Raw genomic sequence first — 144,171 nt, 5'->3', positions numbered from 1 at the left:
AGCCAGCCTGTTTTGGAGGGAAAACGTCCTGAGCTGCTGTACCTCTTTATTTAAAGTTTTTACTGCTGACCCTAAATCACTAACCAAGTTTTTTAACTTTAAGGCCACCTTCTTAAGTACCATCTGCAGCCTTACAGTATAGCAGCCTATGCATGCCATGGCTGGCCCAGTAAACAGTGGTGCTATTCCCAGTACAGAGCACCCTACCAGCTTCTCGGTTGTGAGGGGATTCTTCATATTGCCCTCTAATGCCGTAGTCAGTCGCCGCAGGGTCTTTTCTCGTGACTCAACAGAGGTGTCTCGGGCATTTCTAATCTTTCCTTTGGGCAGTGTGGCAGTTATGGAAAGATGAGGAACTCCATGAGCTATATAACAGCTACCTGTCCAGTTGGCTGGCAGCACCTTGTAAGCCTTTCGGCCACATACAAAATAGTGACCCTGTAGGGCCCAGTAAGGACTGTTTCTTAAGGGGATTTCTGGGATATTTAAGGCTGCTTTGGCTGCTTTTTTAAACAATTTATATGCCCCTAAGGGGGCATCCCATCCTCCTGATTGGGTACAAGTGGGGGCATTTCTAATTGTGCTGTTCAAATTACACTCGCCATAGGGACCACTACAAACCCACCATTGGCTTGCTACATTGGAGATATTAACTGGACGGCAAGTTACATTTCCAACCCCCTTTTTTGTGGTAAGATTATTTGTAAGTGTTTCCCTAAAAGGGGAGGAACCATTACACCCACACTGTTGGCCTCCCCTGTTGGTTTTTATTTAATACCCATCAGCCCACTGTGTAATAACACAGGAGCTCTTTCCCACAGGATGCCCATAGTGATCAGATTGGTTTCGGGTAAAACATAACACTCCCTTAGTGAGTACTGCAACTGAATACTCCTGGTCCTGATAGGTGGCTTGCTGTAAAGAGGTCTTGTTCCAGAACGGTGAGTCCGTTCTTTCCTGCTCTTTGGTGGTGGCTAATTCTGCTAGGGTCAAGGGCAGCATGTCAAGGGGCATTCCCGTTTTCGGGGATAGTGGAGTTGGAGCACATACCCAGCAATCAGTCTGGTTTGTTAAATTAGCAACATGGTGCACAAGCAAAACAAAGGAGTTATGCTCCCGATATGCACAGTTTGGAAATACCAATACAGAGAATAACAATTTTACCCAATTAATTATTACCAGAGTCTTCCCAACCCAGGGTCTCCAGTACCTGGGTGGGCCCATTTTAGCATTAAGGTGCCCGCTATTTGTGACTCTTAAACAGTAGCTTTAGCCCGAGATCGTCACTAGATGAGGAGTCAGCAGGTTGGATGGTCCACTGTTCTGCTGACGAGGGGGCAGGTACTGCCTTCAGATGAGAGTGATGGATCCAGTTCTTGTGTCCCTCGATCTTTGCCGCTGCATGGGAGATCAGCAGGACGGTATAGGATCCTTTCCACTTCTCCTGGAGAGGCTCGTCTTTCCAGGTGCGAACAAGCACAGAGTCACCGGGCTGTAAGGAGTGGACGGGAGAGTCCAAGGGGAGAGGCTGGGAATCCTTGGTATACCTGTGAAGAGACAAGAGAACAGCAGACAGGGAACACATATACTGTGACAAAAAAACATTACAAAACTCCCATTCCCCTGACAAAACCGGGGTGCCATTCATAGGCCATGCCTTTCTGAACATAATTTCAAAGGGACTGAGCCCTAATCTACCCTTTGGGAGAACGCGGATACGGAGTAGGACGAGGGGCAAAGCATCAGGCCATCGCAGTGAGGCTTCTTGGCACACTTTTGAGAGATGCCGTTTAAGGGTCTGATTGGTCCGCTCCACTACACCACTGGCTTGCGGTCGCCAAGGCGTATGGAGTTTCCAGGGGATCTCTAAGGCATGTGAGATGCTTTGAATCATTTTTGACGTGAAGTGTGTCCCGTTGTCAGATTCCATCCACAGGGGGAGTCCAAAGCGAGGAATGATCTTCTTAACAAACTTGAGGGCCACTGTTCTGGCAGTGCAGTTCCAGCATGGGAAGGCTTCTGGCCATCCGCTGAACCGATCCACTATGACAAGGAGATATTTGAACCCTTGGGTCCGGGGAAACTCAGTAAAGTCTATTTGCCACACTTGTCCGGGGCCCGGAGTGGGTTCTAGGGCAGCTGGTGGCACAGGATGTCCCGGTCGGGGGTTATTCTTTTGGCAGACTAAGCAGTTCACTTGTACCTGGGCAGCCAGGGGTCGGAGTCCGGAAGTGATAAAGTATTTTCCCATTAGCTGGATAAGTGCTTCCCTGCCAGCATGAGTGGTTTGATGTAGTTTCTGAAGCACTGGCCGGATTAGGCCCTTTGGTAAGAGGACCTTCCCTTCTGGGGAATGGAGCCATCCCTCCTTTCACAACAGCATAACCCGCCCTCTTTTGCCCATTTATTACAGTACTGCTACCATCAGTGTACCACTTATAATCTGCATTTGCGAGGGGTACATCCTTTAAATCCAGACGGCTGGAGTACTGGACATCTATGATCTCTAAACAGTCATGTTTCTGTTCCTCTGTTTCTGGCAAGAGGGTGGCTGGGTTAAGGGAGGGGCAAGGCTGTAGGGTGACTTCAGAGTTCTCTAACAGCTTAGCCTGGTACCGAGCAATCCGAGCCTGGATGAGCCAAAGCCCTCCCTTTGCATCCAATAAGGCTCGGACCATATGGGGAGTATAGATTTGCATAACCCCTCCCAATGTTAGCTTCTCAGCTTCCTCAAGCAATAGGGCAGTAGCTGCGACCGCCCATAAACATGCCGGTCAACCCTTTGCAACCTGATCCAATTGCTTAGAAAAATAAGCCACAGGACGCTTCCATGCTCCTAACAGCAGTGTGAGCACTCCTAGGACCACCCCCCTTCGTTCATGTACATACAACTGAAATGGCTTAGAGAGATCCGGCAGGTCCAGAGCTGGGGCTTCCATTAATTTTCTTTTCAGGATTTTAAATGCCCTATCAGCCTCTGGGGTCCAATAGAAGGGGTCATGATCTGCTCCTTTTACACAGTCGTACAGGGGTTTAGCCCACAGTCCAAACTCTGGGATCCATATCCTGCAAAAGCCTGCCATACCCGGAAATGCCCTGAGCCGCTTACAATTATTTGGAGAGGAACTTGACAGATAGATTCCTTTTTTTTTTTTTTTTTTCGCTTGAACGCTGACGCTCCCCTTGCCTTAGCTGTATCCTGATCCCTCTCCACCTCAGACAACAGGGTTCTCAGGAGGATATTACAGTCGTCTCAATCGGCTTGTGACTACTGAGGCACCCCTTAAAGACTGAAATAAACCTGCTTGCGTTCGTTGAGAATTCCCCAGCCTATGTTTTAAAAGCTGCTAAGTCTATTGGATTGAATGGCACATGGGTGTAAACTTGCATAGTGGTAGCCTGACGTCCATCTGCCCCTGGGCAAGCCACAACCGTCTCGGTAAGCAAAGCATAGAGTACCACCGAGGGGGCAATCTCTGTAACCCGAGGCATCCTACCCTTATAAGGTGGGGGTGTGGGGGCCGAAGGGGACACCGGCTCTGCCATTACAGTGGGGGTGGGGGTCTGGGGACTAACATTAGCTACTACCGAACCAGTCGGAGTCAGATTACAGTGCTGTAAAATATCTGGTCGAGTACATAAAGTCAGAAACAAATGCGCATACATATGTTCATTCCATTTACCATTCACTGACAAAACAAAACTAATTGGAGGATCGTGTTGTAATTAATTGACCCTCCTGGTGGCCACCACTCCTGGTCCTCTAGTTGATATTGAGGCCAGTCAACTGTACAGAATCGTTTTAATTGGCTCTTAGTCATCGGATCCGCACCAAATACCTTCCAGTTTGCTAGAATGCACTCTAGGGGCGTACACCGTGCCCTAACCTCTGAGCTCTGTCCCTGTCCCATACCTACAGGGTAACTCTGGGCGTCCCCAGGTTCCAACAGAGCATATAATCTGGATTTTAAAAGGTTCCTACCTTATCCAAGGGACCGGTTCTTCACCGTGGCCTGCAGCTGCTCCTCCCCCATGTCTAAGGGACCGGTTCTTCACCGCCATCCACAACAGCTTCTCCACTATATGAGTGCGTTGCACCGTTGTGCCCTCTGGGGTCGATCAAATCGTGTCTCCTCTGAGGCCCCCAATGAACTCACCGGTGCGCGCTGGGCGTCGGTTCTCGCCGCAATCCTTGACCTCCAGGAGGGGTCCGGGCAAGGCTAACTTGCAGCCTCGTCGCCCACCCAGGGACGCCAAAAGCTGTTGCCGGCACCCAGTGCCGAGAGGCTGAACAACAGCTTGAGTTGGTTCGTTACCCGGTGTGCTGCACCCAATAATCACAACGGGGTGGAGAAGCAGAAAAGTTTATTTGCAGCTGCAAAAAGGTACAGGGAGAATAAAATCTCAAATCCTGCACAACAGAGCAGGAAGTTACACAGGCTTTTATACATCCTTTTTCTCAGCATACTTATCCAATAGCAAGCTGCCCCAAGTATCCATATAGCTAGCCAATCCAGTTCCCAGCTAGTTCCCTGATTCTCTGTATCATTTGTTAAACTATACATAAAGCTGCTTTATTCAGCATTGTTCTTCCATATCTCCCCTGTTTGGCCTTGTTTAGTTTCAGGCAGTCTGACTCTGCAACATACTGTTGCAGATTCTCAGCATAACTGCTGTGTGTGCCTCCAGGCGGGGGGGCCAAGGACACTTGGGCCTAGTACGCAGAGCTGCTGCGAGTGCCTCCAGGCAGGAGGGGGGGCCAAGGACACCTGGGCCTAGTGCGAGGGGGCTTCATCGACACTCGTGGTCTTCCATCCCCTCGAGTTACCTAGTGGCCATGCCCCAGTGTCCCCAACAACATGCAACTCCCATGATGCACTATTCATTTTAGCCTGAGAAAAATCTACAGTGCATTAGGGGAGATGTAGTGCTCCAGGGAGTCCAATCCATAGGAGAGAATGGGGGCCCAAATTACAGCTCTCTTAAGGCAATGCGTTGATAGTGGAATACAGTTTGATGTTTTGTTGAACTGATTAAAAATAAAATCTTTTGGCTAGTTCAAAAAAATTCCAATTTGGGTTGAACAGACCTGAAATTAAATATTTTCTGACAATTTTCGAGACAGAAAAATGGAAAATCATCAGCAAAAAAGTCAAAAATTTCCTGTGCAAAACTTTGATGTTGTGGAATATGTTGTGCATTTTCATTTGGAACACATTCATATGGAAAATTCCCAACTGGCTCTCATCGTTTCTGCTCTAATTTCTAAAATTCCAGGGCAGGAAATTTAAAATGAGCATATGGAGGGAACAGATTTGGGAGGAATGCTCTGCCTCACAGGAGAAAGCCAGCCAAGAGAGAGCAGACCAAGCTGTGACCAAGCAGTATCAGGGGGCAGTTAGCAAAAGATATCGGGTTTATGAAACTTGGGCTTGCAGATCAAAAGTTATATATCTAGCACTTAAACAAGGCAAAATGGCCCACAGGTGGTGCATAAGAAAAGGTTACTGAAGAGGGGAATTATTTACCGATAACCAGGTGAAAGCCTCCTTTTCCCACCCACATTCCTCAGAGATTACAGGCAACCCAGCAGTGGGCTGGCTTTCCTGTCAGATGAAAAAAAGTGTAATTTACAGCTGAGACAGGCCTGGCACTTGTGTACCTGGAGGGGGGGCGCTGCTGCCCAGAGGCAGGGTGCTGGCACAATTTTTATAGTGCGGGGGCTGATGAGGGAAATCACATATTTGGCGTCTGTTATAACTACTTCAAGATGGGGGGGGGGGTACAGCAGCACCCCAGGAACCCTTAGTTCCAGCCCCACTTCCCAGAGGCACAAGGGGCCTTCCCAGAGGCACAAGGGACCCACCCACTAGGAGCCTGACCACCAGAGAAGAGGACGGGGTGCTGGAACAATGTGTATAGTAGGGGTGCTGAGAGCCACTGAACAAACTGTACCCCCTATATATGATGGAAACCACTTCAAGCCACGGGGTGCGGCAGGCCCCCCAGCACTGCTAGTTCGAGCACCTATGGAAGATTATTCTTTAAACACCTGGCAACCCCTTTACAGCTGGTTTGGGCAAGGGTTAAGCATGCAGCACAGAACTGGAAAAGAGACTTGTGCAGGAAAGAGGGAGGAACCAGGGTATTCCAGAACTTGGATAATGGTCGCTGCCTGTCTCTGAGGGGGAAAATAACCTGTTGGGGGAAGGGCTCCTCCTCTTAGAAACAGCCAAAAGGAGGTAAAATATTGCTATAGCCACCAACTCAGTTCCTGTAAAAATATACAGAAATAGAAGGCATTCATGCTGAACATCAAACTTCTAGAGGGATTTGGCCATGGTCGGCTCTTACTCCAAACAGCCAGGGGTCACTACTGCTGGAAAATATAAACCAAGGCTCTCCCTTTTTGCACTGGGTTGATGGGTGAAATTTGGCAGCCATCTTGTACATAGCCTTTTCCTACAGGCACCTCGGCATTTCCAGCTAAGCTCCCTCTGTTCCTTGTAATGTCTTCTCCAATACTTTACCCATGCAAGCTTCAATGGCCCCTCCCACCCCAAACCCACTTCCTAGTTTCTCCAGCAATGACCTACAACCTCATCAAATCTACGTTAATACAAATAAAAGCAAGCCCAAGATCAAAGGGAATCAAGAGGATGCTTAAGGGGTAACCTTCTTTTGTCCTGTGTCTAGCAGTGTCATGGCTAACCTAAGTTGTAAGCTCCCTTAGGGGAGACCTGATTCTGTGCTCTCACCAGGGGAGAATTTGAGTAACTCCATTAAGGGCAATGGGAACTGCATATTTCTGAAATACTAGCCTCTTACATAGACTGGGGCGGGGGGGGGGGGGGCTGTCATGTGCAGTGCCTGTGCTAGAGGAATCCTTCCCCAGCTTGAACCAGAGCTTTTGTGGCCCCTTTATGCAGCTCTGGCCCTCTTCTCCAGCATAAAAAGGCCAGACCAGGGGTGATAATCTTACCTATGTGTGGAGAACAAGAGAGCTGTGGAGTATTTTTTTTTTTTTAAATAAATAGCATATGCCCCTCAGGTTACCTGTGCGATATTTTCTGCTGGCTGAATAGCTAGAGTTAAATCAAAGGTTTCAGAGTAGCAGCTATGTTAGTCTGTATTCGCAAAAAGAATAGGAGTACTTGTGGCATCTTAGAGACAAATAAATTTATTAGCGCATAAGCTTTCGTGAGCTACAGCTCACTTCATCGATGAAGCGAGCTATAGCTCACGAAAGCTTATGCTCTAATAAATTTGTTAGTTTCTAAGATGTCACAAGTACTCCTTTTCTTTTTAGTTAAATCAAAGGGGCTGTTAAAGGAACCAAGCAGGAAAGGCAAAACAATGATGCAGATAAGAGTCCTTAAGGAAACAATAGGGAAGCGGTTTATTGGGGAATACCCCCTACCTGACTCTATCCAGGTTGAGAACAGTTTACTCTTCCCAAGGCTAACCCTAATGCCAAAGGGAATCTGAAACCGTGGAGATACTGGCCCCAGGAATGAGCAGGGACAGCCTGGGAGTGTCCGTTTCAGGCAGTGCAAGGTGACACAGAGACAGAGGTATGCTGAGAGCATGCTAGCCTGCAAGAGATGAAATGTACCAAAGCGTGACTAAGTAGAAAAATATGTATATAGATTGCTCTTGTTTTTACCCTTGGTTGGCTATGCTATGTACCTGGGGGTGAAAGAACGTTTGTTTTTAAGACACTTTGTTTTGTTGCAAACTTATGGTCACAGGCTCCTGAAGGGAACCCCTTAGGGTTGCCAAACCCAGTTGGGCCTCTCAGGTTGCCACAATTTTTTTTAAAGGGGGGCCTATGGGCCAGAGATTGAGACTTAGAGTTTCTGAACCTTGTAGCCCCACCCAGAGTAAGGTGCTAGCAGCCAGGCCTGTAACCTGAGGGATGCACTCAAGAGGGACAAACGGGGGCTTGGGGGGTTGTCTAGGGCGCAGCTTGTGTGGTAACCATGGCACAATGGATTTCCAGTCCTAACTTTAGGCTCCTACTTAGTAAACTCCTGGTCTCTGTTAAGCACATAGACACCCACTACATTATTTATGCTGCTGCTAATAAAAGGGTACTAAAACTTTAAAGCCAGCTCTGTCACATTCTGGAAGCAGAAGTACTGTAATATGGTACAGTCTCAGACACTGATAAAGACTAGGGCTGATTCTGAGTTCAGCTGTGCAGCTTGTCTCCAGTCCACCTGATTAGATCCTTGGCAACACACACAGGTGGGACTAAGATCAGAATCTAGCCAAAAGTCTGAGGAACCACAACAGGAATTTTCAGAGGGGCCTTAGATAGTTAGATGCCTAATTCCCTTGGGCTACCTTGAAAATCCCAGCCCCCCAACATAATTAATAAATAAAAATCAGAGAGGAAAAGAGTATGTTATATCAAGTCAACAATCAATAATAAAACCCAGGTTATTGTTCTGTGTGGAAAAAAAAAGGACGGGAATTAGTTCTGGCAAACTGTACCTCTTTTACAATAGCAAAACTTACATACTACAATCATGCTGAATGAATCACAGCTATCTGGAGATTGTGTATTGTTCAGGACATTTTCCTCCTATTATTAGTCATCTCTCAAAAAGAAATTGTTCTCAGCTCACTGGGAGTTAACGTGACAGTATTACACGCAGCATAACCACACAATCCGTAGGAGGATTAGACTGTGAACAAATAAAATACCTCACGCATTGGAAATGTCGGGGTGGGGGCACTGCTTTTGTAACAAGGTTCCCTGCAGAGTTGCACAATGAAATGTAAGTGGAGTTAATAGCATTAGAGAGAGGCTGACTCCCTATTTATTCCATTCAGATCTGTGCTGGAACATCAGCTGAGATCCTTTTTCGTTTCCCAGGGTGCAGCTCACAGCATTAACAAAGGTGTATTTCAAACTAGAAGCTCACTGAGGCTGGGATAGTCTGGTGCTTTAGTCAAACACAAGTTACTGGGATCAATACAGGGGTGACTGGATGAAATTCTATGGCTTGGGTTAGGCAGGAGGTCTGACAAGATGACCATAAAATAGGAAATCCATCCCCAATTCAGTTCCAGCCCATAGTTCAGAGTGACTGGAAGCAGTAACCATCTCTATTGGCTATTCAGTATCCTAAGTGAAGGGAGCTAGTTGCCTCAGCAAATCTCATTATGACTATCACTAACTAGCACTTTGGCTAGCATCTGCACAGAGAAACCAAGGATTAAGTAGAGCTGGAGAATGAACTCTTCTCTCATCCTGCCAGAAGATCCTTTCAGCTCAGGGGGAGAGAGGCATGCTGGCAGGAGAGAGTAGGGAAGCTTGCGTGGATACTGCACACACAATAATTATTCTGCAAATAAACAGCATCTTTCACTATGGAAAAGTGGAAGGGAATGAGCATGTCATTTCATGGTAGTGATTAATTGTTTCTTCCCCATGCTGAGACCCTGTGTTAACTCACATTAAGCAGCAGCAATTTTCCCTTCTAGTTAAGAGAAAACAAATTGCCAGCCTGACCTTGTTCACATACAAAAGATGAGTCTGTATGGAGTAGACTGCATGTCAACTTGTACATCATGCTTGGGGCTCTGTGGGAGGTTCAGCAGGCACATTTGCATCCAACCACGGAAAAGAGCACTTTGTTCTCTCATAGGAGCTATGCATTCACATACATCCGACGAAGTGGGTTTTAGCCCACAAAAGCTTATGCCCAAATAAATGTGTTAGTCTCTAAGGTTCCACAAGGACTCCTAGTTTTTTATACATTCACCTGACATTCATTCCGTGGGAGTAGACATTACCTCTCATTCCAGGAAGCTTAGAAACCAAACCACCAAATAGCTAGTAGTGTGTGATCTTAGAGCCTGAAGAGGAGGGGAAATCTGGCTAGAGTGCCCAAGTTCAGACTGGTTTCAGAGTAGCAGCCGTGTTATAAAATTTGTTAGTCTCTAAGGTGCCACAAATACTCCTTTACTTTTTGCAAGTTCAGAAATAAGGCACAATTTTATTTATTTATTTTTAAAACAGTGATAGTAATTAACCACTGAAACAACTTACCAAGAGTCCAGTGGATTCTCCTTCCCTAGCGATTTTTAAATAAAGAAAGATTGGATTTTTTAAAAAAAATGCACGGTCTAATTCAAACAGGAATTCAGGGAAGTCTTATGACCTGCATTATACAAAGAGAGGAGACTAGATGATCACAGTAGTCCCTTTTTAGCCTTATAATCTATACTCCACAAGGCCTACTGGCCATATTGACATCATGAGGAACAGGCAGGGAAAGGCCCTAGCTCTATTCTTGATCTGAACACTAAAAGGGAAGAGACGCGCTCTCTCTCTCACACACACACAGTTACAAAATAAACTGATCTGCACATGGATCTCCAGACATTTGTAAATTATAGAGGTAAACAAAGATTTATGGGAGAAACTTACCTCCATATTCCAGCAGATGGCAGCAAATAACTGCCACAAATTGGTGAATCACTCAAACTACAGTTGGGAGGGTGGGCAGGGGGGAGAGGGAGGGAGAGAGATGTGTGCAACTAGCTCCAGGCTGTGAATTTTAAGAACCCAATGTTTTTGAAGTATAAACACCCCTGGAAGCTCGGCTTTAGGGAACACAGTCCATGTTAAAGGGGACTCAAATCAAGTTGGAAGCTAACAAACCCAATCCTACAAACACTTTCACATGCACAGAGGCCTACAGACGTCAATGGAGCTACTCACATACCTAAAGTTAAGCAGGTGCATAAGTGTTTGCAAGATCAAGGCAGACAATACAAATTACCAAAGGCATGATGGTCCCTTTGGTTCCCTGTCTAGCCTACTGTAGCCCGGCAGTGTATCTCTGAGGCAGACTCACACAGGCACAGTGTCCTGGACACTTTACTGACATAAGCAAGTCTTATTTTTTCTAGGTGGATTATAGTATGAATATATTCTAAACAAAAAAGGATAAAAACTTTCACAACACCCAAAAGACTATTGTTGATTCTGTAATTCTTACTTAGTTTGACACAAAAGTTATGCTTTAAAATGGCAATATGTAATAAAGGTGTAGATTATTTTTTTAAAAAATCAGAGAAGCATTTATATTCTGACGTACCTAAATATAGAATAAGCTATTTGTAATGTAAACGAAAAAACAGAAATGGTCCTGAACTAGGCATTAGGACTAAGGAATCAATCTGAATTTTGGATTTAATGCCAAGAACACCTACAGCAGAGGAAAAAGAGTTCTAGGCTCACAGTTCATTTAATAAGATTTTCATATGGTTAAGATATTTGCGAATCTATAGATTCCTAAACATGTGGGGTTCACTAGCTGAGCAAATTCCTGACAGTCATAATGAGATTTGCTGAGGCAACTAGCTCCCTTCACTTAGGATACTGAATAGCAAATAGAGATTATATTATAGAATATTCAACACCTATCCCAGAAAATAAGTAGTAAAAAAGGATCCACGTACCTAACACTCCTGCTCTGCCCACCCACAAAAAAATAAAGCTACCACATTAAAGAAAGTTAACAAATGTTAGCCAACTTGTCTTCTCCTGCAATAAAACCAGCAGGAAGAGGCTTTGGGCTGGAAATCTCTGCAGAAGTCCCCTCAAAGATCCTTCCATGGTTAGGGGTTTGTCCACCATCATGGAAAAATCTGCAGGGCCCCCACCCCGAAAGCTGGCTGTTTCCACCCAGTATCTCGAGGCACCAACAGCTGATGTCCAAATCCCTGAGTATGTGGGGGGACCCTAAGATGTAGTATCTTTGGCAGGTGTTTCTATGGGCCGAGGGGTGGAATAATGGACAAGGGACTATCCAATGCCCCTGCTCAGAGAAGACCAATTATAAACACTGATCATTTATAAAGTGAGCTGTTTAAGATGTAGCTCCTCATGGAAATTGTTGAGGAGCCCTGTATCTTGTATTTCAGTTCAGGTTTGTCTTAAAGATGATGGCATAGCAGTTACTCCTAGGCCTCCTTGCGAGCAGGTTACAAACTTCTGTTGGCCGGCCAGCCTAGTGGTTTGAGCTGAACTGAAGTTTCTCCCCACTTCTCATCCTAAATCACGCGCACACACACAAAAAAAAGTTTGGAGACTTTTACTTTGATTTAGAAAGGAAAGAGGAAGACTTGGTGATTGATGAGACACTACCAGGTCAAATTTGGCTCAAAATTTTAAAAGTGGTGTAAAGATCTTTTTTCAAACCCCAAAACCAATCTGAAGGTCACATTTTCTTTACAATGGATGCTTTAAAAAAATAATAATAATCATAATTCCCCATTAATGTTGTAAACCTGAGCACTGTTACGCTAGTGTGGAAGAGACATGGGTCTAGTGCAGTAGTTTTCAACCTGTGGTCCGCTGACCCCTGGGGATCCGCAGACTGTGTCTAAGATCTCCAATGGGGTCCACACTTCCATTAGGAATTTTTTAGAGGTCTGCAAATGAACAAAAGGTCGAAAACCATTGGTCTAGTGCATGAAAAACAAAGTGAAACTGACTACATAAAAAAACGGGTAATAAAACTTTGCCATCCCATAGTTGTTGTTTTTCTGCTGACCATTTCAAAGCAATCCACAAAGCTGGGTAAATTTACTTCCCTGTGCCTCAATTTCTAACCCAATAAAACAGAGCTAAGTGACATGCCCAGGGTCACAGAACAAGTCAGTAGTACAGTCAGGAAAAAAAACCCAGGCTTCTTAGTTGTTCTGTCCATTAGAGACCTTGCTTTCCCAGTTAATGAATCCAACTAGTTTATTTTCATTGTCCATGCTGGGAGAAATGCAGAAACTAAACAAACAGAATTAGATTTTTAAAGGCCTTCCCATTTTAATAATCCAAAGTGTTATTTGTAATGTAGGTTGGGACATTTACTTTAAAAAAAAAATAAAAAGAGTAACTTTACAGTGTTCCTTTAAAAGAAAAATATCTTTATATAGAATCAGAGAAGTTAGAGAAGTAAAATACCTATTGGATGATCCAGTCAGTCATTCCCTAAAGCATATTTTTAGTGGTTTATTACCCGTGTCTAAAAATGTCAGTAGCACCTAAATCCCATTGAAAGCCAAGGGGCATTTGCAATTTTTACTTTTCAGATCTGTTTTTTCATTTGCTGCTGTGTGCTGAGAGCTCTAAATCCAGCCAATAGCAATATGAATTTCCCTTGGAGAAACAGATGGTTGCTAGACATTTCACCAGCTCTAGGATTCTCTCAAAGGGCCCGCTACTGGTACAGTTCTGCTGGATATGCAAAAGGCAGTAACCACCACTTTACTTCAATATGCAACAGATTAAGAACAGCTCCACAGCCCAGTTTACTGTTAGTTGCTGATCTTTGCCAAATTTCTCATGTGAAGGCGTATACAGGAACAGAAGAGCGAAGACGTAAAGGTTCCACATCCCATAGATGCCTGTGAAGAAGGCACCATTCATGTACCCTGTGAAGTCCCCCCATTTCCAGTGCCCTTCAGCCACCTGTCAGTGAGAAAGCAGAGATTCAATAGGCCAGGAAGGTAAGGAAGAGTCTCAAATATGTTGAATGAGCACCTAGATATAATCAAAGTATCTCAATGGGAGTGTGTGCGCGTGCATGCGTCTGTCTGTCTGAAATGAAAAGCCCACAAGTTGCTCTGTGGATGGATAATGGACCGAATGTTTGGCTTACCAGCCAGAACCGAACACACACACACACACACACACACACACAGAATGAGATGGTAATAAAATACAGGACAATGGACAGAGCAGGTGGCGGAATTGCTCAAGTAAATTCCTGTAAAATCTATTAGGTAAACAGAAACCCACTGTCACATTTTTAGAATTAAAATATAACCAGGCAGCTCACACTGGTGCATTGTTTTCTTTAAACATTTCAAAGGGCTCTATATTAAGACATCACATATCTCTACATCAACACTGCAGCCCATGAGAAGGCACTTCTACACACAAAACCAGAACATAGGGCTTATAGTTAACCAAGAATCATAACCATTTCTTCCTGAAGGTGTGTCCCCTTTTCTACTCACTGACCCAATGTGCTGCCTTATAATTTCTAGAGCAGAAATCCCTCCAACACTGGAAGATTTAGTTTTTCAAGGGCATTGTTCAGCAGAGAAAAGGGGATTAGTCCCAGAGGAAGAATCTGGGATAAGCCTCAAGAGGCTGTGTAGTGTTTGAGACACTGATGAAAATCCATGGCACTGAATGGCCTTTCTGACTATGGCCCTTCTCACTCCAGACTGAGCTTAGATGAACCTGAGATGTCACAACACAACGCAGGAATGCTTTCATGCAAGATTACCTTTCAGCACACTCACCTGCCGGACAATGAAGAAGATGATAGTCATGGCAGCACAGATCAAGGTGATGACCATCAAGTACTTGAACCTGATATTCAACTCCTGGGTACACAGGCAGCATTAACACACACACACACACAAATAAGACTTGTACACATCCTCCAGGAGTGACAGCCAATGTTCTTCATTCCCTTACACATCTGAATTCCGCCCAGATGCATGGAGAAGGGGTTTCAGTGTTTGTGATTGTCACTGCTTTCCATTACATTCCTTTTGTGAAATGGTACGGGATAGAGTGAGGCTGATTTACTAAGTGAACGTGCGGGAGGCAGCACTTCAACTTAAATCAAAAGGTTTCGTTAAAACGGCAGCAAATTTGACAGCCCCAAGCTTCCATGCTCAGCTGGTTACACTCTCACCATGCTTACAGTGTGAGACTGGACAGAATTTTGACTTACATAGTCAGGGACAAACGAGGCACTTTAGGAATAAGAGTGAAATTTTCAAGTGTGCCTAAGTGACTTAGGAACCAGACTTAAGACACCTAAATCACTGAGTTGCTTTTGAAAATTGTAGCTCAAATTATGATGTATTTCTAAATGGGGAATTAGACTTACCCAACATTTGCCCCCTTTTTTAATAAAGACTTTCCACCATATCTTCCTATAACCAAAGAATGGCAAGATGCAGAATCCTCTATGACATCCACTATGGACCTTGCTATAGTCATTGACTTTCCCTGCACAGCACTGAGATACCCCAGAGAGGGGCAACAGAGAAAACCTAGCACTAGATTACAATTGGACAGAAGGTAGTATTTGGCTCGTTGTCCATACACTGTACCCTGGCTCCGTTAATTCTTCCTCTTTAGTTAACAAAGAGCTTGGTCAGACCTTCTGTACCTGTGCTAGGCGTGCTCTTAACACAATCTTTCAGTTAAATCAGTAGGCCTTTTCGTTTGGACTAATTCAGATTTTTTGGCTCACTTTTGCATCAACATTTGTTGTTATAGGTTATTGTGACATTTTATAAACTTTCATTCAGTTGAGCTCCCAATCCGGGTAAATTTGGAGCCCAATTACCACATGTGCTGCATATGATTTTTATTGACGTAAATATTCCAGGTGAGAGAATCACCTAAGATCAAGATTCCACCTGTGATAATATCTACTAGGAAATGTTCAATAAGGGCTTAAATATTTTTGGAAAATAATCCATCATTAATAATACCACAATGGACATTTTGAGCATGTTCAGAAATCTAGAGGGGAGATTCCTTTTCCCCCCTGCAGCAGGAACCAATTGGGAGCAGACCTGCAATCAAGTCAGTGGAGCTATATTGATGTATACCAGCTTAGGATCTGGTCCAGACTTCAGTCTCCCTAGTAAAAGTTATTATCAGAACCGAACCCAACCACGCACCCACCCACCATCTACAGGTAGTTGACAGTATCGATTTGACAAGGGTTTTCCAACCTGATACTGAATCCTGCAAGTCATCTTCATGGGTGGGAGACTTAATTGCTTTCCATGGAAGTTCTGAAACACTTTAAACACCAGGAAGCACAGAAACAAGAAGTAGAGGCAGAGACAGATGCCTGCTACTGCAATGAATGCCATTAGCTGAGCATACCAGGTAAAGGAAATGACTACTTGACAGAGTGGTATTTACAGAAACAATCATCCAGGTAATTAGTCTGCTTTCAGCTATCCTAATTCAGGCTTCTAGTGTGTATTCAATGGAAGCTTCACACTGCAGCTTCCGTCTGAGTGAGGGTGTACGCTTCACGGTTCCTTCCCCAGATCAGTCCCAGAGCTGATGCTTTGTTGTTCCCCCTAAGCACTTGACATGGTGTTAACGAGGGATAAAATATTAAAACTTCTGCAGGCTAAAAAGGCTAAGCTGGAATTGTCACTTCTGCTTCACTGGCATGAAAAGACAGGGCTTAGCTGAGAAGTAATCACCAACCAATCTTAGGCGACTCGTGCAAGAGGACTGGGATGCTGGAGAAGTGGAACTAATCATGTTACCTTATCTCAGACTGGAATAAAAATTAAGGCAGCTGAAAGAACTTCCAGCATGACCAGGCAACTTTAAACAGAAAAATCATATAAATGCTGTAGGATCATGCTCCGGATCAGCAATGAAATGAACTGCCCTGGAGGAAAAAACAAAACAAACAAACAAAAAACCTTACAGTCAGATCAGGAGAGGGAACAGCATAACCGGTGCAATTTAGACAGGATTTGCTCTAGAATCACTGTAATACCCAAACCCTAATTCCAGATGTGCCATTTTTCAGACTTCCTACAGCTTGAAGCAGGTGCTAATTTTTCTAGTTACTTCCCTTATATTACATCAGTCTCAGAATTCATCCTTACAGCAAAATCTACATGCTGCACTAATATTTGACAGAGTGTCACCCTACAGAACCATAACACTGTTCACTCAGGAGGACACTCTAGGTCATCCACAATATTAAAATAATTAGAAACCAACTATCAGTCCCATTTTATCCAAGATAGGATGCTTTTCACCAGTTAAATAAGAACTTGGAGAAAAATAAATTGTTACTTAAATATTTCTAGTTTCTGCCACAAGAAACACTTGGTACTAATAGATGGAAGGATACAGCCAGCTTCATGCCAACATCTGTAGTCCAGATACCATAGAATGGATTTTTCAGTTGTACCCCTCTGAAAACAGGAGAGAATCCACGATAGTCATAGATCACATCAGTATAAAGTTGAAAATAGAGCAAGATGCAAGTTCTTAAGCATTATTCTTTGCAGCGTGGAAAAACCTGAGTAATGTTATTTTCAACTAAGTGGGGAGAGAGATAGAAAGTGGGAAGGAGGGACATACTTGTCCATGTTTCCAAATATTATCCATTTTCGGAACAGCAGAGTATTTTAAATCAGAGCATGATCACGTTAGCACTACAGAGGCCAGTTGGAAGATAGTGTCTCATTTACCTCTTATAAATGACAAAGATGAAGAGGCAGAAGGAGCCAACAGCTATTGGTCCAACCCACTTCCAGTACCCAGAGAGCCACGTTTGGTCATTTTGATCCTAAGCAAACAAGGATGGGGAAAAAATAATCAAAGTTATTTAAAAGTTATCAAAGTTATCAAAGTCCATGCCAGGTAGAGCCAAGAAGCAAAGTTAGAGGCATAAACTTCATTACAAAAACATGGAGAAATTGCACAGGGCAGACTATTCTGTGGGTTTTTTTTATTATTATTATTTGAAACAAACAGAATAATGACTCTGAAATGACATGTAGCACAATGGCAGGTTCTAGGATACTGCACAACACGCAGGAACAGGCCTGGTTAAACTCACCCTGCTGTGCGTTGCTGTGTTTGGATCCAAGTGCTGGATCCGATCCCACATGCTTCTAAACCCATTGAGACTGAGCAGTGACCACATGCTGTCTCTAACCTCTCAGGTCAATCAAATCAGAAGATTCGGATTCCCTGACAGGTGCCCCTTCTTGGAAGCGGGACCCTCAGTCCAGCTGCCATAGGCCCCAGAGGTCCACCCTCATGGGTACTCTGATTTAGTTTAACCCTTCAGGAAAATGTGAGAGTTACAGCAAGGAACGGAGGCTTTGCACAGTAACTCCTTCACACACGCACACACACTCCTACCTTATTCACAGAGAAAGCATAAGAGATTTACAGATCCATGAAAAAATAATAAGCCTTTGCAAAAATCCCTCTCTTCAGTACCGTCACCAGACAGAGGCCTTTGGGTTTTGGCCAGTCCTTTCTAGGGATCCCTTTTGCTGCTTAGCCTTCAGGTTCTGGTCTCTCCCCTCCATTGAAAATGCCAGTCCAAGAGCCACTCTTTTAGAAGTTGCAGACCCCTTTGTCAGGTGACCACCATCTTTCACTTCAAGTCCTTTGTTTGGTGATCCTTTTCTTGGCTCCTAGCTCTCATGGAAGGATGGGGTTGTCTGGGCAGTACGCAACCCATCATCCAAGGGTGCTTGTGTTCGAGTAGGAGACCCTCCAGGTTAATGACCCTTGGACAATTGGTATTGTTTGCCCTCTGTCAACACCTCTTGGAATGTCAGTCCAAAATGGAGGCAAAAAGACCTCAGGGAAGGCACAGTACAGTCTTACAACCAAAACGGGGCTCCCAAAACAAAATGGAGTTTGTAGTTTGATATAGATACATACAGGCATAAACTGAGTTGTCACATAGGGCTCTTCTGTTGCATTTTCCTTCCATTTCCTCTATTTATTTGTTGTCCCTTTGTAAAATAGTCTCTTACCATGTATTTATAGAGTGCCTAGCACCATGGAGCCACAATCCCAACTGGGGCTCCTGAACACCAGTGTAATATAATAAACAATAATCATCACTCAACATCCAGGTGGTCCTTTATATTGCCAAAAGTGAGCCTTTACCAGGCACCAAATTGCAACTCAATCCAAATGGCTGGGGGGAAAAGACCCAGCACCACTATATTTAAAAAGATACTTTTTTACAAAATGGGAAATAATAAAAAAAGGCAAGCCTTTAGATTTTCCAGATCTGTTATACACATTGGCATCTCCATCTCTTGCTTTATTAACCCTGTCCAAGTATGGCTAGTTACCAGATTGTGCTGGAACCACCTTTATGTACTTCTATATGTGTCAGCTTCAAATCCTGCCCAAATGGAAGGCAAGTTTTGGAATAATTTCACCCTGGATGTTGCAAGAAGCACATGTGCGTGAATTTGACTGACAGCAAAGCTGGTTTTAGTGCAAGTCTTCACAATTTATCTATATAAAAGACTCATTACTCTATAGTCACACCTACCTTCTCACACTCTCCACAAAAGATTATCCAAAATGTCAGAAACATGGCATAGAAGATTCCTTGTCGAATATCTTCAAAGAGCAACATCCAAGTCCAGTCAAATCTAATGGAAAACCACTCTACTGGGATGTTTATGAATGTCATGGAGATTCCAAGAGCAAAGATGACTTTGGAGAAGCAGAAACAGAGTTAACAGAATCCTTTTGGATTTCAAAGAAAAAAATCCCAGCTACGCTTGAGGAGGCAGGTGTGGATATACAGTAGCATGTCTGAGCAGCATCTTCACATTTCTGCACCAGTCACAAACTCCATTGTCACCCAATTCTTAGATTTTTTTGTTAAGAAGTCACTTGTCTCCATAGTTTTTCTATCATAAAACTTTCCAAACCAGGCTTTCCAAATCAAGTCTTAAGCTATTTTTAATATAACCTCATATATGTGTAGATCCTTTTACTAAAGCTCACCGCCAGATCTGTATCAAGTGAGATGAATCAACTGGTTACCAAGAGGCTTGTCAACAAGGCCATTAGTTTAGTGACTATGAAACAGGGCTAGGAGTAAGTTAGGTCTGAAGGCCAACAGAGTTCGAAAGAGTCATGAAAAGGTAGAGTCTGGAATTTTGGGAGAAGGGAAGATATTTGCACTTTGCTGCCAAAGCCTATCCTTGTTAACACTTCCCCCCGCCTTCATGGCGGCACTGGTATCTGTTTTCTTGTCTTCTGACAAATACCACGACTAAAGGCTCACATGGTGACTGGCAAGTAAGGCATCGCTATTAAAAATATCTGTGCCTAGGAGTAAGAGTCTAAACGAAAATAAAATGCTACTTTATGCAGAGGACTGAGAGGTAGTCAAATCCCAATGGGGTAAATCTCGCTTCCCCTCTAGTTATACAGGCTTTGACTGGGGAGCAGTGTTTAGACTGAAGTCCATTGTGTTCATCAGAGAGAATTACTCTGCTACTCACTTTTCAAGCAGGACAGGAGCACGCGTCAGCATTGTGATCCGTCTCCAATACCAAACCGGGATGATGAGTGTGAAGAAGGTTTTCATTGCAAACCACATCTTGGTAAAATATTTATTCTGATGGAAACCCTGAAGGAAGACAAGTTTAAGTGTGGAAACTGTACAATATCTCACACTTTTCCCTACCTGCAGTCTATATAGCAGACTGTCTCTGTGCAGTTTCCTTTGCAGGCCCTGGGAAAGAGCTATTTATATTTATATGTTTTAAAGCAAACAGTGCTTGTAAAATACCCTATTTAATACCCCCAGCTACAAGCCAGGGAGTAGCAGAGCAAACTTCACCACACAGCCCTGGCAGTGAGCCTCAGCTCTAATCTTGAGGAAAGCTTTTAATTCCTGCCCTCTCTATCTTTTTCTTTTGTATGGCTTGGCTAGGTAGCATCAACTACAAATTTATATCTAAGTTTGATAGCCAGAACATTGCCACAGCAGTGAGCTGGTGAATGTCCGTCAGGCCCCTGGCAAAAGAACGAAGGCGACACTCACATGTGATGTGCTCCATCGTTTGTGCCTGGTGACCACAGACACATACAGGTGTTTGCCTCATTTTTCATTTAAAGAGGGTTTGTCCACATCTCCCAGGAGATGTCCTCATGTAATTCAATCTGCACCAGTCTTTCCGACAAATCAAAACCTGATAGTTTCTCAGCAGGGTCAGTGATGAGCGGTTTGTTTTGAGCGGTCAAAATGCTCCATGTTATTCTCCATTGAGCCTCAGCATCGAAGTTTGGCTGTAAGGGTCTTGATACTGTTCCATAGAGGGTTGCAGGATTTTAATCTCATCTTTGGGAGTTCTGCAGGTCATCATGTAGCAGGATCCCCGCAGTTGCATTGACATGGTTAAAAAAGCGAGATGTCTGAGTAGCTCTTCTAATCTGTGAAGGCTGGATTTGTGATAGGGCTGGGAGCCAGTCAACTGGAGTCATTTGAGCATCCATGACACTATGCGTATAGCATTATTAAGTTGAGCGTCAAGGAGTTTAGTGTGACTGCTAGGGGACCACACTGGCACACAATGTTCAGCTGCAGAATATACCAAGGCAATTGTTGCAGTTTGTAAGCTCTGACTGGAGCCCTGTGATGTTCCAGCCAGTTTTCTGAGACGCGCGACATGAGACCTGACCTTATTCGAGGTGTTGCTGAAAGGTCAAAACTCCAGTCCAGTGTAATGCCAAGACACTTTGGATTAGCCTCATGGCTGACGCTCTCACCTCAGAATGGCACAACAAGTTGGTATTTGTCATTTCATTGTTCAGACGAAAAGCAGTCACTGGGGGGCGGGGGTGGAGGGGTTAGGCCTAAGTTTCCAGCATTGGAAATAACCAGCCATTGATCTCAGGTTAGGGTGCAGCTGATGGTATGGAGGCTTGTATGCTGAACAGCTAGGGCAATATCATCTACATGAACTTCCTTGACTCCGTCGCTGGTATATCTGCGGCGTATAGATTAAACAGTATCCAGGTCAGAACAGTTAACAGTTCTTGGTCTACAGATCTAGCCATTAAGGTGTACCTTAAAGTGGTTGTCCCCCGTCATTGCTGCCAAGAGGTGGATCATTTGCCGGCAGTTGAATGACGTGAGAGATCTTGAGGAGGAGGCCCTGTCTCCAGACAGTGTCATATGCCAAGGATAGATCAACAAGGGCGATCCCTATCTTCAACTTAAATTGGAATACTTCCTCAACGTGGCCAGTAAGCGAAGCTATGTGGTCACAGCAGTTCCTCTTCAGGCAAAATCTTGCCTGCTCCGCTGGGAGGATGTCTTTGATAATGTCAGACAGATGGTGAAGCAGCACCTGTTCCATGAGCTTGCTGACGGCTGAGAAGAGAGAAATGGGGTGGTAGCTGGCTGCCTCCTCTGGGGTTTCCCAGGCTTCAGTAGGGCAGCCACAATTGCCAGCTTGTTGGCTCTTCTCCAGTTCTATATACAGCAGTAAAAAGCACTGCCAGTCATTCCCGTCCCCATCTCCCCAGATTCTTGAGAAACTCTGGAGGAATGCCATCAACCCCTGCAGCTTTCTGGAGTTCAGAGTGAACTCTAACATGTTTTAAACAAAAACTCTTCTGGTTCTGTGTGCCACAAAGATGGTGGCTAAACAGCTCAATGAATTAGGAATATGAACTAGGGTATTTTATTTCTATATCATCAATTTCATTTTGTGCAGATTGGCGATGACTAGAAGTTGCCCTGAGAGGAACAGATGAAATAAAATGGATTGTTCCAGTCCACTTGTGGTAGCGGTTAAGATATTTGATGTCATTTACTGAAGGCAGGCGATAAAAATATCAACCACATTTACCATCAGGCAAACATCCTTTATTTCTCCAATGCCCACATTAATTCCCTGACTTTCGTTTACAGAGTCGAATGCTGATGAGGTAGAATAAGTGAGCCACAGTTCCAATTTCCATGAAAGACGGCATATCACAGTCAGAGTTGGCCTTCATGTGCTCTAGTCTGGTGGAACGGCATAAAGAGGGAAAATACAAGAGTCAGCATTGTTCACACTTAATTGGACCTTACCATGGTTTCGTTCTGTTCACCAAAACAATCAGTTACTGCTTTAAAACGTGGAGATGCACAGTACAAAGTCCTTATCATATCCTGAGTATTCCTTTTCAGGGAAAGCAGGACTGTGGAATAAAACAGGCAATTACATTACCATATTGCCTTTCACTTGTGAGGTGGGACAGTTGGTTAAGCAGATACCTGTAGCTGAAACATATTATTGAGTTATTTATTTTTAAAAATTACTATAGTAGTTACTGTAAATGGCACTGTTGCAAAAAACAAAACAGGAATAACTAAGACAAATGAACTTTCTTTAGTCTCACCTCGTTTGTGCTCCAATCACATCAGAATATTTTGCATAATGCATAGCCCTTGCACAGCTATAATATCTCCAAAGGATCTCCAAGCATATTACAAACATTAGTGGATTAACTCTCCCAACTCCACAGGGATGACAGGCATTATTTCCTTTTCCCGCCCTGCTCCTTTTAATAAAAACAGGAGAAACTGAGCAACAAGTGGTTTGCCCAAGGTCATGCCGGGAGCATGTTAGAGTGGGGACAGAACCTAGATCTCCTGACTCACTGTCTTACTCACAAGGCAATCTTTCTGCTCCAAAGTTGCACTCACTACTAGGTCTAGTCTGCTTTCCTCTAGTTAATGCTTTGATCACAGGGCAATGTCCAGATAGGGCAATCAAACACTCATTCAGGACACATGGATGCAGCAGCTAAATCCTGTGAAGCATGAGAACACTGAAGTAGTAGTGGGCCCCGACTAAATTTTGTCCCATAACCTACTTATGAAGATACAAAGGAGCATTTTAGCTTTCATGTCTGTACTGCATGTACCATTTCTGTCCATTCAGCGACTATGTCATCATGATAAGCCAATGACACGTCAAATGTAATCTCTGCATTGTCTTCTGCAAGGGTAACCAACCAAAATAATTATAACGCAAACTGTAGGCAATGTTGGTTCAGGGAAGGAGGATAGACAGACATCCTTGAATTCTCTCAGGTGGTGATTTAGGGAGGGATTTTCAAAGGCACTCAGCAGTGGTCTAATTCTGCCCCACTGAAGTCAAGGGGAATAAAGATCGGCCAACACGGATTGCTTTTGAAAATCCACCCTTAGCCCATCCTGGATATTTACGGCCTTACTTGAGAACAGGTCAAAGAGCCCGCTGCTCAATCATTATGGTACCCTTCTCTAGACATAATAGAGCTCACTTGTAGCATTACATCGAATTCTGTTCTCCAAAGCTGAGATTTTTCAAAGGGCCCCTTGTGCAATCCACTTTGAGTTGGTTTATGCCCCTATAATGAAAGGAGGGGTGCTCTGTAACAATTATTGATCTGTTTCCAAAATGTGATTTATGTGCTGTGTGAGTTGAAGAGAAGGCAACAGACAGTTTCTGCACCCTCACCCACAGATAGACACAGTCATGACACCAGCGATTGCAAGCCTCTGGGACTGAATGAGTTTAACTACCCAAACAATGGAGCAGCCATCATGGGGACACTGTGACTGGACCCTAGATGGACTGGCTGGACAACTGGGCAGAAGAAAGACTTAATTATCTTCACCCTATAACGAAGACCTGGTCTTCATGGGGGAAACTGCCTGGCAGACATATAGCAGTATAATTATATCACTATAGCTGTGCCCGTATAGCTTCCAACATGGACACTATTCTAGAATAAAAATAACTTTATTCCAGTGTAATTTCCACACTTACGCAAGTCCAAAGACACCATTTAGCAATATGGTCATTGAGCCGATACACACACAGGGATCGTGGGGGCTTTCAGAAAACCCAGTTTTCCCTGGGACTGATGAGAGAGACTCGGAGAGAATGGGACAAGGCTGTGTCTCAGGAGCTTGTTGGCTTTCTCAGAGCATGTGCGTTGGTTCATGACTTATCCTCAGTGGGTGAGGTTGTGTGTCTCAACCAAGGAGGTCAGACCAGATGGTCATGGTCCCTTGTGGCCTGAAAATCTATGCAAAGCTAGTCCTGTGGGAAATCTGTTGACAGCCCCAAGCTGCACAGAAGAGCTGCAGTGACAGCTTGAAGCTGGTCAGAGAAGTGAGGTGAGTTACCCGTAGTCAAACAGGAGGTCTGTAGCAAAGCCAGGAATTGAACTCGCTCACCCTAAGTCCTAGTGCAGGGCCTTAATCATAAGCCCAACCTTCCTCTATTAATAAAGTCCGTTCACACTAGAATTAGAGTCATTATTTCCATCTCTGCAGAACCAAACTGTACACTACATGCTGCTTGCCTCTGAACAAGAGCGCTTCACGCTCAGAGAGCTCTTCAGATGAAAAGTGCAAGTCATATTAGCAGCACAGATTCATGTTGTCTCAGTCTCCTGGTGAGCTGGATATTACATTCATTTTACCAATGTATCCATTTGTACCCATTTTCACAGATTAGAATAATCGCTTAGACAAGATCATCCCTTTTTGGTCCCTGACATGTAAAATGGAAGAGCAGTAGCTGCCACACGGACTGTGCAATTTTGAGGCTAATTGTCTGGAGCTGCCCCTTGCTAGCATGGCACGATCGAGAAACGAGGGCATGTCAGTGTTACCCTGATCACCCAGCTTTGAACAATCCCACTTTCTGATATACTTGCACTAGAGGCTAAGATATCCATTGTAACATTTTATATGCATACAACACCGTCAGCCTGAAGGAACCCAAAACACGACATAGAGCATCCCTGAACCAATGCTACTGATGGAGGGGAGAGCGTGGGACAGCTGAGCTGACCCACACAACACTACAGAACACAGAGGAGTTTAAACTGTAAACTCCTCAGGGCAGAGACCGTTTCATGCCATATGTTTGTATAGGTACTAGCAAAATGAGGCTTCTAGGTGCTACTGTAATGCAATTAATACTAACCAAGCACATCAAGCAGTAATAGCTCTCCCAGGCTGCCTACTTTTCTCCTCTACAATCATTTCGAAATTCTGAACTGTGCCAGGAGCGCTTCTGTTCAGGACTGTTCAAGCTTTATTGTCACTTGAAGCAGGAAAAAATAATTGCTTAAAATATTTCTAAAATCCATTTAAAAATGCTAAGCCTGCCACAGGTAGATATTTTGATCAAGCAGCATGGGGACAGTTAGTAAATGATTTACTGATGGCATTATCCATCTCGAACATGATGTCCAGCTGCATGGTGACAGTCATGAACTGGAGCCAGGGGTTCATCTCCCTGTTGGGGAGGGGAAAGCGAAAGGCAAACACAATATCACCAATGTCTATTGGTCTGCTCATTTCCTCATCAAGATCTCAGATCTTCTCACTCTGGCTGGGTCCCCAGGGCATTAGCCATTTGGTTTGGTGGTGGGGTTTTTGTACATCTATGCATTTTATTGACACATAAGGCACAAGTGTAGAGGCACTCAGAGCTGAAAATGTAACACAAACCACATTCATCAAATTTGCAAATCCATGGCACAATGACTAACTGCTTTTTGGGCACATATTCACCACCGACCCCTCCTCAGGTGTGCACGTGGGACCAGCTCTGTGCCAGTGAATCTCTTCCAGCAGGTCTTTAAAAAGAGGATGTTCCCTAGTAACCCTTCTGCTTATGCAGGAGCAAGTATAAGTGAAAAGCAACATCTACTTGTGCCAGAGGGACACTCTCTCTAAGCTCCCCTCTGAAGATATTGCTCCAGGCATGAGGTCCTCAGCTGGGATCCTGGCTGCAGTAACCTGTAGAACAAGCCTGTTCACCCTCTGGATGGAGACTCTGATGACTGGAACACATCTGTCCAGTTATCATATAATTACACATACTGGTACTACCAGTGGCACCCAGTTCTACATCCTTCTGTTTCTTGCTCTGGTAACGAGGCCTCGTGTACACTCGAGTTCTTTGCCAAACGTTTCCCACCATTGCTACCACTGGTTCAGCTTTGGCAATGGAAGATAGCAACTATGGGAGCAAAAGTGTAGACAGGACTCTGCGTGGCTACATCTTCCTGTTTGTCTAGAGTTGCTTGGTGCAGGGCTAGACAACTTGGGAGAGCCTGGTCTGCATGAACACTCCCATTCCATCTACCATTCACGTTCACAAGAGCGGAAATTCTTGGCAAAAATTCTAAGATGAAAAAGGCCTTATTGGGCCTGATTTTGACCTCACATTGGTGTAGATCAGGAGCCACTCCCATGAAGTCAAGGAAATTAAAACAGGTATAAACTAGATCAGAATCCGGTCCAGGTACATTTATGATGAGACATCTAGAATATGCATTATTTGTGGCTCCCAGACACCAAGAGCAATAGACAAGGCTCACTCTAGAAGACACGACAGGCAGAGGCAGCACTACGCCTCAGGGGGTCCTTCACAGGAACATCTCCCCCCCCACAATAAACAAACAAAAAGCAAATAGGGGGCCCACTTTGAGCTGCTCAGGGCCCTAAGCAAATTGCTTAGTCTGCTTATGCCTAACGCCAGCTCTGATTACAGGGTCCCCATTCAGCAAGGTAGTTAGGCACATGGGTAATTCCACGGACATTGTGGTATCAGGGCCCAACCCTTCCTTTTCATTAAGGATAATGCAGCAGTAATGAAGCCAGAGTAGAAATGATTTTACACGTCTTGGTTTTACACTTACCACAAGCTGTTTTGACAGGGTTTAGCTGGCTAGTAAGACCTGGCCAAGCTGTGCTAAAACCACCAGTCTAGTTCAGATTGCTGCTTTAATAAATAGGTTTAACACTGAGTCCATCCCCACTAGTAGTTAAACCAGGATGAAAACAGGGTTTAGCTGCTTCAGGCGATATGGTTTTACTAGCTGGAAGGCCATCACCAGGACTCTGCACGAGTAGGAGGGGAAGTGGGGTCACCCTTTGTGATAGCTATGAGCTACTGACAGATTAAAGCCAGAGTAGAAATACTGGCCAGAATAAATGATAAAACTTTAAATCCTGCCTCGTAAAATCAGCAAAGCATGAGCTGGTTTCAAACTTTCTTGCCAGAGGATTGGCAAGGTTCCTCATCAACAGAACCTGCCATTGATCAACTTAGTCCTCCAGTTACCAGTGGAGATCATGGATTTGTTGTTGCTTTGGTCCTCTAAGCATCCACCCATGCAGCGATTCCCCTCCCCCCCCTCCAAAAATACTATATATAAGGGCATCAGCAACCTGCAATTGGCAGGCTAGATAGGAGTGAGGGCTGAATGTATAATGTCCATGTCACTTCAGCTAGATCCTCTCCTTTTATACCATTACCTCTCCTTTCTTAGAGCTAAAAAGGGACTACTGCATTCCTAGCATCATATTGTTCCCAATAAAGGAGGTTGCACAAGCCGCACGTAATGAACATGAAACTAAGGAAGCTCTGAAATCCTGTTGAGCAACATTCTAGTTGCAAAACTTTCCAGTAACTGTTGCAAACCTGGCATGGAGTAAAAAGATTTCACCTCAAATCCATCATCTGTGGAAACCAAACATCACACTGCTATTCTCCGCCTTGCCCCTGGTTCCTTATAAAGGCCTGAGACAGAATATTGGTGTCTGCTGTATTTAATATTAATGGCTACCTCAAGAGGCATTAACTCAATAGTCTGGAAACCTTTATTAGGGCAGAGAGAGGGACAAAGTGTTGTGCAGGAGGTCAGACTAGATGATCATAATGGTCCCTTCTGACCTAAATATCTATGAATCTATGAAAGCCAACAGAATAACTTGCAACATCCAACTGGTCTCCAACATCCAACAGGTCAACAGAATAACTTGCAACATCCAACTGGTCTCCAACATCCAACTGGTCTCGTGCTCATTGCAGTGAGGGAGGGAGGGGAATACCAGCTTGGGGGCTCTTATTAGGAAGGAAGTTATTTTTTTTAAAGGGACATATGCCCTGATTCACCATGGTCTCACCCCAAGCTCTGAGCATGCAAATACTCCATGCCATGAAGCAATGACACGAGCCATAGAGCCCCACAACAGCATTTCCCCCTGCTGCCAGTGAAGCAGCTCAGCTAGGACCAGGCTCTGTGTTTGGCCGCATTCTATCAACTGGCCCAGCATGGAGCTGACACGTTCTGTTTTGTAAACACTCACTGCTCAATAGCTTGTTCGGGTTTTCATCACTCAACAAGCAGTTTATGAATCAAAAATCAAATGTCCCCATTTTTATGATCATCTATGAAGACACAACAAATGGCAGTCATTTAAAGGACTACACAGTAAGTGGACAGTGCCATAAGTAAATGATGTTACCTCCACTCTTTGACAGTACACTGTCAGCTCCTCCAATGCAATTAAAGTCTGCCCAGCTGTCAGTCACTGCCACTCCCTGCAGTAGATATGATGGGGCCAATTTACCAGGTCATTAAAATAATGCAGGGTGACACCACTTACTACATGTGTTCCCCTTCAATGCCAAATAGCACATCTGGCCAGGAAGGATGATCATGTGGTGAAAGAATGGGACTAGGAGAGCCAGGTGCCATTATCTCCTTTGCAACAGAATCCCTGTGTGATCTTGGGCAAGTCAATCAGATTGGTTAAGGAAGCAATTTTTCTCTGCTGCTGTGAGAATCTGCTTAGCAGCTTCCCTGACCTGGGAAAGGAGCTCTTCAAAAAGCCCAGAGGGGAAAAACATAGTCACAAAACACAGAGAACCCCAAGTGTCACTCTACCAAAATGCCTCCTCAGTCTCTTCCGTTCTCCTCCCACACTGTCAAGAGCCCACCTCAGGAAGCAGACTTCCTTTTCTGTAACTTGTACTGAGCTTCCTCTTGGCGGAGTTCCTGAAATGAAATCTGAGAGAGGCTTCAAAGAGAAAAAAACCCACCATCACAGCACAATTACAGATAAAAACAAGATTCTTCTGCTGGAGCAGTTCCCAGAAGTTTTTGTTATTATTATTTGTTTAACTGAAGATTAGGTTACTTCCTGCAACTGCTCAAGATTAGTTAAATATTTTAGTTCCAGAGTTTTTATTCAGTTTTCCCTTCCTCTCCAAGCAGATACTGAAACTAGGCAGTACCATCTTTTTCCCCTCTGACCCTTCTTTCCTGGTAGCCACTAGAATCCACAAAGAGGTCTGGGGAAGATGCATGTTCATGGAAGCAATTCAGCAACACATAACTGAACAGGACAGAGGGAAGGAGAAAGTTTGCACCTTTAACACTTATCCATCAGACCTCCCACTAGAAAAGCGATGACTTGGGAAATCAGAAAGATCTCTCCAACAATGCACAGCTGTGTAGTGTTCATGTTTTCTATAACTGCCCCAGCCATACTTGACCCCCTTTGCCAGCAAAACTGAAGGCTTGAAAAGTGCTGTGGGGATGGGAAGGAGACAGGCTCAGCACTGGCTGCTGAGGCAAAACTGGATCTGCCTCCCCTCTTCTGAGAGCTGTGATTTAGATTGGTGCTTGGCTGCTTTGAAAGGAGCAGGAACGCAAAAGTAAATCACATGACCCTATCTTCCCCCTCCTCGCCTTTCAATTCATGCAGCAGCTATTTATGGCAGTCTCATAGAGCCTCTTCAGCTGTGGGGAGAGCCAGAACTGCCCATTCAGCAGGTGCTTCTTTTAGTTCTTGAGTCCCAGAACCATAGGCTAGCTCTACACTACAAACTCTTGCTGGCACTGAGGTTGGTCAGGGGTATGATGCGGTGTGATCCCCGGCCAACGTAGCTGTGCGGGCAAAAGCCCCAGTGTAGATGCAGTTGGGCTGGTAAACACTATATCCACACTAAGAGTGCTTTGCAAGCTCAGCATACTGGGATAGCTGTACAGGCAATGTGCTCTTAGTGCATATCTGGCGATAGAAGTTGGAGATGGAAGGGCTATCAGATCCACAGGCTGGGGCTAGTGTAGGATTGTCCCCTACAATATATACTTCAGGCAATTTTAAAGTGACATTGAATCTGGAAGAACATGCAAGCAAACCTACAGGCAACTGTAAGAACACAAGGCCAGGGGACCCATAAGGGGCATTTAGATTTCTGTACTGTATTTAGCCTATCAAGGCTCCCATTTGTTATAGGAGTACTCTGTATGCATATTAGAGCTAGGGGATTTCAGAAACATGGCCTGTTTCATACTGGAAGAATCCTTGAGCTTTCCAAAGGTTTTGTGAAAATTATGAGAGCACGAGCCAGGGCCCAGAGTAGCCTGGTGGTCAGGACACTCTCCTGGGATGGTGGAAATCCAGGCTCAGATCCCTGCTCTTCCTAATTCAGAGCAGGGATTTGAACTTGGTTCTCCCATATCCCAAGTGGGATACAGAGTCCGTCTCTCTCAGTGAATGCTTACGTTATTTATACCAAGTGGAACAGCTCCAGCAGGAAAGGCAGAGACCCCCAGCCCAGAACGGCAGCAGCCTGGGGAGCAGGGCATTCACAGGGAGAATGGCAGAGTAGGGACACACATTTGACTCTCCCATGTCAGAGGTGAATGCTCTCATCCCCAGGTTACTGGCTATTCTGGGGGTCTCATTCTCTGGTTTTGACCAGAAATTTCTGGGCCTGAGAAACCTTCCTGATAACCGTTTAATCCAAATGGATACGCTCCCACCAAAACTGTTTGTTTCGACAAAACATTTCCAACGAAGAACCCTTTTATTGAAAAGTTCCTGAATACATATGGTACCAGTAGATGCACTCAAGAATATGCTGAATAGTTTCTGGGTTTTGTAGGCCCGATAAAACTTCTTGTGCACTGCAAATAGCTTCCTCTAGATTTTAAACTGATGTAAAATGCAGTCAGTTTCATGCCCCATACCTATCCTCTACCAATTTTTGTGGTTTTACAGTCACCTTTTCCTACTCAAAAAAGGGTTTCTCTGTCCTGCTGCTGTGTGTAAGAACCACACAAACAACAGGGGAAATAGACTATATGGGGGGGTGGAGGGTGGAAATAAACAAGCTGAAACAAACAAAAAAAACCACACACAGTATTCTTAGATGTTCCATATCAGACTAAGTAAAACAATTGTCCAGACATGACTGTAATTAAATTGATACTCTCTCTTTAACCATCCCTGCTTTTCTGGACCACCTCTGCAGTGTCAATAACCTGTCTGAATGTGCGTGCCCTAATCTTCAGAGAAGGGAAGCAAATGCAAACTGCATCAGTTTCTATCTAATGCAACCTAGCCAGCAGTTTAAATCAGCTTCACAATCAGCCATAAGAGACTTTTTAGTTGGTCTTTGTTTTTAAATGTTAATTGCAAACATCTGTTAGATAAATGCCATGGCCTGTAATAAGCCAAGTGTCTAAAACTTTGTTCTATAGTTAGCATGGTCTCCCATTAAGCCACTCATTGTCATGCAACATGCTCTCTGCAGTCTTTTTTAGCTGGATAAATGGATATTTCTCAGTCTTTTCGCATCTGGGTCACTCTTGTTAAATATATGCTCCCAGTTTATTTTTCATAATCAAATAGTCTTTATTTTTTAATGGTTTGATGCCTCGTTTCGGTATTCTACCTAATCCATTATCCTGGTTTTCCATTTAATCCTAATGCATAAAGTCATGCGGCCCCTTTTATTGCACTATAAATACAACAGAAACATTTTCTCGTCAAGAAAGTGTTCCCCACTGTTGGCAGTGGATAGAGTGAAGAGCGATTGTTAAGAGTGTTATTTTATGGGCACTAGCTTAATACTGTTTCATCAACAAAGTGCAGAAGTTACAAAGGAGGTTTGATTAAAGGTTGCCAAAAAGCATCACTGTAATTTCACATTCCATCACAGGCAGGGGTGCAGAGGGGGAGCTGGGCCTCACCCTGCCTTTTTTGAGCACCCAGGATTCCCACTGAAGACAAGGGAAGTCTGGGTGCATCAGAAATGCAGGGTTGGGTTCCTATAATGAATGTGGGCCAGATGTAGGGTACCCCAGATGCCTGCAACTCATTGTAGTGGTGCATTAGTGTACAGCTAGTTTTGTAAATTAAGTCCCACTACGAATGTGGTGAACTGCACCTAGAATTGTGACAAAACTCAAGGTCTGTGGGATCAAGACAGATAAGTAAAATGTACAAAGCCTGCTTGGAAGCATAATGGCTACTGCTCATGGCGTAAGTGCAAACAAGACTCCCCCTCCTTTCCAGGTGCTTCCAGAAGCTCAAGTCTCACAGCACAGTTCATGCCTCCTGCTATCTTGCCGGTATTGAAGAAACTATGGCCTCATGTCTGAAGCTACGTTAACATTTAAAATGCTACAGTGGCACAACTGCAGAGCCACCCCTGAACTGCTCCAGCACTACAGGGTAGCCCCTCACTACACCGACAGGAAGGGTTCTCCAGTTGCTGCAGTTAATCCACATCCCCGAGTGGTGGTAGCAAGATTGACAGAAGACAATTTCCAGTGACCCAGCTGCACTGGGGGTTAGGTTGACTTAACTACATCTCAGAGGTGTGGATTTTTTCACACCCTTGAGAGATGTAGCTATGCCGATGGAAGTTTCCAGCATAAACCAGTCCTAGCAGACACTATGCCATGAAGTACCCTAAGAAATTTCAATACAGAAGTTTGTACCCTGGTGCTAGTCATTCCTATATAGCCTGTTAATTAGGATAGTGTTAAAACTACTTTACCTTCGTCTGTTGAATAAAGGTGGCAGCATGTACGTAGAAAGCTCTGCAGATTTGCTTGCTTTTTTAAAGTGATCATAGAGCAGCACTCTTGCTCATGCTCTGTGCTGTTTGATGGCATAGGAAGGGTTCAGAACAGCGAATGTGAGACTGAAATCATGTAACGTGAGCATGGTGCCTCTCTGTGTTTAGAAATGCTCTCCCTGCGGCACAATCACTGTAACAGCCAAGTACCTCCTGCAAGTAAAACTGCCAAGGGCACCTCATGCTTCATTTCCTGCTGTCAAGGAGCAGGCTTGGGAGTGTTTGGGGACACTAGTATGAAAGGGAGGGTACTATTGCAAGAAAGCCTAATCAGGGAGGTAGGTTTTGGTTTTAGCTCTGAACACTTTCCGACCAAGGGAACTCACTCTTTTTGACAGTTTCCCGTAAGTTCAACAGTCCGTTCAAATTGTTTCACTGAATACATTAGCTTTCCCTTCACAGAACACCCCTTGGCAGATGTACATGCCAAACTAGTTACGAAAGTCGGTTTGAAGTACAAGGAAACAGAAGGGGGGTTCCAGTTAGCTGTAGGGTCCAATGCCAAATACGTGTGATATTGAGACCAGCCCCACTTCAGTTCCCATTGACTTCAAAAAGCACTGGATCTGGCCTGGTGTAAGTAAGACCTAAGTTACTTTGATAACGTAACTGCTTCTAAAGTGAGGGATTAAAGAGAGAAGGAGCTCAGCTACTGAAGTACTGCTTTTCAGCATCTCATCACATTTGAAGTGACAAGTTGCTTATGTTAGCCATCTTGCCGCATAACGAGTTATGAAAAAGAATTCCAGCTTCCAAAAAATCAGTTTGCCTTTTCATAAGAAATACAATTATTAGAAAGCCAAAAAGATATCACCAAGAACTAAGTGGCTTGGTGGGAAATTCAGGTCTCCAGTAAAGCACAGTTCTGCCCCACTGGTCTATCCACTGTAGTTCAGCAGACAAACCATAAAAAGACACTCAAAAAAGGCTACAATTTCTTCTCACTCAATGAACCAACAACAAACCCACAATATTGTATATTTTATTTAAATTAACAAAACTACATTTTTTCCAGGTTGCTTAAAGCATTTTCCAAAAAGGGAACATACAACGAACAATTTACTAAGACCCAGGGGCTATTTCTGGTGTGCAAGTGGCAGTTAGTAGTTTAGTAAATATAAAGAGATATCTACACCACAGCAGACTTGTTAGTGTTGGACACACGAGATTTGGTTTTGAAGCTGCAATGAGTCTTTTGTAAATCAATCTTTACAACATGCAATGTTACACTATACTATAAAAGAAATCAGGATGAATTTATTCTAGGTACATAGATATTAGATAAAAAACTAAAGTTAAAGTAGGTTAAGGTTGCAGAGTCAAGCTCTCAAAAGTTGTGAAATGCCAGAATTGAGAATGGAAGTGCTCTGCCCCCTTGGGAATATGTGTGTTATGTTACAGTCTTTAATTATATGCTTATCTATATTTTCTCCAGAGGACCCCTGTCTCATTATGTGAGCATATATTTATTCAATATCTTCTTTTATTCTCCTCAGTGTGGGTCCAGGCTGTATTTGACAAAACCCATCCAAACTCTGCACTGGATACAAAATTAATAATTTCCTCCTAGGGCTCTCAGAGTGCTTCAAACATTAATACATTCACACACACACACCCCTCTCACAGAGGTGGCATTTACCCATTTACGGATGGGGAACTGAGGCACAGAAATTATGGAGAAAATTGTCAAAGTTCCATTAATTTTTGGTACCGAATTTGAGAAGCCCAGAGCCTTGTTTTTAGGAGATTTCGCATTTTCATAGCACTTTACAATCTATGCTCAAAGCAGAGCACCACTTGATTTCAGTTGGAGCACTTAGCACTTCTGAAAATTCGGTCCTAGGTATCTCAAGGTGAGCAGCCAGAAACTGAAACACACACATTTAGTGATGGGGATGCTACAGACAGCAGTGTCCTTCACTACACATCCCTGACTTATCCCCACAGCAGGTCCATCGTCTGCACTGGATAAGGCAGAGGGGGCCTATGGGGAGCAGGAAATAGTGCGAGATCATTAATTAAAAAATACATCATAATGTATATGTCCAAGAGAGTCATATTAAGGTTACACAGGCAAGCTTAATTCTGGCATTTCCTAACTGAGTGCTTGACTTTGCAACCTTAGCAATACTGTAGTTTGTGTGTGATTTACCAGGCTTTTTTTTTTTTAAAAAAAAAAAGCCAACTGAAAATGATTGTGCCCTCCTCTGTCCATGGCAACTGGGAGCTGCAGGGTGACCATATTTCCCAAAGAGAAAATGGGACACCCCAGCCATTTGTCCAAAGTGATCCCCCTCTCCCCATGCAAGGCTGTCACTTGTCACTGGAACCCTGCCAGGGCCCCACTGCCTGTCAGCTCCAGAGTCCTTCAGCCCCTTGGGCTGAAGCAGAGAATGTCTCAGAGGTCTCTGGAAGTCACGGATTCTGTGACTTCCATGACCTCAGTGACAAACAGACTTATTATGCATGAATCAGCAGATTTGGAACCTTTCGATTCACAGCACAAACCTCTATTACTTGAGCAATGGATAGCAGTCGACTGTCATCCTCAGCATGGACCAAGCTCTACAGAGGGATGAGACACAAACTTTGCCAGGAGTTTCAAAAGATATTTGCGGACAGCAGAAATAAGAGACTCAGGAATCCATTCTAAGCTCTGGAATAGCATGCACTCGAGTGGGCACAGACCCTTCTGCCCATCTCTCTCAGCCTCTCCCCTTCTGCCCCAGTCCCCTCCAACCCATGCCTGTCTTAGTTTTCCTCTCTTGCTCACCTCAGCTCTAGCTCTTCCTCCTACTCTCCCACACACCCCCAATCCACATGGATCCTAGTCCACTCCCTCTCCCTCCAGGTCTGGATCATCCCCTCTGCATTTGAAATCAGGCTGTTTCCTCCTCCACACTGCCTGGGCATTAGCAGGGAGAACACAGGACTTAATACGGTGTGCAGCACTACGGCATCCTGCAGCAGCCAAGAGCAGCAATTGCAGGGAAAGTCCTGCTCAACTGTGCAGTCTTCTGCAGGACATTGCCAGAACTAAACTCCCCAGAGAGTCTAAGAACTGGTTAGGAAGTTTGGCCAAGTTACTAGACACTGAAAAACACTGGTTCTCACATGTTCAGTGCCGATTTGGCAGCTAAGTTCTCCAGACATTCCACCTCTGCTGAGTATGTTCCATGCTAGTGCTGCAGGCATCGAGTAGGAGTTGCCCTGCAACTGCTCCTCCCAGCTGCTGCAGGATCCTGTGCCCAGTGCCACAGCAACAGAGGAGGGAGACGCAACAGAGGAGGGAGACAGTCTCTCCTGTGTCCTCAGTGCTCCCTCTCCTGACACCCAGGCATCATGGATGAGAAAGAGCCATCACTGGAATGCAGAGGAATGAGAAATGGAGGAAGGAGGGGTGGGGAGAGAAGGGGGTTCAGGAGCCCAATGGGTGTGGGGCAGATAGGAGGATACAAAAAAGTTGCAGGACACAAGGGCAGAAAGGTCTATAACCACTGGAGTATACTCCCCTCCAGGACTTGGAAAAGAATCCAGGAGTCCAGAGTTTCTACATTCCTCTGTCAGCAAATAGCTGTGAAACCTACTAGTAAAGTGTGTATCTCTCCCGTCTTTAGTGCCTAGTTCACACATCAGGTAACAGCCTACTACTGCTACCAGTCACTGTTAGCTTAAGTGGCAGAGGTCTGTGCTACAGATCTAAAGGTTTGAACCCTGCTAGTGACCCAACTGGGGGGAAGGGGGAGAGGGCGTCAATATGGTTAGATACAGAATATAATTTTGTGTTTTCTGTGTGTTTATGAGGAAATTGCACACCAAAGAAAACAAAATACTAAATACCTCCTCTTAAGTGAGCACTGTCCATTTTGTGCATTAATGAGGCAGGAGTCCTGTGTAAAAACCCCAGTAATTAAAGACTATCATCCTGCATACACACAAGTATTCAAATTAAGGTTCCGCAGGCAACATTAATCCTGGCTTTTAACTCTTGAAGGTTTCACTTTGCACCCTTAGTGTTCATTTAGCGTGTCTACGTAAAATATAGACTACATATCCTGCCCTCCCCCAGAGATAATATACCATATTAAAGAGAGTTTACAGAGGTTCTATTTTAGTGCCACTGCTCAGTGAACACACTATAAATACTGGGCTTTTGTAGAGTTACTTCTGATGTGTCCTCAAGGAGGCTGTTGTCTCAATCTGTGTATTGTACTTCATTGTGTTTGTCCAAAGTGAGGTGTTCCAGGAGTTACTCCTGAGCCTCCTTGCGAGCCAGCTTATAAATCTCGGTTGGCCCGTCCACATGGGTGATGGTGGTGGTGAGCTGAAGCTCCTCCCCACTACTTACTCCCAGGTCACCTGAAATACAAAGCTACATTTCAGCTTGATGCACAAAGGAGAACCTGGGAACTAGAGAGTGACTGCCAGGTTAAATTTCCCTAGAGTTTGGGTTTTGGAAAGAATAAGCTTTTCTAAAACTGAGGACTACGAAGGGTTTCCATGTAGTCAGATTCATTTGAAGAGAAGAATGTTCCCTTGCAGCGGTTTCAGTCCAAAACAAACACACACTGTTACATGAGCTAATGATGAAGAGCCACTGTGTTACTGAAAGATATTCCAAGGAAACCAACTGTAAACTCAGTAAACAAACTATTTAGTTCCATTCCTCAGTCTTGTCTTTCACTTCCTCCACCACAGCTACACAATGCTGTCCCCAGGCTATTTCAAGTTAGTATTCATATGCAATTAAGAGCCACACCAAAGCCCAGTTTACCATTTGATTGATCTTCACCATAATTCTTGTGTGATGGAGCATATAGGAACATAAGAGCAAAGACGTAAAGGTTCCACATCCCGTAGATGCCAGTGAAGAAGGCACTGTTCACTTGTATTGTGAAGTCCCCCCATTTCCAATGGCCTTCAGTCACCTGTCCACGAGAAAGCAGAGATTCAATAGGGACAGATAGATAAAGAGAATTCTCCTATAATGAGCAAGCACCTACAAAGCAAATATGTTTCTAAGAGCAGCTACATAGAAATCTGAAATTAAGACAGAATGAAGTACATGGACAATTCATGTCCAGACAAACACATCAAAGTAAAGCCTATACTAAAAAGTCTCTTCCCCTGCCACCAGTCTATAAGGAATGGCACATGCAACAACATTCATATTAGAAACTTTATTCATCTTTGGTTTTTTAAAAACTAACAAAATTTAATCTCAGAACATTCAAGTTAGATCATTCCAGTCATTCAAGACTTTAGTGAGAGGATAATCATATTCAAGCAGTACCTGGGAGACTAGCTATATCTGAAAACTTTAGAGGGTCTATAAATAAACCTTTTATAGAAGAAAACAGCATGAATAATGCAAAGATCTAATGGCATCCAACATGTCTCACTGCTTCTGTCTTACGGCAGAGACCTATGCCTGATAGCACTAGTTCCAGATATAAAGAGAAAGACAGGAGACTCTATGGAGAGTTAAGAAAACAGTAATTTAATATTAATCTTTTGAAAACAATGAAATGCATGAGCTGTGCACCTTAAGACTGCCTTCCATTTTAAAGCCAAATGAACAAGCCATTTGGGGCCATACCCTACCATTGACTTTAAATCAGAATTCCCCATAGAAAACAAGGGTGCTCTGCTTTAAAGAAAGAAAGACAGTGGCAGAACAGAGTCTTTAAACAAACAAAAATACCAAACTTGATGCAAGTAACCAGACAAAATGATTTGACAGATTTGAGGTAGACCTTCAAACCAACTGCTTCAATTGAACAGATTTTTAGATCAGAGTTATCTTACCATGCCAATCAAACTACGGCATTGTTTTCATATGCAAAGGGAACACAGAGACTAGATTCTCTAACATAGTATGTCTGAGGGTACTTCTGTGCATGACTCAACAGTAGTAGTAAAACTGGCAAGAAAATAAAATCCCTTTGTGTGAAAAAATTTCACCTTTTTGAAAAAGTTTTCATCACAAGCAGAGATGAAACATCCAAAATTTTTTTCACAGGAAAGGATTTCAAGAAAAACTCCATTTTGCTTCTCCCAAAACCGAATCTTTCAGCTGCCCATCATCAGTTTTGCTTTCTGCCTGCAGTGAAGCTGACCCGCTCCTCCCAATTCCTGCAGCCAAAGAACTGGGGCTCTCAGTCCCCCTCCACCCCAGTGCCTAGCTGGGGAGATGTCTTTTCAATTTCACCTACAGAAAAGAAGCCCCCCCCAAGCAAAACTGAAATTGTCCTACAACTGACATTTTCCTTGGGAAAAGAGCATTACTCTTTAGAAAATTCAGACGAAAAAGTTTCAGAACAGCTCTACTTTCAAAGTAGAAAGGAGTTTGACTATTTTATAACTTGTAAGGGTGTATCCATTGTATTTCTTCAACTAAAGCCTGCATGTTTATGTACAATTGCGATTGCCGCCTTACACCTGAGGCCAATAAAACATCTTAACAATGGAAAGTCATCTTGGGAGGCTGTAGTCCTGGGAACTGGTCAGGAGAGTGAAGGGGTTTATTCTCAGAAGAATATTGTGGGGTAGACCTTCAAGAGGGTGCATGGTGTTTTACCTGTGCAACTTAAAACATAGCCGAATACCCTATAGTTTTATTATACTTATATATCTAGATCTATAGGCTAAATCCACGTTCAGAGGGAAGAGAGCACACTCTCGCTTTCTTTCCTCTCCTCCCCCTCCCCAAAAAACCAAACAGTTAGAGCATTTAAGACTACAAAATCAAGCACTCAAAAGTTAAACACCAGAATTAAAAAAAAATCACAGACACACACACCCCAGACAAGTTCATGGAGGACAGGTCCATCAACGGCTATTAGACAGGATGGGCAGAGATGGTGTTCCTAGACTGTTGGCTAGAAGCTAGGAATGGGCAATATGGGGGTGGATCACTTGATTACCTGTTCTGTTCATTCCCTCTGGGGCATCTGGCATTGGCCACTGTCAGAAGACAGGGTACTGGACCAGATGGACCACTGGTCTGACCCAGTATGGCTGTTCTTCCAATTAAGGTTTCCTATGCAACCTCAATTCAGCCCCCTTGTGAACATGTATTATGAAACAGTCTGTAATTGCATCCTCACATATTAGAGAGATTTTCAAAGAAAAAGGTCACCAGAATTTTTTTTTTTTAAACATGGAAACCCGGCCCCACCACACCACCACCACCTTCATATTGCAAATGGTTAAACTATTTTGCCTCAAATCTGGGGGCGGCGGGGAAGCTGTCCTGAGGCAGGTGTCAGAGTAGCAGCCGTGTTAGTCTGTATTTGCAAAAAGAAAAGGAGTACTTGTGGCACCTTAGAGACTAACACATTTATTTGAGCATAAACTTTCGTGAGCTACAGCTCACTTCATCGGATGCATTCAGTGGAAAATACAGTGGGGAGATTTATATACACAGAACATGAAACAATGGGTGTTACCATACACACTGTAACGAGAGTGATCAGGTAAGGTGAGCTATTACCAGCAGGAGAGCGGGGGTGGGGGTGGGACTTTTGTAGTGATAATCAAGGTGGGCCATTTCCAGCAGTTGACAACAACGTCTGAGGAACAGTGGGGGCGGGGCAGCGGGCGCAAAGTGGGGGAATAAATATGGGGAAATAGTTTTACTTTGTGTAATGACCCATCCACTCCCACTCTTTATTCAAGCCTAAGTTAAATGTATCCAGTTTGCAAATTAATTCCAATTCAGCAGTCTCTCATTGGAGTCTGTTTTTGAAGTTTTTTTGTTGAAGAATTGCCACTTTTAGGTCTGTAATCGAGTGACCAGAGAGATTGAAGTGTTCTCCAACTGGTTTTTGAATGTTATAATTCTGGATGTCTGATTTGTGTCCATTTATTCTTTTACTTGGAGACTGTCCAGTTTGGCCAACGAACATGGCAGAGGGGCATTGTTGGCACATGATGGCATATATCACATTGGTAGATGTGCAGGTGAACGAGACTCTGATAGTGTGGCTGATGTGATTAGGCCCTATGATGGTGTCCCCTGAATAGATATGTGGACACAGTTGGCAACGGGCTTTGTTGCAAGGATAGGTTCCTGGGTTAGTGGTTCTGTTGTGTGGTGTGTGGCTGCTGGTGAGTATTTGCTTCAGGTTGGGGGGCTGTCTGTAAGCAAGGACTGGCCTGTCTCCCAAGATCTGTGAGAGTGATGGGTCATCCTTCAGGATAGGTTGTAGATCCTTGATGATGCGTTGGAGAGGTTTTAGTTGGGGGCTGAAGGTGACAGCTAGTGGCGTTCTGTTATTTTCTTTGTTGGGCCTGTCCTGTAATAGGTAACTTCTGGGTACTCTTCTGGCTCTGTTCCTCAGACGTTCTTGTCAACTGCTGGAAATGACCCACCTTGATTATCACTACAAAAGGTTCCCCCCCACCCTGCTCTCCTGTTGGTAATAGCTCACCTTACCTGATCACTCTTGTTATAGTGTGTGTGGTAACACCCATTGTTTCATGTTCTCTGTGTATATAAATCTCCCCACTGTATTTTCCACTGAATGCATCCGATGAAGTGAGCTGTAGCTCACGAAAGGTGATGCTCAAATAAATGTGTTAGTCTCTAAGGTGCCACAAGTACTCCTTTTCTTTTTGTCCTGAGGCAGACACTCAGTATGAAAAATTTCAACCCAAACAGTTAACTTTTTGGCAAACTTAAACAACTGACAACAGGGTCTTATAATGGGAAAGATCAGGCAGCCTTAATAATAAGCAGACGCTACCAGCCCAGCTTACAATCTATGCATTCCCGTGTCCTCTGTACTAGGATATAACCAATATGTTGGCTACTTAGGAATTTGGATACTGCACTCTCTCATACCCAGTTTGGTTTCAGCACACTCACCTGACTGACAATGAAGAAGATGATAGTCATTGCTGCACAGGCCAGAGTGATGAGCATCAAGAACTTGAACCTAAAAATCAGCCCCTATTTAGAGAGAGGACACTGGTCATCGTAACGGAACAGACAATCCCATTTCAATTTTTGGCTTCTACAAGATGGAAGTTGGAAAAAAGATTAGTCCAAAACCACAAAACCCACAACCACCCACTCGCTCCTTTGTCCTACACTGGTGACAGCCAGTATTCTCTGTTCCCCACACGTCTGCATTCCTGCCAGTTACATTGTGTGGGGTGTAGAGGTCTTGACTGCTACTGCTTTCCATTACATTTGCTCCTGTGAAATTAAACGGATTTACTTAGAGCTAATGTGAAGGAAACACTTGAGTTTAAGCAACAAGGTTTCATTAAATTAACAGCACGTTTGATAGTCTGTGGCTTCCTTGATAAATCAGATATGCTTTCTTTCTAGAACATATATCTGTGATGAGGGTTTGTTAGGTTATACCAGGAGTGATCTACTTTACAAATGTTTTCTGTTTCTGTAAGTGTAACGAGTTCATGTGAGGAGAGTGCAAACTTTCCTTATCTAATTTTCTTTGGCTGAGAATTTAAGGCGACTAAATGAATATTGGATTGTAGATTAAAGACATCAAACAAATGACATAAATTTACATGGTTTGGGGGGGCTTATCACAGACCTTGTTTGCTTTTTTAAATCTGTTTTGAATTTAACAAAGACAGATTTTAGTTATGTTAGTTTTGAATCACACTGACTCGGGCACCTTGGGGGAGTGAGGACATTTTACAAGTTAGTTTGTGCACAGCTGCTATTGTGCAGCAGGTGGGCTGAGGTGGCAAGACTGAAGGCCTCAGGGCAAGGACTGTCTTTTTGTTAAGCGTTTGCACAGTGCCTAGAGCAGTGGAGCCCTAAGCTCTATTGCAACACAAATTCATAATACCGGTGCCATGCTTTTAACTCAAGGAAAAAGATGAAAGAAGAGCTAAGACTTCGGGGAAATGTCTGCAAAAATCCAGATTTTCTTATTGGAACAAGTAATGTACCTTTTAATGAGTCACAAACAACCTGATTAGACACAGAATTTGACTCATCAGACCATTGTCTACCCAAGTTTTATGGACACAAATCTTTATCACCAAGACAACAACAGGCATTCTTGGCTTGACTGCAACTCTATCTTGGCTCCTTCTTCTGCTCCGCAACAGCAATTAAAGAGGAATGAGTACAGCTCTGACCAGAGGCCAGCATGGCCTAAGGAGAGGATGGCAAACCAGGAACTCTGGATTTTTAATCCTGTTCCGATGCAGACTCTCTTGAGTGGTTTGGGCAAGTCACATGAGCACCCTGCATCATTTTCCTCATCTGTAATAATAGTGCTTTACATCAGTAGATCTCAAAAGGTTTTACCACCTGGCCACACCACTCTGAAGAGAAACACAGAGTGGATTGGGAGTAAATGCCTACGAGTACATTGGGCAGATTAGTGTTTGTCAAGTACTTTGAAGACTGAAAGCATTAGGTGGGGGCTAAACATCAGAACGAAGAAAAGTTGACTGCCTTTTTGTGAACTGACATTAGGATGGTTTTGGCAGCATGAGAAAGCTGGTAAAATACGAAGTTTTCTAAATGATGGAAAAAAAGCTAATGAGGGTGGATACAGTTTTTCTGGTAGATTATCAGTAGCCTTTTTGGAATACTAAAGCAATGAGCGCATGAACATGCACAAGGGTTTAATCCAACAAGGGTTTTCTAACCTCATAATGAAGCCTGCGAGCCTTGCTCATTGCTGGGAGGCTGGATTGTTTCCCACTAATGTTTCTGAACACTTGAAACACCATGAAACACAAGAACAGGAAGTAGAGGCAAAGGCAGATTCCTGCAACTATAATAAATGCCATCTGAGCAGTAACGTTAAAGGAAACAGCTACTTGACAAAGCAGGAGATTGAAGAAAATATTATCCAGGTAATTAGAACTTTACAAAAGTAAACTAATTATTGCAATAATCCTAATTCAGGCTTCTAGTGTGTATTAAATAGAAGCTTCTGTCTCAGTGCTTCACGGTCCCTTCCCCAGCTCAGTCCCAGAGCCAACGCTCCGGTTGTTCCCCAAGCATTTAACATGGTGTTAACGAGGGATAAAATATTAAAACTCCTGCAGGCTAAAAAGGCTAAGCTGGAACTGTCACTTCTGCTCCGCTGGTATAAAGAGACGAGGCTTAGCAGAGAAGACGAGAAGTAATAACCAACCAACATGCGATCTAGGAGACTCCTGTAAGAGGACTGGGATGCTGAGGAAGTGAAACTAATCACATTACCTTATCTTAGCCTGGTAATAAAAATTAAATGCAGCTAAAAGCACTTCCAGCCTGACCAGGCAAATTTAAAAAGCAATTTGTATAAATGCTGTAGGACCACGCTTCCAAGTGTCAGCAATTAAATGAACTGCCCCAGAGAAAAACAGCTCTAGTTCAGACCAGGAGAAGAAACAGCACGAAGGGTGCAGTTTAGACAGGGTTCAGAGAGAACAGGATTTTTTCTAGAATCACTAACTCAAGATGTGCCATTTCCTAGACTTTCTGCAGTTTGAGGCAGATGCTAATTTTTCTAATAATTTCCATTATCTCAATACTAATCTCAGAATTCATTCTTGCAGCAAAATCTACAGGCTGCACTAGTATTTTATAGCAGTGTCCCCCTATAGAGCCATAAAGTTGTTCATTCAAAGGCAACTCTGGATCTTCTACTATATTCGAGTCAGAAACCAATTTCCTAGTCCCATCTTACCAAAGTGAACAGGCTTTTCATCAGGTTCCATAAGTACTTTGAGAAAGTGAAATTTTTAGTTACTAAAATGTATTTCTCACTCCAAAAACCTAACACAAAATAAATGCTACTGCATAAAAACAGAAGGATACAGCCAGCTCCGTGCCAACATCTGTGGTCCAGATACTGTAGAATGGATTTTTCAGTTGTACCCCTCTAAAAATAGGAGAGAATTCAGGGCAATCAGAATTCACGTGCAAAGAGTCAAAGATACAGTAAAATACACATTTCTATACAGCTAACTTAACAGTTTGGAAAAATGAGTAATGTTATTTTGCAGTTTGGGAGTATGTATGGAGGTGGGTGGGGAAACTTCAGTTTACATTCCAGTGGATGCATAATCTTACAAAAACTGTTCCAACACAACTTCACGGTACTATAAAAGCCAAAGGAAAAGCCTTCTTGTCTCTTTGCAAGAAAAATGGTGAAGCAAATGGTTGGACAGTTGCGGTCAGCATTGGGGGGGGAGGGGGTGTGTGTCCAAAAGTGACTTGTATCAGCTATGCAAGTCATAGCATTTTTAAAATATGCATTGTTTATGGTGTCAAGCACACTGGCTGAGAAGGAATTCTTGTCACTTGCACAGTATTAAACCTCCTTTTCAATTATGCAGAATTATAACGATTCCACATTGCTTCAAAAAAGCGTTCGTTGGAAATGGATAGGGTACAGCTAATAAAAATCTTCCCCATGTAAGTGTTAAGGCAGGAAAAAGGGATGAAACTTTCATATACAACAATATAAGAGACTGGGCTAACTTTTATGTCTTGATGACATGTACCAATGAAGCGATACTGTAAGGAATTGTATTTTAGCCCACAATGGGTACAGAGCTGGATAAGAGCCTCATTTAAAAAAAAAAAAAAAAAGACAGGACTAGGTCTACTGCATTTTCATCCAGAAGCTCACTCACTGTTCCAATGCAGCTTTCTGAGATTACTCAATATACCCTTTGACCTACAAGTCAAAAAAAATTTTTTTTGTCCTGTGACAGGTAATATTTCCATGCTTTGTGAATTTATGTGTAGGCAGGCAAAGAGCTATCTTTTATCTCTTTCTCTCACTTTCAGTCATTTTCCAGTAAGAAGTCTACTTTTAAGTAATGCAATCTAATCTAGAAGGGAAAACTTAAATTGGGGAAATTGCTACTGGGATGTCTAAGAAATTGAACTCTGGGCCTGGAGGAAATTGAGTTATAAGAGGGCTAATGACTTGAATACCTAGTCTGAGGAAAAGGGACTTGCCATTCCTTTCCCCAAGGAGCACAGAAAGGTGGCTGGTGAATACCAGTGTTGGCATGAGGAGACCCAAATGACCTGAAGAGTGCGAAGCCTTTGTACCAACTTTTCAATCCTTGTCTCAATAAAGCTATTAGAAAAAGGCAAACCAACATGGACTCAGTGTAAAAATCGATTGTATCCCCCTGTAAAATTGTATGCCCCTGTAAAAAGAGGGCAGCACCTGAGATCAGAGCACAATTGTATTATCACTACAGAGTGTAAGAGAAAAAAAAAGTCTCCCTTACCTCTCGCACATGTCAAAGATGAAAAGGCAGAAGGCACCAACAGCTATGGGCCCAACCTGTTTCCAGTACCCAGAAAAACGATTTCGTTCATTTTGATCCTAATGAATCAAGCCATGATAAAAAAAAGTTAATTTATGGAAGGGGGGAAAAAAAGTGACTGAATTATGCACGCACAGTGAGGCTGATAGCAAAGGACATTCCTAAGTCAAGAAAGAGGTTACTTACTAGGTGCTGTTTTGTGTCAGCTCTGTGCATATCCATGGTGGGATATGGCATCTCAGATTTCGAGCTGCATAACTTCACGGGGAAGCCATGTTCATTGGAGGATACATGAAAGAGCTTGTGAGAGCGAGACATCATTGCCCTATCCCAGAGGTGGGCAAACAATGGCCCAGGGGCCGGATCCAGCCCGTCAGGGCTTTGGATCCAGCCCGCAAGATTATCACCCCCATGGTGCCGTGGTCCCCACGTCCCTGCTGGAAGCTGCCGGCACCACGTCCCTGAGGCCCCTTGGGAGGTGGGGTAGAGGGCTCTGTGCACTGCCCTCACCTCCAGGCACCGTCCCCCACAGCTCCTATTGGTTGGGAACAGGAAACTGTAGCCATTGGGAGTTTCGGGGGAGGTATACACAGGGGAGCGCAGTGCGCGGAGCCCTCTGCCCCCCACCCCCACCACAGCAGCCGCAGGGATGTGGTGCCAGCCGCTTCTGGGAGTGGCCCGGGGCCAGGGCAGGCATGGAGACTGTCTTAGCCCTGCTGCATGCCACTGCCACCCCAGAATCATTCCAAGTAAGCGGCACCCCGCAGCCCAACCCCCTGCCCTGAGCCCCCTTGTACACCCCAACCCCTGCCGCACCCCTCCTGCATCCCTGCCCTAAGCCCCCTGCCCCGAGCCCCTTCCTGCACACCGCACCCCAACCCCCTGCCCTATATTCATGGCCCTGCATGCAATTTCCCCACCCCGATGGGGCCCTCGGGCCAAAACCTTTGCCCACCCCTGCCCTGCCCTACCCTAATATGGGAATGCAGTCCCGCCCCCCAAACAACTGCCTCTGTTCCTTCTCCCAAACCACACAGTCCTGATGTCATACAGACTTCTGAGTAGAGGGGAAGGTGGGCAAGTAGTGAGAATGCACAGAGGTGACTCCCAAAGAAGAATTACTGATAAGTAACCTCTCAGCTTTGAGGGCATCTGTACATTTCTATTTGTGGGAAATTAACAAGCAGCATGTCCATCCGGAGGAAAGCAGGTGAGGAGTTCTGCTTAAACTTAGGACTTGTCTATGTGGTACATTAACAGGCAGTAGGGATCTTTAAGTGCCCATTAGAAGCGTCCACATGGGCCAGTTAGTTTGTGACATGCTGGTGTGATTTAGAATTTACACCCCACTGGTGTGGGCTAAAGCACCATGTAGCCAAGCCCATAGACTAACACTGTTCTGCCAGTCTGGGCACTGGAGCACTATGCGATTTCCAAGGAAGAGATCTGATGAAAAATGTGCACAACACTCCAAATTGTTGCTTTGCAAACATTTAGTTTCCACCAGGGAGCTTGTCTAAAGCAACCACTGATGCTGCATTTGCTCTTGGGGAGAGGGTTTTTAAAGCAGGAGATGCTCGTTTCCTAGCTAAGATGTATACATCTAAACCAGCGTGAAAGTCTGGTTGGTAACAGTTTCTCCCTAGCATTTATTCACATATGCTACAAACAACTTATCGGATTTCTAAAGGGAACAAGATACTCTTTACTCTATAGTCACACCCACCATCATATGCTCTCCACAAAAGATTATCCAAAATGACAGAAGCATGGCATAGAAGATTCCTTGTCGAATATCTCCAAAGAGCAACATCCAAGTCCAGTCAAATCCAATGGAAAACCACTCTACTGGGATGTTTATGAACGTCATGGAAATCCCAAGAGCAAAGATTACCCTGGAGAAGCAGACAGAACAGAATCCCTTTCTATTTCAAAGAAAGGACCAGGAGGACTAGGCCAAAGGAGCTCAAACTTCATGAAGAAGTAGAGGTTTCCTCCTTTTTGCCACGATACTTTCCTGTTGGCCCACCCACATAGCAGTATTGTTATCCTGTCTCCACAGAGACACCCTTAAGGAAGGGTGACTCAGTAACTGGCAAGAAATGTATCTATTTCAAACAAAGCTCATGCTTAGGAGTTAAAATGGAAAACCAGTTGCTGTTTTCAAAGGACTGGTTGGGCAGTCAAATTCTTATGGTGCTAATCCTACACATGCACCCACAGGCAGAGGGGACCCTGATGCAGCAGCCTAGGGCATTTCTGCCACATTAGGAGATCAGAATTTGGGGAGCTGACGCAGAGGGTACAGACACTGTCTGCTACACAGCCCTGCAGGGACTTCCCGTGCATCACCAAAAAGTTTTGGGAGGCAAATTCTGTGGCTCCATGATTGCTGTGAGAGAATGGCAGAAGGGTCTAGTCACTCACACACAGGAGGAATGTATCAGCTATACAGACTATTGCAGAACAAAGACTGCAACAGAGGTTGAAGAGCAGCTCTGCTGCCACATTGGCTTGGCAAAGAGTGGGGAAGGAAGGAAATTGGATCCACAGGGATTGCAATCTAGCACATGGCCAGTTTACCCAGGCTTTGCATGAGGCATACATTTTGGCCTAAATCTTATGTGTTTTCTGGATCACAGTGAGCTACTTGTCTACTCACTTTTCCAGCAGGACAGGAGCGCGTGTCATCATCGTGATCCGTCTCCAATACCAAACCATGATGATGAAGATGCTGGGCGTGAGGAAGGTTTTCATTGCAAACCATACCTTTGTAAAACCTCCATTTTGATGGATACCCTGAGGATACAAGTTTAAACGTGGGAGCTGTACAATATTTCACTTTCCTTATTTACAGACAAGATCAGATTTGCATTATCCTGTTATAGTCACAGGGCCTGACAGAAATTCCAATAGTCTGAACTACAGCCATTTAACATTAAAGAGTATTGCTTGTGAAATGCACAGCTGAAGTGTTTGACAAAATGGAGAGAGCTGTACACCGCTGTTTAATGTGTCCTGACCATTCAGTCCAAGTAGAATTTTTAGGACTCCTGATAACTAATGCAAATATTGCACTACTTCTGTTTTTATCAATTTCTGGTTATTTGGAAATCTGCTATTTTAGTACTGGTGTTTAATAGGTATATTTTTTTCATACAATTTAATCAATAAAAGTTGCCATGCATTTAAACAAAATTAATTTATTCAAACATGAAAATTAGTCAACTTAATATTAAATGAGGAATGGGGAGGGATGAGGACATACATGATGGTAACCCCAATAAATACTGGGAGCTAATAGGCAAATTGATCATTGCTCCAGAAATAGTTCCGATCAACAGCCAAAACAGTGAGAGCAGAGAGACCAGCTCTACTGCATTAAATGGTGGTAAACAGGAGAACCATTTTTAGGCTCTCGGCACCTTGATGGACAAAATTATCCAAGACTGAAATGGGGGATAGACAAAGACACTTGACACATTTGTTGAAATCAAAGGTGACAGGATTAAAAGAATTTCCTCTTCAAGTGCTATTATTCTAGGTCTCCTATTTCCTCTCATCCCTTATTTCAAGTTCTATGCCTAGAGTGGCCATGTAATAGGAGGCATATTTTTCCAGTTTAATTAAACTCTGATCCAAAGCCAGACTGTATGCAATAGAGAAATGTTAGTCGGGCATAGTAAAACTGCGGGCTTCTGGAGTCAATCAAGAAAGAGATTAGAATAGCAGTGAATTATCCTACAAGCGAAGTCAGCATGGTGGGAAAGGGGAGGGATAATAGCTAGAAGAGAATAGTCAAAGAAGAGATCCATTGGGAAAAGGGGCTGCACTGACAGTGGGAGTTATACAAGTTGACTGACCTTAGAAAATACGTCACTATGCTCTTACTAGGGAATAGAGCAATTGTGGTTTTGTACAGAACAGAGAAATGGGAAGGAGTTTTGCCATCAGTTATGGGTTACTTTACCACAGTAAAATCATAAGCCCAATAAAGGTTGGATTCTACAGGTATCCTCCCACCTTTGACACAGCAGTGAGTCTACATTAAACACCTACTCTAGAGGAGACGGGAGCCCAGAGCAAAGATAGAAATGAAACATGCACACTTACCACCAGGCGAACATCCTTTATTTCCCCAATTCCCACATTAATTAGTTTCCTTTCATTCACAGGGAGTCGAATGTTGAGGAGGTAGAATTTGTGAGCCACAGTTCCAATTTCCATGAAAGGGAGCACATCACAGTCATAGTATCGGCCTTCATGCTCTATGGTCTAGTGGAATAGCAGAGAGGGAAAATGCAAAGGGGTCAGCTTTGTTCACTTTTATTTGGACTTCTAAGATGATAAATCGATAGTTGTAAAGCAGTAACTAGTCCTTCCAGGGGCTCTAATTTGGAGATGTACAGCATAGACTTCTTGTTTCATCACATCCCAACCTTTCCCCTTTTAGGGAACTGGGAAGTAAGTACTAATAAATATAAAAAGAAAGCAAATCCACATGGAGAAGCAGTTCATTATGTATCAACCAGTTTTCTCTGAAAATATAAATTGATTAACATATTTTAGCCCTTTTCTTCCTGAACAGTAACAATTTGCTTCAATACTATAACTATTGCCCGTTTTAATCCGTGGCCAAAAAGAAGTTCATAGGTGTCACTATGCTATATGCTATGGTTACTCAGAACTTCCTGTGGTAGCAAGGGTAGGTTACAAATCCTCTTGGTCTAGCTTTTCTTAACAGAGTTAAAGGAGACTCTCTGTTAGCAGAACAGGGCTTGATGCATGGTTGAACAGTTCCAATTCCATCCAGTAGAGCCTATAGGTGCACATTCAACTAGCCAGTTAATTGCAGCATTAGTCAGTAATATCGGTACTGTTAAATTATTCCGCTTGTTTCACAGAGCAGATCACTACAATCCAATCAAGTGTACTTAGGCATGTTCATTTTAAAAGTTATTTTATTGTGTAGAAGTTTTAGAATGTAAGTCATGCATTTTTAATGTTCAATTTTCATACAGAAAGACTTACAAATAAATACAGGTAGTGAATATAATAAGTAATAGAAATTGTATTTAGACCCCTAGACCTAAAGTCTGTAATTGATATTGATTGTATTAAGCATTTAGACAAAAAATGTAAGCAGGAAGTAGTTATGCAGCATCTAATATTCAAATATCAGATGCTAAGAAGGGATAAGAGGTCTGTAATCAATTAACCAGCATGGTTTGTCAAACTGCCAGCAAAACCCTATTAATAGATCCATTGTTGCTTAATATTTATCAGGGTAGATTGATTTAAAAAAAAACAAAACCAAAAAAAACCTATGCTTCCCACTTGGTCACTTAAATCATGCTTAAAATAATTGATTTTCATTAACCTCTCCATTTGTACTTCAGTTAATTTTCTAAAGAAAGGTACATTTTCATTGGTTGATAACCATTAAAATGTGTTTATTTAAAATTAGATAGAGCCTTTACATTAGACTGGTACTTTTTTGCTACCTAGGAGGATACATTATAACTATATATATTTGTTTAAACAATTATATAGGTTGATATTTTCAGATTTTTAGTATGTTAGAAAATGATGAATGATATATTCCTTATTTACTGGCCGATTAAAGTTTTACTCAATGTACTTTTAATAAAACAACCTTAAAGTTTCGGATACATAATCTCTTATAAGATGTTTCACATTTTCAACTAAATGATTTATTAAAGGAACAGAGGGATTAACTGCAGCAAATTAATTAAAACTTTCAGGTGAGCCTGGAAAAATTTCAAATATGCTTAAGTGAAAGTGACTTGAGCTTAATTTCCTACTCACCTGAGGGCTGCTCTATACTAGAAAGTTAGGCCAACCTAGATACATTGTTTATGGGTGTGTAAAAGTCACACCTGAGAGAGACATAGTTAAGATACCTAAGCCACACAGTGTAGACAGCGCTAGATGGAAGAATTCTTCAGATGACCTAGCTACTACCTCTCAGAGAGGTGGATTTACTTTAGCAACAGAACCCTCCCTTCTGTCACTGTAGTGTTTCCACTGCCACAGTACAGTGTTTCTAGCGTAGACATACCTACCCTTGGTCTCATTTTCAAGAGACTGTTTCCAAAGTTTTTCCAACTTAAACTAGGAGATCTGATCCCCTTCCTTCTTATTCACAGCCTGGAAGAAAGAGAGACAAGTTTTCCTATTTTAACTCCCACTTGATTTTTCAACCTTGCATGAATTAGTTCAAATGAAGAAAATACTCCGTGCCTGCAGAAGAGGCTATTGCTGTCAAAAGCTGGTTTAGAACTTCAACAAACTATGGTTCCAAGTGCTTGGCTAGTGATATAAATCAATTAAGTGGTGTGACTTTCTTTTAAAAGATCAGCTGCAAACATTCACTGCTCGAATGGTTCATCTCCAGCCCCTCAATTTATTATGGTTGGCATGATTGATGGGTGAATATTTAGATATCTAGGTCATAGTAATCTGATCTTCAGCAGTTAGGCATCTACCCTGGTTGAGAATATTGGCAGGAAAATTAGGTGGAGTAAGTCCTTGATCCATCCGCTTCTTTACTGCCTGCACTCTCTTTTTTCAATGTCTAAGTACTTTCCAAATTTCAACAGCATCAGCAATACAGCAGCACTCTTTCTTCAGTTTGCCCAAGGCTATGGAAATAAATGGAATATACTGAATTCTACCACTTACATTTTCCCTTAAGTTTGATGTTGCCTACTTTGGCTGTGATAGTTCCATCTATTTTGTCATGCTTTTCTTCACAAATTGTCATCAGAATGGGCCAGTTCTTAACAAACAGCTTCAGACAGTCAACCAAGGAATTCCATCATGCATCTTGGGGGAGAACAAGTTTGGATCCTCCTGCTCTCTTCAGTGAAGCTGAGGCAAAGTGGTTGTTATGGAAGTATCTTGTAATTTCAACATGATTTTCCTTTATTCCTAGATTTGTACTTTGCTAAAAGATGCCTTAAATGAGCATTGCACCCATATGTCAAGTTTCAGGTTCCCTTCATTATCTTCTAGAATGCTTATCTTTTCTATGTTTGCAGCATTGACTGTGACAAAGCTACACACTTGAATTTTTGTTCAGTTTGTTACAACTTAATGAGAAACTAGATGGGCTCATTGAATGGTCCTGATGAAATGATGGTGTCTCCTGGAATCAGAGGCCTGGTCCCAATGCCTGTGATGACTTTGCCTTGCACCCAGTAACGCAGCCCGAGTCCACCACAGGATCATGTCCTTATTACAGTACATGACCTATTTGTGCCACATTTGTAAAAAACTACCTCAAAAGTTAGAATTGGAGAAAAGATCCTTCTTCATATAGAAAAGCAGACTTTAACTCAGAGTTTTAGATAGAGGCTCCATCAGGGATTCAGCATATTTATTATTTAAATGTTTTAAGAGCTTATCATAGTTTAGCCTTAAAACATATTTTGTATTAAAGTCACATTTCATTTTAAAACAGATTTAAAAAAAATTAGCAAAACAAGATCAGTTTGATTTTTAAATAAATAAGACCCTGGTATTTAATCACTTTTACTTAAATACAGTTATTTTATGCATTATTCCAGCTTGTATATGCAAGATGGCCATTAAATATAAACTCAGTACAATCCCTCAACAATCTCATAATCTCTGCCCCGCAGTCATTCTTTACCCTTCTCCTTAACCTCTCGCTCTCCTCTGGCTCTTTCCTCTCAATACAAGCATACTTTAGGCTCTCCCATCCTCAAAAGATATCCTTGACCTCTCTTGCCTCTCCAGCTACTGCCTCATCCACCCCCTTCATCCGCAAGCTCATCGATCAGATGTGCTGTCTACAAGCCCTGCTGGGAGTCTCTTCCAATTCCATTCTAGACCCTCTCCAATACAGCTTCCACCACTTGCACTCCACTGAAACAGTTCTCATTTCTCTAATGACCTCTTCCTACCCAAATTAGGATGGATTCTCTATCCTCAGTCTCCTTGACCCGTTGGCCACTTTCAAGAGGAGGAGCATGGTTGACTATGCTGAAGTTCTTGTCCTGGCTTTTGTGACTCTGTCCTTTCCAGGTTCTCCCTCCCTCTGATCAGCCTTCCGCATGTCATTTGAAAGATCCTTTTCCAACTTCAGGAGGAAGTAGGACAGGTCCCACAAGGCTTTGTCCAGGTCTTCTCCCTCTACACCTTGCCTCTTGGCAATCTCACTCATTCACAAATACAAGTTCCACCATCATTTCCCTGCTGATGCTCTCTCTATTTTAGAGAGTAAAATCTTAGCCGGTCTTTCAGACATTTCCTCATGGACTTCCAGCTGTCAGCTTAAGCTCAACATGACCAACACAGAGGTAAGCACTCTAGATAGACACAGATCCTCACATCCAGGCTAAGTTTGATCAGTTCTTCCTGCATAATATCTTGAAGATACAGTCTCTCCATCTGCACATCTAAGATTCTTGTCCAGATCTTCAACACCCTCTTCCCTACATTTGTCAAGGCCAATCTTGCCCCACTTATATCCATTCAAAACATTGCTGCAAAGGTCATTTTCCTGACCCCTTATTTTGTCCAAATCACCCAGTATTTGTATCCCTCACTGGCTCCTCCTCTTCCATACATCAAACGCAAGAGTACTTGTCTTCACTTTCAAAGCCTACCCCCACATTCACTTCATGCTGAGATATTGACTTCCCTAGTCAATTCTGCCAATGGCCAGCTTTTGATACCCATGTGTTCAGTTTTCAAATGAGCACCTTCATGATTCCTCCCCACACTGCTTCTTACTCCCGGAAATAGTTCCCTGCAAACACCTACAAAGCTACCTCATTGATCGCTTTCAAATACTTAGTTAACGCTCTCCTTTGCCATCAAACCTACTCATACCCATAACCCCCAGCACCACCACCCAACTTGACAATAGACAGTCAGCTGGTACACTGACACCACTGCTCATTATGCTAATACTATCATTATTTCCTGGAGCTCCCCCATTCATCTGTTATATCTACCAATTGTTTCTTGTATTACATGGCTGCGAACTCTGAGGCAGGGATTATCTTTTTGTTCTGTATCTGTACAGCAGCCAGCACAGCGGGCCCCTGGTCCCTAACAGGACTCTCATGCACGAATATAACCACCACCATGGATGTGATTTGCTACAGGAAATGCCATTTCCGACTCCTCACCAGGAGCACAAAGAACTGGAATCACAGTTATCTTCCCCCAAATACTAGAATTACAAAAAGGAGAGTTACCTTTCCTTCTTCTTCCCACCTCCCGCATTACTCAACCTCAGGTACCCACTCAAGCAACCCACCAAGTCACAATTGTTAGCCCAGTGTTCACAACTCCTTAACACCTTATTGTAGTAGGGATTCCCCCCCCCAAAAAATTTTCCTTCCAGAACATGCAGTGATTAAAAAAAAAAAAATTCTTAAAGTAGACCTATAATGCTTTTAAAAAAATAAAATCAATTTAGACCCCAGGATTAATGACTACTTGGGATCCCAGTTTCATTCCTTAGAGAGAACACACTCTTGCCTTGGAGTCTTTGAAGTCAGTTTTATTGGCAGCATTCCCCTCTGCAACTCACATCCACTTACTGTACACCCAACAGAAACCTGGTAATGCTGAAAGCTGCAACTAAACACAATTCTAACAAAGAGCTCATAGAAACTAGCAATACCTACTTTTGGAGAGGCAAAAGAACATTTTAGCTTTCGGGTCTCTATCGCATGTGCCATTTCTTTCCATTCACTGAACATGTCATCACGATAGGCCAAGGACACATCAAGTGTAACTTCTGCATTGTCTTCTGAAAGAGTAACAACCAAGCTTATTATGAAAGGAACAGTATGTAACAAAAAAAGGTGCGAGAATAAATATTTTAGAACATAAGGATAAACTGATTTACATATGGTGATGGAAATCCCCCCATTCAACTCATATGGATATTTACCTTCTATAGCGGGGTCTCAAACACACATGCGGCCCGCGGAGTTATTTCCTGCGGCCCGCCATAGGTGCAGACTCCACCGGCAGCCAAGCTCCCCTCACCCCCTGCCCCCACCCCGAGCGTGCTGCATCCCCGCTCCTCTGCCTATCTCTCCACACTTCCTGCTGCTAAACAGCTGTTTGGCAGCGCTTAGGACTTTCCAGGAGTGGGGGGTGGGGGGAAGGAGCAGGAATGTGGCATGCTCGGGGGAGAAGGCGGAGAAGAGGTGGGGCCAGGGTGGGGATTTGGGGGAGGGGTGAAGTGGGGGTGGGGCAGCTTTAACCAAAGTAAATCTAAAAGTAAATGCGTGTTTTGTCATTTGAGTGAGGTGCATTACTGAGTGTTTATATTTTATTAAAACCCCCTCTTTGCATTAGTTTTAAAAAAGTTAATACATTGACTTTTAATAGCATACTATACTCCTCTTCATTTTTGACCATACTTTTGTATTGTTGTATGAAAAGGTTTCAGTGATGCGGCCCTCGGACCAACATACTAGTCCTCATGTGGCCCTTGTGGTGATTTGAGTTGGAGATCCCTGCTCTATAGGATGTTTATCTATTCTCCAGTAAGAATCCTAGAAGTCCAGGGTGACCGATCTTTATTGGTCACGAGTGTTGGGTATTCTTTTCTATGCTTGCTAACTTGTAGTCTTATGTAACCCGGCTCCTAGGGCACATGCACATGATCTGGCATCCTATGTCAAGGCTCTGCTGCCTCATGACTCACTTCACCATGGCTGCAATTGAATTTATATTATAGCTACCAATGAAAGCAGAACTCTCACTCAGTAACGGGCCCTACCCCACTTCACGTACTTATATTAAGTATAGTAAGATAGAACATGTTAAAAAACCTTAATGGACATTCTCTTCTGCTTTTCTCCCACTCATTCTTTTCCTGTCCATTTTCACCATTTCTCATGTCTTTCTCAGAAGAGTGTCTTTCTTCACCTCACATTTTGAAGCAGATGCAGAAAATGGTGGACAGGCCTGGAGCAGTAGTTGTTCAAAGTACAGGTTGCCACAAACAGCATCTGCTTTGAAATTCCCTAAAAGTGGAAGGTGGCATGGTTGCGAACGGACCAGAATCTCACCATGTGATAAGTCGCCACATACATTCCATCTAGTCTATTCAACTGAAGAGGTTTAGAAAGGCCATTTATATACAAACTATGAACAGATATGTTTTACAAAAGGGATCTTGAAACAAAATCCACCTAATCCCACCGTACTTATACAGTTCACATGGGTGCAGATTGACAAGGAACTCTGTACCCAACATATTCTTTTGAATCTCTGGCCCAAACCATGCATGCTGTGCTCTTTTGAGCAACTGGCCTTTACAGTTTACAAGGGATGATATTTCAAATCTACAATAGAATAAGAACAGATTCTTGAAGCTCTGCTTGGCCTACGCATGTGTCATCGTTTTCAGAGTTATGTTTTTGTTGGGATTATGTAATGGTACACTCATACAGAATGCTGGGAAGGGGTGTGGATGGGTTTGTGGTTTAGACTTGCTATTTATAGTGTGTTTGGAGGTGGCTCTCTCAAACTTTAATGTGGACGCCAACATGGTTTTTCTGAGCTGTTTTTGTCGCATGTGTGATCTGTGTCTTCCAAATCGATCATAAGTTCTGATATCCCAGAACTATCTTTGCAATAGTTAGTTAGGCTTCCTTGAAATATGAATACATGAGCTCAGGTCCACTGTTTTAGCATTTCAGCAAATAATGGCTAAATAGTCCAGTCAAACTTGGTCCCAAAAGCCCACCCACACACCCCAATTTTACAAACCATAAAATGGGAATATTCAGGACTTCAATTCCAGTGGGAACAGTTTTTAAAAACCACTTCATTTTTGCAAACTAAAACACTGCTGCATTATCACCGGTCATGAAAACCAGAAAGCAAAAAATTAAACTAGTATATTTTTGTACAAGCCAAGAGAAATGCAAAGAAGAAATATATTTGATTTTTCAAATGTTCAGAGTTTTATTAAGCAGTAGTATGGGATTATTCCACCCATCAGAGATGCAACCTGACTGAAGTGTCCCTTCAAATTGACAAGAACAGAAAGGTTCTTACGTACCAATACAGTATAAAGAGACTTGGATTCCCCACCTGGGTGCATGGGGGAGGTAGGGGTCAAAAATTATTTGATATATATACACACACAATTTCTGCTAAATACTTTAAACCATGAAAGGTTTGTAACTCCTACTTGTATTGGCTATACTAAACCCCTTAGACAGTTAACTGTTCTTCATACTTTTTGTTCAGCTGGGTAACATTGCTGATGTTGCAGATTTAAAAAAAAAACAAAAAAAAAACAGGGACCATGTATATAGTTAACATACTATAGTAAGGTGTGGAAATTGGAGCAAAAAGCAGACACCCCACTATGTTTGGCCGCAAGACAAGGGAGTGGTTTTAAAACTGGATGTCAGACACAGATCATCGGAGGAACGAACAAAGAGACTCCCCATCAACATATTACTCGCTTCTTGTAATGCCCAATACACAGTATGTGCCTTCTTTACAGAAGTAAGGCACAACATTTGTCCTGAGGAACTTATACTTTAAGTTAAGTTAGAGAGGTGAACTGAGAATGGGGCATGGGAAAAGGGTACAACATACAAATAAAGTAGTCAAAATTGTGCTTCTTGAGCTAGTTGGTATAAATTGGCTGCCTATGAGGAATTTAGCATGGCAAAAAATTGGGTCTTCAAGGAGGGATTTAAATATAGAGGGTAGGGACCTTGCAGATGAAGTCACAAGAAATATTAAGACCTCTAAACAAAAGTCTCTGCCAAATGGCCCCCTCATATTCCATTAAGGGCTCATCTTCCAGTGGTCTTTTATCTTCTCTACTCCTGGCTTTTGGGTGCCTCCACTTCAGATCATATGGAGTGCTCTTTGAGCTCAGACAGCTGCAGGATGGGAACAGAGCCCATTCAAGATAGCGCCAGGTACTTTTGGGGATGAGAGTAAGGATTCCATCCCCCAAAACATAATCAGAACCAGGATAACAGGCAACACCTTCAAGGCTTTGGAGAGGAAGCCACACATCCTTCCTATAAAGGGAATTAAAGAGTCATGTATGGGCAGGGAAAGGTAGAGAGGAGTGTGAAGAGGGGGTAGTATCTTCTCCATACTTAAGGTATAGAGAAAGCAGGAGAGATTTCCGATTCAGGGAGAAAGAGAGAGTAGATGAGGAAGCGCAGCACCTCGCCTGTCTCTGAGTGCCCATAAATATATTTAGCTTGTCAAAATATCAATGTTCAGGGAATTAGTTACTTAGTTCCTCCATGTTGCATAGAATTCTCCAGTTTTCAGAACCATGTACAGCTGCAAAAACTCTGCGGTGGATGGGGTTACACACAAACATGGTATCCACCACCTCCTTTGGTGTCAAAACATGAGACTGGCCAGGCACCTATAACAGGCTACCGTATATAGTTAAGATTCAGATTAAGCATGTGTAGTTGTGAGGGTTTCCCTTCCACTTCCCCCCACTGCATGCTCAGACTAGATGAACCTTCCATAGATGCACAGGACACTTGTGCACAGAAAAGGTGGTTATGCAATTCCATTGTAAATGTAACAAGATGCTGCATGGATAACGGAGCCATGGCTGGAGAAAATTCCAGATTTCACATCCTCATAGCACCTCAGTTGTCAATACCAAGATGTGGTGAATAATAATCTGACCTGCCCCACTGGATTATTTTGAAACTCTCTAAATGAGAAAATAAACTTGTTTATACAGTAGGCAGTGTGCCAAGGATGACTGTCTCCTGGTACCCACGTTCTCCTAAGGCTTCCAGCCAGTCACAGACTTCTCCATGACAGTTTCATGGACATCCATAAGATAACTGAGGTCACAATTACAAGAGCCCTAAAGAAAGACGATTTAGCTCTCTTTGCATTCCCCACGTCACATCTCAATGTGTCTGGATTTTGAGGCTAGAGATTCAACTGCTAGGAGCTTTCACCCGACTCCCTTTAAACTGTTATTGGGGGGGGGGGTGTGAGTGTGTGTGTGTGAGTGTGTGTGTGTGTGAGAGAGAGAGACTCTAAAAATAGGGAAGTCATTTCACAGAATGACAGGTCTGTGCCAGCCGCATACTAATAGAGCAATCTGGAAAGACTTGCAACTAGAAAAAATTGTCAGTTTTGGCATTAGCAGACGGCTAGCAAAGGATAGAAGTACAAGCCAGCCAGCCTACGAAGAGCAACGGGCCAGCTCACACAAATCTCAGTAGGAGCATGCAGGGCTAGACGAACTATGGTGTGATTACCATCACCACTTTTTTTTTCCCTGAAGGAGATTTTTTTCCTTCCTGCTGACAGTACTGGAAACTTAAGTCATTCACATCTATTAGGATTTTTTAAGATTCACTTAAAATGTGTCTCCCCACCTTCACTTTTTTTATATTTATTTGGCTGAAAGTGTTTTCACAAAACACAAAACAGTTAGGGAATGTTGTAGGTAAAGTCACGCCATTGATTTACTACGTAATAAAATGCTGCCAGCACCTCCTGCTTATAAAGCACATTTCGTATAATCAATTTCAAGTGTTTTCCTCATTTTATACATGTTGAAACTGAGGCAGATATGTCAAGTGACTTGGCCAAGTTTGTAGCAAGAGTCGGGAATAAAACCAAGTCCAAGTTCACTAACTGTGAATAAAAGTAAATCCGTTCTCTGCATAAGAGGTTAAATATAACGTAGTCTGAGGAGGAGTGCTAATGTTCATTATTACTGATCTGGAAGACTGGACCATTGTGCACTGATGATGTACAACAGGCGAAGCTTGATAAACAAGGAAGTCCTACATCCTAGAAGGTACAGCAGACAAATACTGTGTCCAGTGATACAGCACATTATCTCTCTTCCACTAAGCATTCAGCTATAACCAATGTGGTGATGGCGGCAAGATGTTCAGACAGTTATTTCTATTACTTAAGACTAGAGAGGACTGAGGATTGGAAATTTAAGTTGAAGGACTTAAGTTATGAGAACAACAACTGATAGAATCTAATGCAAACCTATTAAGCAAGTGAAAGAGGATTTAAGCTGTTGTTGGATGTGTACCCAAATTGGAATATTACCTCCTGAATGCAAAGTTACTGCCGAAGGATCAAAGGCCAGAATGCATACAAGTTTGGACGAGCATAAGTGCAGGCAATGGCCTGCTAGGTGCTGGGCTAAGTTGAGGCATGTGTACTGTAGGTCAGTCAAGAAACAGTTGGTTTGAAACCAGGTGCTTTATGGTGGAATGAGCACTGATGAGCTGAGTGGCATTTTACCCAGTCCCAAAAAGTTTCCAGTGTTCTCTAACTCAATGACAGGAATAAGATCTAATTGCACAGTAATAGAGTAACACTTTAGGTTTCAAAAGAAGCCTTTTGTGCCGACTCTAAACAAGCGATTTCTTGTGGTCAGAAACCAGATCACCACAATGCTCCCCCCCCCCAGTTCTACTTCACTTTCAAGGTTGCTGCCAGCCAGCTAAATGTCAGATTACTGCATACAAACATTCCCTCAGCGAGTGCTATCCATCGTCCTGGTAACTAAGCTCTTTCAACAGCTGTGTTATTGATGGAGACTGGCCAATGTTATCCACACAGAGCATTTGTTTCATACAGTTTATGTGAATGAAACTTACTGCACTGAGATAAGACTGGAATTCTATTTGCAGTCATTACCTGCTTGACCAATTAAATGAAATATGCATGGCACATTTCAATAGCCAAATACAGACCATTTTAACCACTTCAGCAGTTCAGACTTCTTTGGCAGATTTCTCCATGCTCCCCATCTTTTGCAGAACAGTCAAACTGACCAAGAGGATTTGTTGTTTTCAATACTTGAGTAAACATTGCATTAAATAGGAATAGCCTGTTTAGATCCAGAAATTAGCCATTTTTAGAGAAAAGCCAAGCTCAGGCAGCTTTCAATGTGAGTTGAAAGACATAGAAAAAGGCAGTTTGCTCTTAAGTATCTGGATCCTTATCAAAGACCTAATCACATTCTAAAGATGTGCATGAAGGTGGTCTTCCTTTCTTCTGAAGGGCGTAATACCATTCAGCATTCCTGAAGGTATATTTTAGGGCTATCCAATTTGTGTTGCTTTGAGAAAAAACATCCTACAGAGTCCACTTGGGGCCACAGTGCCATGACTAGCATTTCATTCTACCAAAGGAAAGCCCCTGTTTAGTCAATGACCAAGTTCTAAAGTTATTAGACTGACATACATCCCCAACTTGTGGCATTCTAAACAGTCAGTGATGCATAATGAGCAAGCAGAGTAATACTAATTAAACTGTGGTAGAACTATGACAGTCTCCCATTATCCTTGCCCTATGGCTCAAATGGCAACATTTAGAACTCTAACTGGTCAGAGGAAAAACCTACATCAAAAATAACATGAGTCACTGCAACCTTGTCACTGGAGCCCCGCTCCCCCTCTCCCCCAGGCAAATATTGTATACATACTCCCTCCCAGAATCCTAATATCAGATTCCTCAAAATAATCCAACTCAGCTAGAAAATTCGAGTACAGAGAAGTATTGCAAATACACTTTTGTTCAGCTCAAACAGCTTGCAGACCCCTAATGAACAGAGGTCCTGGCTTTTGCAGTGAAAAGTGAAAACCAGTTTAAGCAAGCATCAGAAAGTTACAGGGTCGCTGTTGAGTACAGATGAACATCCCTCTTATCCTTTCTCTGGTTTTCTGACTGTGCCTATGTAGATTTCAGTAGCCTTGAAAAGCTAATTTATAAATGCAAGGGATATGTGCTCACTAGAAGAAAAAAAAAGAAGTGTAGATTTAATATGGTTGATTTTAGCTTTGTTAGGAGTACTACTGATTAATTTGTAACAACACTACATAATAATTTGGGACATGGATCTTAGGGGACTGACTTCCAAACAGTAGCATAATGGAGATCAACCATGCATTTTACCATTGCAAAGTCTTTCAGAATGAGCTCTTGAAGGAGGGGCCAGCGCATGTTCTCATCCAAAAACGTAAGGCTACTACACCCAGTAACAGCAAGGAGAGGACAGATTCATGTTCACTCAACAAGAGCAAGACTAAAACAGGAATGATCTCAAGGTAATGTTCGAACATATGAAAGAGTCAACTCCATATTTGTGCTCTCAAACTGAGGGAGTAAAGAAAAAGGCCATTTCTGATGGCAGATCAGAGTTATGCTTCATCATTCTTTGTTGGGAGGGAGAGGAAGAAGGAGGAGGAGGAGGAGAGTTCCTTATGCTAACTTTCCTTCCTTTATGGAGCTGTCCCCTCCCCACAATTTCTTTTTCAATGAGAAGGAGCCTCCCTAGCTCACACAAAATTTTAACAACTGACTATTCTTTCCACCAGCCATTCCAGCATTAGCACACTGCTTTATAGCCCATCCAGTAAAATGCTGCACGTCAGATTAAAATAGCACTATCTGGTTAGCATCACTAACCTAGCATAGTTTCTGGAACTTTTTTAATTTTCTCCCATGCAGAGGGAGATCATGGATCCCAGCTAGTGACCTTTGTTTTATGGTTCAAGTCCTAGTTCCACTAAGTCAGTGGATTGTTGCCATTGGACTTCAGTGGGAGCGGTATTAAAGCACAAAATGGTTTGTTACATAGTAGCATCTGACAAAGGGGGATTTGGAGAAGACACTGCTCTTACCATGGTCACTCCCTTTTGTATGGTTGGGGGATATTTTGATTTTTCCATGATTTTATACACAGTAAATAATCCATAAATTGACAGAGCCTCGGGACGTTAAAATCCTCCTTAAGATGATGGTTTGAAAAGGGAACAGCATTTATATGTTCTCAGTTCGTTCTCAGTTCCCATGTAGCTCAACTTTGTCTACATAGACAATTAAAATACATTTTAAGAGAAATTAAAAACAAAAAACCCCCACACACTATGGTCAAAGTTTTCTTGTACTGATCAAACATTTGGGGGGATACGGTGAGTGACATACTTATCTCATTGTTTTTCTTGAACGCAATGTCCAGCTGCAGAATAACAAGTATGAACTGGAACCAGGGACTCATCTCCTTGGTGGGGAGGGGGATGTGAACAGCAAACACAATGTCATTGGCTTCTATTTGTCTGCTCATTGCCTCGTCAAGATCTCGGATCCTCTCACACTGGTTGGGTCCCCAGGGCATTAGCCATTTGGTTTTGTGGTGGTTTTTCCGGACATCTACACATTTTATTGACAGGTAGGGCACAGCCGAAGTGGGACTTGGAGCTGAAATTGAAACAAGCCACATTTTTAGAATCTTTAACGTTACATGACTAACAGTTAATAAAACCAGATTATCCCCTCAACCCCACAGAAAAGTACAGGAGACCAGTTACAAGAGAGCAGTCATTGCTATTAGCCTTTTAAAAATACTTTAGGAATCCTTTCAACATATGCAAGAAGCAACACAGTAGTTACGTAAAGAAGTTTCTAGGTGAGAAAGTTTTAGCCTTGTTCCACTGACTAGGCATGCCAGTGGCATTTTGCATCACATGATGGAGTAGCCACTGTGACCAAGAGGGCCACTTTTAAAGGAGGCCAACCGGAAGTGAGGTGCAGAATGTAGTACGTCTATCCACTGGATCAGGCAGTGTTGTCCAAATTATGGCCCTTCTGAGTGACTAAAGGAAATGTGGTCTGAAAAGACATTTCTATAAACTGTGCGCTGTGATTTTACTAGATCAGTTGCTACATGGCATAGTGGAAGAACGTACAGATGTGAATGTGCCACCTATGCATTTCAACTTCTTTAAAGAGAAAGAGGCAATTACAGATTTTCAAAACTTAGCCTCTTTTCTTGTGTTTGTAATTATTTATTTGAGAGATAAAAAAAACTAGCCAGAGGGTCATATTAGACATTAGACAACAATATATCTAATTTGTGGGTTCACTCATGTTACGTCACTTGCACATCTAGATACTTGTCCAAGGAGATTTCTAACATAAGAAGGGAGGCCAGGATGAGGCATTATAATAAACAAAAAGCCACATACATCTCAGCTTACTTTATCTAGCTAGAAAACATATCGCTCCGAGTTCTTAAATACAAAGCCCTTCCTTGCCTTTAGCCTTATTTCTGCAGAGAGAAATTTGAATGCAAGTTGTTTTTAAATTGCATCAGCATGATTTAGCCAGCTGAATGCATAGAGCTTGAGACGAGACACCATTTGGCTCCATCCACCCCAGTTGGTCAAGCCATGTTAACACATTTTAAACTGAATTAGTTTCAAAACAGCGCTCATGGTAACATTACTACCTCTGGATTAACTAATGACTTCCATTCATGGCAACAGGTCTCTAGGAGACACCATCACTCACAGGAAATTTTGATAGATAGGCTTTACAAACCAGGAGTAAGAGGCTTTATTGCGCTTTTTGTAGCTTGCTAGAAATGTCACCTTAAAAATCTCTGGGCTGTGAGGCTCCCAGTCTTTGCAGTCACTAATTCAAGTTTCTGCAGTTGTGCCATACTTGCATCCTGTGCAGCTGGGGCCAGAGATATCACAATGCCTTTTCACAAGAGTTAGCAACTCGGATGCCTTTTCAGTGGGTGCTACAGAGTTGTAGCAACAACAGATGAGGCTTCCCCTCAACTTTGACTCTGCCCATCAAGTGAAACCTTGGGGAACAGCAGCAAAGTGGTAGAGGAAAGAGTCTGCAGGACTGCCAAGGTTGACACATTGGGTTCAGATAAACGCATGACCTCATGCTCATGATGTGCATTTAGGGGGGGAGAATGCTCTTCCCAGAGAGTTACCAGAGTAAGTGGCCTGTGCATTAGAGTTCTGCAAAATGTGGCGGTAGAGCTGGCATGAATGCTCTCAGTCTGCAGAGCTACACTATACCATTATGCAACCTTCAGACTGTAGTAGCCACCCATCAACCTCTATCTGCTGGATATTCTCCTATATGCTGCGGGATGAGGTGGGCCGGGGGGTGGGGGGGAAGAGATCTACACATCTTCAAATTAGGCATCCAGATATGTTCCTACAGTGTGGAAAAACTCCCTGCACAATTGTGCTTTTTGGTAAGAACTCCCTGCCCAACCCAAGGCAGCAACACTGCATTAGATTTGCGGCATGCAAGACCTTACATCGAATCACAGCACTGGAAGGAACCTCGAGAAGTCATCTAGGCCAGTCCCCTGCACTCAAGGCAGGGCTCAGCATTATCTAGACCGGGGTGGGCAAACTTTTTGGCCTGAGGGCCACATCGGGGTTCCAAAACTGTATGGAGGGCCAGGTAAGGAAGGCTGTACCTCCCCAAACAGCCTGGCCCCCACCCCCTTGTTAGGATATAGATATTCAGGCCTGTCTGTAAAGGCCTATACTCTAAGAATTTAGGTGTATTCTTATCACTTGGCTAGTGATAGAGGTATAAAAGAAAGAATCAAAACCACTGTCTGCCAGTGTAAGGGCCTTCTCTTACTGTGACAGTTTGTGGCCCTGTGCTTAGGCTCAGGCCTTTGGCTAAGCAGCAGAGGCAGCCATAAGCTGGGAAGCGAACGGTCACATCCTCGCATTCCAAACTAGTCACATTGAAATAAGGTGCTATTGGGCTGTTAGGCACTATCAGGACAGGATTGTATTCCTATCACCTCCAGAGAAAGGGAAGTGCCTAGAAAATGTAAAAGGAAACTTAGTTTGATAGCATCCTGTCTGGCAAGAACTCACTTATCAATAGCTGGGATGTGAAATCCTCACTTCTGTATTGTTTTGTCATTATAGTTCCCACTTTGCTGTTGTTTGTCTGTATAATCTCTGTCTGGTTCTGTGATTGTTCCTGTCTGCTGTATAATTAATTTTGCTGGGTGTAAACTAATTGAGGTGGTGGGATATAATTGGTTACATAATCATGTTACAATATGTTAGGATTGGTTAGTTAAATTTCAGGAAAATGATTGGTTAAGGTATAGCTAAGCAGAACTCAAGTTTTACTATATAATCTGTAGTCAATGAGGAAGTGACTGGGTGTGGGTGGGGGGGGTGGGCATGGGGGTGTGTGAGATGGGAACAGGGAATGGGGGTAAGAAAATTGGAATCATGTTTTGCTAAAGGGGGAGATGGGAACAGGGAATGGGAGTAAGGAAGTTGGAATCATGTTTGGCTAAGGGTAGGAATGGGAACAGGGACACAGGTGTAAGGCTTTGTGGTGTCAGAGCTGGGAAGGAGGATACTAAGGAAGGAAACTGGAATCATGCTTGCTGGAAGTTCACCCCAATAAACATCGAATTGTTTGCACCTTTGGACTTCGGGTATTGTTGCTCTCTGTTCATGTGAGAAGGACCAGGGAAGTAAGTGGGTGAAGGAATAAGCCCCCTAACACCCCTATCTGCCCCCTCCCATTTTCCACCCCCTGACTGCCCCCCTCAGAACTACCGACCCATCCAACCCCCTCTGCTCCTTGTCCCCTAACCGCCCCCTCCTGGGGTCCCCTGCCCCTAACCACCCTCCCCAGGACCCCGCCCAACGCTCCCCCCGCTCCCTGTCCCCTTACCATGCTGCTCAGAGCACCAGGACTGGCAGCCACGCCATCAGACCGGAGCCAGCCACACAGCTGCACAGCCCGGCAGGAGCTCGCAGCCCCACTGCCCAGAGCGCTGGTGGCACAGCAAGTGAGGCTGCAGGGGTGGAGGTGTGGGGGGACGACATGACAGCAGGGGAAGAGGCCGGGGGCTAGCCTCCCCGGCCAGGAGCTCAAGGGCTGGGCAGGATGGTCCCGCGGGCTGGATGTGGCCAGCAGGCTGTAGTTTGCCCACCTCTGACAGATGTTTGTCTAACCTGCTTTTAAAAATCTCCATGATGGAGATTCCACAACCTCCCTTGACAATTTATTCCAGTGCTTAAGATGTTTTCTAGACCCTTAATCATTTTTGTTGCTTTTCTCTGGACTTTCTCCAATTTGTCCACATCTTTCCTGACATGTAGTGTGTCCATTTCTGGGCACTACACTCCAGCTGAGGCCTACACAGCATGGATTAGAGCGGAAGAATTATTTTCCATGTCTTGCTTACAACACTCCTGCGAATACATCCCAGAATGATGTTTGCCTTTTTTTTGTTTGCGCACAAGTTTTATACTGTTGACTCATCTTTAGCTTGTGATCCACTATGACCCAGCTCCCTTTCTGCAGTACTCCTTCCTAGACAGTCATTTCCCCATTTTGTATGTGTGCAACTTATTGTTCTTTCCTAAGTGCAGTACTTTGCATTTGTCCTTAATGAATTTTATTCTATTTACATCTCAGATCATTTCTCCCGTTTGCCCAGATCATTTTGAATTTTAATCCTATCCTCCAAAGCACTTGCAAACTCCTCCCAGCTTGGTATCATTTGCAAACTTTATAAAAGTACTCTCTATACCATTTCTAAATCATTGATGAAGATATTAAACAGAACTGGATCCAGAACTGATCCCTGTGAAACCCTCCTATATGCCTCTCCAGCTTGACTGTAAACCACTAATAACTATTCTTTGGGAATGGTTTTCCAACCAGTTACGCACCTACCTTATAACAGCTCCATATAGGGCTGTATTTCCCTAGTTTGTTTACGCCCAGGAATGTAGGGGTCAGAAGAATATAGCCTCTCTCTCTCACGTTTGTGAAGAGGTGTGGCAGCAGATTAGTTGAATGGAGACAAGAATGCACAGAAATTGCCTCTTCGAGTTTGATTGGCATGAGAGACAGAGCCCTACCAAATGAAGATCAGCATATTGCCAATAAAAATACTGTTTCTTTAAAGACTTCTATGAGGAGAAGTTTCTCAAAATGTACAGTCCCCATGTTCAGTTAGCATATTAATAAATTACCCAAGAGGCTTATATTCCAACAAATATTTATCCTTCATGGCCCAGTTTCTGCTTAATCTTGCCGCAAAGTTAAAAAGTGCTCAAGTAGGTAAGCAGACATAGGAGTGTGACTTCACAGTGGGATCAAAATAAGATTAGCTGGTGGAAAAGGAATAAATGGATTCAGCTCCAGGTACTTTCAACAATAACAGAGATGAACTGAATATTATTGGTCGCAGCAATTTATTTTGCACACATTCCCTTTCAATATGTCCCAATGAGCAAGTCCCCGTGTAAAGCTCATATCAGTAACTGATAAATAACCGTATCATGCAGATGAGACAATGACCTACTCTGATTAACTGAATCAAAACATGTTGCTCGGGTAAAAGTGTATTTCTCTTGCTGCTGGATCATGACTTAAAAAGCAAAAAAAAAAAAAAAAAAAAAAAAAAAAAGCAAGTTGGACAGTACAATGAGTGTCTAAAGCTACTGTCCCATCTGGAAGACAACCATGAATTTAACAGTTTCTAGCACTGAAATTCAGTGCTGCTGCATTCATCATCCTCTCTCCCCCTGCCCTAGCCCCCAGAACAGATCTGATTTCCCTATGTGTGAGTGAGTAAGTCACAGACCCGTTACACTACACAGCTATAACCAGTTCAGAGGACACACAATTACAACTTGGATAAAGAGCTCAAGTGTAGATGGGACCTAACCCTGTTATGCAGGCAGGGCTATATTCAGTCTACACTACAAGATTTATCTGTGTTACAATCAGATTATTTTATGTAATTAGCGTAGAGAAGGTTTATTTGGACAAAACAAGGAAACCCAATTACGTTGGATTGCCATTGTATTCATACCCAATGGCCTTGTCTACATTATGCTGTTTTTCCATGAAAATTTCCCACCATTGCTATCAGCTTAGTGGTCGCAATGGTAGAGAACACTATTGTAGACAGACCAGCAGTTACCAGCCACTTTGTGGTCTAAAACTTATTCAGAGACCGTTTAGACAACAGTGACTAAGGGCGTGTCTACACTTGCCATTTAAAGCGTAAAAAGTCCTTTTTGCACAAACACCACGGGAGCATCTACACTTGCTAATGACTTTTTGCAGAGAAACTCAGAAGTTTCACTGCAAAAAGAAAACCACCGCCACGAGAGGCGTACCGCTCTTACCGGTGATGCTTTTGTAGTGAGATACAAGTGAAGACACATTCTTCCTGTTTATACAGCTTTTAGCCTCCGGGGGATCTCCCACAATGCCTAGGGGACCAGCAGCTCGGACGCCAGGTAAACAGACATCCACCCCTCCCCCTGTAAAGCCCCGGGAACTCTGAAACTCCCCTTCTTATTTTCTTGGCAAGTGCTCACTTATCTGGCCAGGCGACAATGCCTGCTCCATGGAGCAAACGATCCCCTGCTTGGAGCAATACTGAGCTACTGGAGCTTATCAGTGTTTGGGGGAATAGGAGGCTGTGCAGTGACCCAGAATGCCTGGCAATCACACCCCCCTCCTCCCACAAGACCCATCATCAAACTGGAGAGAGCTGCACTGTGGGATAGCTGCCCTAGAGCGCTGCTCTCATCGGGGATGGAAGTGCTGCTAATGTAAACACCCTGACGCCTCCAGAATTAAGCGAGTACACAAACCAGCGCTTTACTTTCACCAGTTCCCTATCACAGCGCAAAAATTCTGCAAGTGTAGACATCGCCTAAGACATCTGATCACTAGTGGTCTCACCATTGCCTAGGTTCTGCAGCCCAGGTGAAACCTAATACCACCCACTGGCTCCTCACACAAAGCAGAAGTTGGTGCAGTAAGGTTCTCTGAAGTTCCTTGCTCTTCCAGGTGGACTGGTAACAGCTGAGGAGAAATGTTTTGTATGGAGATTTATTTTATTGTGTTAAGTCAGAACACCACCAGGACACTTGGGATTCATGGCAGTTTTAGCAGCTCTCTTTGAATGCTTCAAAAATATGCTGTTCTGTGCCCTTGCTGCTCATCTTTTGAGGACATGTGGAGAAGTAAAGAGAAATTTATAAGACATCTAGATTCTGAAGCTGTCTGGCAGCACTTCAGAGATCAGCAAGTTTTACTCCATGGCACAAACTATGTTTTATCCCAGTGGAATGACTAGTGTCTAATCTAGACTACTACCCACTTCAAAGCAATGGCGGGCCAGAGATGTGACTGAAAGCAAGCACTTGGGGTCCTAGTCTCCTCTCACTTAAACTAGTTTTGCACAAGTGAACCTCCATGGTCTTTAATAATTACTCCTGATTTACACCAATGTGAGAAAAGAGTTACTCCCTTAGACTTAAAAGGTAAATAAAACAGATGAAACCCCAACAAATCTTTCAGTACTGGATGTAGGAATCAAAGAATTTGATGGTGTTCGGGGGTTTTTAAAGTTCTTCTTCTCTCTTAGAAAAAGTTTTTGTTTTAACATCGCTTCTACTATGCAAACAGTGATAATTCTTGTGTGAAAGTAGTTCTGCCATGTTTCTAATGTCACCTGGGAAATAAATATTTTAAAACTACACATATGCATCAGAGAACTCACAAACCCTGGAGCTAAGTGGAACTGGAATTATTCTGATTCTGAATCAGGCAATCATGATTTTGAGAGGGTTCTAACTATGACAGAGTTCTCCCATTCCTAGCTGAGTGTTCATATTCCTGCAGTCTTGTGTGATACACAGTAGGACTTATTTTCCAGAGTGGGAAGTGGCAGTACAAAAATTGAACCAGGAAAAAAGAAGTTTTGTGCTTTTCACAGCATTTGGGCATTTCATGAAGCATGCAATCACTTCCAGATTGGTGCTTCTAAAGACAAACAAACATTCTCTACATACAAAGCAGAAAACGTGTCAGGGAAACTACCCCATCTGTGGCATTTAAAAAGGAGAAGAGAGGACCAGCTAACATTAAACGAAAACATTCTTGCTGCTTCTGCTTAAACCAAAGTCTAAAAAGCCAGGGCTCTGGTATCAATTGGTTATGGAAATTGTGGCATCACAAAAATGTTGTATTATGTTGTTAAATGAAAACAATCTTTTTCCTCTTTACAACCAACTGCCATTAGTATAAAAAAAAAATCAAAAATACCCCCCAAAAGAATCTTAGAATATATGACACACTGTCTCTAGATACACGACATTTAGAGTACAATCAGGTTATTATGACCAGAAGGGAAAGCGTTTGCATTGGCCCCAATCCAGGAAAGCATCTGAAACATGTTGAACTTTACATTTGATTTCAGTGGGATGTAAGGACCGTCTTAAATAGTGATTACCTAAATTAGGGTCAGAGGTTCGGAGATGCAAAACATCTCAATTTAATAAATGTTTGCCCTAGTACACAAAGAGTAATAATAAGTGTGGTACGCATTTATCTGGTCTCCCACCAGTTCACTTTTAATGGTCATTACAATTAGCAACTGAGCTACAACTCTCAGTAGAGTGAGGCAATCAAGACATTCCTTAAATGTTATATTCCTTTCCCCACCACCACCATCGCTACCCCCCATTAAAAACCCACAGCCAATATTTTAAAAAAGGAAGTGACATCAGCCTGCATTCTGGTTCATCCAGTAGAGCTCTCTGGCATTTTCTCAAATATCACAACACTTGGTAAGTGCTGGAAGTCATAATAGGTCTAAAATATTATGACAAGTGTTTACAGTATAAGGCTATGTCTAGATGTGCATTATACCAAATAAACTAAAAAGAGAGTCACTACAAACCAGAACACACTCCACGATTCTTCATAGCAACCAATTCAATATAGTTTGAGCTCTCAATAACGTCCACTAGATCATTCCTACCACAGTGCTAGTTTAACAACTGATATCCAGCTTTCTGAAGCATTACAAGTGATATAGCATTAATATAAGATACTCCGTATTGCATTTATTTCAATTATCCAGTTTTTTTGAAATCAGAGCTAGAGCTGGTCAGAGAAGTATTTTCTGAAAAAAAATGTTCTTTTGATTTTTGTTTCATTGAAACACCAGAACGTTTTGAAAAGTGAAAAATTTTCCACATACAAAAAATTAAAAAAAAATTCCCCAAACTAAACTTTTTGTGTACCAAAACAAACAGCTTTCCTCAGAATCATTACAGATGATGTCAACAAGTGCCCTGCTGATATGAAAATATAAATGGAAACTTCATCTAAAATTACTTGAAAGGGAAAGGATTCAAAACACCCCTTCCAACCATTTACAAATTTTCACTCTATCACCTAGAGAGGGGAGAAAGAAAAATAGCATGCAGAATGCCAGTGATCCATGTCAAAACATCTACAGGAAGAAAACGACATAGTAAGTGTGGTCATTTTAAATATGAAAGAAGGGGGCTAGAGTCAATGCAGACTCTAAGCTCCTACAGAATTCTGTTTTCATGCTGTCACCACTAGCTCTCAACAACCAGTAAAGAACTTGCTGGTAATGCTTTTTGGTATGTTGATTTACTCACAAAGTAATAAAACCCACATGCAGATTGCAGCAGTTCCAGTCATACAGCAAGGTGTAGGAATTCACAGGACAAAATCCTGGTCAGTCTGATTTTTATAATTAGTTGGAACACACACGCCAGCAAGCTCAAACACAGATAAAATGGCTCAAGAATCAGACAGACATCACATATATACAGATTTTATTAAAGCTAATGTTTAAAAATCAAATTTACACAGGTTAAGAGGGAAGGTACTGTACATCTGGGGTCAGACTTATACACAGGTCTACTCGAACAATTTTTAAAAAGTGAGTACTGCCCCTTTGGTCTATTTGGCTGAGCTGATTTGTAAAATGAGAGTTTAGATTTATGACAAAGTTATTATAACTGACAAGAACAAGGCCTGGTCTACACTAGAAAAATCAGATCACAACTATAAATCGCTCAGGGGTGTGAAAAGACCACATTGATCTGGCTAGTTAAGCAGACATAAGTCCCACGCAGACAGTGCTAGGTCAAGGAAGACTTCTTCCATCAACCTAGCTAGTGCCTCTTGGAGAGACTGATTACCTATGCCAACAGGAGACCCTTGTAGGTAGTACTTACACTTACGCCCTACAGTGGTGCAGCTGTGCTGCTGTAGTGCTTTAAGTGTAGACAAGCCCCAAAGTGCTCATTAGGGCAAGAAATGTGGGTTATTCCAAGAGCAGGCTGGACAGTTGAAGCTCAAAGGGAAGTTTTCTGGGGCGGGGGGCTACTACCGTCACCATTTTATTTCAAAACATTATCTGCAAGTACTTGGATGAACCGAGAAACAGAGCAACATAGCCAATACATGCAGTACTGTAACCAGGGTGGGGCAAACGGGGCAGCCACCCAGGGCGCAAAGTCATGGGGGCAGAAAAATGCTGGGGTGTAGAACTTCCTTTTGTAGCAAAATCCCTCCAGAGGTAAGAAGCAGGATTGAAGACAATATGGAGATGAGGCATCAGCCTTTTATAGTCTCTTGCCATGTGGTCTCTTTCTTTCTTTGACCCAAAGACAAGCTGTCCATCACATGGCATGGAAAAACCTCAGAGTTCTGTCCATAGGCATGTCTCTGAATGCCTTGCTGAGTCACAAAGTGTGTGTGCAAAAAGAAAAGGAGTACTTGTGGCACCTTAGAGACTAACAAATTTATTTGAGCGTAAGCTTTTGTGAGCTACAGCTCACTTCATCGGGTGCATCCGATGAAGTGAGCTGTAGCTCACGAAAGCTTACGCTCAAATAAATTTGTTAGTCTCTAAGGTGCCACAAGTACTCCTTTTCTTTTTGCGGATACAGACTAACAGGGCTTCTACTCTGAAAGGTGTGTCTGCCTTCTTTCAATGGGTCAATTGTGTAGCTGATGGTTCTTAATGGGCCATCAAGCAGGCTAGGCAGAGCTGACGCCAACTTGTCTGGTGTGTCTCCCAGAAGCATAGCATAAGTTTGAACTACAGACAGTATAGAGCTAATACTTATAACCTTAAATACAAAAATGATACATGCACACAGATAACATAATCATAACCAGCAAACTAGAACCTTGTCTTAGACACCTTATTTGACCCCCTTTATACAAGATTTGGTGCCACTACAGGACCTTGGTTGCAATGATGATCGATACGGTTCCTGTTCATGTCAATAACGTCACATGGGGAAAAAACCCAGCAGGGGGTGCAAATATGCTTGCTGTCCCTGGGCACTAAAATGTCTAGTTACAGCTCTGAATGGGTTTCATCTGGGAAGGTTATTAAAGGCAGTTAGCTACAGAACAGATCACACAACTTTTGATCTTTTTGTCACAAAGATCCCTTTTGTTGTCTCTGCCCTCCACTATAAAAACCATACAGACCTGACTAAGTCGTGTCCAGATGGCCCTTTATGCCATTGTAGCACCATCAAGGCAGTGGATCTCCTCAGACATATACTGCCCCTCTCCAATAGTCCCTAAACTGCATTCCATCTAGTCACTGCTTCCACAGGCCCCACTAGGGAGCCATGAGAAGCAAAGTATAGGCTACCACAGCCCCAGCAAAAACAAATCCCTGATAATTCTATGGTTAAAGCCTGTGTCTTTGTTTTTTTCCCATCCCCCACCACCCCATTAAATATGCACCTTCGCAGTAGTGTTTAATTCCTTTAGCCCCACAAGACAGTAATCTAGCACTGATGACTAACAAAAAACCAGCAGCTTTGCATGAAGAGTTTGAATTCTAGTTTTGTTTTTTTAAATAAAAAGAAAAAAAAAACTCTCCTGGAGCTTTTATACACATTGTAAGGTCTTTGATTTAAAGCAGGCATTTCTGAATTAAGAAGGATCATGATTTCTTCTTTAATGTTTCCTGCTTTGATGCAACTCATTATGGCTTTAAATATATGTTTTCATTGCTGGCTGATTATAATTTTAGATACTTGGCCTGCAACCTCAGATATCTCCCCAGCCAAAGTTATAGCTCTGAGAAAGAAAAGACAATCTCTATATATTTCTTGTCAGGAACTGTACACCAAACAAGCATTGCCACTTGGCTTACTTTACTTGTTTGGCTCAGATCCCATTAAATTGGAGAAAGCGTTAAACCAAGTGGAGAAAACGGTTTGTGAAACTGCAGCCAAGTCAACTAACAGTATTACAAAGTGCTATGCAAAACAACTCTACCATAAAGAGATTTCAGTTAAATATTGGTGGCAAAGCATGCTGTTTTTAACCATGCTGTTTACATGCTTGCATTTGGTTCAGTTGTACATGTGCCTTGGTATATTTCAGTAGAAAGGTCATTAAAAATGACATTTCTGAGCATAATACAGTGTGGTATTGCTAGCCTGAGATCTACAATTGCTGTTGTAATGAAAAACAAATGCAGTAATTACTATTTAGATAATTTACTAGAGGTAACCAAGTACAAGGACTATTAATCTGGAAGTGTCATAGAATGGGCAGCTTTTCAGAAATTCTTTAGTGTAGGTCAGTAGTTCTCAACCAGGGGTACCACATACCCCCAAGGGTATACAGAGGTCTTCTAGGGGGTCATGAACTCATCTAGATACTTGACTAGTTTTACAACAGGCTACATAAAAAGCACTAGCTAAATCAGTACAAACTGAAATTTCATATGATTAGTTATTTATACTGCTCTATACTCTACACTGAAATACAAGTACAATATTTATATTCCGATTGATTTATTTTATAATTATATGGTAAAAATGAGACAGTAAGCAATTTTTCAGTAATAGTGTGCTTTGACACTTTTATATTTTTAGGTCTGATTGTTAATATAAGAAAAGGAGCAGACAAACTGAATTATAATGAATGCGCTGATAGTAGTGCAAATACCTCGGACTCCTCAGTTAAGAACTTACATGAAGATAATGCCGCCACCAGTTCCAGTGCATGCAATAAACTGAGTAATGACCAACAGAAACAGACTGTCTCTTAGGCCATGTCTACACTATGAAAGTACTCCGATTTTACAGACATCAATTTTTGGGGACAGTCAAGTGCATGCGTCCACACTAAGCACATTAATTCGGTGGTGTGTGTCCACAGTACCGTGGCAAGCATCGACATTCCGAGCAGTGCACTGTGGGTAGCTATCCCATAGTTCCCGCTGCCCATTGGAATTCTGGGCTGAGCTCCCAATGCCTGATGCAGCCAAAAATTTGTTGCCGGTGATTTGGGTAAATGTCGTCAGTCAACCCTCCCTCCCTCCGGGAAAGCAACAGCAGACAATCATTTCATGCCCTTTTCCCTGGATTGCCCAAGCAGACGCCATAGCACAGCAAGCATGGAGCCCGTTCAGCTCACTGCAGCAGTTATGACCACTGTAAACACCTCGTGCATTATTGTACAGAACCAGCACCTGAAAAAACAGGCAAGGAGGTGACGGAAGCATGATGATGAGGACATGAACTCCGTTTTCTCTAAAACCACAGTCCCCAGCAATTTGGAGATCATGGTGTTAATGGGGCAGGCTCATGCTGTGAAACGTTGATTCTGGGCCCGGGAAACAAGCACAGACTGGTGGGACCGCACAGTGTTGCGGGTCTGGGATGACTCCCAGTGGCTGCGAAACTTTCGCATGTGTAATGACACTTTCATGGAACTTTGTGACTTGCTTTCCCCTGCCCTGAAGCGCAAGAATGCCAAGATGAGAGCAGCCCTCACAGTTCACAAGCGAGTGGCAATAGCCCTGTGGAAGCTTGCAACACCAGACAGCTACCAGTCAGCTGGTAATCAATTCAGAGTGGGCAAATCTACTGTGGGGGTTGCTGTGATGCACGTAGCCAAACACAATCATTGAGCTGCTGCTATCAAAGCTAGTGACTCTGGGAAATGTGCAGGTCATAGTGGATGGCTTTGCTGCAATGGGATTCCCTAACTGTGGTGGAGCTATAGATGGAATGCATATCCCTATCTTGGGACAGGACCACCAGGGCAGCCAGTACATAAACTGCAAGGGGTACTTTTCAATGGTGCTGCAAGCACTGGTGGATCCCAAGGGACATTTCACCAACATCAACGTGGGATGGCCAGGAAAGGTTCATGACGCTTGAGTCATCGGAACTCTGGTCTGTTTAAATGGCTGCAGAAAGGGATTTACTTCCCAGACTAGAAAATAACTGTTGGGGATGTTAAAATGCCTATAGTTATTCTTGGGGACCCAGCCTACCCCTTAAAGCCCTGGCTCATGAAGCTGTACACAGACACCCTGGACAGTAGTAAGGAGCTGTTCAACTATAGGCTGAGCAAGTGCAGAATGGTGGTAGAGTGTGCATCTGGATGTTTAAAGGGTCACTGGTGCAGTTTACTGACTCACTCAGACCTAAGCGAAACCAATATTCCCATTGTTATTGCTGCTTACTGTGTGCTCCACAATCTCTATGTGAGTAAGGGGAAAGATGTTTATGGCGGGGTGGGAGGCGGAGGCAAATTGCCTGGCTGGTGGTTACGCGCAGCCAGACACCAGGGCGGTTAGAAGAGCACAGGAGGGCGCGGTGCGCATCAGAGAAGCTTTGAAAACCAGTTTCATGACTGGACAGGGTACTGTGTGACACTTGTTTGTTTCTCCTTGATGAAAACCCGCCCCCTTGGTTGCCTCTAAATTCCCTGTAAGCCACCCGCCCTCCCCCCTTTGATCACATCTTGCTTGCAAAGGAAATAAAGTCACTATCATCTAAAAAACATGTATTCTTTATTAATGGATTATAAAAATAGGGAGATAACTCACAAGGTAGCCCAGGTGGGGTGTGGGAGGAGGGAAGGAAAAGGCCACTTTAAAACTTCTTGAATGACAGCCTTCTGTTGCTTGGACTGCCCACTGGGGTGGAGTGGTTGGGTGCCCAGAGCCTCCCCCCCACGTTCTTGGGCAACTTGGGAAGGAGGGAGGGCAGTTAAATAGGGGCTGCAGCAGCAGTCTGTGATCCTGCTGCCATTCATGAACCTCCATCAGATGGCGGAGCATGTCCGTTTGATCCTGCAGTAGCCCCAGCGTTGCCTCATGCCTCCTCTGATCTTCCTGCGGCCATTTCTCCTCACATTCATCGGCCCCTTTCCTGTACTCTGCTATTGTGTCCCTCCACACGTTCTGCTGAGCTTGGTCAGTGCTGGACGACTGCATGAGCTCAGAACATCTCATCGCACGTGTGTTTTTTTTGCCGCCTTATCTGAGATAGGCTTTGGGACAGAGGAGGGAGGCTTGAAACATTTGCAGCTGCTGGAGGAAAAAAGGGAGGGAAGATACATTTTACAGAACAATAGCTATACTCTTTCACGGTGAACAACACTATTCACAATACATAGAACATGTGATATTGGTACAAGGTTGCATTTTGCATCTTATATTGAGTGCCTGTGGTTTTGATATTAGAGATCACACATTCAGTGCCAGGCAACAGAATTCGGCTTGCAGGTGGCCATGGAAAGTCATAGTCCTTTGGCTTCTGAAACCTTCATAACAGCAGCGTCCTCCTCTCCCATACAAAGCAAAGCACGTTGAGTTGGCCATTTAGTGCCGTGGTTTTCCTGTTAACATGCAGAAGCCAAACTAACCCCCGTCAGCCCCCTCCCCCCCCGCAATCCAATTCTCTGGGGATGATTGTTTTACCCCTCCCCCCCACCACATGGCAGCTAGCCAAACACGAACAGCTCAGTGCCAATGCCCCCCACCCACTGCGTGGCTAACTGCAGGGAGGATTTCTTTTCAGCCGCAGGCAAACAGCCCAGTAGGAACAGCAACCTCTGAATGTCCCCTTAATTAAATTCCCCTATTTCAACCAACCAGGTTACCATGAACAATATCACTCTCCTGAGGATAACAGAGTGATAAAGAACAGATGTTGTTTGAATGCCAGCAAACACCAGGACAATATGCTGCCAGGCTTTGTCATGCAATGATACCAGATTACTTGCTACTAGCATGGCGTGGTAAAGTGTTCTACCATGGAGGATGGAATAAGGCTGCTCTCCCCAGAAACCTTCTGGGAAGGCTTTTAGAGTACCTCCATGAAGCTCTCCTGGAGATGTCCCTGGAGGATTTCCGCTCCATCCCCAGACACATTAACACAGACTTTTCCAGTAGCTGTACTGGCCACGAATGCATCCCAAGACCTCAGGGCTACTTAATCATTAAAAAACGCTTGCTTTTATATCATGTATTATATTTAAAAAAAAAAGGTGCACTCACCAGAGGTCCTTTCTCCAGCTTCATTGGGTTGGGAGGGTATTTCAGCCAGGGTTATAAAAAGATCCTGGCTGTTGGAGAGAACGGTGTGCTGTGTGCTCTCCTCAAGCTCATCCTCCTCCCCATCCACAAAATCCTCAGGCATGGCGGAGAGTACCCCATCATCGGAGTCCACGGACAGGGATAGGGTAGTGGTGGCAGCCCCCCCCCGAATTGCATGCAGCTCAGCGTAGAAGTGGTATGTCTGTGGCTCTGTCCCAGAGCATCTGTTTGATTCTTTGGTTTCTGAGCTCCTTAAGTTTCACATGGCATTGTGTTGTGTCCCTGCTGTAGCCTCTGTCCCTCATGCCCTCAGAGATTTTTTGAAATGTTTTGGCATTTCGTCTTTTGGAATGTAGTTCTGATAGCACAGATTCCTCTCCCCATACAGTGATCAGATCCAGTACCTCCCGTTTGGTCCATGCTGGAGCTCTTTTTCGATTCTGGGACTACATGGTCACCCCTGTGCTGATGAGCTCTGCATGGCCAAACAGGAAATGAGATTCAAAAGTTCCCGGGGCTTTTCCTGTACACCTGGCAAGTGCATCCATGTTAAGAGTGCTGTCCAGAGCAGTCACAATGGTGCACTATGGGACAGCTCCTGGAGACCAATACCTTTGAATTGTGTCCACACTAACCCTAAATTGAAACGGCAATGTCTATTTCAGCGCTAATCCCCTCGTTGGGGGAAGAGTACAGAAAAATCGGTTTTAAGAGCCCTTTATGTAAAAAAATAAAAAGGCTTCATTGTGTGGACGGGTACAGGGTTAATTCGATTTAACGCTGCTAAATTCAACATAAACTCGTAGTGTAGACCAGGCCTAAGCAAGTAGTTTTAGTGAGGAGTAACTTTGAGGGTAGACAAGACCCCCCCAAAAAAAACACACCAGACTCCTGAAAATGGTACAGTAGTCTGGAAAGTTGAGAGCCACTGGTGTAGGCAAGGTTTAACAGAAAATACCTTTAACACAGGGGTCCCCAAACTTTTTTGGTCTCCCCCCAGGAGCCAGGGGCCACAGTCGGGGCTGGAGTTGTGGCTGGGGCCATAGCCAGGAGCACATGGGGCGGGGCCAGAGTGTAGCCTGAAGGCAGAGCAGGGCTGGGCAGCACTTCCTCCCTAACCCCTGTGTGGGCTGTCCTGGGCCCCACTGGGCCTCCCCTCCCCCCCGAAAAGTTTGTAACATTCCCCCACCCCAGACGGCAGGGCCCCACAGTCTGAGGACCACTGCTCTACTACCACCACTAAACACCTCCAGAATTTGCCACATTGGAAGCCCAACTGGGAAACTGGCACCTGCAAGTGTAAGCAGACATTGTGCTGAACACACTTGCTCCGAGCCATCTAATTAACATAGTGCTGAAAACAGCTTCTGGAGCCAGAAAGCCAGCTATGCTAGAGTTCCCACTGTTGCTAACGTTGGTTGACCTGAACGGTATCAGTAGAATTTTTGGATGAAAAATCCTTCCTCTAGCCAAGTCGAGACAGCAACTCATAGCACTCATTTCTTGGGTGGTGAGGCTGAATCTCCAAGGCGTGAGTGTGCATGCAATATTGGTGATGCATTAGGAGTAACTAATGGTCACCTCCAAGTCTCCTTACCACCAAGGTTTATCCAGATTTCCCCCCCCCATCCCCCATTTTGTGATGGTGTAACAGAGACTGCTTGGCAAAGGATCCCCCTGCTCTTTGTCAATAGCTTTCACCTCAGACCTGACAGACTCATTACACTACTAAACACACATCTTGCAGGGCATTTATCCTTAAGGGATATCATGAGGTGTCTACAGAAAGCTTGTAACTTACCAAGACTCAAATCATTACAAGAGGTATGTAGAGGTCACATTTAAAGGAACAATGTATTTATATTGGAAGTTTGCTTTATGGACTGGAGTAGAGCTTAAATCACCAAGAAGTAATGGGCCTCAGGGATGGCCCATCCAGGCAGGAGGGAGTTCTCACTCCTCCCTAATCAGCCAGTGAGGTAAAGCAAGGCTCAACTGACCAAGCTTGCTCCCTCCCAGAACTATTAATGGAAAACCACCAAAGACATCACCAATCAATCAAAACCTATTTGTGGTGGGGAGAGGGGCTAAGAAGGGGTCATTACTGCAGACAGAGCTTCACCCTGGCTGTGAACAGAAACAAAAAGAAAGACTTTCCAGTATCAGAGTACAGGAAAGGGCACTCTGGCTCCATTCACTGAGGAAACCTCTTGGGAAGAGCAAGTGAGCTCTCATGAACATTTTGGATCAAGGTTACCGAGAAGCCAGCCTTCTTGGCAATAGAGTAAGGGGATTTTTTTTTAAATTAATCCTGCCCCCTCCGCCAGTTCAGTTGAATAGATAGGAAAGGAAACTATCGATAAGTGTGTTTATGATTTGGTTTTGTATTGTATGGTAACCACTTGCTTTTCCATCACTCTCTCATTTCTAGTTAAATCTTTATTCTCTCAAATAAACCTACTTTGTTTTTACTCACAAGTGGCGTGTGGTTTACAGGAGTGTTATTTCCAGGAAAAACTTGTAAACTGGAGTATGTTGCATCTTTGGGTGCAAAGGATCTGGGATTGGCTAGTATCAGGAGCTGGACATCACAGGGGAACAATCAAAGGGATTCAGGGATTAGGCTTCACCCATTGTTAACCTGCAAGGTGAAGGAAGGGCTGGCATAGCCCAGTGGAGACAGCTTGAGTGACTAAAGGGCGAGAACTGCAGTGCTCAGGAGCTGACACCCACAAGATGACTCCCTCTCACTAGAAGCAGGAGGTAACAAGGTAACTAACTCACAGTCCTGGATACCCAGAGAACACTCACAGGTGGGCAGGCATAGAAGATGAACACAAGAGGCAACTCAGTAGCCTGTCTATTGCAGCCCATTGCTCTTCAAAGAAGTCCTGATTCAAGCAATGAATATTTGCCATTTCTCACACTATGTTCAAAGAGACAAGGGGGAGGAGGTAATATAGTATGAAATACAGTATTTTAATCAGACCGACTTACGTTCATGAGAGAGACAAGCTTTCAAGCTACAGATGACCTGAAGAAGACCTCTGTGTAGCTCAAAAGTTTGTTCCTCTCACCAACAGAATTTGGTCTAATAAGAGACATTACTTCACCCACCTGATCTCTCAGATATCCTGGAGCCAACATGGCTACAACACTGTTCAAAGCTTGTTCATATCCATATTGTAACAAGTTTGTCTGGAAGGTATTTGCTGACAAACTCTGGTCATCTCTGTCGGACTAAGTAGGGGGTCAGATTGTTCTACCTCTGCAACAAGCAACTGCAAAGATTCCTTACTCACAAAAAAACCCCAAAAGCCTTGGGAAAGAATATTCCAGTTTACATGGCGTTAGCCAGACTATGCAGCAGCCTGCACAACAGCCTGCCAGGGAAGCACTATACCCTTTGATATTTTTAGTCGATAATCTAGTTAGGGTAAAACAGATCTCTCAGGCAACATTTCTCCCTCTTGCTAAATCTAGTAACTCTCCTTATGAAGAGGTTTTCTTGAATTTTCAGCTAAGTTTCCCTTGCTGTTATTGCATTACTCCTCACTATACACTGTGGTACCACCCTCATAATTTCCTACACGATTTTTCCAACTTTTAATATTAGAAGTAATTCCGTAGCTAATGATACATGGGTCTTCCACTCAAGTCATATCTATGAAACAAGCCATCATTTATTAGGATTAGGGGTATTTCAATTTAAGTAATTCATAAAAAGAAAAGGAGTACTTGTGGCACCTTAGAGACTAACCAATTTATTTGAGCATGAGCTTTCGTGAGCTACAGCTCACTTCATCAGATGTTCCTCTGAAATAAGTAATTCATGTAACTTCAGGTTTCAGAGTAGCAGCCGTGTTAGTCTGTATTCGCAAAAAGAAAAGGAGGACTTGTGGCACCTTAGAGACTAACCAATTTATTTGAGCATGAGCTTTCGTGAGCTACAGCTCACTTCATCGGATGCAACCAAAGACGTAAGCTAGAACTTAAGTATTATTTATCATAGATCCATGAGTTCTAGGAAGCCAGAAGACTGAAGCTGGTAGTGCTGCACTGTTCTCAGGACCTTTTTAAAAACCTACAACCCTGAATTCTTGATAGTGAGATCGCCATTATTTTATTTAAATTGCTAGCTATTATTGCCAGTTTGTACATACCTCAGCCATTTTTTTTTTTAAATCCTAATGCTGCATTCCTGTTTTTTGGGACTCTAATAGTCTCTCCTCCAGAGCACCCAGATTCAACCCTTACCCAAAAACCTAGTACCACGTGTCTATCTGCCAAAAATACTTTCTTATATTGTTAGGGCTTGTCTACATGGGAAAAAAGCCCGTAACAGCCAGCTCAGAATAGCTATTGTGCACTAGCTCCACCTGTGAACAATCTTACTCTGCAGAGAAGGTATGTCTGCATTGCAATCGGGAAGTGTGATTGCAGCACATGATATATGAGCTAGCTTTGATCTAACCAGATCAAAGCTAGTTCAACTAACAACTGCAGCAGTGAAGCACCCGCTTGAGTATGTACCCAACGTACCCAACGTCCCAAGGGGATGCAACTAACCCAAACAGCTGCAGCTCCACTGCTATTGTTAATGGAGGTAGCTTTGATCCAGTGTGACCACAGCTAGCTCAAGTATGTTTATACTGAACATGCTGCACATGCAGTCACAACAGCTGATTACACTGCAGACATGCCCTACCAGTGCCTTTTTGTGGTTTAGGAAAGATTAACCTATAACACAAAGAGGCACTCTTAAATGCAGAATAAGAGTGTATTTTAACTCCCCATGTGGACAATCATAACTATATCACACTAACTTCCCACCCTAGTCATTTCACACTAACTTCCCCATGTAGACAAGCCCCCACTGCAAGATCTCAAGTTCACTTGTGCCAGTATTTGATCTGAAACAACCCCACCAGGCTGCAAAAGCTTATGTAGGTTGTTGCAGAGTGTTTGATGCCAGGTCCTTAATAAAAGAAATGTCCCAATGACCTCCAATAGTTAGTATACTAAACTGTCAGCTCAGTTTTTTTAGGTTTCAGAGTAACAGCCGTGTTAGTCTGTATTCGCAAAAAGAAAAGGAGTACTTGTGGCACCTTAGAGACTAACCAATTTATTTGAGCATGAACTTTCGTGAGCTACAGCTCACTTCATCGGATGCATGCCGTGGAAACTGCAGCAGACTTTATTTATACACAGAGAATATGAACCAATACCTCCTCCCACCCCACTGTCCTGCTGGTAATAGCTTATCTAAAGTGATCATCAGGTGGGCCATTTTCAGCACAAATCCAGGTTTTCTCACCCTCCACCCACCCACACAAATTCACTCTCCTGCTGGTGATAGCCCATCCGAAGTGACAACTCTTTACACAATGTGCATGATAATAAAGTTGGGCCATTTCCTGCACAAATCCAGGTTCTCTCACCCCCCTCCCAAAAACCACACACACAAACTCACTATCCTGCTGGTAATAGCTCATCCAAAGTGACCATTCTCCCTACAATGTGCATAATTAAGGTGGGCCATTTCCAGCACAAATCCAGGTTCTCACATCCCCCCCACCCCCATACACACACAAACTCACTCTCCTGCTGGTAATAGCTCATCCAAACTGACCACTCTCCAAGTTTAAATCCAAGTTAGACCAGAACATCTGGGGGGGGGTAGGAAAAAACAAGAGGAAATAGGCTACCTTGCATAATGACTTAGCCACTCCCAGTCTTTATTTAAGCCTAAATTAATAGTATCCAATTTGCAAATGAATTCCAATTCAGCAGTTTCTCGCTGGAGTCTGGATTTGAAGTTTTTTTGTTTTAAGATAGCGACCTTCATGTCTGTGATTGCGTGACCAGAGAGATTGAAGTGTTCGCCGACTGGTTTATGAATGTTATAATTCTTGACATCTGATTTGTGTCCATTTATTCTTTTACGTAGAGACTGTCCAGTTTGACCAATGTACATGGCAGAGGGGCATTGCTGGCACATGGCATATATCACATTGGTGGATGTGCAGGTATACGAGCCTCTGATAGTGTGGCTGATGTTATTAGGCCCTGTGATGGTGTCCCCTGAATAGATATGTGGGCACAATTGGCAACGGGCTTTGTTGCAAGGATAAGTTCCTGGGTTAGTGGTTCTGTTGTGTGGTATGTGGTTGTTGGTGAGTATTTGCTTCAGGTTGCGGGGCTGTCTGTAGGCAAGGACTGGCCTGTCTCCCAAGATTTGAGAGAGTGTTGGGTCATCCTTTAGGATAGGTTGTAGATCCTTAATAATGCGTTGGAGGGGTTTTAGTTGGGGGCTGAAGGTGACGGCTAGTGGCGTTCTGTTATTTTCTTTGTTAGGCCTGTCCTGTAGTAGGTAACTTCTGGGAACTCTTCTGGCTCTATCAATCTGTTTCTTTACTTCAGCAGGTGGGTATTGTAGTTGTAAGAAAGCTTGACAGAGATCTTGTAGGTGTTTGTCTCTGTCTGAGGGGTTGGAGCAAATGCGGTTGTATCGCAGAGCTTGGCTGTAGACGATGGATCGTGTGGTGTGGTCAGGGTGAAAGCTGGAGGCATGCAGGTAGGAATAGCGGTCAGTAGGTTTCTGGTATAGGGTGGTGTTTATGTGACCATTGTTTATTAGCACTGTAGTGTCCAGGAAGTGGATCTCTTGTGTGGACTGGACCAGGCTGAGGTTGATGGTGGGATGGAAATTGTTGAAATCATGGTGGAATTCCTCAAGGGCTTCTGTTCCATGGGTCCAGATGATGAAGATGTCATCAATATAGCGCAAGTAGAGTAGGGGCTTTAGGGGACGAGAGCTGAGGAAGCGTTGTTCTAAGTCAGCCATAAAAATGTTGGCATACTGTGGGGCCATGTGGGTACCCATAGCAGTGCCGCTGATCTGAAGGTATACATTGTCCCCAAATGTGAAATAGCTATGGGTAAGCACAAAGTCAAAGTTCAGCCACCAGGTTAGCCGTGACATTATTGGGAATAGTGTTCCTGACGGCTTGTAGTCCATCTTTGTGTGGAATGTTGGTGTAGAGGGCTTCTACATCCATAGTGGCCAGGATGGTGTTATCAGGAAGATCACCGATGGATTGAAGTTTCCTTAGGAAGTCAGTGGTGTCTCGAAGGTAGTTGGGAGTGCTGGTAGCGTAGGGCCTGAGGAGGGAGTCTACATAGCCAGACAATCCTGCTGTCAGGCTGCCAATGCCTGAGATGATGGGGCGCCCAGGATTTCCAGGTTTATGGATCTTGGGTAGTAGATAGAATATCCCAGGTCGGGGTTCCAGGGGTGTGTCTGTGCGGATTTGATCTTGTGCTTTTTCAGGAAGTTTCTTGAGCAAATGCTGTAGTTGCTTTTGGTAACTCTCAGTGGGATCATAGGGTAATGGCTTGTAGAAACTCGTGTTGGAGAGCTGCCGAGCAGCCTCTTGTTCATATTCCGACCTATTCATGATGACAACAGCACCTCCTTTGTCAGCCTTTTTGATTATGATGTCAGAGTTGTTTCTGAGGCTGTGGATGGCATTGTGTTATGCACGGCTGAGGTTATGGGGCAAGTGATGCTGCTTTTCCACAATTTCAGCCCGTGCATGTCGGCGGAAGCACTCTATGTAGAAGTCCAGTCTGCTGTTTCGACCTTCAGGAGGAGTCCACCTAGAATCCCTCTTTCTGTAGTGTTGGTAGGAAGGTCTCTGTGGTTTAGTATGTTGTTCAGAGGTATTTTGGAAATATTCCTTGAGTCGGAGACGTCGAAAATAGGATTCTAGGTCACCACAGAACTGTATCATGTTCGTGGGGGTGGAGGGGCAGAAGGAAAGGCCCAGAGATAGAACAGCTGCTTCTGCTGGGCTGAGATTATAGTTGGATAGGTCTCCTGCTGGTATTTTTTCATGCTTTGTGTGTATAAAAAGAGATCTTCTACACTTTCCACAGTAAAAAGAAAAGGAGTACTTGTGGCACCTTAGAGACTAACCAATTTATTTGAGCATGAGCTTTCGTGAGCTACAGCTCACTTCATCGGATGCATACCATGGAAACTGCAGAAGACATTGTTTCATGGTCTGTGTGTATATAATGTCTTCTGCAGTTTCCATGGTATGCATCCGATGAAGTGAGCTGTAGCTCACGAAAGCTCATGCTCAAATAAATTGGTTAGTCTCTAAGGTGCCACAAGTACTCCTTTTCTTTTTGCGAATACAGACTAACACGGCTGTTACTCTGAAACCTGTCATTAAAAGTACTGGTGAGTAGTAATAACTTTAATATGTTCAATTAGTTGATCAATTCTAACTCTACAAGTAGCTTAGCTGATGTGGCTCTCGAAATATTTTGGTCAAAGACAAAGAAACCCAAACAAACCAAAATGACTGCTCTTCTATGAAAGGTTGCTGTCCCCTGGTCTGGAGGAACCACAGGGTCTTTGCTTACTGTTGCAGCAGCGACAGTCACAAGAGGTCTCTGGGCAACTGAATCAGATGTAAAGAGGGTGACTGACACCATGGGTTTTAGGGAATGTTCCATTAACAGGAGTTTAACCTGTTCTTCCTCCGTTTTTTAGATCTGCTTTTAAATCCTAAACAGATCTTACACTTGGAGGGGATAAAAGTCTCTCCCAAGCAGTGGAGGCACCTTGATCATCCAGCACTGTGGGAATAAGACCTATAACAGGGTTTAAACCCATGGGTCTTGGGCATAACCTGTTACTCAAGGCTGTGGGTTGAGGCCCAAGAAAAAACAAACAAAGGCCCTTATCAGGCATATGAATGAAGAGGAGGAGGATATCCCTCCCCTCAACTAAACCTCCTCCCCTAAAAACTACAAACTGTGCTAAACAGAAAACAAAATTAGTAAAAATAAAAATTAAAAAAAAGAAAATGTGAGACAGGTAGCAAGCCACATGGCTAGCTAACAGACACAGTGACACCCCCACTCAAACCACAGATGGTTGAGAAGGAACTGGAGTGGCAGCATCCCCACCCCTCAATACAAGGGAATGAGAATATCTAGGGTGCAGTTGCAGACCATGGACACTGCTGACAAAAAAATAAAATAAATAAATCTCCAATCAAGAATACAAAGAATACACTTCCTGCAGTCGAGCATGCACAGGACACTACTCAAAGAAGAAATTAAAGCTGTTCCAGTCATGAGGGGCCACTGGATTAGTCTACCTTCTGCACCATAGTTCTTGCCTTCACCTTTAAGGCTATGTATAAGCCTGCCCAGTCTACATCTGTGCTCTCATCCTTTCATTCTGTTACCTGCACTCTTCTCCTAAGGAGGACCTTCAAGTGAAAAGGGAATGGGCCAGAAACCAGGCTTGGGCTCTTTTTTGTTTCTTTATACATTATATAGAAGGCCTGAAGGCAGTGAAGGAATATGTTGAACTCCTCATGAGTTCATTTTACAACATAAAGCAGGAAAATAAATATATAGCATGAGCCTGAAGTTAATTGTTGGTTTTGGATTTGTTTTAAGATATACACTCAATATTCAGGTCTTGTCCAAGCTAGACAGACTTGAATTAGAGGACATCTCAAGGATGCGAAAATTAAGGAGTGGAGAAGAGAAAGGATTTTTCGAGTGGTTTTGAAAACACTCAACTTGCACCAGTTTAACTAAATTGATTTTAAAATATTTGGCTAAAAGGATGCAAATCCCTGTGTGGCTTGTAAACCAAATTTGGGCCCAAGTTAACATAAGCCAGTTGCAAATCAATTTAAGTGTGTCACAGAAGGGTTCTCCTCCATGGGAAATTCCCAAACAAACAATTCAATTTCAAAACAAAAGTAGAAATTTCTAAGTTGCCCACAGAAGGGAAATTCCAGGAGAACAAAAACAAATACTTAATGTTCTATTTAGAAAATTTCAAAACTAAAATTCTACCTCACTGGCCGACGTGGAGATAGGAGCTCTGGGGCATGGTTTCCAGACTGGTGGGATTCTAGTAGTCCAGGGAGCCAGCTGACTCAGGAGCTGAAGCGCCTGGCAGCCCTGAGAGTCCCAGCTCCATGACAGCCTGGTGAGCCTGCAGTTTTCCCACCGGAAATTCATCAAAATTGACATATTTGCATGGAACACTTCAATTTAGATGAATCTGCATTTTCCAATGAAAAAAAGTCCCACTGGAAAACATCTGATCAGCTGTAGCCTGGGCACAAAGCCATCACCACTTTCAAACTTCGACTGAAGTGAAATAAGGTGTTAACAAAAATGACTGATGAATTGTGGAGAAGATGAAGCTTCAGCAAAAAGCTTCCTCACCTCCAACTCTCCAATTAAGAATTGAGGGAACAATGTACCTCCTCCAAGAGCCTCAGCCAGTTCTCCAAGACCAGGAAAGGCTATATTTAACACTCACTTTATTTCTAAAATGTTAAAAAAAAAAAAAAACGACAAGCAGAAAATTAGGACACCCCAGAAAACATGCTTCTTAGGGCTTTATACATCATAAAGTAAAATAAGGCACAAACCACATTTTCTGAAAATTATTTGAGAGTAAAATTTAAATGGCCCTTTCATTATCTTTGTTCCACTTTAAAAACAATTTGTTATGCCTCCCTTTGAACTTGAAAAGTCTCCTCCTTGAAATCATTACTACTACAAAGTCTCCACAAAGCAGATCAGTATTAGGGCTTGCCTACACCTACCGGAGAATCAACACTGTGGCAAGATGTATTAACAGTCAATTTAGCGGGTCTAATGAAGACCTGCTAAAATCAACCGCCAATCGCTCTCCCGTTGACTCCCGAACTCCACCTGATCGAGAAGAGTAAGGGGAGTCAACAGAAGAGAGTCTCCCGTTGACATTGCATAGTATGGACCCTGTAGTAAATAGATCTAAGTTATGTTGATTTGAGTTATGCCATTCATGTAACCCAAACTGTGTAGCTTAGATCGACTTTTCCCTTTAGTGTAGGCAAGGCCTCAGAGTCCTCAATTCAGCTCTGAAGGTCCTGGGTTCAAATCCTGGTGTTAGCTAAGGGGGCTAGTCTACACGGGCAATGCTAAAACGCTGTGGCAGCAGCACGTTAACATGGCTTGTGTGGTTGCAGCGGAGGGGGAGAGCTCTCCTAGCACTCAAAAAACAAAAAACACACACTCATACAGAGTAGCTACCGACATAGCTACCAGTGCTGGTGCATGGTTTACACTGGTGCTTTACAGTGCTGAAACTTGCTGTGCTCAGGGGGGTGTTTTTTTCACACCCCGATCAAGAAAGTTGCAGCACTGTAAATGGCCAGTGTAGACAAGCCCTAAGATGGTGGCTGTCACAATAACTTCTCTGCTGTAGCAAGTGCAGAGAATTAACTACTGATAAATAAATCAAACAATCTTCCCCACTGACATTCACCAAGCACCCTGTTTCTTCTCCAACAAGAAGCAGACAGCCACACGCTCCCTGAATACCCACCTGTCCCATGAAGTGTTCCAAGAGACCGCACTCCCACCCTGTTTGTCCAGTGCTCTGCTATATTCAGGGCACTGTTTAGTTTAAGTATGTCAAGTTCTTTTGGACAAAAAGATGAATTGCATTTTGCAGTACTAGGTACATCTATAGCAGTATATAGATTAACTGTAGTTTAGAGGAGAGATAATCTAAGGGGCCCTTGTTTTGAAACATTTCTTATACAGGGGGGTTCAGCCCAAAATTTAGAACGGTCACATCTATCCCATTCTACTTGGAATGATATTTGTGAGATGTATATTCTGTACTTTCTTTTCTGAAGCACCTACAGCATTTCAAATTAACTACTAACCCTTGATCTCACACTATAAACAAGCCCTTTAGAAAAATCTCAATTGCATTGTGTCTACATTGATTAAAGCTTGAAGCCTCGTGACCTCATGTGGCATTAACTTCTCCCATGCACCAAGAGCATTCTGCTTTTCTACTCAATTACCCCCTTCTGTGCAGAGCCACCACTACCCACTGAGCATGTACAATGGACTTCTGCTTCATTACACTAACCAGCAGCAGGATTGGAATAAACAAGCTAATTTATCAGGTCCAAGCTAGCTTTCACTATTCTGAAAAAAGTTTGTTGGTGGTGGATTTTTAAGTTATTCACAGCAATATCAACGTGAGGTAAAAAATCATAACCTCAGATAGCCAAGGCGTTGCTACTGGCATAAACGTATATTATATTGATCAGACTCCTGGGGTGATTTTTCAGTACAGGTACAATTTCCCAAGACTAAGTGAAAATCCCCTTCTAATCACCAACAGCAGCACTTCTTTGGACAGAAGTTATTGTACAAGAGATCCCCATTCCCTGTATATATAAAAAGTATTATTTATTTTTGCATTATGGTAGGGCCTAGAGACTCCTCTCCTCCTCCCACAACAGATCTTGGGGCTTCTTTGTGCTGGGGACAGTTTATTTAAAAAAAAAAAAGGAAATATCATCCCTATTCTGAAGGGACTACAGTCTAAAAGAAAATAAAGAGTGGGGTGGGAAGGGAAACGGAAGAGGCCCTGATGAGCCGTCTTGCCCAAGACTGCATAGCAAATCAGTGGTACATCAAGTAACAGAGCCCAGATGCCCTGACTCCAAAACCAGTGCCACATCCATTGGACAACAGTGCCTCTAATTGTAATTAGAGGAGTACATTTTTGCCACTTTTCACTCCTATTAGAGCCACAAAGTTAAGTGAATAGATTCATTCCACTCTAGCTCAAAGATCAGAATTGTTAATTAAGTTTGATCTGTTTTCATGCTTTAACCATCCAAGACCGGTACAACTATATGGCCCCAGAAGTTAAGGCTATGCAGAAAAAGGTACACTCCTGTGCTGGAGACGTGAGTGTCATAGCCAGGTTTTGACAGCAACTCTGTGCAGCAACGGTAACTCTGTAATTACAACTGTAACTTGTTTTCCATAATGACAGGTTTCAGAGTAGCAGCCGTGTTAGTCTGTAACCTGGAATCCCGACCAGGGATATTCTGCTACCCAAGATCCATAAGCCTGGAAATCCTGGATGCCCCATCATCTCAGGCACCCTGAGAGCAGGATTGTCTGGCTATGCAGACTCCCTCCGCAGGCCCTACGCTACCAGCTATCTTCGAGACACCACTGACTTCTTGAGGAAGCTACAATCCATCGGTGATCTTCCTGAAAACACCATCCTAGCCACTATGGATGTAGAAGCCCTCTATACCAACATTCCACACAAAGATGGACTACAAGCAGTCAGGAATGGTATCCCCGATAATGTCACGGCAACCCTGGTGGCTGAACTTTGTCCTCACCCATAATTATTTCACATTTGGGGACAACAGATTCCTTCAAATCAGCGGCACTGCCATGGGTACTTGCATGGCCCTACAGTATGCCAACGTTTTTATGTCTGACTTAGGGGACAAGAGCTGAGGAAGCGTTGTTCTAATGCCCCTACTCTACATGCACTACATTGATGACATCATCTGGACCCATGGAAAAGAAGGCCTTGAGGAATTCCACCATGATTTCAACAATTTCCATCCAACCATCAACCTCAGCCTGGACCAATCCACACAAGCGGTCCATTTCCTGGACACTACGGTGCTAATAAGCGATGGCCACATAAACACCACCCTATAGAGGAAACCTACTGACCGCTATACTTCCCTACATGCCTCCATCTTCCATCCAGGAAACACCACACGATCCATTGTTTACAGCCAAACTCTACGATACAACTGCATTTGCTCCAACCCCTCAGACAGAGACAAACACCTACAAGATCTCTATCAAGTGTTCTTACAACTACAATATCCACCTGCTGAAGTGAAGAAACAGATTGATAGAGCCAGAAGAGTACCCAGAAGTTACCTACTACAGGACAGGCCCAACAAAGAAAATAACAGAACGCCACTAGCTGTCACCTTCAGCCCCCAACTAAAACCTCTCCAACACATTATCAAGGATCTACAACCTATCCTGAAGGATGACCCATCATTCACAAATCTTGGGAGACAGGCCAGTCCTTGCCTACAGACAGCCCCCCAACCTGAAGCAAATACTCACCAGCAACCACACAACAGAACCGCTGACCCAGGAACCTATCCTTGCAACAAAGCCCGTTGCCAACTGTGCCCACATATCTATTCAGGGGACACCATCATAGGGCCTAATCACATCAGCCACACTATCAGAGGCTCGTTCACCTGCACAGCTACTAATGTGATATATGTCATCATGTATCAATGGACACAAATCAGACGTCAAGAATTATAACATTCAAAAACCAGTTGGAGAACACTTCAATCTCTTTGGTCACTCGATTACAAACCTAAAAGTGGCAATTCAACAACAAAAACTTAAAAAAAACAGACTTCAACAAGAGAGTGCTGAATTGGAATTAATTTGTAAACTGGATACAATTAACTTAGGCTTGAATAAAGACTGGCAGTGGATGGGTCATTACACAAAGTAAAACTATTTCCCCAGGTTTATTTCCCCCCACTGTTCCTCAGATGTTCTTGTCAACTGCTGGAAATGGCCCACCTTGATTATCACTACAAAAGGTTCCCCCACCCTGGGCTCTCCTGCTGGTAATAGCTCACCTTAAGTGATCACTCTCGTTACAGTGTGTATAACACACTGTAACACCCATTGTTTCATGTTCTCTATGTACATAAATCTCCCCGCTGTATTTTCCACTAAATGCATCCGATGAAGTTAGCTGTAGCTCACGAAAGCTTATGCTCAAATAAATGTTAGTCTAAGGTGCCACAAGTCCTCCTTTTCTTTTTGTTTCCATTGTAAACCTAAGTTGGAGCTTTCTGCTAGATATTTCTTCATCTCTTGCCAGTACCCAAGAGACACTTGACAAGATACAAGATTGATCCGTGCCCTAATGACTCTACTAGTTGAACATCAATATAGTAAGATACATCAGTCTCCCAGCATGGACCATCTAACTGCAACACGAGATCTGCTTACAAGATTCTCTCTCAGAACCATCACAACCTATGATAGGTTCATCATTAAGACACTGTCCATTGGATGTAGAGAACACACTTATTGTTGGCTTTATACATTATATGACTAATTGGTATGGTTCAGTTCCAAACAGGACCAGATATGCACTGTCCCAAGAAAAGTAACAAGAATATATCATTCAAAAATTTGTAAAAAGTGATCAGGAGTGGGGGGGAATAAATTAGGGGCGTACACTCCTGTTACTGGTGTGGAAGGGAGTCCATGCAAACAGGAAAGAAAGAAAGAAAAGAAGAAGAAGAAAAAAAAAAGAGTGGCATGAGCAGAGGGAAAACAGCTCCACACTATCATTGCCCTGGAACATTGCCACGTGGGGACTAGATGCAGTTATGCAAAAACTCAGATGTACAACTGCAGCCATAGATGGTAAGAGGGAGAAGTTGTCTAGACAATCAGCCATTCTGCACAGCATGTTCTTAAGTGTTTAGAGGTTTTTTGGGGTATCCTAAGTTACTGCTCACAGATCAGTAACAGCAACTACTCCCAATGTGTTTGCAAACCAAACAAAGGATATAGACCAGTGGCTTAGGAGCCTTTTGTACGGTTTCTGACAGAAGGCGTTTCAGAGGGCCTTTCACAGGAAATACAGAAGGGCCAAGATCTTTGGGAAAGGATATTGCTGCCAGTCCCAAACCCCAGAGCAAGCAATATGGTAGAGTGGCAGCACAAGAAGAGCCTGGGTGTACTTACATCTGGTGGTGCATTGAAGAGGGAGCAGGCATGTACCTCACTGCTCCATTTCCATGGTTTCACAAGGTACTGAATTCTTACTGTGCTCCTCATATAAACTAAATTAACAAAACCAAAATATGAAACTTTTCACATCTGTGGAAACAGGGTTTAGCTTTTAAAGCACCTGGAAAAGAATCACCTGTGCAGGAAGCATTTCATGAATTGGAATGTGGATTCACAATGAAATTTAAGCAGTGTGTGTTCAGACACTGCATTTAAGTACACCAGATTGTCGTCATTTTACAGACAACAACAAGCAATTTGAGTTCTATAGGTGGACAAACATGCACCCAACTTAAAAATACTAGAATTAAAATTTCCAATTACAAAGCAAGTTGAATCTTCATCCAAGCTCTCATTTATCAGTTTTCAGGTCAAATCAAACAAGTGTTTCCTGCTAGACCCAGTCAAGCTAGTAAATCCCTGAAAATGGAGATCTGTAACTGCAGTGGTGATCCACCTAACATTTCCTTGCTGCTTCTCTCCTCCAATACATGGATACTGACATTAATTATGCACTTTTGAAATCAACAGCTTAGATTCTCCCAGACATGTGGTTGGCTGTATGAGTATTTTACACATGCCTGAACTAGTGCTAAGGAAACACTGGAATGCATCCACGCACGCCTTTCCCTCTTCAGAGGCATTCCTGAGTTAACAGGAGAGACTTGTAATTTAACTGCAAGAGGACAAATGCTATTTGCCAGGGAAAGACTTCCTGTTTAGTCTGGGAAAGGGGAGAGAGAGAGCAAGAACAAACACAACATCACTTGCTAAATCTTCAGATAAAATTTAGAAATAAAGTTTGTTATACTTAAAACCAGATGCAATTAAGAGGGAAAACCGTGCAGTTGTTTTACTTTACATAAACTATGAAGCACAGAATTTCTGTCACCCAGACCTTTCAGGTTAATTGTATCTTGAAAGATATGTAGTTACAAGAGGATCTAAAATATTATCTTCTGGAGTTTACTGCCTCTCCTCGAGCCTCGAAGGACAGAAGTTTGTGTCTGGGAATTGTCAACTTCTGGCACGTTTGCCCATTCAGCTACAGTAACAGCTCTTAAAAGAAGAATTGAGTAGACCTACACTAAATAGACATGACCTTTCATTTCTGTTTTTTCCATCAGCTCCCAGAATCCCTGCCAAGATTTCAGGCTGAAGGAATCTTTCAATACACAAGAGAGTATCAGTATTCGTGTCCACAGTACAGCAGGGACCTATTCAGCACAACTTGTCCATAGTTTTGGAGTGTCACACAATAAAAGAAAATCTGGAATATAAAAATGTTTTGTGCTGGAATTCACAACCATTTTACTTTGGGGGGTCTTCCCATGTACCCACGCAAACAAGCATGGTGTTCTCTCAGGAGCAATGTTCAGTCCTAAAAATTTAATCAAATCAGAGCAAAAGAAAACGAAACCCTAGAAAACTCAGGGGTAAGTAACAGAAGCAGATACTTAGATAATGAACTGGAATTGTTGATAACTGCTCAACCATTTATCTAAATGGCTCATTATCTAACTGGTTAAGACCTGCAAGTAATTGTTTTGATTGGAGCACATGGACTTTTCAGAGTTTGCTCAGCCTTGACCAAGTACAACCAAGCAGTGATGCTCGGTATTTTTAAAATGAGTCTCTCTCCTCCCAGAAAGAAAAGGAGTACTTGTAGCACCTTAGAGACTAAACCAATTTATTTGAGCATAAGCTTTCGTGAGCTACAGCTCACTTCATAAGCTTATGCTCAAATAAATTGGTTAGTCTCTAAGGTGCCACAAGTACTCCTTTTCTTTTTGCGAATACAGACTAACACGGCTGTTACTCTGAAATCTCTCCTCCCAGCAACTTTATACACTAGAATGAAAACCTCAATTTCTCTTGTATAAAAATAGTTACCTGCAAAACCAAAGGCTGTAAGGCATGCTTTCAAGCCTCAGCAATACTCCCACTCTTTGGCCTCCTTTTTAACTACAAGGAAGAAGAGTTCTTAACTCAAGTTAACAAAAATCCTAGTGACAAGACAGTTTGTAGTCTTCACATGAATTAATAAATTAATAACTATGGGGAAGCCTAGATCTTAGGACAACTTCCGAATAACTCTTGCACGTCCTATGCTCTTCATTGCAGCCATACATTGGTCTTCACATGGTCTTCTACAGGACTGGGGGAGGAGGGGGAACAAAAACAAAAAAACACTGAAGCACAGGTCAAATCATACTGACATATAGATATGGAATTACAGCAGATGCTAAGCCACGGGGGAGCCAGGACAATGGGAGGCTATCCCTACTCCAAATATTTAAAATAGAGCAATCCAGTCTCAGTTAAGCAGGAGTACCGAGTCTAAGATTACATATCTACACAAGATTATCACAATCATATTGTAATGCACAGGTATGGTCTAAGCCCCCCTGCATAATATGCTGCCACAGCACCAGCAATGCAAATGGAATTCTTTAAGGACACAACTAATGTTCTATCTAAGACCACAAATAAATACAATTTATTGTAAAATATTCACTCAGACTCCAAGAAATAGAAAAATTATGAGTTTTCCGTTTTTGTTTTTAAAAGAAGTTTACTGCATATATAATTTCCCATCCACCCCAGGGGTGTGTGTGTGTGTGAGAGAGAGAGAGAAAAACTGTCACCAATTCTCCATATTGACTATGGTGAAGATTGCTTGAGATTAGCAACAGGTTATTTTTCTGGGTTCTATTTTTTAATTTGATTTTTTTTTTTTGAGACTCCTCAATCCTGAACTGGCCCTTCAGTAGAAGACCCAGAAGTCTCAGAAGACCAATTTTAATAACTACTCAAACCCAATGGTTGTTTGAGATGCTGGGGGAGGGGGCATATCCACATTTTGCTGGATAACACCATACCTGAAAGGAGGGTGGGGGGAGAAAGAGAGAAGCAAAGCTTCTGTGAAGAAAGAACATTCCCAATTAGACCAATGCTGGAGTTCAATGCTCACTGCCTTGGAAGATGCGTATGGTCAGATTTATGCTTGTGCAGAAACCGGAGCAAAAGATGGAAGAGGAAGTTGTGGCTTATACTGACCCTGGAGCTGCCTAGAGCCAGTTTGGCCCCAGCTGCTAATTAGTGCAACTCAAGACTTCCATGGCTTGGTGGCAGTTATGGGGACAGATCACCCTGGCCACACTGCTCCCAAATCCTGAACACCCCCTGTGCCAACAGAGTAAGCACAGTGTCAGCAGGCAGGGCTTAGACCCGGGAGGGGGAGGTGTTCACCATCCTCTGCAGTATGGGGCATGGATCACTTGCAGGTTTAAACTAGTGTAAATGGTGGATTCTCTGTAACTTGAAGTCTTTAAACCACAAATTTCAGTAACTCAGCCAGAGGTTAGGAGTCTATTACAGGAGTGGATGAGTAAGGTTCTATGGCCTGTGATGTGCAGGAGGTTGGACTAGCCGATCATGATGGCCCCTTCCAGCCTTAAAGATTATGAGGGCTTCCTGGCACCAATGAAATCAAGTTCTGACAACCCTAGTTTCTCATACTCAAATCACTGCTGCTGACCTTAGTGGTTGACTGGCTTCACAAAATGTCCCTGTTTGTTAACACTGGCTAGGCCACTGACTAGGCCATAACACTTGCATGCCCACCCTTCACTTTTGCTGTGTAAACAGCGGTCTCCTGATTTACAGGACAGTCTTCTCTTCATGTCCCACAATTTCAGTTACAATTACATGTGTACAATATTTAGGAGAGTGAACTACACATAGATCAATGAACTATTACTACAAAGCTTACTCCTTACTTCAGTCAGACATACAATTCCATGTGAATAGGAAGCAGAGCTTTTATCAGTAAACAGCATGTCTTCAGCCTTATTACATTTTAGGTATTGATACCAGTTAGTGTCCAAAACTATATACACAGCCAGCACTGGCAGGATCCAGAGGTTCACAACATGCAGTTTTGTTGCAGTTGCTAAATCAGAGTAATCTGCTAACATAGAACGTCACTTAGCCATTGTTCTGAAACATGACCTAATTTCCTGATAAGTGAGAGGTGTTTTAGCTTTGTAGCTGTGCTCCAGTTGTATATGTATCTAGACCTGGATAGACTAAAAATAAATCAAGGATTTTCTTTTTATGCTAGTCTTAATCAAAGCAGACCAAAGTCACCATTTGCATCTTCAGCTCCCATCCCTACCTGTATTGTAGTAATTTCATGTAAAAGACCAAGGTTCTGATGTGTGACGTTACCATTCCTGTCAAAACCATGAAGAGTTTATTGACTAATCTATGGCCGTTGTTCATCTTTTTAAGTCTCAGGCCACTTTGTAAAACAAAAATCCTGCCATGGACCCACTTTTCCCCAAGCGCCACTCAGAGAATTTCCATTGTATGAACTAAGTAGGTGGTTTGTGTGGATCACTGATGTTCCACGGACCACTGGGCCACTGTTGGGGGAGGAAGAGCTCAGATGATTTCTTGCTGAATACTGAAGTAACATTTTAGTGCAGGTGGTCCAGTGTAAACTTTGCACCATGAGCACATCAACATGCCAGATCTGGAGGACCACACCCAGTTTACATATACACATTTACTTTCAAAAAAATTTGCACATACAGTATTTGCTTATACTTGCAATTGTTGATCGAGTATTAGAAACTGAGTTCACCAGCAAGCTATCCAGACAATGACTAAACTGGATGGGGAGGAAAGAGAACCCTTTGGATACATGTAAAGAGTTAAAGGTTGTAAACCCCACAAAGGGAAGAAATTGTTGGGGGTGGTCCAACTTCACTTATATTTGCAGCTTCCTTGATAAAAGGATTAAAAGCTCACTAACGATAAATACCTTGGGCTTCCCCCCCCTCCCCACACAGAAGATTCACTGGTTTAACTAAAGATATTATGTGGCACTGAGGTAGTTTTAACTGGTGTAGCTTTGTTTTTAGAGCAGTCCCTGACAAATTGCATCCTCAGTTATGAGAAGGTCAAAGGTGGCACACAAAAATCCTAAAGGGCATTGCACAATGAACATCACCACTTTGCCATCTCATTTCAGCAGGATTTCTTTTTCAACAAAGTAGCTGTGTCCACAACTTGGAAGTGGCATGGTAGATACAAAAGTGAAAACTGAACTTGTAGAATCCAAGTCATTTTGGCTCTAAATGAGCATTCTTGTGTTTTTCACACCTGTTCTAAACTAAAATGAGGAATACTGCTGTCCAGTCACCCTATTTTCAAATGAAAATTGGGAATAAGGATGTTAATGGATTAATGTATTTTTAAGACACACACACAAAAAAAAGGACCATTAGGAGCATCAAAAGTCAGACCTTCTTGCATGACACAGGCCATAGAATTTCACAGAATGATTGAGGCATCTAGCCCAATAACATGCTTAAAGCAGAGCAGAACTTTTAAGGGGTATGCAAGTCTGGATCTTTAGCCCTTTCTCTGTAACGTTACCCTTTTATGATTCGACTACACAGGACTGAAATACCCAGATCTGCCACAGACATCCTGTGTGATTGACCTTGCCTAGATTAGTAAGGGTCTATGCCTCACTTCTACACAAGCTGTAAAAATCCTCACAGGGTGCTGCAGGTTACATTTGTAGGACACTTGCATTTGAGAATCCTCAAGGTGTTCTTGCATACCATGACACAATGGATCTGCTCTTAGGGGTGCAGCTAGATCACTGGTTCACAGGCTATAAAAGCAAATCAGACAGAGTGGTAAAGGTCAGGTATGGTAATAGCCCTGCTTTATTCCTAAAGTAAAAGATGTACAGATTTTAATTATGGCTGGTCAAAAATCCAACAGCAAACCACTCATGAGCAAATTGTGTCTGTTAGATAATCTTAGCCAGTGCCATCACTCACATCAGATAGCTAAGTAACCGTACACAGAGATGTGGTGGACAAATACTTGTCTAGTTTGTGGGATAGTTTCCACCTAATAGAAAGGGACAAAAGAGGAAAGATTTTAGGGGATTCTATAGTTTACCTAGTTTGGGGCAAAGTCTTTCCTAGGAGATGCTGCTCCTGCTACCACCTCCTCCATTTATCAAGACACAGAGATAATATTTGTCTGGATGCTGTAGTGGCTGTGCAAGGAACTGACACCTGAGATAGTAAAACCACCCACAAAACTGCTTTCTGGCACTATTCCAATGCACAATTCATGTCTCCAGGACTGTCCAAACTCTGGGATCTCCCTCAGCAATTCTCCCCCTCCCCCCGCACCCCACCCCCCAACAAAATCACAGCCACCACAGACAGAATAAGCTAGACAATCGGCACTGAGACTATGGGGGGCGGGGGAAGAGAGGGAAAGAGCATTACAAGTTATGTCAGCACTTCCATAAAGATTTTGCAGTGAACAAAGTGAACTTTGTCCCCTTCAAGAAAAAAAAATTCTGTGGCTCTAAAGTTTTACCTAGAAGAGTTTGCACGGGTGCGGGAAAGCTTGGTGCTGCTGAAAAGTATGGACCAGCTGCCTACCACCAGAAAGGGAATTTTGGGAAGTGGCTAAGCTCTGGGAGGCTGCAGTCACAGGCACTTCATTAACAAAGGGAGCAAGAAAAAGATCCAGTTTATGGGACTTCTGTGGAGCCCCATCACAGCAGCCTCCCTGGTTCTAGGGATTTGAATGTGAGGAAGCACTGGCCAAGACAGCATCTCTTACCGGCAGGCTAATACACATTCGGGGAAGGGAGTGTTTCCAAGCCCAAAAGCAACAACAAACAACAAAAAAAAGGCAGAAAAACACCCCCCCCCCCAAGTCTCAAGCATCTTGAAGCAGGATCAGAGGAGGCTCCCCCCTCCCCCTTTCTGAGCTAGGGGAAGGGGATGGGTGAGGAAAACCCTTTAAAGCACAAAGCCTGGAGCAGAACTTACTGCCATGCCCACCCAAAAGTCTCCTACTCACTCCAGCTTTGCTGAAAGCTCACATCACCACCACCACCCCCATTATGTTAGGAACGCCTCCCCCAAAGCCCCACACAGGCTGAAATACAACCAAAAACATGCGATTGCTGGAGAATAAAGTAAACAGTGATCCAAATACAAAACACCGCATATTAGAGACAAAAACGTTCTTTTCTTCTGCTAGAGCAGCTCTCATTGATTTTTTTTTTTTTTTGGCTGATTGAAGGAGATTAGATTTCCTCCTGCAGGCGGGTCAAAGAGAGAAAAGGGTTGAAGGTAAGGGGGAAAAAAAAAAAACAACAAAACTTTGTAACCCAACACTTCCATGCACGATCAGTCGCCATGCTTAAGATTTTCTCCCCCTTCCTCGTTCTTTGAGCAGACACTGAAACTAGGCCAAAAAAACTTTTCCCTGCCCCTTCTTTTCTTGTAGCCACTAGAGTGAAATGTGCACAAAGAGACCCGTGGAGCTATGTTTTCTTAACTACAATAGCAGGACTAATTAGATCATAGAAGCAAGGCAGTGATACAGTAACAAGTAGCTAAACAACAAGACAGAGCGAAGGAGAAAGTTTGCACCTTGAACACTTACCAATCAGACCTCCCACTAGAAAGGCGATGACTTGGAAAATCAGTAAGATCCCTCCAACAATGCACAGCTTTTTAGTGCTCATGTTTTCTATAATTGCCCCAGCCATTTTTTAAAAGATTTCCACGCGCCCCCACCCCTTCTCTCTCGCTGCAAAACTTAAGGCTCTGAAAGTGCTGCAGGGATGGAAAGAAGACAGACTCAGCACAGATTGCCCAGGCACGCCCGGATCTGGCTCCCCCTCTGCTGAGAGCTGTGATTGTGGCCGGCTCTCGGCTGCATGTGGCTGCTTTAAAGGAGCAGGAAAGCGAATCACATGATACCTACCTCCTCCTCTCCACTCCCCCCCTTTCCCTCCCTGATCCATTCAGCAGCAGCAGACATTGGTGTCAGTCTCATGCAGCAGTGGCAGCTTCTTCAGCTGCGGGAACAGCCAGAGCTGCCCAGTCAAGGGTTGCTTGTTTTGGTTTTTGAATAGCACAAACACAGAAGTTGGAGGTAGAAGGGCTAGTCCAGTCCAGGAGTGTCCCCTTGAGAGTGTTCTCTAGGGCCTTCCCCAGTGCAGTTTTAAGGGTGAGGTTTGTACTAGCCTAGTAGGGTTTTTTCATAATGCATAACAAACACTAAGTGCTTTCAGTGCTTAGCATTATCCATTGTTTTAATAACATTATGTTCTATTTTAGCACCTTTCAAAAGGAGGATTTCAAAGCACAATGTATGGTAAATAAAGGATGCCCCAGTGGATAAGGACTTTAACACATCACTGAAAGGACTTAATATGCTGTTGAAACAGTCACCCTGGGGCAAGATGCAGACTTCCTTTAAGGGTAAACATTAACACCATAAATGAACAGACTTAAGAATTTTAATTTTATTAAAATGATGTTAAAAAGAAAATGATTCAGAGTTTAAGCATAGAAGTTTCTGTTTATCAGGGAATAACGTACAGATTACCAAGGGGCACGACGTTTGGTTTAGGATCGGATGGTATAAGGAATAGATAATCTGCAATATCCCCAATTGGGGGTAAAAGGTTAGCGGGTCAAAGTACAGACATTGAGATAGGAGGGTATTTTGTTCATATAATGGCTGTGTATCCATCTGTAGCCCAGTGGGCCATCTTACCTGTATTATATTCATTGCTTTGTTATTCTGTTTTATTATATTTAGTAGTAATACAAGGAAGCTACAGGCTTTTACCCTGTAAAATTTGGCTTTAGCAGATGGCATGAGGCTTGAGGCCTATAACCTTTGGAATAGATAAATTTAAGTAACTCGTAAGTTATAGGGAAGTAGCATGCAAGAGGGGGAATTTTGTCCAGAATACCGACGTCAGCCACCCACAGAACATAGCTGACACCAGCATCCAGAAGGTTCCGGACAGAACGTCTGACCACAAAGGCACCATGACAACAAATTGACATGTATGCTAATAGAGTAACATCATACATATACTAACCTGTAGAAAACAGACACCTTAAGGGGAGGAAATACAAATAAGGACCTCTACTGAACATGCATTGGACATGGTAATGTCAGCGTAACCTACTATAAAAGTAATATCCCAGGGGTAGCAAAGGGAGAGATGTAGACCTTGGGAGGGGCCAGAATGATGGCCACGAGGAAGATGAGGATGGTGACAGCGATGAGAAAGATAATGGTTAACATTCCAAGGTGTAAGTATGTACTTTCTTTATTATCTCTATCTGCTTTGTTGAGTTTAAGTGTGTGTATAACTTTACTAAATTATTAATAAATCATTTATCTTTATATATATATGTAAAGTTCCTATAGTGTGAGTGTTCCACCTGTGCACATTGGGGTTCCCAAATTATATGTTAATTTTACAATAATCTAACTGGGCCTGATCTTGGGACAAGAACCTGTTAATCCTCAAATTACAATTGTATACACCCAATTTTGGGTCAGGCTACTCATCTGATACAGCAGGAAGAGTTTAGATGAGTCATAATGTGAATTAAGTTGAAATTTAGTCAGGATGCCAAAAATCATACACCTAAACAAAACAAGTTCTTTAGTGTCCACAAGCAGTAAGGACAGTTGCCGCTCCAAATAAAGACAGCAGTAAGTTTTCTATGATATTCAGTTTCTTCCCAGTTATGCCACCATCAAATAAAGGCTCTCTCTCTTTAGTGTTCAGGTCCTTCAGATGCTACAAGGCTATGTCTCCTCCTCCAATTAATGATACTTTAGCCAAAGTACTTTCCTTACTTCAATTCCTCCAACCATTTTATTATTTTTGTTGCTATCCTTTGAATTTCCTCCAAATTACATACAAAGTTTGGAGGTGCCCAAAACTGAATGTAGCATTCTAGCTGCAATCTCACCAGTGCCACAGAGAGGGCTTATCACTAGCTGGTCTGTGACAGTACGTTTGCTCACATGTTGCCATATCACAATCTAGAATTAATTCACTCTGTTCACCGCTGCCCTCATTAGTGGTTTCTGGCATTACTGGTTTTCAGTTATTTATGGGATTCCAGAGGGACCACTGTTAACCCTGATCTTGATACTTCTGAGATCTTTAATAAACAGAACATTACCATTTACAGATTAAACTAGATTGGGAGCTGTTGAAAACATCTTTGAGAACATAAACAATACAAAAGGAACAGAAGAGATAGGAATATAGGCAAGGCATATCACAATGGGAGCCAGTTGGGCAAATATGCAAACAGCAAGCTGTAAGAATAATATCCTGAAACATTATATATAGTCAATGAAATGGAGGTAGCTGGGAAGCAGTAATAGCACAAGATACCAACAGAGTTGATAGTAAAATTAGATAAGCGTTTGCACTGCAATATGGCTGCAGAAAAAAAACCCCACACACGTGTATTCACTTTTCTTTGGGACAAAGATCTTATCTATGTGAATCTGAACAATGAAGCCATTGGTCATTCAATAATACAGATAATTAACACCTCAGAACCAGAAAGACAAGAAGTTAGAAAGAATTCAGAGAAGGGCAATAAACCAGAGTAAGGGTCTGGAGGGACTGACTTGTGAGGAAAGATTACAGTAAACTACAAAGAGCCTGGCCAGTTTAGGCTGATTAATTCTTGGCCAATTATTATGAGGTGATGTGGGGGCACATGTTAACTTTATATAAGTAGAAATCAAGGTGGGGGAGAAGAATTGTTTTGGGCGGTCTAACCAGGGGTAATTTTTCATGTACTTCTTCCTTAACAGAGGTTTAGAAATCGTCCATTCACATGTAAGAATGTGTCCTCCCTTTCAGATGTAGTTGCAGGATCAAGGCTTAAATAACTTCAGTTAAATCCCATCCTTTGTACTATTTTCTTTAACTAATAAGGCAATCTGCTTTCCAACCAACATATTCCCTCATTAAGGGAGCACTGGCAAATTGCACCTAATGAACTTAGAACTCAACTTCCTTAATTCCAGGTTCATTATATGCAAGATGGTACTGATGCAGATTATTCAGACGTCTTATGTTAGCAAGGACAAGTGAAAAAAATAGAAGAGTGACACTGGAGACCAGCCAACAGTGTAGTGAGGAACTTTGGATTCACTAAGCATTAGATTGCCTTCTGTGGTACGGATTGTGTGTCAGGCTAACAACCTGTCCATGCAAAAATGCTTTCTATTATGGAAACAAGCCAGAGAGACAAGACGCGTCTGTCCTGGATTTGCAAATACAATCATCAACTGTGGAGAACCACGATCTGCTGGATGTAAGACAAGATAGTACTGGCCAACCAGCAAATCCAGCTGATGCTTGGATGATGGAAAATCAAAGCCACAAGTTCTTCATCTGAAACAAGGTAACTTCACAGCTGAGGTTAAGACAAGAATTGGGAGTTGGAATGTTAGATCACTTTGAAGCACAGATAGAATGACACAAGTTATCAGATAAATGAAAATTTTTGGCCTAAGTATACTTGGGTTGATTGAAATCAGGTGGACTGAACAAGGCAAATTATTGTCTGAAGGTGTGATGGCTTTATATTCTGGAAGAGAGGATGACAACTACTGGGAAAGTAGAGCCTTATTATTTTGCAAGAAAGCTGCTAAAGCACTGAAGGAATGGGAATCTGTAGAGTCAGGAATATTGACTTCTTGCTTTGTGATGAACCGTGCAACTCAGTGTTATGTACCAACAGGCAATAGTAATGAACAGACTATTTCTATGCAAGGTTGCAGAGCATCCTTGGAAGATCAGTAAATATGACATTGTTTCCTTGTGGGAGATCTAAATGTACAGCTCGGTGATGATAATACTGGATATGAAAGCATTATGGGCAGACATGGCATCCCAGGACAAACTGACAATGGAGAACACTTTGTTGAACTCTGCAACCTGTGCAATCTTTGCCCTGTGGGGTACACTATTTTCACCCAAAGACAGACATAAACTGACGTGCAGATCAAATGATGGTTTCACCCACAAACAGCTTGACCATATTGCTGTTAGTAGGTGCTGGAGAAGATCGCTGTTGAACTCTAGAGTGTATATTAATGCTGATGTCAGAAATGATCACCATCTTGTTATTGAGTCAATCAAAATAAAACTAAAGAAGGCAACATCATGCAAGGCAGAAGGTATGTGTATGATACTAGACATTTAGCAGATCCACCAGGGGAGGTGTATTTCAAGCTGCAGCTTAACAATAGATAGATCTGAAGAGTTAAAAGAAGCTGATGGAAGACACAAAAGAACAACAGCAGTTTTTCAAAGAAGTAAGTGTGGATGGAGCCAGGACTACAATGGGGATGGAAGGTCTAAGGGCTAGTCTACACTGGCGGTGCTTTAATGTGCTTTGTGTGGTCACGGCGCAGCACTAGGAGAGAGCTCTCCCAGCACTCTAAAAAAACACTTCCACGAGGGGCGTAGCTCCCAGTGCTGGGGCACGATCTACACTGGTGCTTTACAGCGCTGAAACTTGCTGTGCTCTGGAGGGTGTTTTTTCACATCCCCAAGCGAGAAAGTTGAAGCACCATAAATTGCCAGTGTAGACAAACCCTAAGAAAGAATGGCTCCAACTAAATACATGAAAAGAGGAACGAATTAAAGAAAATAATTCAACAAGAACAAGACGGCAGTAAGAGCTATACTGCCACAAGAATATGTGGACAAAGACAAGGAAGTTAAAAGATCATCCAGAAGAGAATGGATGGAAAATTAAGCCAGAGAAGTTGAAGAGATGTACAAGAGAGGGGATTCTAAAAAGATTTTGCTAGTATCTAAAAAAATCACAACACAACTCTTGAACCTTGTAGTGGCATTGTGAAGGCTCAAGATGGTACAATTTTAACTTCAGAGGAAGGACAGAGAGCCCTGTTGACTGGAACATTTCCAGGTTATGCTTAACCAGCCAGAACCATACACTCTGATATCTGCAAAATAGCAGACTTACCTGTATCACTAGAAGTAATCGCCTCTGAGGCAGTAACTGAGACCATAAACCACCTAAAGAGTGGTAAAGCACCAAACTGTGATAAGATAGATGCTGAAAAGTTAAAAGATGGAGAGGAAGTGATTACTCCTCCTGAAGGTCGAAACAGCAGACTGGACTTCTACATAGAGTGCTTCCACCAACGTGCACGGGCTGAAATTGTGGAAAAGCAGCATCATTTGCCCCATAACCTCAGCCGTGCAGAACACAATGCCAGAACACAGCCTCAGAAACAACTCTGAAATCATCATCAAAAAGGCTGACAAAGGAGGTGCTGTCGTCATCATGAATAGGTCAATCATGAATAGGTCGGAATATGAACAAGAGGCTACTCGGCAGCTCTCCAACACCACTTTCTACAAGCCATTACCCTCTTATCCCACTGAGGGTTACCAAAAGAAACCACACCATTTGCTCAAGAAACTCCCTGAAAAAGCACAATAACAAATCCGCACAGACACACCCCTGGAACCCTGACCTGGGGTATTCTATCTGCTACCCAAGATCCATAAACCTGGAAATCATGGGCACCCCATCATCTCAGGCATTGGCACCCTGACAGCAGGATTGTCTGGCTATGTAGACTCCCTCCTCAGGCCCTACGCTACCAGCACTCCCAGCTATATTCGAGACACCACTGACTTCCTGAGGAAACTACAATCCATCGGTGATCTTCCTGAAAACTACCAGGCTACCATCCTGGCCACTATGGATGTAGAAGCCCTCTACACCAACATTCCACACAAAGATGGACTACAAGCGTCAGGAACAGTATCCCCGATAATGTCACAGCAAACCTGGTGGCTGAACTTTGACTTTGTCCTCACCCATAACTATTTCACATTTGGGGACAATGTATACCTTGAAATCAGCAGCACTGCTATGGGTTCTGCATGGCCCCACAGTATGCCAACATTTTTATGGCTGACTTAGAACAACGCTTCCTCAGCTCTCGCCCCCTAATGCCCCTACTCTACTTGCGCTATATTGATGACATCTTTATCATCGGGACCCATGGAAAAGAAGCCCTTGAGGAATTCAACCATGATTTCAACAATTTCCATCCCACCATCAACCTCAGCCTGGACCAGTCCACACAAGAAATCCACTTCCTGGACACTACGGTGCTAATAAGTGATGGCCACATAAACACCACCCTATACCAGAAACCTACTGACCGCTATTCCTACCTACATGCCTCCAGCTTTCACCCAGACCACACCACATGATCCATTGTCTACAGCCAAGCTCTATGATACAACCACATTTGCTCCAACCCCTCAGACAGAGACAAACACCTACAAGATCTCTATCAAGCATTCTTACAACTACAATACCTACCTGCTGAAGTGAAGAAACAGATTGAAAGAGCCAGAAGAGTACCCAGAAGTCACCTACTACAGGACAGGCCCAACAAAGAAAATAACAGAATGCCACTAGCTGTCACCTTCAGCCCCCAACTAAAACCTCTCCAACACATTATCAAGGATCTACAACCTATCCTGAAGGATGACCCATCACTCTCACAAATCTTGGGAGACAGACCAGTCCTTGCCTACAGACAGCCCCCCAACCTGAAGCAAATACTCACCAGCAACCACACACCACACAACAGAACCACTAACCCAGGAACCTATCCTTGCAACAAAGCCCGTTGCCAACTGTGCCCACATATCTATTCAGGGGACACCATCATAGGGCCTAATCACATCAGCCACACTATCAGAGGCTCGTTCACCTGCACATCTACCAATGTGATATATGTCATCATGTGCCAGCAATGCCCCTCTGCCATGTACATTGGGCAAATTGGACAGTCTTTACGTAAAAGAATAAATGGACACAAATCAGATGTCAAGAATTATAACATTCATAAACCAGTCGGAGAACACTTCAATCTCTCTGGTCACTCGATTTCTGATCTCAAAGTGAGCATCCTTCAACAAAAAAACTGTGCTGGAAATGGCCCACCTTGATTATCACTTCAAAAGGTTTTCTCTCCCCTCACCCCACTCTCCTGCTGGTAATAGCTCATCTTAAGTGATCACTCTCCTTACAATGTATATTTTTTCATGGTCTGTGTGTATATATAAAATCTCCTCACTGTACTTTCCACTTTATGCATCCGATGAAGTGAAGCTGTAGCTCACGAAAGCTTATGCTCAAATAAATTGGTTAGTCTCTGAGGTGCCACAAGTACTCCTTTTCTTTTTGCGAATACAGACTAACACGGCTCCTACTCTGAAACCTGTGATTTACATGTGCAAGTTGTAAAGAATGGTTTGGGAAAAGGAGATTTGTCCTAAAGATTGGAGAAGAGGTGTGTGACGTTATTGACATGAACTGTGACTGTACAGATCGTTGTTGCAATCTTGTACAAAGGAGGTCAAGTGAGGTGTCTATGAAAAGGATGTAATTTGCTGGTTATGATTATGCTGTCTGTATCATTTTTGTATTTGAAGTTATGAATATTGGCTATGTACTTGTATCTCAATGTGCCCAATTAAGAAACACTTAACTGACAATGGACCTTGGGAGACTCCAATCCACATCTGAGGAGTCTTCCTGGGAACGTTGAAGGTAGCATGTGAGCAATGGCTGCCACCTGCAAACTGAGTCATACATGGACATGTGACTTGCCTATGTGACTCCAAACTCCATCTTGCTGCTGTGATTTTCCACAATAAGAACAAAGGGGTCCTTCCACGTGGCAGAGGATATAAAAGGCCCTGGAAACCTCTCCGTTTTGTCTTCAATCCTGCTCCTGACCTCTGGAGGAACTGTGCTTGAAACTGATGCTCTGAACAAAGGACTGAACGACCCAAGCTGGGATGTTTGTACTCCAGAGACTTGGTTGGTATAAATCAGCAGTAATCCCACTGAGCCTGAAACAAGCCTGAACTAAGAACTTTGCAATTGTTGTATGTATTTGATTCCATGTAACCAATTTTAATTCTCATCTATATTTTTTTCTTTTCATGAATAAACCTTTGGATTTTAGATTCTAAAGGAGTGTGATTTGTGGGTAAGATCTGACTGGTATATTGACCTGGGTCTTGGGCTTTGTCCTTTGGGATTGGGAGAACCTTTTTTTTTCCTTTTACTGGGGTATTGGTTTTCATAACCATTCATCCCCATAAGGAATGGTGCTGGTGGTGATACAAGGGAACTGGAGCATCTGAGGGAATTATTTCTGGTTAGCCAGTGGAGTAAAACTGAAGTCCTCTGTTTGGCTCCTTTGGTGTGCCTTAGTAATGAAAGATCCCCAGCCTTGGGCTGTGATTGCCCTGCTCTAAGCAATTTGTCCTGAATTGATACCCTCAGTAGCGTCCCACCAGAGGCCACTTTGTTACAAGGTGTCATCTGTAAAATCCCCGAAAAGGGGGACCAGCTTATTTGTGATAACAGGAGAGGGGTGACACTCCCATCTGTACCTGGAAAAGTGGTTTACGTTATTATTTTGAATAATATAAAACTGCCATTGATAAACTAACCATCAGCCCATCTTGCCACAGAGTACAGAAAGGACTACTTTTCTATGATTATGCAAGTGCTGGTGGGTCAGTGGGGACACTTCACTGACATCAATGTTGGTGGCTGGTCAGGGAAGGTGCATGACATTTGCATCTTTAAGAACACAGGACTGTTCAGAAAGCTACGAGCAGGGACTTTCTTTCCTGTCAGATTACCAATGACAACGTTAAGATGCCAATAACGACCCTGGGGGACCCAACCTACCCCTTGTCCCCTGGCTCACTAAGCTATACACTAGCCACCTTGCCAGGCCCAAGGAAAGTGTCAACTACTGGCTCAGCAGGTGCAGAAAGTAAGTTGAATGTGCTTTTGGTAGATTGAAGGGGCCCTGGCCTTGTTTACCCACGAGATTGAATCTCAGTGGAAAAAAAAACATTCCAATGGTTATAGCTGCCATCTGTGTCCTGCATAAGATCTGTGAAGCAAAGGGGGAAAAGTTGCTGCCGCGGTAGAAGGTGAGAGTGGAGTCGGGTGAGTTTGAACTGCCAAACACAAGGGCTATTAAAAGAGCATGTAAGCTATAAGTGGAGCTATAAGGCTCAGGAAGGCTTTGAAAGAGCACGTTAACAGTAAGCCACTTTAATACATTGTGGTGCACTATGCTCTTCCTGGCGTGTTAGGAATTGTGTGGGTGTACATTTATGAATATAACACTGTTGATGCACCTATTAATTTTGTGGTGCTTGCTGTACATTTATGATTATTACACTGTTTGTTGCTGATCCTATAAGTTGCATCATGCTGTACAACAACAAGTAAAGTAGTTGCTTTCAGAACTGCCAGGCACTCTGCAGCATATGTTATGAACTAATAAAGAGGAATTATTTTTCAAAAATAATTTTATTCAGTAACAAAACCAGTGCAAAGAAAAATCTGTGCAATTTAAAAGCAAATACAAACACATTAATGGAACAGAGCTTAACAAGGGAAAAGAACATTCATATGCATTTTACCTACACATACAGCAACCATGGCTTTCACAGGTCAGTGTAATGTGAGGCTGTGGTTGTCCTTAATGTCCCCCCGGTGTGGAGAGGCACGGATAGGGATGTGGACCCTAGTACCATGTGGAATGTTGGGGGGGGGCAGGTTGTAGGGAGGTGCTGTAATGCAGTTCTCCACAGACTGCAAAGAGAGGTGAGCCAATGACTATTGAACCTGTAAGTCCACAAAAGTCCGCAGCGTAGGCACCAACTCTGTGGGTGCTCCAAGGGAAAAAAATGCTCCATGGCAGCCCCTCCATCAGTGCCTCCTCCTCCCCCCCCCGTGCCTCCAGCCCACCATTAGCCCCGCCGATCAGCACCTTCCCATCCCTTCCCAGCATCTCCTGCCTGCTGTGATCAGCTGTTCCATGTCATGCAGGAGGTGCTTGGGAGAGGAGCAAGGGCTGGCTGCGCTCAGGGGAGGGGCAGAACGGGGTGGGAAGAGGCGGGGTGGGGGCAGAAAGAGGCAGGGTGGAGGCAGGGCCTTGGGAGAAGAGGTGGAATGGTAGTGGGCCTGGGGCAGAGCCATGGGGGAGCACCCCCTCCAGCACACTAGTAACTTGGTGTGTATGGTCTGCAGCATCCATGGGCGGCGGCTGGAACCCTCCCTTTTGGGAGGCTAGCTCCCAGCTTCACCCCTTCTGCCCACACCCTCCCTATAGCTGGAGCCCTGAGCCCCCCTGTCTCCCCTTTGTGGCTGGAGCCACAAGCCCGCTCCACCCAGAGAGCCCCTCCCAGCCGCAGGAGCTAGCCCAAGTCCCGAGCCCCACCCCGCCAGAGGAGCCCTGGGCCAGCCACAGCACAGAATGCCCACCCCCTCAGCTGGAGGAGGCCCGGGCTGGCCGAAGCCTCAAGCCTCCTCCCGCCACCACCTGCCCACTCAAAGGAGCTGGCCGAAGCCCCCTGCCCGGAGGAGCCCTGGGCTGGCTGAAGCCACGCCCTGCCATGCCTCCCCTCCCAGGACATAACCCAAGCAGGGGAAAAGCGTCTGTCAGAAGACGCTTTTGATATGCCCCATGCATGCACGTTCAGGGACGGCTGAAGAGACGGTATGTGCCTCCTCAGCTGCCCCGGAACCTGCATGGGGCATAATAAAGCAAATACTTCACCACTAAATCCCACAACTGGGGTTCCAGCGGCTGTAGCAGCGCTGTGGGAGGCAGAGCCTCTCCTGGCCTATTATACCCTCTGCCCATGGCAGCATCTGTGTTTGCTACTAGAGAAGCCCCATTATGTCCTGGTACATCTCCCTCTTCTTTTCCTGCTGGGACACCTGGGTTTTCTCCTGTCTGCTCTTTCCTTCTCCAGGCTGTCCGCAATATTCACCCTCCAGGTCTTTGCCATGGTCTGATGCAACACTGGCTTGCAGGATCTCATTGAACATGCCATCCAGTATAGTCACAACAGAAAGTGACAATTAAGGTTCAGAATTCTCTTCCCTAACTATAACCAAATGATTGCTTCTAAAGACTTTTTTGAGACTATCACTGTGTCTGGAATTAGGCTTGAACTGTAGAGGGGGATTTTCAGCCATACACTGTTTCAACTATTTTTTTTAACATTTATATTCGAATTCTTTTATGTTTGGAATACACCTCACACATTGTGGGTGCTAAGGAAAAACCAATTACTCTCTCCAATCAATAGTGTGGGTTTCGATGCTGCAGCATCAAACATGTGCTAAGGGTGAAAGGCTATAGAGGTTCAAGTGTTTTAAATCTACTGGTCAGGGAGGGTCCCGAATACTTTTGTAATTAGCTTCAACATGTTTTTGTTGCTTTGCAGAATACTGATATCATGGGAAATTATCTCATAGTACAGGAAATGGGTGGTGCTTGCTATCCCCAGTGCACAGAAGTTGGGAAAATTCTCACTTTATAAACCAATCCTTTTATATTTGTTTGTAAAGATGCCCAACTGTAAAACTCCTTGCGTTATCCAGAGGAATAGTCCTTGAGAGAGGTGTCAAAACACCTTTCCTAGGTAGAGCAGCTGTCTGGAATGCATTACATTAGGCTGCCCTCAGGCAAGTCTCGATGCCTGTTAACCAAAATGGAGTTCATAATCTTATGAAGACATATGCTGTTCTTTCACAGTGAGAATGTAGGCTCCTATGATTCCCTGCAGGAGACAATACTTTACTTATACTTTATTTAATATTATTTACTTTATCTATCTGCCTCTGCCCTCACCACAGGATCAAGGGCCCCAAACTCTTACAACCACTGCTGTCTGGATACTCCACATCCCCAACATGTTTCAGTGTTGTTCAACTTTCTTTGACACCATAAAGGGGTCATCAAGGGCCAGAGTTGCTGCAGCAGGGAATGCATGTAGCCCATAGGGCTAGCTTGCCTTTATTATATTCATTGCCTTGCCTTCATTATATTCTGCCTCTATTATATTCAGCAGTAATGCAAGGAACCTACAGGCCCATATCCTGACATCAGCCAATCACAGAAACATGAGCTAACACCAGCTTTTGGAAAGACCATCCAACCACAAGAGTGCCATGGCAATGAATGGACATATGTGATAATAAGTTGAAAGCATTAATATACTAACCTGTAGGAAAAGGACACCTCAAGACTAGGAGGGTGAGAAAATACAAATAAAGAAGAGGGGAGAAACCCCTACTGAATATGCATTAGCCATAGTGGCGTCAGCATAACATACTATAAAAGTTGCATCCCAGCCTGTGGGCAGTAAGAGGGAGAGATGTAGCCCTTGGGAGGTGCCAGAATGATGGCCACTGTGGGGGAGGAGGAAAATGATGGTGATGAGAAAGATAATGGTTAACATTTCTGGTTGTTCTGCAAGGGATAGTGTGAGTATGGATGTTCAGAAATACTTTCTGTGTTACCTCTATCTACCTTACTAAGTTGGAGTGTTTGTGACTTTGCTAAATGTATTTATAAATTAATGTAAATGTAGAAGCATTTCTATAGTGTGAGTGTTGCAGCTGTGCACATCGGGGTTCCCAACAATACAGTAATTTTAACAATACTGGGCCTGTTCTTGGGACAAGAACCTGTCAAGACTCAAAGTGATAACTGGGAATTCTTTAGTAATCTATATAATTAATACATAATCTATAGATTGGGCTGCAGCAAATAAGAACCACCAGGGCAGATCACAAAGTCCATTCTAACCAAAACCCACCACCAATAACCAAGCACTTCTGTCCAACCTTCTCCCACAATATAAAGATCAATCTTCAGTTTAGTGCCACTTCACTCTCTCTATGTAACTAATTAACACATCCATCTCAACCCACAGCTAAATAACCTTATGGGTCTCCCACAGCACTCTTTTCCCTTTCCTAACCCATATTTACTTCTTCCCATTACTGAACACAGAACCCTAAACCCATGTCAAAAAGCGAGGTGACTTAGGCCAGGTCTTCACTTAGAAAGCTTTGCTGGTATAGCTATACCAGTGTACTATATTGGGAAAGCACTCCTAGTGTGGATGCATCTTATATCAGAAAAATGTACTTTTGCCAGTATAGGTTATTCCAGCCTCTGCAAGTGAAATAAGCTATACTGGCAAAAGCACATTTTTGTCAGTATAATGGCATCTACACTAGGGGCTTTTGCCAACACAGAAACTGTCACAAATCACACCTCATGACACACCTGAACGACAGAGGCTTGTAGTCTAGACCTGGCCTCCAATATTCAGATACAGAACTGTTGCGGGCCCAGGACTCAAGCGTGCTGAAAACGGGCCGCAGACTGGGTAATTTTGGGGGAAATTCCCACATTTGGGGAGAGGTGTAGGAAACATTTATCTGGAAGTTGTTTGGAGCTCCTCAGGTGTCTGGAATGTAATAATGCATGCACTAGTGGGCAGAGGACAGGTGATGTGGTTAAAAAGTGATACATTCCTTTATTACATGGATATCACCACTACATATGTAGTGCATATGTGTATATGTATAATAATGTGTGTGTATAAAATGATTATACTGTACACACATATACACCACATATCTCTTAGCACTATTCAGTTTGTAAACCCATCTCCCCCCCTCGGAAACAAGCTAGGAAGTTGTCTTTATTAGTAGCTGTGGGCAGTTTTAATATTAAAATAATATACAGTCTGCTGTCTTTGGACATCAAGGTTACCTTTGTACCGATGGTTGTAACCCATTTTCAGATTAGCACTGAAGGTTCAATTAGTAGATGCTGCTACAATTAAACCAAACTATAGTTTTTCAGAGCCTACCAGAGGTGAGTGAAAATGAACTCAGGTTGAGCACTTGGGATTCTAATGCCTGCTTCAGAGTTATTGCATCGAAGATGCAGCTTTAATCCAATTTCAGAAAAGGCCGATGACGTACATTAGTTAAGTGAGAGGACTGAGGCAGCTTGCCAAAAGAGAGAGATTTCATCAAGGAGTCCCAGCATTAATAGTATTGTAGCATTAGATGACAAAAAGGACAACAAATATGTACCAATTTTGGCATTTTATACTCTTCTGGTGCCGTATAAGTTAACAAGGTTATGCAGTGTGGCCATTCTGGTTATTCTGGCCCCAGTCTCAATATTAGGATTGTACATATGGACAAATATATCAGTCAACAGAATTTTAAGATTTTGAGGACCTGGAAGATTAACAGATTACTGGAGGCAATAAACCTTGATACTGCTTAGAAGGTTGAGATTTTCAAAGCAATTACTCCTCGTTCTTAACGAAATCTTAGGGGATTTAGACAGCTTCCATTAATTTTAATGGAAGATATGTATAACCCCGGTAAGATTGCTCTGAAAATCTCACTTGAAAAAAAGAAAAAAAAAGCCATGCTTATTATTGGTATAAAAGGTTTCCTATAAAGAGACACCTCTGTTGGAGTAACCAGAATGGGCAATTGCCAAGCCTATGATCTAATAGCTATGAGCTGTAATTTGACATTTCTCTTTAGACATACATTCCTCTCGCCAGTTATTACTATATTTTCATTTTTAGCAGACAGCAAAGAAAGAAGGGCTGCATCAAGTAGCTAGTATATCAATCCCAGGGATTGAATTGACAGGGAACACAAAAGCTCTGTTATCCTCTTAAAATAAAACAATGTGTAATATATAGGAAGAACATAGAAAGGAAAATGTAATCCCCCACCAAATGTTTCCCATTTGAACCCCAACTATATGTCTATGCAGTCAATCCTCCTACCTAGTGTACTAACTCCGATTGACCTTCTGTCTTGTCCTGCTGACTGTGTTCTGGTTTCATTTCATTGAACTAAATAATAATAAAAATACTTCACACATGTATAGCATCTTGCCAAAAAATCTCATCATACTTCATAAAATTGATTGTTACTATCCTCATTTTACAAAAGATAAAGTGGTCAAGTGAAACACACAGCAGCTAAATGGCAGACTTGAGAACAGAACTCAAGTTGCCAGACATACAGTCTCTGCTCTAACTCCAAGACAGACTTTTAAAATATATTTTTCTCCCTAAAATTGGTTCAATGTTATGAGAAATGTCATCATCTTGCAGGGATCTGGCCTTCCTTCAATTGCTCGTTATATTCAAAAGCAGTGTTGCCCCCTCTTCAGCCATGTTGCCAAAATGGGACAAATACACCCCAGTACACCATGCTCTCAAAACTCTCCACTGATACATGAAGGGATCCATACACTTATCTTTCCTGGCACTTCCCATGGGGCCATCCCAGAGATTTGTGGATTCACAGAATTGAGCCAGATCTGGGAACTTCACTACATAATACCTGGTGTGACCTTGGTCACTCTGACTGGTGCAATGGTCCTCAGTAGACTATGTGTGTTGGACAATGCTGATTACCTCAAAAATTCATGGTTGTTTTCTTTAAACTCAATTGTTATTTCCTTAGCCTTCTAAGGAGCTTTTATTTTGTTCGATAAGAGTAGTCTATTCAGCTCTAACATGGATTGTCACACATTTCATACATATCCTATTGTCCATGCTTTCTTGTCTAAGCTGTGAGGAAGATTTCTTGCATTTCCCTGATGCAGCCATTTTTCTAATGCAGCACAATTAGCTTTGATATACATCAAAGCTCTACAGACCATATCCCACTGATGCCCGATATTGGGTGGAGGCATGTATCTGCTGTGTTCCAACAGCATACGGTTACTGATGCATCTCATTCAGTTTTTGGCCTCTCTCTAGACTGCAAACAAGGAATCAGTTGTGATGCGGATGCTTGTCTGATAGGAATGGACACCATCATGTAGGTGACCAATGGTAACAATTTTCAGTGACTACCAAACAGTGCTGGATTGGAACTAATGACTGAGGTCTCTATCTGGAATCAGATCCATGCAGGCAGCCCCCAGTGCCCATGCAGAGTCCACATGGGAATATGGTCTGCCTATGTGGATCCAAGTGCAAGACCAGGATCTTCTGGGTCCCCAGAAATATGTATACATTTGATACTTGTAGAGTTGGGAAAGAATACATTTTGACAGGCTCAAAAGTTTACGGCTACAGCCTCCAGCCCTCCTTAGCTAGAAAGATGGATGTCAAGGACAGGGGAAGAGAGGGAGAAGAAGGTCATCTCTCCACCCCACAACCTTACATAAATGATATACTTTCAGGCATTCTGATTCTGTAATACGAATGAACGTGGTCATCAGGAATAATCATTTATAAAACATTTAGAATTTATTTTTTGTATGTCAATAGACAAAGATTTCCCTGAAATCATTGTCCTGGGACATGTTATAAACTCTTAGCAGTAGTCCTTGAAACAGGAGTTTTCTTTAGGTTTCTCAATGTGTAATGTTGGCCAAGTCACTTGATCTTTATGTTCCATAATTTACCCATCCTTAAAATGGGGATAATACTTGCTTATCTCACAAGAAAGAGTTGTTAAGCTTCATTAAAAAGTGGTTTGTAACTCTCAGCTGAAAGGTATAAAAAATTAAATTACTATTACATAGAGTAGAGAACAATGAACTCAGATTTTAAAATGCCAGTTGAATTTAGTTTTTAAAATATCCTAGTTATGTTAACATTTTTTAGCCCTGGATCTTCTTTACTACTTTTCAGAGACTGCTCCTGAGTTTTAGTTACTGTCAAAGAGTTGAGAGATAGGCAGGCTCTTAAAACCTCAAAATCCTCATGCTAAACCAGCATAAAAAAAGTGAACTCTAACTGCTGATATACAAACATTCGGCAGATATGTGACAGTTACCTGTCACTTGTATGTGTAACTTTGTATTCTGAACAGCCTGTCCTTTATTTCTCATAGTACTTGTCTGTAAGCTTCAGATCTCATAAGTAAGGAATCTATCCAAATGTGAATTAGACATGTTTAAGGAGGGTCATTCCATTGAACAAAGGAGTAATGACTATGCCAGGGACTGGCAACCTTCGGCAAGTGGCCCAACAGGGTAAGCTCCCTGGTGGGCCGGGCCAGTTTGTTTACCTGCCACCTCTGCAGGTTCGGTTGATTGCAGCTCCCACTGGCCGCGGTTCACTGCTCCAGGCCAATGGGGACTGTGGGAAGCGGCATGGGCCAAGGGATGTGTTGGCCATCGCTTCCTGCAGCCCCTATTGGCCTGGAGCGGTGAACCGCGGCCAGTGGGAGCTACAATCTGCCGAACCTGCAGATGCGGCAAGTAAACAAACTGGCCCGGCCCACCTGGGGGCTTACCCTGGCGGGCCACGGGCCAAAGGTTACCAATCCCTGGACTATGCATTCAGTACTGGAAATGGGTATTTAAAGAGACTATTGCTGAAATGTTCATGTGATTTGGGCAATAGCAGAAACATTGCTTAGCACAAGCTAGAAGAAGGTGTTTTATCTGATTGTTCAAGGAGCATGTTGCCAATAGTGAATTTTATCACCCTTGGGAACAGTAAAAAGCATGAGTCACCCAAACTAGATTCAAGCAGGTTTTACGTTTCTGGTCTGATTTTGAAAGATGATGAGATGTTTGAACTATTGTCAGTTATGAGGGTCTGAGCCTCCATTGTCCTGCATTACAAAATTGGTGTAAAACACTATTATTATGAACTGGTATCATTTTACATTGACAAGGTGCCAGGCAATGGAGAATCAGGCCCCTTGTGTTTTGCAGGAGGAGTCATTGGGGGTGTAGTCATTTACTGCTGGCCTGTATCAGCAGCAAATTATTACCCCAGCTCAATTACTCTGAGTAAGGAGAGTAGAGGCCCCAGGGAAGAAGTAAGGCGAGTAGCTTCACTTACTCCTGTGCACCCAGACCCAATGTCTCAGTGGCCTGCATAGGCATACACAGATGGGGAAAGAGGTATGTGGCACTTACTCCTTTGCATGGGTACACTGTCCAAATTACAATCTAGCTGCAAATGATTTGATTGTCAATGTAAAACTGAAGCAATCTCCAACAAGAGACTGCTGAATTGTATAAAGACTGGGAGTGGATGGGTCATTACACAAAGTAAAACTATTTCCCTATGCTTATTTCCCTCCCCCCTACTGTTACTCTCACCTTCTTGTCAACTGTTGGAAATGGGCCATCTTGATTATCACTACAAAAGATTTTTTTCTCCTGCTGATAATAGCCCACCTTAATTGATCACTCTCCTTATAGTGTATGGCAACACCCATTTTTTCATGTTCTCTGTATATATCTATACCTTCCTACTGTATTTTTCACTGCATGCATCCAATGAAGTGGGTTTTAGCCCATGAAAGCTTATGCACAAACACATTTGTTAGTCTCTAAGGTGCCACAAGTATTCCTCGTTCTTTTGGCTGATGCAGACTAACACGGCTACCACTCTGAAACCAGCAATCTATATAATCAGATTCCAGGATGGTCACTCTGAAGTCTAGACTGTCAGATGGCGCACGCGTGTGCGTGGCCATGCGTGTCATGGAAACAGCGACAAGCATGGCCGAGAACTCTTTTTGTTTAGAATATCACCATGTTCAGTCATCACTAGGATTCATGATCAGTTACCATCCAATTTTTAAGTTTTCAGCCATTTTCTACTTTATAGTTTATGAATTATGCCCATGTGACAGCATGGGCTTTCACCTAGTGTAACTAAGTTAAATGACACAGCGAGTCACCTCTAACAGCTTGATCTATGCATCTGTCTTAGATTAGATGGTGTAAATCAAATAATAGTGAATATTTATTTATATCACAATTCTGCTATACAAATCACCTGCAATGTAAGACAACTACTCTGAAAAACCCCAGTAATGGGACAACAATTCTGTTTTACAAAAGATGATTGAATTACACTGGCAGAGCTGGACAGCATGTGTTTAACTAGTATCTACCTAGTCCCAGACTTGACTTTAGCAAGGGCTTTGAGTCTTCACTTTCAGGAACAAAGATTATCTTTGAAAGGAGAGGAAAGCAAAATAAACCAAAATAAAATACTGTGACATACAACTGGGCAAAATACAAATAGCAAACAAAAAAGGGTTTCCTGTGTAAGTCTGTAGTTGGTAGTCATTACTTTAAAGAAAAAAGTTACATGTCTTACAGTAACTGGAGTTCTTCAAGATAGGTTGCCCATATGTATGTGGACATGTGCCCCACGCACCTGAGATTGGAGTCTTTTGACCAACAGTGTCTATTGAGGCCATGTAAGCGCTCTAAGTGTCCCTGTGCTTCTATCAAGGGCAAAAGGTGCAGTGCAGGTCCAACTACAACTCAGTTCCTTTGCCACTGCAGAATCCAGACGTTAAAAGACTCTAGTAGCCAGGAAGGAGGTCAGGCCATGGAATACGTATGGACAACACAACTTAAAGAAATCCAGTTACTGTAAGATAAGTAACTTTTCTTTTTTTATCAAGTGCTGGCCCATATGTATTGCACACCAGGTGACTCACAAACAGTGACCTGATGTGAAGGTAATAGGGTGTTTGGAGTCTACTGAGGCCTGATCTACACTATGGGGTTAGGTCAAATTTAGCCATGTTAGGTCGATTTTAAAATGAATGTGTCCATACAACCAACCCCGTTCTGCCGACTTAAAAGTGATCTTAAAAATCAACTTCTGTACTCCTCCCCGGTGAGGGAAGTAGCACTAAAATCGACCTTGCTGGATCGATTCTGGGGTAGTGCAGACGCAAATCGACGGTATTGGCCTCCAGGAGCTATCCCAGAATGCTCCATTGTGACCACTCTGGATGGCCCTTTGAACTCCAATGCACTAGCCAGGTACGCAGGAAAAGCCCCGAGAACTTTTGAATTTCATTTCCTGTTTGGTCAACGTGGCGAACTCAGGAGCACAGGTGACCATGCAGTCCCCCCAGAATCACAAAGGAGCTCCAGCATGGACCTAAAGGGAGACACTGGATCTGATTGCTGTATGGGGAGAAGCATCTGTGCAGGCAGAACTCTTATCAAAAAGAAGAAATGCAAATATATTTGCCAAAATCTCACAGGTCATGTTGGAGAGAGGCTACAACAGGGATACAGTAGTGCCATGTGAAAGTTAAGGAGCTGAGGCAAGCCTACCAAAAGACAAAGGAGGCAAACGGTCGCTCTGGGTCAGAACCCCATACATGCCACTTCTATGATCAGCTGCATGCCATTCTAGGAGGGGACCCTACCACTACCCCACCACTGTCCGTGGACACCTGCAAAAGAGGAGTCTCATACAGCAGGGAAGAGGATTTTGTGGATGAGGAAGAGGAGGAAGAGAACGTGTAGCAGGCAAGCGATTAATCCATTCTCCCCTGGAGCCAATCCCCTCCGAAGGTGGGATCCCCGACCCTGAAGCTGGAGAAGGCACCTCTGGTGAGTGCACATTTGTAACTACAGTACAGGGTTTAAACGCACTAATGTTTAATGTTTGATTTGCCCTGAAGAATTGGGATGCATTCGCAGCCAGTACAGCTATTGGAAAAGTCTGTTCATATGTCTGGGGATGGAGCGGCAGTCCTCCCAGGACATCTCCATGAAGCTCTCCTGGAGCTACTCTGAAAGTACTCTGGAATCATTGCAGCACAAAGCATGGCAGCAAATAGTCCTGGGTTTTGGTTGCATTCAAGCAACATTTGGTCTATATTGTTCTGTGTTAGCCTCAGTAGAGTGATATCATTTATGGTCACCTGGTTGAAATAGGGGAATTTTTGTAAGGGAACAGTAAAAGGACCCTGTTCATGCTCGGCTGTTTGCACTTGGCTAAAAGGGATCATCCCGGAGAATAGCCACGTGTTGGAGTAGGAGGAGGTGTGTGTGCTGCATATCCACCCAGAAACCGCAGCCCCTCCTTTCAAATGTGAGGCTCCAGGCACCCAGCCACTCCACTCCAGAGGATGGCGCAAGCAACAGAAGGCTGTCATTCAAACGGTTTGATTTGTAGTGTGGCTACAATAAGCAATGTGGCCTTGTCCTTTCCTCCTCCCCCACCCGGGCTACCTTGTCAGTTATCTCCCCCTTTAAAAAAAAAACGCATGGTTTCAAAACAACAGTTACTTTATTTTGAAGTGGGGAAGGTGGTTGGCTTTTAGGGAATTAAAACCAACAAAGGGGGCAGGTTTGTGTCAAGGAGAAATACACACAACTGTCACACCGAAGCCTGGCCAGTCATGAAACTGGTTTTCAAAGCCTCTCTGATGTGCAGCGCACCTTGCTGTGCTCTTCTAATCACCCTGATGTCTGGCTGCTCAAAATCCTCAACCTCCCACCCTGCCATAAACGTCTCCCCCTTACTCTCACAGATATAATGGAGCACACAGCAAGCAGCAACAACAATGGGAATGTTGGTTGAGCCGAGGTCTGACCTAGGCAGCAGACAGCGCCAGTGAGCTTTTAAACGTCCAAAGGCACATTCTACCACCATTCTGCACTTGCTCAGCCTGTAGTTGAATGGCTCCTTACTACTGTCCAGGGTGCCAGTGTAAGGCTTCATGAGCCATGGGAGCAAGGGGTAGTCTGGGTCCCCAAGGATAACTATTGTCATTTCAACATCCCCAAAGGTAATTTTCTGGTCTGGGAAGTAAGTCCCTTCTTGCAGCTGCTCAGGAACCTGAGTTCCTAAAGATGTGAGCGTCATGTACCTTTCCCAGCCATCCCAGTTGATGTCAGTGAAACATCCCTTGTGATCCACCAGTGCTTGCAGCACCATTGAGAAGTACCCCTTGTGATTTACTTACTGGGTGGCAAGGTGGTCTGGTGCCAAGATAGGGATATGCGTTCCATCTATTGCCCCACCACAGTTAGGGAAACCCATTGCAGCAAAGCCATCCAATATGACCTGCACATTTCCCAGAGTCACTACCCTTGATAACAGAACGTCAATGATTGCATTGGCTACTTGGATCACAGCAGCCCCCACAGTAGATTTGCCCATTCCAAATTGATTCCCGACTGACCAGTAGCAGTAAGGCATAGCAAGCTTCCACAGGGCTATTGCCACTCATTTCTCAACTGTTGCGGCAGCTCTCATCTTGGTATTCCTGCACTTCAGGGTGGGGGAAAGCAACTCACAGAGTTCCAGGAAAGTGGCCTTTTGCATGTGAAAGTTTCGCAGCCAATGTGAATCATCCCATATCTGCTATACTATGCAGTCCCTCCAGTCTGTGCTTGTTTGCCGGGCCCAGAATCTGCATTCCACTGTATCAACCAACCCCACTGCCGCCTTGATGTCCCAATTGCCACAGCACGTGCTTTCAGGAATGTCTGTGTCCATGCCCTCATAAAAATTTTCCTCATGCTGGTGTCTCTTAGCCTGGTTTTGCATATACTCCAGGATAATGCGCGAGGTGTTTGCAATGCTCACAACAACAGCGGTGATCTGAGCGGGCTCCATGCTTGCTGTGGTATGGCGTCTGCAAGAGAGCAGCGTTACAGCGGAAGCAGTGGATGACAAGAGATGTCAAGAGAATAGATATTTATACAGAACGAAGAGAGGACCTGCGAGGTGGATTCATGGTACCCAGGAGAGCAGAGTTGCAGCAGAAGCGGTGGATGATGACAGTTAGCAGTCGTACTGCACCATCTGCTGACAGCAGCACCCAGGACACAACAGCAGCGGTGACAGTGAGCTAAGCGGGCTCCATGCTTGCAGTGGTATGGCATCTGCATGGAAAAAAGGCGTGAAACAATTGTCTGCCGTTGCTTTCATGGAGGGAGGGGTGACTGACGACATGTACCGAAAACCACCCGCGACCATGTTTTTGCCCCATCAGGCATTGGGAGCTTAACTCAGAATTCCAATGGGCGGCGGAGACTGTGGGAACTAGTGCAGTGCTCCATAAGTCAATGCTAGCTATGGTAGTGACGACGCACTCCACCGACTTAATGCGCTTAGTGTGGACATATGCAATCAACTGTATAAAATCGATTTCTAAAAATCGACTTCTATAAAATCAACCTAATTTCATAGTGTAGACATATCCTTAGAAAAAGACTGCTGTACAGCTCAGTCAAAAAACCCATCAGACCTATGCTTCTTCCAAGGAGCCGTGTTTAGTGAAAGTAGAAAGTGATTAGCATTGAAGAGAGTGGTATTCATGAGGCTGATACCATAATGACTGGTGCTGAAGCTCTTGGTGCTAAGGTAATCCATGATGCCTTGACCTCACTATCAGAGACAGCTGATTTTGATTTTTGAGGCAACACCGGAGCCCTAGTACCGCACTCTAAGAGATCCAGTGGTACCCAGATTGGGCCATGGAGTCTCCTTCAAATAGGAGTGATGAGGTGATTAGACCTCTTTAACCAAAAATTCCCATTGAGGATCTGCCCTCTGCTCTTCCCAGAGGAGTAATTTAGATTTAATGGTCCTACCCAAATACAAAGCAGGCACAGTCTTTGAAGATGGAGCCTGGAAGCTAGTGGTTCCAGAACTTACAGGGGTCCTATTGGACTGAGGTGGAATTTGTCCAAGGGGTTCTGCTCTCTCTGGAACAGAGGCTGGCCACATGGAGCTGTCCAACAAAAAGAAAAGGAGTACTTGTGGCACCTTAGAGACTAACCAATTTATTTGAGCATGAGCTTTCGTGAGCTACAGCTCACTTCATCAGATGCATGCCGTGGAAACTGCAGCAGACTTTATATATACACAGAGAATATGAAAAAATACCTCCTCCCACCCCATTGTCCAGCTGGTAATGAGGTGGGAGGAGGTATTTTTTCATATTCTCTGTGTATATATAAAGTCTGCTGCAGTTTCCACGGCATGCATCTGATGAAGTGAGCTGTAGCTCACGAAAGCTCATGCTCAAATAAATTGGTTAGTCTCTAAGGTGCCACAAGTACTCCTTTTCTTTTTGCGAATACAGACTAACACGGCTGTTACTCTGAAACCTGTCCAACAAAAACACTGTAAAATATGCCTCCCTTGCTTTTAAGGTCCTTTTAGAAATGGACTTTTACTCCACACATTTGTCAGGGATATGTGCATTCCTTAAACAAAAATGGTATCTTGCATACTGATCATTTATTAGAATTGCCACCTAGCAAGAGGGACAATAATTTAAAGCCAGGAGACTTAGCTATATAATTATCAGCAAAGTTTGTAGCAAATTAAAAAATCTGAAATGCAATTAACATATCCCAGCTGCAAAATTTGGTCTTTACTTGCTGTAAAATTGCAGATATGTTAAATATTTACATACTTAGACTATTTAGATAAATATCTGAGTCCAAATTATTTAGATATAGACATTTAACGCAGTTGTAACTCTCTGATATTTAAAAGCAAATTTATGTACGGGCTTAAAATATTATAAAAAATGGTTTTAGTACAGATCAAGTGATAACCTTACAAACTTCTTGATACTTCTTTACTATGAAAGCTAACCTGATTTTAGTCAATAAAAGTAAATCAGCAGCTACTATATTTGTGGGTATACTTTAGACCTTCATTGATCGGCAATGACTAATCCTTGAACTCGTCTTTCTTATATGGCAGAAAAATTGGAAGAATTTAGCTTCAGTGAAGTTTGTTATAGTGTCAGCATGTGCCCTATGACTGGTATTAAGACAGGTCTGCGGTGGGATTGCTTCTTGCAGTACTATCTAATTTCCATTGCTAACAACATCTCTGAAGTAACAGAGATAAACATTAATTTTTGTTGGTGTAGTTGTAGAGCATTGTGTGAAAAATATGTTATATACAGTACCTGGTACATTAGGGTCCTGGTCTATGACAGGGGCTCCTAAACACTCTATTACAATACAAATAACCAATAAATTATTATACAGACAGCAGAATCGACTCACTATACGTAACAAAAATCTGTGAGGAAAAAATGGAAGACCCAGATTTCAGAGTTTTGCAACAAGTCAAGAATTGCAAAAATTAACCTCTATTTATAAGAAAATGATCCTGTGGAAAACACCTAATTTCCCAAGATTCCACTATATTATATTAAAAGAACTGCACTTATTGGCTTTGTCTTGTATCTTATCAATCTAAATTAAAGTTCTATTTGAAAATATATAAAGAAGCACTTGCGGAAAAGCCTCCCAAGGGAAGTGGTGGCAGCCCCCAAGTTTGGAAGATGTAAAATTAAAATGTAAACAATTCAGCAGTGGCAAGAAGATGGACTGTCTGTATGCTCTAATAGTCTTTACCATTTCTAGTTTCCATAAAGCTGTGATTCACGTACAGAATTAGAACTGGAGACTGATGTATTTCTGAATTGTGGAATGTGGTAATTCCGAGAACCTGAATGACAATTTGCAAATTCACTGTGTTTGAATTTGGATTCTTGGTGAGTATAATCCAGCAGAGGGGAACAGCAGCACTGGAGTTACCAAATGAGGCCAATTCATTCTCTGGAATGTAGCAGCATTAGTAATGAAGATTGATACTGACAGGGCTGCTTTCATGTAGCAATATGCTCTGCCACCAGCTGCGCAACAGAAAGAAAGAACTCTCTGGAATTCACAACATTCCCCCTCTGATTAATCCTTAGCTTTCCTGCTGTGCGTGAATGAATTGTGCTAAGTATTCCTAGCTCTGATAGGGGAGATTTGCTGATTTCTTTGAACCCCTGCTGGGAAGTGATATAGAGAGTAAATAACCAGCCTGCAGTACTGACTGTGATGTAATGAACAGGGGTATTCAGATTGCAGAACCCTTACCTCTGCTATCCCAACATTCACTGTTCTTGCCTCTGAATGCCACAAGAATTGGGTGTGGAGACAGAAACCCACTGCCCCATTTACCATTTATAACCAAGTTTAAAACTATGTTTCAACTTGGAAGAGCCTAATAGAGTTTAACATAGTTTAGCCAACACAGTCTTTGTTTTAAAATAAAAAGCATGTGTCATAAATATAAAGGGAAGGGTAAACCCCTTTGAAATCCCTCCTGGCCAGGGGAAAGCTCCTCTCACCTGTAAAGGGTTAAGAAGCTAAAGGTAACCTCGCTGGCACCTGACCAAAATGACCAATGAGGAGACAAGATACTTTCAAAAGCTGGGAGGAGGGAGAGAAACAAAGGGTCTGTGTCTGTCTGTAGTCGTCTTGGCCGGGGACAGAACAGGAATGGAGTCTTAGAACTTTTAGTAAGTAATCTAGCTAGGTATGTGTTAGATTATGATTTCTTTAAATGGCTGAGAAAAGAATTGTGCTGAATAGAATAACTATTTCTGTCTGTGTATCTTTTTTGTAACTTAAGGTTTTGCCTAGAGGGGTTCTCTATGTTTTTGAATCTAATTACCCTGTAAGATATCTACCATCCTGATTTTACAGGGGGGATTTCTTTATTTCTATTTACTTCTATTTTTTATTAAAAGTCTTCTTGTAAAACACTGAATGCTTTTTCATTGTTCTCAGATCCAAGGGTTTGGGTCTGTGGTCACCTATGCAAATTGGTGAGGCTTTTTATCCAACATTTCCCAGGAAAGGGGGGGTGCAAGTGTTGGGAGGATTGTTCATTGTTCTTAAGATCCAAGGGTCTGGGTCTGTAATCACCTAAGCAAATTGGTGAGGCTTTTTACCAAACCTTGTCCAGGAAGTGGGGTGCAAGGTTTTGGGAAGTATTTTGGGGGGAAGGACGCGTCCAAACAGCTCTTCCCCAGTAACCAGTATTAGTTTGGTGGTGGTAGCGGCCAGTCCAAGGTGTAATATTTTGTACCTTGGGGAAGTTTTGACCTAAGCTGGTAAAGATAAGCTTAGGAGGTTTTTCATGCAGGTCCCCACATCTGTACCCTAGAGTTCAGAGTGGGGGAGGAACCGTGACAGCATGCTTTAAGGGCCAAAGAACACTACAAAGACAATATGGTTGCCACCTGAAAATGCTAAAACATACTGAATTTAAAAAAAAAAATTTAAGTTAAACAGAAACATGTAAAATACTGGATGGAGTATCACCGCTGCCCTCTACTGTAATGTCAGAACCTGCTCTAGCCATAGACTTGAGATTCTCTGTTTAATCCAAGTGGGAGGAGTCTATCTTTTTCTAGCGAAGGACCAAAATTGTCCCCTTGGTTGTGACTGTGACATTCTGGGTGGCCACAGACCTTTAGAAGATACTAAGATTTTGTGCCATCACTGTTTCCACTTCACCTCTGAACCAAAAATGTTAAGAAAATAATAGTGGGGAAGTTAGAAGGATTGAGCCAAAGAACAATTAAATGTCTCTCTTTCAGTGGCTGCATATTACTTAATTAGTTGTCAAATGCATCTTAAATGACATTTTAAATACATAACGTAATAATATAAGCAAGATGGGAGAAATCCTCAAGGAACCCTGTTCCAGTTTGGAAACTAAACACAAGTTCTAGTATTCTTAGAACAGAACCCAAAAGAGAACTTAGTGGCTGAACAAAGAAAATATTTAGGGACAGCATGAAAGTGAATAAGCCTAAACACACCATTAAGGCACAAACCAACTGCAAAATGCAGGCAGACACATTTCATGCCCCATCTCTCTCATTACATTACATTTTCATCCTTTACAGTTATAATACTTTGCTTAAGTATATAAGCCATGCTTTTACAGCAAAAATGAACATAAAATAAGATTACCCATATTCATACAACCCTCCAAAAATGATAAGATTACACATACTCTTAATAAAGAGGACTAGAGCTGGCTGTAGATGCTGACAAACCTTGGCAACCCCCACCGAGTTCCTACAGGCCAGTTCCTCCACAAAAGATCTCGTTCTGGAACCCTGACGCTGCTCTAACTTGCGCTCCCAGAAACAAGGGCGGGGGGAGGGGGGGGGAAGCAGCAGAAGGCTTCAGTATCTGGTCCTCTATCTGTGATTCACAGGAGAAAACATTAAAGCCAGAAATCCTTGTTAGCTAGAGAGGGGTGAATATTGCATGTTGTTTTCTGGGAATTTTCACTCTGATTTTGAAATGAATTTGTTTAGGCCATGTTCATGCCCCACTTGTGATCATTTTCTGAGAATATTCAAGCAACTGAGTTTTACTGGAATAGGTTTTGGTAGAAAGCCAACGTCAAAGTTGCACATGACATTCACAGAACCTGAATTTTATATTCATGGACAGAAGCGCTTGTGCGCTCACCCAACAGCGGAACACAAACCAGACTATGATTTATGTGGCCAAATCACAACTGTGCCACACAGCTGGCATTTTGAATATGGAATACAAAAACTTAACAAAACTAACTGTGATCAAATCTTGGTGGGGAAAAAGGAGAAAAAAATGCGCTGAATAAATTTCAAACAATAAATTCAGTTGGAGAAATCACAATCTGTTCCTAGATATACTGCAAACAGAAAGAGACTAAATTAGCTGGATGATGTATCATTCACTGTGGTTTATTTGCTCAGACCTACTGGCAGCTTGCCTCTTTGCCTTGATCCTTTTCTGAAAATGGGCCAAATTGTGAACCCTTTAATCACGCTGGTGAGCAGTTACTCACATGAGTAATCCCGTTGAGGTCAGTGGAATTAGTTGTGTAAGTACCTGTTCAGCAATCTGAGTAAGGAGTTCATAATTGAGCTCAGTGTTTTGTGTGTTTTTTAATATACTATTACTTTAGATTCAGGTCATAACAACTGTGCCACTAATTCTGTACTTTAATGTATGTTACAGCCCAGAAAAATATTTTAAGTATTCCTGGAAATTTGATGCATCACAGTGCAATCGTGGTTCTAGTATAAAAATTCCCAGTGTAAAATCTACTATCTATGTAGGAGACAATTACAACAGTATTAATAATGAAGATGTAAATTATGTTATTCTTGTAGCCATATTTGGGGTCGGGAAGGAATTTTCCTCCAGGGCAGATTGGAAGAGGCCCTGAAGGTATTTCGCCTTCCTCTGTAGCATGGGGCACGGGTCACTTGCTGGAGGATTCTCTGCTCCTTGAAGTCTTTAAACCACGATTTGAGGACTTCAATAGCTCAGACATAGGTGAGAGGTCTTTCGCAGGAGTGGTGGGTGAAATTCTGTGGCCTGCATTGTGCAGGAGTTCAGACTAGATGATCATAATGGTCCCTTCTGACCTAAATAAATATCTATGAATCTATTGACACCAAGAGAGTGACAGACACAGACCTGTATTTAAAAAGAACAATAAAAAATAAATAGGGGGCAGCTGGAGAATATTTTCAAAACAATAAATATTAAAATTGGAAAAGCTCTGTTTGGGTATGTAAAGAAATTAAATATGCTTGTATGTACCTTAATTATAATTCCTTGCACTTCTGTTGTGCCTGTCATTCAAAGATCTCAAAGTTAATTAATATCAAATTAATTCTTGAGATACACATGAGCTAGATATATATCACCCCAATTTTACAAATGGGGAAACGGAGGCAGCTAGGTTAAATGATTTACCCAAGTCACAGTGGAGGTCAGCATCAGAGCCAGGACTGGAATACAGGAGCTCCTGCCTTACATTCCCATTCTCGGACCATTATACCATGGCCCCACTTAATCATCAGTATTAATTATCTCCCCTTAATTATTAGTATTCCTAAAAAGGGTGAATTAAACTCTGGGTATCACAAGGACAAAGCTTACATGATGAAGATAACTGCACAAATGGCATTAAAGAGAATGAAGGAAATTATCTAGGATACCCTCTTGTTGAATTCCAAGTAACTTACACTGTAAATGTCTGTACTCTTATTATTAATTATTTGTCTTGTGGTGGCACCACCTGAAAACCAGAAAAGATTCAGACTCCCTTGTGCTAGGTGCTCTTAACATCTTGAATGATTAAATCACAGTCCAGAAGGACAGACAGTGAAGAAAGCAGCTTGTCCTTAGCAGATAAATTGGGTGAAACTTTGAGGACTCCTTTATACAACAGAAATGTCTGAAAGCTGCAAAGGAACCAAAGGTGACCCTTGTTAAAAGAGATTTCAAATTGACACATCTATCATATGTCTTATCTGGTGTCTTCAGGAGAGAGCTTTTTCCTTCACTGTGTTTCAAGGACTGTATTGAACAATCCATGTGATTCCTACATTCTCTCACATTCCAATTCAACCAAAGAGGTCCCCTGCAGAATTCGTGCTTGCAACCCTTGAATAAAAGTTTCTCACACTACAACACCATTATATCAGGGATACCAGGGAAAGATGATCCAAGTAATTCAACAAACCTTTACATCAAAGGTAACCCACAGGGGGTGGATCTGTTCAGAATCTCTCTCTCAAATCTTTTAAAATGCATCCTGTGATTTTTATAGCCCTTGTGCATTTTATTTTTATCCCTTATAATAAGAAATTCGTTTCTCAGAATCTCCAGTTGCATAGAGCTTATTATTTGTAATTTATATTGCACCAACACTGTGTTAAACATGTTATAAACAGATAAAGCTTTAAAAGTTAATCAGCTGTATGCCAATGCCCAGACCCGAAGAAGAGCTCTTCGAAAAAGTTTGTCTCTTTTACCAATAGATGTTGGTCCAATAAAAGATAACCTCACCCATTTTGTCCCTAACATCCTGGGACCACACCACCACACAGGTACACATTCAATTCAAGTGTGAAGCTGTTTCTTCCAGTCTAAACAGACAGTAGAATTTGTTACAAGAACTTTAAAAAATTAGCATCAGCTAAAAGGATCTTGGTGGCCTGTCTATTAATTTTTCATCATGCTTCCATTTAGTTGTAAACATTTACCTCAGGAGGTTGTCAGTGGAAATACAAACTATTTTAATATGCAGGCACCTCCCTGTTTAAAGATTGTGGTTTTCTAGTCCTAATGGATTGTGCGGACAAAAATGTTTAGAATCATTGCAGTGACTTTTCAGAACACTGTAGGCAGGCACCATAGACTCCGCCTATCCTTCCTGTGCCCTGCTCAGTAAAAAGTTTACTTTTGCAAAATGTTGCCAATTAATTACTGGGATCTTTGGCAGAGCAGGTAACAACCACAAGAAACCCCTGTCGCTAATCCAGATCTAATACTAGAGATCATGTTGACAGTTAGTACTGAATGGATTGTGAACATACTAAAGGGAAGAAGATACGGTAGGTCACTCCATCATGAAGATGGAAGATAGCTTCCCTAGCCTTATGTGCCCAATTTTCAATGCTCTGTCCCTCCCCTGCAATGTCCCCCAAATTTCAGCCTGAAACCTTACATGCCACATTTCATCACAGGGTAGATATTTCCTGAGAAGTTCGGCAAAAACCAGAAAAAGAAAAAAAAAGTTTTAAAGTTACAATATTTTGAAAATGCACCTGTCCTTCGCTTATTGGAAAAAAATCCATCTTTGTTTTGTTGGCCTTGCTGAGGAAGAGTGCCTTTTTGAGTTTTGGATGAGGAAGTAAAGAGTTACTTTTTAAGTGTATAAAGACCAACCTTGATATTTTCAAACTACAGAGGGCAACATTAAGGTTGGGTGGACAGTGTCAGTCAAGTGGGGTTATTGCAACTCCATTAGTATCATGTTTTTATTTCTTCACAATTTATTCTGGTTTGGAGCCTTGGGAGTCAGAGGCCAACACTTTCCTATTCATAGAGTACGGAAACATTAGTGTCAAATTGATCAAGGAGTGAGTGAAAAAACATAAGTACAGGAACTTCAGGGGTCTACCATGAAACACCCCTGAATGGGGTCCAAATTGCCTTCCATGCTGTTACAATGCCGCATAAAGGACTTTCAGGCTGGGATCCTCTTGCCCCTTCCCCTAAACAAAGGAGTATAGTGGAATAGGACTCCCTACTTCTAGTAGGGGAGAGTCTGTGACTGATTATTCTCAACCAGTGAAGGGGTAGGGCACTGTTATATCTGTTCATAAACACCGTCTATTAACACAAGTTGGGCTCCAAGTTAAGGTCCCCTCTATCATTCCCAGAAGCTGACTGATCTCTCAGGGATCTCCAATGAAGACTGAGGATCAATAGCACAGAGGAGTGGTTGGCAGCATGAGGCTGGTAGCCAGCTGGACGGCTTTTGTCAGAGGACTAAGGAGTTCCATTGTGTTGTGGGAAGGCAAAAGGAGTGATCAGAAGATGAGAGAGTGGAAGAGGGAAAAACTTTGAGGAACACAGTATACACCTTTTCTGGACAACGTGAAGTATAGCTACTTTGATAGTCCTCTGCCTTTCCCTTGCATTCAAAAGCAGAGCTGCATCCCACTTTGTAAAACTGCCAGGAAGTTCTAGTGGCAGCTTCCTATTTAATTATTGCTGCAAAATTAAATTTCTTTTGGTAATGAGAATGTTTTATGTATTCCATTGTTGCATGTGTGCTATATGAAAGAAAAACCACAGCAACACTACTGCAAAAAACACTGTGGTTAAATATAGACACATAATAACCATGTTGCACTCTAAGACAAAACTAAGCATGCCAGGGCTCAAATAAAAAACTTCTGCATTAGCAGGCTATATACAGAGATCCAAGGTTGCAGCAAATGGCTTCCATCAGACAAGCTTCGCTACTCTCTACATTTATTTTCAATTGCAAACTGGATGACTAGTGCCAGATCCTGGGGTTCTGATGAGCTGCATGAGCATCATTAAGGGGTGCATGTGTACAGGTGTCTTAATTTTCCTGCAGCTCTGTGCAGGATTGATCCTCCTGCATCATTTTAGTCTAGAGCTGCGTGAGGGCTGTCATTGTTTACATTTTGCTGAAAAGCAGTTGAAGATTGGTGTCCTGGCCAGGCACCCTTTTTTCCAGTTACACATTTCCCCCCCTCAGATATACTGACAGCTGGGTGAAGATGAGAATAAAAACTCCTACACGGGCTACATGCATTTGGACGTTTCTTCTTAAGTGTGATCTTCCCTTGACCGTTAAACCATCTTTAAGGTCATATTACACACTGCAGTATTCTGGAGAATATTGCCCTGTATCAATGTCAGTAAGGTAAATATTAGCTGTAGCAACACGAAATCACATCTCATTTAGTTCCAATTACACACTAGCCATAATGGGCAAGATTCTGGCCCCCCCCCCCAGCCTCTACATGCTGGACCGGTCCAACTCTGTTACAGCCTTAATTTACACCCACTTAAGCATACAAAAGGGAGTTTATATTGGTTTAATTTACACTCCAACGCCTAGGCTATACTAGAAATTTATATCAGTATAGCTACATCTCTCAGGGGTGAGGATTTTTCAGACCCCTGAGAGACATAAGTTCCCAGTGTAGACCAGCCCTTAGTCTTCTTTGCATTGCACTAGCACATGCAAGTTTGTAAACTCTGAATATAGACATGCTGTATAATATAAACCAGGCTACTCTGGTAATTCATTGGATTAAGTCATACTAATCTAGAGACCACCAATGCAGCTCATCTACATTAGGAGTTTACATTTTACATTAGGAGTTTACAGGAGTTTTTAAGGTCAGGCTTGACAAAGCCCTGGCTGGGATGATTTAGTTGGGGATTGGTCCTGCTTTGAGCAGGGGGTTGGACTAGATGATCTCCTCACGTCCCTTCCAACCCTGAGATTCTATGATTAATGGAACTAGACTGATACAGTTACACGAGGGAAAACTCTCTAATATAGGCAAGACTTCAGACTCACTGGACCAAATTCCAAAGTGCTGTATTAAAGGGAGTGGGTGTATATTACAAACTGGTTGGGGTAGTGATCCGAAAGAAGTCTAAATTGACGTAGCATACATATGTATTGAATGAAGGGTCCATGAGTTGAAAGAAGGATTAAATTAAATCTACTTACAGAGTTATTCTACATTTAAAATGCTGCAGCTGCACTGCTGTAACACTTCACTGTAGACACTACCTATGCCACCTACCTGAGAGGCAGTAGCTAGGTCTACAGAAGAATTCTTCTGTTGACCTACCACTCGTCTTCATTGGAGGTTAGGTTGCTATGGCTACATCTCTCTTAGAATCACTTCTGAATTTGGCCCTTATCCTTCAGCAAATATTCTCCTGGGCCTGGTCTACACCAGGAATTTACAATCGGTGTACCCACGTCTCTCAGGAATGTGAAAAATCTATCCCCCTGAGACACGTAGCTATATCAACCTAACCCCCCGGTGTTGACAACACTAGGTCAACAGAAGAATTCTTTTTTGTCAACCTAGCTACCATCTTAGGGGAAGTGGTTTACCTACACCAACAGGAGAGGCCCTCTCGTTGGCATATGTATACTGAAGTGCTACAATGGCATAGCTGCAGTGGCTCAGCTGTGTCTCTATAGCGTTTTAAGTGTAGAGAAGCCCTTAGTAAAAGAAATGGATTTGTCAGATCTGCCCAACAGTATTACATATAATGGCAGTTCCTAAGCATCAACTATTTATTTACTTAATGATTCATTCTCTCCTCCCTATGTTTATTTAAATAGCCTAACCACATCCATTGTTGCTCATTACAAGCTGGAAATGACTTTACAATGTCATGTTCAATTGACTCTAATCATTCCCACGTGGTCTTTGACTACAGTCACCACTCATCAGTGAAAAGAAAAGGAGTACTTGTGGCTTGGCTAGTCTCTAAGGTGCCACAAGTACTCCTTTTCTTTTTGCGAATACAGACTAACATGGCTGTTACTCTGAAACCACTCATCAGTGAACATTTGCAGAAGAAAAGAATAAATCAGCATTTCACTTGGGATAAAATACTATTGGGGAAACATGTATTTAGAGCTCAATCCAGCACCCAATGACATCAGTTAAAAGACTCCTGGTGACTTCACCAGGCATTGGACTCAGGCCCTTAGAACAAAAAATGCCACAGTTCTTCGAGCACCTTCTGTGTGATGACATTGCGAAACATCCTTTCAGATGCATTTCTCCTCTGAAAGCTGACTGTGTAAAAAGGGCACCATGGGGCTCCACGCTAATTCCCCCTCAGGCCAGGTCTAATAGTAGGAATTACTTTGGGATAGCTACATCTCTCAAGAGTATAAAAATTCCACACCCTGAGAGACATTGCTATACCGACCTAACCCAGTGTAAACCAGCGCTAGGTTGATGGAATAATAGCTACTGCCTCTTGGGGAGGTGGATTACTTACACTGAGGGTATGTCTACACTACGAAATTAGGTCGAATTTATAGAAGTCGGTTTTTTAGAAATCGGTTTTATATATTCGAGTGTGTGTGTCCCCACAGAAAATGCTCTAAGTGCATTAACTCGGCGGAGCGCTTCCACAGTACCGAGGCAAGCGTCGACTTCCGGAGCGTTGCACTGTGGGTAGCTATCCCACAGTTCCCGTAGTCTCCGCTGCCCATTGGAATTCTGGGTTGAGATCCCAATGCCTGATGGGGCTAAAACATTGTCGCGGGTGGTTCTGGGTACATATCGTCAGGCCCCCGTTCCCTCCCTCCCCCCGTGAAAGCAAGGGCAGACAATCATTTCGCGCCTTTTTTCATGAGTTACCTGTGCAGATGCCATACCACGGCAAGCATGGAGCCCGCTCAGGTAACCGTCACCCTATGTCTCCTGGGTGCTGGCAGACGCGGTACGGCATTGCTACACAGTAGCAGCAACCCCTTGTCTTGTGGCAGCAGACGGTACAGTATGACTGGTAGCCGTCATCGTCATGTCTGAGGTGCTCCTAGTCGCCTCTGTGAGGTCGATCAGGAGCGCCTGGGCAGACATGGGCGCAGGGACTAAATTTGGAGTGACTTGAGCAGGTCATTCTCTTTAGTCCTGCAGTCAGTCCTATTGAACCGTCTTATGGTGAGCGGGCAGGCGATACGGACTGCTAGCAGTCGTACTGTACCATCTTCTGCCGAGCAGCCATGAGATGTGGATGGCATGCAGTCCTTCTGCACCGTCTGCTGCCAGCCAAAGATGTAAAAGATAGATGGAGTGGATCAAAACAAGAAACAGACCAGATTTGTTTTGTACTCATTTGCTTCCCCCCCTCCCCTGTCTAGGGGACTCATTCTTCTAGATCACACTGCAGTCACTTACAGAGAAGGTGCAGCGAGGTAAATCTAGCTATGTATCAATCAGAAGCCAGGCTAACCTTCTTGTTCCAATAAGGACAATAACTTAGGTGCACCATTTCTTATTGGAACCCTCCGTGAAGTCCTGCCTGAAATACTCCTTGATGTAAAGCCACCCCCTTTGTTGATTTTAGCTCCCTGAAGCCAACCCTGTAAGCGCCCCTCCCAGCGTCAGAGCAATGGCAAACAATCGGGCATCTGAGAGTGCTGTCCAGAGCACTCACAATGGAGCACTCTGATGGGGCTAAAACATTGTCGCGGGTGGTTCTGGGTACGTGTCGTCAGGCCCCCGTTCCCTCCCTCCCTCCGTGAAAGCAAGGGCAGACAATCATTTCGCGCCTTTTTTCATGAGTTACCTGTGCAGACGCCATACCACGGCAAGCATGGAGCCAGCTCAGGTAACCGTCACCCTATGTCTCCTGGGTGCTGGCAGACGCGGTACGGCTTTGCTGCACAGTAGCAGCAACCCATTGCCTTCTGACAGCAGACAGTGCAATACGATTGGTAGTCGTCCTCGTCGTGTCCGAGGTGCAACTGGCCACGTCGGCTGGGAGCGCCTGGGCAGACATGGGCGCAGGGACTAAATTTGGAGTGACTTGACCAGGTCATTCTCTTTAGTCCTGCAGTCCTATTGAACCGTCTTATGGTGAGCAGGCAGGCGATATGGACTGCTAGCAGTCGTACTGTACCATCTTCTGCCGAGCAGCCATGAGATGTGGATGGCATGCAGTCCTTCTGCACCGTCTGCTGCCAGCCAAAGATGTAAAAGATAGATGGAGTGGGTCAGAACAAGAAATAGACCAGATTTGTTTTGTACTCATTTGCCTCCTTCCCTGTCTAGATCACACTGCAGTCACTCACAGAGAAGGTGCAGCGAGGTAAATCTAGCCATGTATCAATCAGAGGCCAGGCTAACCTCCTTGTTCCAACAACAACGATAACTTAGGTGCACCATTTCTTATTGGAACCCTCGGTGCAGTCCTGCCTGAAATACTCCTTGATGTACAGGCACACCCTTTGTTGATTTTAGCTCCCTGAAGCCAACCCTGTAAGCCGTGTCGTCAGTCGCCCCTCCCTCCGTCAGAGCAACGGCAGACAATCGTTCCGCGCCTTTTTTCTGTGCGGACACCATACCAAGGCAAGCATGGAGGCCGCTCAGCTCACTTTGGCAATTAGGAGCACATTAACCACCACACGCATTATCCAGCAGTATATGCAGCACCAGAACATGGCAACGCGATACCGGGCGAGGAGGTGACGTCAGCACGGTCCCGTGAGTGATCAGAACATGGACACAGATTTCTCTGAAAGCATGGGCCCTGACAATGCATGCATCATGGTGCTAATGGGGCAGGTTCATGCTGTGGAACGCCGATTCTGGGCTCGGGAAACAAGCACAGACTGGTGGGACCGCATAGTGTTGCAGGTCTGGGACGATTCCCAGTGGCTGCGAAACTTTCGCATGCGTAGGGGCACTTTCATGGAACTTTGTGACTTGCTTTCCCCTGCCCTGAAGCGCATGAATACCAAGATGAGAGCAGCCCTCACAGTTGAGAAGCGAGTGGCGATAGCCCTGTGGAAGCTTGCAACGCCAGACAGCTACCGGTCAGTTGGGAATCAATTTGGAGTGGGCAAATCTACTGTTGGGGCTGCTGTGATGCAAGTAGCTCACGCAATCAAAGATCTGCTGATATCAAGGGTAGTGACCCTGGGAAATGTGCAGGTCATAGTGGATGGCTTTGCTGCAATGGGATTCCCTAACTGTGGTGGGGCTATAGACGGAACCCATATCCCTATCTTGGCACCGGAGCACCAAGCCGCCGAGTACATAAACCGCAAGGGGTACTTTTCGATAGTGCTGCAAGCTCTGGTGGATCACAAGGGACGTTTCACCAACATCAACGTGGGATGGCCGGGAAAGGTGCATGATGCTCGCATCTTCAGGAACTCTGGTCTGTTTCAAAAGCTGCAGGAAGGGACTTTATTCCCAGACCAGAAAATAACTTTTGTTGGGGATGTTGAAATGCCTGTATGTATCCTTGGGGACCCAGCCTACCCCTTAATGCCATGGCTCATGAAGCTGTACGCACGCAGCCTGGACAGCAGTCAGGAGCTGTTCAACTACAGGCTGAGCAAGTGCAGAATGGTGGTAGAATGTGCATTTGGACGTTTAAAGGCGCGCTGGCGCAGTTTACTGACTTGCTTAGACCTCAGCGAAACCAATATTCCCACTGTTATTACTGCTTGCTGTGTGCTCCACAATATCTGTGAGAGTAAGGGGGAGACGTTTATGGCGGGGTGGGAGGTTGAGGCAAATCGCCTAGCTGCTGGTTACGCGCAGCCAGACACCAGGGAGGTTAGAAGAGCACAGGAGGGCGCGGTACGCATCAGAGAAGCTTTGAAAACCAGTTTCATGACTGGCCAGGCTACAGTGTGAAAGTTCTGTTTGTTTCTCCTTGATGAAACCCTCCGCCCCTTGGTTCACTCTACTTCTCTGTAAGCTAACCACCCTCCCCTCCTCCCTTTAATCATTGCTTGCAGAGGCAATAAAGTCATTGCTGCTTCACAGTCATGCATTCATTATTCATTCATCACACAAATAGGGAGATGACTATCAAGGTATCCCAGGAGGGGTGGTGGAGGAGGGAAGGAAAATGCCACACAGCACTTTAAGCACAGCACTTTAAAAGTTTACAACTTTAAAATGTATTGAATGACGGCCTTCTTTTTTTTGGGCAATCCTCTGTGGTGGAGTGGCTGGTTGGCCGGAGGCCCCCCCACCGCGTTCTTGGACGTCTGGGTGTGGAGGCTATGGAACTTGGGGAGGAGGGCGGTTGGTTACAGAGGGGCAGCAGTGGCAGTCTGTGCTCCAGCTGCCTTTGCTGCAGCTCAGCCATACACTGGAGCATACTGGTTTGGTCCTGCAGCAGCCTCAGCATTGAATCCTGCCTCCTCTCATCACGCTGCCACCACATTTGAGCTTCAGCCCTGTCTTCAGCCCGCCACTTACTCTCTTCAGCCCGCCACTTACTCTCTTCAGCCCGCCACCTCTCCTCCCGGTCATTTTGTGCTTTCCTGCACTCTGACATTATTTGCCTCCACGCATTCGTCTGTGCTCTGTCAGTGTGGGAGGACAGCATGAGCTCGGAGAACATTTCATCGCGAGTGCGTTTTTTATTCTTTCTAAGCTTCACTAGCCTCTGGGAAGGAGAAGATCCTGTGATCATTGAAACACATGCAGCTGGTGGAGAAAAAAAAAGGGACAGCGGTATTTAAAAAGACACATTTTATAAAACAGTCGCTACACTCTTTCAGGGTAAACCTTGCTGTTAACATTACATACATAGCACATGTGCTTTCGTTACAAGGTCGCATTTTGCCTCCTCCCACCGCGTGACTACCCCCTCAACCTTCCCCCCTCCCTGTGGCTAACAGCGGGGAACATTTCTGTTTAGCCACAGACAAACAGCCCAGCAGGAACGAGGGCTCCTCTGAGTGTCCCCTGAAGAAAAGCACTCTATTTCAACCAGGTGACCATGAATTAGATCTCACTCTTCTGAGGATAACACAGAGAGATAAAGAACGGATTTTGGTTGAATGCCAGCAAACATACACTGCAATGGTTTGTTCTACAGTGATTCCCGAGTACGTGTTACTGGCCTGGAGTGGTAAAGTGTCCTACCATGAAGGATGAAATAAGGCTGCCCTCCCCAGAAACCTTTTGCAAAGGCTTTAGGACTACATCTAGGAGAACCGCAAATGCCAGGGCAAAGTAATCCTTTCACATGCTTGCTTTTAAACCATGTATAGCATTTTAAAAGGTACACTCACCAGAGGTCCCTTCTCCGCCTGCTGGGTCCAGGAGGCAGCCTTGGGTGGGTTCGGGGGGTACTGGCTCCAGGTCTAGGGTGAGAAACAGTTCCTGGCTGTCGGGAAAACCGGTTTCTCCGCTTGCTTGCTGTGAGCTATCTACAACCTCCTCCTCCTCCTCATCTTCTTGTTCCTGAAGATGCGAGCGTCATGTACCTTCCCG

At 43.3% G+C, this 144,171-nt stretch overlaps 1 protein-coding gene and 1 pseudogene across 2 annotated transcripts; both read right to left on the bottom strand.

The window, feature by feature from the left end:
* Window positions 1-13,242: 13,242 nt before the first annotated feature.
* Window positions 13,243-29,945, bottom strand: LOC140916582 (protein wntless homolog; annotated as a pseudogene).
* Window positions 29,946-34,299: 4,354 nt separating this feature from the next.
* Window positions 34,300-104,168, bottom strand: WLS (Wnt ligand secretion mediator). Of its 2 annotated transcripts, XM_073357379.2 has the most exons (13): window positions 103,895-104,168; window positions 64,615-64,887; window positions 56,301-56,425; window positions 50,725-50,886; window positions 49,274-49,410; window positions 48,338-48,506; window positions 46,798-46,869; window positions 46,573-46,670; window positions 45,140-45,203; window positions 43,978-44,121; window positions 42,206-42,289; window positions 38,108-38,261; window positions 34,300-37,692 (listed from the first exon to the last, which is right to left on the bottom strand). In XM_073357379.2, exons 1-13 carry the CDS (start codon window positions 103,998-104,000, stop codon window positions 37,583-37,585), a joined length of 1,698 nt encoding a protein of 565 aa, XP_073213480.1. In that variant the 5' UTR covers window positions 104,001-104,168; the 3' UTR covers window positions 34,300-37,582. The 2 variants fall into 2 exon arrangements, with proteins under 2 accessions (XP_073213480.1, XP_073213481.1); XM_073357380.2 differs by lacking the exon at window positions 46,798-46,869.
* Between the last annotated feature and the right edge of the window lie 40,003 nt (window positions 104,169-144,171).

This window comes from Lepidochelys kempii, chromosome 8, assembly GCF_965140285.1.
Source record: "Lepidochelys kempii isolate rLepKem1 chromosome 8, rLepKem1.hap1, whole genome shotgun sequence".
Taxonomy (NCBI): domain Eukaryota; kingdom Metazoa; phylum Chordata; order Testudines; family Cheloniidae; genus Lepidochelys; species Lepidochelys kempii.
Note: the sequence above shows the minus strand (reverse complement) of the source record. Positions and strands in the feature narration are given on the sequence as shown.

Excerpts from the sequence above, each read along its gene's own strand:
- WLS (XM_073357379.2), bottom strand. The coding sequence starts at position 104,000 with ATGGCTGGGGCAATTATAGAAAACATGAGCACTAAAAAGCTGTGCATT. Across the intron at positions 45,204-46,572 it reads ATCTTTGACATGTGCGAGAG|AGGGGTACAACTGAAAAATC; the intron begins GTAAGGGAGACT and ends TCCTATTTTTAG. Across the intron at positions 38,262-42,205 it reads TCTTCTTCATTGTCAGTCAG|GTGACTGAAGGCCATTGGAA; the intron begins GTGAGTGTGCTG and ends TCTCGTGGACAG.